The 123,096-nt window shown below is 41.5% G+C and overlaps 3 protein-coding genes and 2 long non-coding RNA genes across 15 annotated transcripts; 3 read left to right on the top strand and 2 right to left on the bottom strand.

The window, feature by feature from the left end:
* Positions 1-16,036: 16,036 nt before the first annotated feature.
* Positions 16,037-19,679, top strand: LOC100650886 (farnesol dehydrogenase). Of its 5 annotated transcripts, XM_012310517.3 has the most exons (7): positions 16,075-16,194; positions 16,282-16,284; positions 16,546-16,892; positions 17,786-17,912; positions 18,829-18,982; positions 19,082-19,225; positions 19,465-19,679. In XM_012310517.3, the coding sequence occupies exons 3-7, from the start codon at positions 16,577-16,579 to the stop codon at positions 19,501-19,503; spliced, it is 780 nt and encodes a 259-aa protein (XP_012165907.1). In that variant the 5' UTR covers positions 16,075-16,194; positions 16,282-16,284; positions 16,546-16,576; the 3' UTR covers positions 19,504-19,679. The 5 variants fall into 5 exon arrangements, with proteins under 5 accessions (XP_048263639.1, XP_048263640.1, XP_012165906.1 ...); XM_048407682.1 differs by having other exon boundaries at positions 16,037-16,194; positions 16,282-16,892; XM_048407683.1 differs by having other exon boundaries at positions 16,037-16,194; positions 16,282-16,892; positions 19,445-19,679.
* A 26,022-nt stretch (positions 19,680-45,701) lies between these two features.
* Positions 45,702-78,762, bottom strand: LOC105665970. 4 transcript variants are annotated; one of them, XR_007224797.1, is made up of 6 exons: positions 78,625-78,762; positions 75,297-75,423; positions 46,651-51,670; positions 46,379-46,575; positions 46,049-46,213; positions 45,702-45,969 (listed from the first exon to the last, which is right to left on the bottom strand). It is a non-coding gene; the product is annotated as an uncharacterized LOC105665970 (long non-coding RNA). The 4 variants fall into 4 exon arrangements; XR_007224796.1 differs by having other exon boundaries at positions 45,702-46,213; positions 46,651-48,999; positions 49,178-51,670; XR_007224795.1 differs by having other exon boundaries at positions 45,702-46,213; positions 46,651-50,903; positions 50,960-51,670.
* A 179-nt stretch (positions 78,763-78,941) lies between these two features.
* Positions 78,942-86,473, top strand: LOC100650769. 4 transcript variants are annotated; one of them, XM_012310508.3, is made up of 3 exons: positions 78,942-79,362; positions 84,420-84,946; positions 85,868-86,473. In XM_012310508.3, exons 2-3 carry the CDS (start codon positions 84,496-84,498, stop codon positions 85,966-85,968), a joined length of 552 nt encoding a protein of 183 aa, XP_012165898.1. In that variant the 5' UTR covers positions 78,942-79,362; positions 84,420-84,495; the 3' UTR covers positions 85,969-86,473. The 4 variants fall into 4 exon arrangements, with proteins under 4 accessions (XP_012165898.1, XP_012165902.1, XP_012165897.1 ...); XM_012310512.3 differs by lacking the exon at positions 78,942-79,362 and adding an exon at positions 79,707-80,639; XM_012310507.3 differs by lacking the exon at positions 78,942-79,362 and adding an exon at positions 82,102-82,892.
* Positions 81,674-82,589, bottom strand: LOC125385478. Its single transcript, XR_007224798.1, has 2 exons — positions 82,449-82,589; positions 81,674-82,108 (listed from the first exon to the last, which is right to left on the bottom strand). It is a non-coding gene; the product is annotated as an uncharacterized LOC125385478 (long non-coding RNA).
* Positions 86,474-112,515: 26,042 nt separating the features above from the next.
* LOC105665627 lies at positions 112,516-122,705 on the top strand. The gene is made up of 8 exons (XM_048407647.1): positions 112,516-112,648; positions 112,904-113,554; positions 115,486-115,724; positions 116,161-116,176; positions 119,000-119,655; positions 121,327-121,429; positions 121,529-121,612; positions 121,953-122,705. Exons 2-8 carry the CDS (start codon positions 112,904-112,906, stop codon positions 122,610-122,612), a joined length of 2,409 nt encoding a protein of 802 aa, XP_048263604.1. The 5' UTR covers positions 112,516-112,648; the 3' UTR covers positions 122,613-122,705.
* The last annotated feature ends 391 nt before the right edge of the window (positions 122,706-123,096 follow it).

Below are 123,096 nucleotides of genomic sequence, written 5' to 3'. Positions count from 1 at the left end.
TACGCATGCCCTGCACAGCTGATTAATTTTCGCGTTCTAATTGAACGGTCTGTCAAAATTCAGCTTCTGTTGTAAAAATTTGTTCTGAAATTCATTCGGGACACAATGCACTCAATATCAGTCCCGAGATACGGTTCCATTCTGAAAAATGACGCAAACATTTAAATACATGCAACGTTATAAAAGATAAAAAAGAAAAATTTGTTCAAAAAGGTTTGAATTTTAATCACCATCAACTTTTTGTTTTGAAAATATCGTTTGTACGCCAGAACTACATATCGATTAAAATATGAAATTAATATCAGAGAGAAGAAAATAGAAAGTATATGCAATAATGTACATTTATCTTATCTGTTAATTAATCCTATGTTATCAAAATTGATCACTCTGATTACACGAAAAATTCTAGCGATAAAAAATCTTTGTCTTTAAAATATCTACAAAACACGAACCTACGCAAACTCATTACAAAGATTATAGAACGAGCATTCGTCAATGGTCTGATCATTACAGATCAGAAATTCACTGTGGAATTACAAATCACCGCTCGATCATAATTCCTACGAACGGCCGCGACGATAATTTCTCTGCGCGCGGCACGGGCAAAGAATGAAATTTCACGTGCATCGTCCTGGCCCACTTTATTACTCATTCACATGCACGAGCAACGTGGCAGTCACGTGTGCGTGTGTGCGTGCACGAGTTTCGTGCAAAGGGGTCCCGAGACGAGAGGGTTGGCCATCAGAGTTACGATAGTCATTTTTAACCCTTTATGCAGGGAGGGTCGAGATTAAAGGGCAGATTTGTCGCACGATTTGCCGCTGGAGTCTCTATCGACGAGGAAGAGGAAGAAAACGACGACATCGGTGCCGTCGTTGTCGTACAGCACCACTTCCAGTTGACTAGCGAACAAATTTCTAGCTTGCCTCTCGCCGTGATCAAATCAGAAGCGCCTGCTGCCGATATCCGAGCTTTCCAACTCGCGCTTCGGCATGAACACCTTTTTCCTGTTACTCGTCTCGAGGAAAGAATGGGAATCGTGAGCATTATGAAATGGAAATCATGGAATATTGTAAAAATGTTGGATTGTAGACAAATATTTATACGTATACGTAACATGGATTAAAATTGTAAAAATTATGTAGGATTATATTTGTCAGAGGATGTGTGGAGCATATTTATAATTTACGTACAAGAACGTCGGTTGAATTCTCATTGTCACGATATTAATTCTTGTTTGGTTTTGGTTAAGTAGGTCGCACAATTTTTTTTTTTTTTTTTTTTTTTTTTACCATAATAGATCTCTCAGACGAGCATTTCAATTCACGTTTATGAGTCACGAGGATCGCAGAGCTCTTTGAGAAGGAGGCAGTTCCATTATTGGACGCAAAAAGAAAGTCCCGCAAACCGGAATGGAAACGTAAGAATACGCAGACGATTTTGATTGTATAACAGCGTGGTTCACCCACCTTTGACTTATCGTGTTGGCTTCAAGCCGGTTTTTGACGCGTGCAAACACAGGAATCGTTGACTTTTCACCAAAAAGAAAAAGTAATTCGCGATGCTGATTCATTTGTGCAGCGCTGAAGTGGGAAAACGATTGTGATGCAAACTTCATAAACATCCGACGGATCCAAGGGGAAGTAACGGCGCGTCGTTAGAAAGGGACTTTCGACCAAACCGCACTCTCTCGTCGACATCTAACAGTGAAATACGTAAATCTATACTTGGAGTAAGGAAGATCTGGCTGTAAGATGGAGAAATCGAATGAAAAGAGGCATGGAGAAACAGACGAAGGAAGTGAGATATCGAAGAAGAAACTGAGGAAAAAGTGGTGGAAGAGGAGGAAGAGAAGGAAGAAGAAGAAAGGTTTGCTTGGCGAGCAGACAAGAGGCTGGGATTCTTAACGGAAAGACCTTGACTCGAGGAAACGAGCACTCCGCAATTCGATTGGCTCTGAGCGGCATCGTGCATATTAAGTCGGCGTTATTTGAATGTCAAAAGTACCCTGGGACCGGTGATTCCGTCTCCGGCTGGATAGGAACGAGGGAAACGAGAGAGGAAATACGTTAGCAGCGAGGCATCCGTGGGAGTCGATTTCGAGGCGTACAGAATAAGAGAAAGCGGACGAAAAGGGTGCGGATGATAGCGAGGGTGGTGGTGGGCACCAGAGAAATTTCTTCGTGCCGATACGCCTGGGTATAATTGAAAATATATTCGCGTCGATCCGTTCTCCTTTTCCCTGCTGTTTCGTCGTTCGACCGTGTGACACGGCGAAAAGGTGATTTAAAATCGAGGCAGCTAAATGCAAAGAGACGGTTGACGAACGTGATAAATTACTGGCTGCGGAATTTGCCGCCATCCACCTCGATTTTGATCGAATGTTAATTGCTTTCGGTATCGATTCGCCGAATCGATGACGAGAACGCCATGAGTTTCCTTTTTTCCCCTTTCTTCATCCCTTTTATTTCGCGGTTACCAGTTCGATGTAGTTGTTCGAATATCCTCCGAATATTACGCTCGTCCGTGTTCCATCGTCGATTATTTCGCGTTATTACGAGTTACTTTCGATGAAAAACGCGTTGGTACAGGGGTTGCGGTGAACAGCGATCACGGCCACTGTTTTAGTATGTCATCCTGCGGCGTAGCGAACCATCTCGGAAATAGAAATCTCATCTATCGAAGACCAGCCGGATACCGCAGGATACTATATCTCCCTTCTCCAGGATTAATTAAGGCACTCTCCGCTGGTACCACAGGTACCACAGGAACTCCTGGCAGGCGAATCAATCGATCAGGTTTACCACCTTACCGCGTTACCTCCGAAGCAATTGACATTCTGGATGCATTTTGTATTTTCAGTCATCCCTAATTAACTCACCACCCGCACCCTCTGCTATGTCGGTTAGTTTGGGGCTTTCCTTGCGAATACGTCTGCTTCTTGCGTGCAGTTACGATTTAATAAACTTCGTAGCGAACAAATAATCGATCAGCACTGATACTGATCGAGAATAAACAAATTAAATTAATATATCATTATAGTACTACAATAGAATCATGTTACAATGTTTCAAAAGTACGCGAACCAAACATGCAACCAGATTTTCAATGTCGCTTTTAGAAAACAGTCAATTGTTTCTACTTGAGAACAAGATAAATCATATTTTCATTTTTTCCGATACATACCTATCGACGTATGTTCTATGTCGAAATGGTGTAATTAAAATGCAACAAGATAGGAGGGAGTGAGAAGAGAGCCGGAAAAAAGGGGAACAGGGTGGCATGTAAACAAGCGTAAACGCTCGACGCGACCGTGTTCGTCGCAGTGTAGCTGCGATAAATCTAAATTTACCAGCAACACAACGAAAAACTAAATCCCCTGCAATTTCCGTCCGGACGAGAAGCAAAAACCTCAAGAGCTGAATTCGCGTTGGCGATGTATCATAATAACGTTCTCCGAGCGTGGTGCTCGAGCCGTAGTATAACCACCCTAGACAACCAGCGTGCAATAGCTTGTCGTTTCTTCCTTGTGGAAACTCTTTAACGCTCCAGCGGTATCCAGACATCGAGAAATTTATGAATACACCAGAATATATTCCTCGTTACTATTTTGTGCACATGGACCAAAGCCAATGTCCCTGGCCGCACATTGAAAACAGGTCAGGAGACTATGAATATCGTCTTCGAAACGAGGCGATCTTTAAGATCATCGCTATATGAATGTTACCTTCTAAAATGTTTATTTCGTCATTCAGGAAAGGTAGATACTCGCTATAGTTTATTTTTAATTATAATCTAGTACAGGATATCTTATTTGAGAAATTCACAAGGGAAAGTGGTACAAGTTTTAAACTGTGAATAAAGTTTAATAGAAAAATCTGGTCGTTTCAAATATTAAACACACGTTTTTGTACGTATCCATAACTCATTTTCCCGTAGATCTTTTCTGGAAGCTTTGTTATTGCTAGAAAAAAGTGCATTTCGCACGCATGCCAATATTTGTACTCGACTTTTCACGTATCAGTTAATCACTTTACTAGTGTAACATTTTATCAAACTCAAAACTATTACTCCGCGATTATCACAAATGCAAATTTCCCAATTCATCCACTTCTCCAACCTGTCAAATCTCGTGCTCGAACTTAGTCGACCTCTACCGCTCAGCCTTTATGGAATAAAAAAAAAAAACATCATGGAGAGATCGATAAATAACTCTTATCGGAGCCTGTGACTTACGAACGAATTACCTAGTCACCCTTCGAAGTTATCTATCCCATACATCATCGACGTTCACCGAACGCCTGTCGGTCGCGCATTTCACGTCCTTACAGCCATTTCCCCATCATCCTGCGCTATTTATCAGGCAAGCTCCTTCGTCGCGACGCGTTCGCCAGGAGTTCGTTAACTTTTTCCTTCGCAGCCGCATCACTTGTCTCCATCCGGGATTCTAGAGGGTGTACGAAAAGGCATTAATAAAAACGTGTCGCGTCCCCGTTCCACCCCTGCCGGCGTTTCACCCTCGTCGAAAATGCCGACGTTCCACCGATACCTCCACCTGTTTCCGTGTCCTGTTTTTCGAATGCACGAGTTTCCTAAAAAACTCGAATCCAAATTACTCGAACACCAATAATGAATTGTAAACAGTTTTACGCGACGCTGATTGCAATTTGCCCATCGGGAAAATTGTTGTTATTGTCCTGTTTTGCGCGGATCAGCAATCAGAGGATTGCGCGATGATCGAACCATCTACCAGAAAATTGCCAGTGTGTTCTCATTTTCAGAAATATTTTTATTAAGATAGTTAAAACGAAACTTAGTAGAATGTCAAAACGGCAGGTGCTAACTGTTATGCTCAGAATAGCTGTTTAAAAAGTTACATGGCGCGGAGTCACGAGATAAATCATTTAGTTCTCATTTGGTCGGCTAAAGCGGCGCGCAGAAAAAGCGCATCGTGTTCGAATAATTTGATAAAAGTTCGCGTCGGCGCCTCGCGATTGGCGACCAACCGGAGGAACGTTAACGTTAATTATAAATCCCGGCGGGATAACGGTAACGAGAGGAGAGGGAGCGGAGCAGAGTGAGAGAAAAAAAGGCGGAAGTCCGTGGGAATAGTTCCAAATGGGAGCCATTAATTTTACTCATCCGCCTCGCGGCAACTCGCCGCGTAATAACGAACGTGAAACGATATGAGAAAAGTTGAGATACCTGTCTCTCTGTGTGCCACACTTTCTCCACCCTCTAACAGCCCCATCCCTTGAGTGGTTTCTGTAAAATCGAACTAAGTCTCTACTTTATATCGCAACGTATACAATTGATTTAAGAAAGTTTATTTCCTTCTGATTACTAAGATTTTTGTTAGTAAAGTTCCTTTATTTCAAGAAAATATTAATGGAAAATGTAGATTCTGTTGGATCAAGAAAAATATTGTATTACATTTAAAATATATATAGAAAAAGCAACAACGAAGACGTCGAATATACTTTTTACTCCTCCATTACATAAACAATTTTATGCAACTGTGCATGCATGCGCATATCGTTGTAAATATTTTGCTCGGTATACCGAACTCCGTTGTCGTCCCTCGGGAGCTCGATAAGGGATCTCGTCTTACAATAAAAACTGTCCTAAGAGAACAGTTCCATTTGAACGTATTTATCTGGCTGATACTAAATCCTGTTTATCTAGTCGCCACGAAAACTGTTTAAACATTTTCGAGTATTTAGTATTTCAAGAGGGAACAGAGTAATTCCACTCTTTTTACACTTTATCGGACAACGTTATCGCTTGTTCGATTTTGCAATTTTGCTTCTAAATGACTCATATATACCCTACAGAAAATTGAAATCATGTATTTTTTATATTTGATCTCGTAAACGTTAAAAATCTTAAGGGTAACGGAACAATCATTTTGTAAATCGTTTGTGCTGAATTCTTCGTCACTTTACGTCAGGGAACTAAACATTTGCTCTTTATCCCCCGATAAATAGAATAACCAGCCGTATTACACGAGCCATTATTAGAATAGGGTTCGAAGCTGTCAACGATACATCGACGGGTCGATCCTGGCACAGGTTACCTTTGGAAGGGGTTGCGAAGTTCCAGGCGCAAGTGGTGGTTTTCAACTCTGGACCGTTGCGCCACTTACACGGTCAGTCAATTTGCGTAATGAAGCAGCGAGACCGTGCTCTCGCCGAGGGCCAATTACAGTCGAAGAGGGTCGGCCACTGTACTTAGCTTTACCTAAAACCACGGTGAACCTTCGCAATCGCGAAGAGGTCGTGTCTGACCGAGACCATCGGCGGCGTTGTAATTGCGTCACTTGTCGCGAGAATCGAATTCGCCCGTCGACAGATGGTCTCGTCGAGGGGACATCGTTATAACGGAGCGTCCATCAAGTAGCGGTCGGGCAAAGAGACGAATGCGAAGATTCTGCGATTCGCTCGTAAAGAGAGAAACTTTCCAGGTACTTCAGACGAGACGTCGATTAGTCTAGCGCACGTGCACCCATTTTGTTCGCGAACTTTCTTTACACGCGTCGGTTTCGATAAATCTTGATGGAACACGTTGCGTCGCGCGATGTAGGATTTTATTAACGTAGTCCTGATATAATTGAAAATTCGTTTCGGATTAGTTAGTTGTGATTTGTTCATTTTAAAACTTCATTCGGTAGATGTAGAGCAGAGTAACGAATCTGCGTAAAAAGCTATAATTACACGGAATGCGTGTTCCGAGGAATACGCCAAGAAAAACTTACCTCTGCATGTATCCTGCCAAACTTCACAAAGAGAAAGAACAATTACCAACTAACAATTGCAGGGAGAGAGCAATCTTGAAACTATTTTTTACTTTTCTACATTGTAAAGCTTCTTACTGCGACGAGCATCGAGTTTCAAGCGGGTCTTTACATTTTTGCCTTCAAGAGATAGACAAAGAAGCATCTTTTTCGCGTTGTCAGGGGACCTTTACGTAATGATGTTGCGACCATCTAAATTCAAGCAGGAGTCGTAGCGTCGGAACAAAAGGGCGAGTGCATCGTTTCCTTAGCTACTTCCATTTCACGTCTGTGTCATTTCGAAGACCATTTCGTTGGAAAAGTAGCGAGCTCACGAACGAATCTACTCTGTTGCTTTTGAAACTCGTTACTCTCTTGATTACAAATTTGCGAATCTGCGGCGGCGATTCATTTTGGTTTCAAAGCAGAAACTATTCGGCAAGGAGCGACAGAGACGCTTTCGAACACGAGCATTGTACGCTTTATCAATGGATTCTAAGATATATTGTCTGGCGCGTGAGCGATGCCGCATTGTGCACCAGGGGGAAGCAGCTATTGAAAATGCACGCCATCCTCGTAGAGAGGACGCTGCCTGGATAAAAGTACGAGACCTGTCAGCTATAAGAACTTGTTGAAATGTATTCCTGGATTGTGACAAATTGTATTTCACGAGGATACTCGTCGTCACCTAGAATTCGCCTTGCACGAAGAGGGATTGGTTACTGTCGAAGACCTGTTATCGTGGATTTCTGCTTGATGCGATGATGCCATAAGGTACGAAAAGTCGTTGTGCATAGTATCATCTGAAATCTAACTATTCCTTCATCTACTGGGACATATAGTAAAAAAGTAACACGACCAAAGAATTTGCCCCCCAACATATTCCACTTTCAAAGGTGTTCAACTTCTCATATTATTAAAAACAAAGAAGACATTTCTTTTCCCTCAACTAGCCCATTCTACATCCAGTGAGCGTTATTTTTGAGAAAGCAATGTTTTACCGATTTCTTAAGTTTTGAATTTTATGAATTCCTTATTTCTTATTATCAATGTTAAGTATAAGAGTTGTTAGCAATGTAGAGTGAGAATCTTCAAGAAACGTATTTAGGGAGTAATTTTTCCCAGGAGTCGTTGGAAAACTTAACAAACACCGTTAATGAGACAGCGAGATTAGAAACACACGTATTTCTATTGCGAGCGGCGCGCTATCGGCGAGCAAATTTTGCATTCCGTTCAGAGGTGGTGAACGTTTTAGTATTCACGGCACGGTACCGCGGAACAGAGACGACGAGGTACGATGAGGAAGCTGGAACAGAAACACGGCTGCGAAAACGGAGCGAGCAAAGCCTCTGACAAACACGACGTTTGCCAAGCAAATACCCGCTCGCCGCGCGAACTTTCCTTCTCGCTAATGCAGAACGATCGACGCGCGAAATTCGAACTCTCCTGCTACTGCTCGCGTTGCGTCAGCGAACCGTGCGATTCCTTCTTCGCGAATGAATTCCGCAAACATGTCTGTAAGATGCGGCAGCAAACTCCTGATTTCTTAAATCTCCGTCTATACAGGAGGAAATAAAGTTCTTTTCGATAAAACTTCTACTTTATTTCGAAGATAGTCTATACTTCATTTCTACTAGTCTAATACTTCATCTGGAAATGTTTACTCTTCCTGCCGATACGAAACTGTCAGCGATAAGAAAATTAAATTTATTATTACATTTCGATAAACCAATATAATACTTGTTTGATGTATCTTACTTTTCTAAAGCCATCAATATTAAAGCCTTCATTAAAGCCATAAAAATTCAATGGCTTGAAATTGAATACGTTAACAAAGTTTGGCTTTTAAACTCTGGGACATGCCTGTGTATCGTTAAATAAAATAAAATATTTAAATTAGATTAATTTTTATAGCTGTGAGGTGGATATTATTATACGTGTTGGTTTATTAAGGAGACGAGTGATAAAGTTGTAATAGTCAGTGTATATTAAAATCACTCTAAATACAAGTACAGAGATAGTGTAGTTGACCCATGTGCCGCTACAGCTCAATGATTTAACAAACAAAAGTATCAAGTAATCCAAGAAACTAAACATCCGGAAATTGCAAAAATAAGGACGTCTGTAGCTAAGGGTTAAGAAAAGAGACGTTCGTAAGACACGTAAAACAACCATCCAATACGTTGGTACGTCTCTCCTAGATGGGACGTTTCTAACGATATCGAATGCTCCGTTCGATATTTCAAAGTGACGCCGGACGAAGAAATATTGCGACGGGCTGATTATAATTTATCGTGGAGATGCCGGCTGCAGAAGAAAAATTTATATCCGGGACCAGCTTATCAACTACGTGACACGTCGCATCGAGATCTCGTTAAAGGTGCGGAAACTGGCACGCGGTCGTTGCTCAAGAAACGATTTGACGGCTGTCTCATGCATAATAAGGGCCTTTTCCATTTCCAGTTAGCTTCGCAAAGGTTTATTTCGCGTCGAACCGACCGATCTGCAAAGTAATATGATATTTTCTGTCTATTGAGCGACAGGGAGACTATCGGTGGTTCCCCGAGGAACGCTGAGAAAATGGAGGCTTCGAGGAATACGGCTAGAAGAAAGGAGAAATAATGTCGCGGACGTGCTCTAACAGCCAAGATAGAAAATACTCTCTTTCAATGCCGATTACCGGGATGCTCGCCGATTCTTTTCGTTCCGATTAAATCGATTCTTGGTCTATGAAGAAGAAAGAAAGACCAAAAACCTTCACTTTTATATTCGTACATTCTTTGAGCAATGGGTCGAAACTCCATGGGGTGGGAAGGGGAGGCGAATCTAGGATAAGACTACGTTCTCTTGATGGAATTCTGAACCGACGCGCGATATCGGATCGATCATACATTTGCAAAAATGAGGAATAAAACGTCTTCTTTCGGTACCGAATAACTCGTATCCTATTCTTCGGGCGCCAACAATCGTAAATCATTCACAGAGTACAATACGAAGCTTCGAAGCTTGGATTGGACATGCTTTGAAAGCATTTGACAGAAGGTCGAATCTCTGATTCGTCCCCGGGCGGGACGTCTCGACCTTGCGGTTGTCACCGACCTCGTTAAGGGCCCTTTCGAAAGGGCATCGTTATTGCGTGGCAATACATAGGGGAGAAATAGGAATAGGAAGCAGCGCGGTGGCTCGCGAACGCGCCAGAGAAACGTCGAGACATTCGGGAAAGGGGTTGACGAGAATGTTCCCCCGATAAGGACGAGCACGAGGACGAGGCGAGGGCCGATGACGTCTGCCGGCTGCCTACTTTCCATTCTTCCCTTGTTGTTCCATTCCACGGAAGATCAGTGGCGGGCTTATTGCCTCATGAATATGTATAGAAGAGATCGCTCTCAGGTCCGTGCGAAGCGGAGATGCTCGGCCGTTGAACGTGCCAGGGTTTGAAGGAGGCTGGGGCCCAAGGGCTAGAACGGACGGGAATGACCGCGAACGAGACACTGAGAAATTAACGAGTCACCGGCCGCCGGAAATTACACGCGGGAATAAACAGAGCATTTGCGGAACAGCTGCAGCCGTGGGAATGGTCATCTTCCGAAATGCAAATCGTCCAAATTTTCGGACGGCAGTTGCCGCGTGCAATGTTAGAGATGTCTCGTTGATTTTCTCGATCCCGGATGACGATTTGTGTTCGGCCAATTTCGCGCTCTTACGGTTTGGCAAAATATCATATTTTGTTAGTTTAATTAGTTAATACCATATGCAGTGGCTCATGAGATACTGCATAAATATGTTGTGTATGTTATACGAAACATTCTGCAGTTCCATTAGGATTGTAACGAAACCTGACTGATATAACTATACTTGTTCTAGTAACAGTTCTATAACGGTGTAATATTTTTATGTGAAAATAGTATAAGCACTATCAATAATTTACCATTATATAGAAATATAGGCCATCGAATTTTAACGAGAATCGTATTACGTAAAATAGGTCCCTAGACGTGCCATGTGTCCCAGTAACTTCGTACCATCACAATTCACAGGTTACGATATATAGTTGGTTTAATAAATTGAGTTCATATAACCCATAAATTGTTTTATAGCTCAAGTTGTAAGATTAATTATAATCGAGATAGTTGATATAATGGTAGTTCTATGATAGTGTAATATTTTTGTATGAAAATGGTGCTCGATTTAACAAGAATCGTATTATGTAAAGTGAATTCGAAGACGTCGCAACGATGTACGTCAGTGTCTTCTGCTCCTTCGATTCCACCTTGCATCGCTTGTTCCTTTTTCTCGAACATAGAGCAGCTTGCTCTCGATTTCTGATAAAATGTAACTAATTCATGACGCCCTCGAAGATCGCATCGAGACTACTGCCTGCGGCAATCATTATACGTCTGGAAGAAATTTCATGGAATACTTCGTCGATAAAGTATCAGCTCTGAGATATCTCCATTGGAAGAAGCTTTATAGAGTTCATGATATTCCTATGAAATCCTGCAGAAGCAGAAGAAATATACATAAGCACCAACTCTTATTATAATCGTCGTGATAAATTAGAAAATATCGATCAGCGAACCTAATATAAATAATTTCTAATAAATTCGTATCTTTTAGATACATAAATAAACGCAAATTGTATCTCTTGGAAGTAACTAAACGAACTTCTGTATTGTTCATAACGATGCTCGTACTATCAGACATCGTCACTCTGCGAATAAAAAGATGTCGATAGCGTCTTACTGTCTACCGTCTTAGAAAGCGAAATTGAACGTCATTGACTAAACTGACTTTTTCCCTCCCGTTCTCCCGCTAGTTCCTTTAAGCTTCCTAGCAAGTTTTCAAATAACTTCTTCCTAATGCCACTAGAAAATGTCTCGAGAACGGAATTGCAAGGAGCTCCGTGAAACTGTCACGAGAATTCTCGTTTTTGTCCGAAAGAATTTGCCAGGTCTTTCCATCGACATCAATTGCTATTCTCTTTCATAGAGAAGTCATTTCTTTTTAATCTCCACCGTGGGCCTGTCTATCCATTGACCGTTGCACCGACATGAACAATGATGAAAAATGAGAAGAGAAAATGGGAACGGACGTGCGTACGAATTTCAATTTCAAGCGCTGCTCGCAGACGATCTATATTACGTCTTTAATTATTTCGCACGAGAGTACAGACTGTAATACTCCAAAAGTGTGCTAGAGAATATTCAAAAATATTCAATGTCTGCTGGCAATTGCATTATAAAAATGAGCTAGTAGAATTTTATTTGTGCTTGCTCACTGATAGTACAACTATTATACGTAAAAGAATGTTGGTTCGTACAAAGTTATGAAAACATGAAAATATCAAAAAGAGCAAGGAATATTTCATATATCACTGGAATAAATTTTAGTAGTAAGTTAAAAATCATCTTAATAAATTGTGTTATCGGAAGAGGACTACGCTCAATCTATACCTTATTATTTTAGTCTGTCGAATTCTATCCTGTAAAATAAACCACGTTTTATGATGCATCAGCATACCCGACCAAATTCTAGTAGAATAACACGAGCAAATTCTTAGCCGTCGCGTCTGTTATTTTCGGTGGTAAAACGCTGGCCGGACAGCGAATGAAGAAATTCGCAAATTTCATTCGTTCCCCGGTGAAATTTGCCCGTTGTGAAGCGTGTAATTTATTCCCTCTCGAAAGGATATTTCCGTCTCGTTTAGCGTATGAATCGATACCATTAGGACGAAAGGAAAAAAGGAGGGAAAAGAGTATAGAAAGCGAAAGAAATACAGGAAAGCAGCGACGTCACGCGCAGCTCATTACCGTTCGTATCTGCGCGACAAAGGGCGGAAAATTGTATTATTACGGAAGAATACGTGTGATAATAGTTCACGCTGAGAAATTACCGAGATAGACGTCTGCTGTTTTAGAGAACGTAACGGAAGCCCGAGGGGAAAAGAGAACTTCCTTCGCTTTGCTCGTTAATCGTATCTTCTAACCGGCATGCATGAGGATGACGTGCATCCTGCGCGAACAAAGCGTTTCAGATATTGCTTCCTATTTTTCTTTACGTATATGTAACGCCTCCTAAATGAGATTCCAAGTTTCTCCCTCCAGTCTCTCTTTTCGCATAATTTCAGACAAACAGAAGCTGTATCGCGATTAACGCGAATTCGCCTCCCAATAATACACAGCTTGCAGTTAATCGAGCGCGTTGCCCGTACGGTCGCAATTATTGAAAGTTTAATCGTCGGATCGATCGCGCAGAAACGAGCGGGCGTCGAAAGCAAAAACGAGCAGCAAAGACACGCAGCGAAAACGTTTCGCAATGACCAACGCTCGCTCACGGGGGTTGCCCAAAATTTGTTCGCGCCGCGAATGCGTTTAAATTATTCCTCGTCTGGCAATTAATCCACTGGACGAAAGCACTTTTCTCTTTGCTACAGCTGAAAAATGTTTGTCGACCGGATTACGCCCGCGAATCGTCGCGGATGCTATTCGTATGTGTACGTGGCAATTCGCTCGTATCTGATACGCTTGTATAGAGAAGAAAAATACAGCAGACGGTGGTGAGCGGTGGTAACAAAACGATGCGGTAATCACGACAACTATGAGAAATGATCGAGTGGCGGAAGCATCTGGCGGTTGGTAAAACCATGGAACACGAGACGGAAACCAGCTCGGGTCAGGCTTTCTTGTTGATTTCCTCGTCGTCTACAACGAACTAGAATAATACTGTCGGTTGGTTGGGTCGCGGTATTTGAATTTCTTAGGTACACAAATGGCGGACGCTCAGATTTTAAGGGAAAACAAACCGGTATTATTCCGCTGGAATGCAGGATGTCAATATTAAATACATACATATACACAAATGTACTCGCACGATAAGCAGGATCTACGTTTCATCGAAATTGATCTATCTCCTCCCTTTCTCTTTTCATCTCTCGCCATCAAGATAAAATGAATTTCTAACGAATGCCAAAGGTTCTCGTTGAATATTTTAAAAGCAACTCGAAGGTGAAGATCGTGGTTGTAATTGAGAAATGATTTCGTTTATAAATATTTATTATGTGTACGATGTAACAGGATTTTGTCAGATTTTTTTTAACGTAAATAATATATTACACCTTTTTCCTTGCCAAGAAGATATTCATACAATACCTCCGTGTAATGAATCTTCCAACGCTCGTCGAGGGAACTTCCAGGAATTTCTGTAAAAGAATTCGTAGGAAAAATATTTCTTAAATTCGCAACGATTCACACCAGAATCGTAAAAGAATATATTATTATAATATATCTGAAAATCCTGAGATCGACAAAATTCTAGTTCGCGTGAAAAATACTATGGGAATGATGGCGGTAAATAGAACGGGGAGGAATCGTATAATCACGGCAACGTTGAGAAATGACCGTGCTACAGGAGCATCTGGTGCTCGGCACCAGGAAACGGCTAAAGCTTCCGCTGGTTTTCTTGTTGATTTCCTCGCGGTGCCGCGCGAACGAGAATAATGTTCCGGGTCCCAGTACTGGACCAGCTGCCGTCTAGATCGATACACGCCGTTGTTATTGCGCTTGGAGAGCTGGTATCCTTTATCCGTAAAGAAACAAGCACGCTGATTTCGAGAACCATACATTCCCGAATTATCGATTCTAGAATAGTAGGCGTAATGAATCTTGGAGAGTGTTTGCTAAAAGAGGACGATACGATTGCGATACTCGATACGTAGCGTTACGTATTCGATCCGAATTTTTAATTTTAAGTCGCGAACAACAATGCGTGTTCGTTCGCATCGATTCTTCGTTCATTCGCTACACATTTCGATTACCGTTTTATAGTTACCTTTATACTTCTTGCTGTTCGTCGACGCGTAAATGCGAGAGCATGTTCTTAGTTGGACATTTTACGGTGCACTGTTAATGGCACCAATGTGAACCTAGTTTACGATACGAACACGAATCACCTTGTTTCCGTGGCTAGATTTTTCCGCGCTTCTTCATCATGCCCCTTTCAATTTTCTCGTTTATGACTGGAGAAATTGAGAATTCTAATAGGAACCGTTGAAATAGAGGTTCTTCCCGAGTAACGACCGGCGTGTTTCAAATTTTCATGCAGAGGAATCACGAAGACTCCATTCCATGTCTCAGGGGGATGATTAAAAACACGAAAACTTGAAAATTCCGTACTTGGCGAAGTTCGAACGTCGCATTTCGTCCCTTCGAATACAGTATACGAACTTCTCTGCCACATCCCTCGTACTTCAAGGCCATGGCATTGGCGTCTCTTGACGCCAACTTCACGAACAATATTCCCGATCAGACAGCCAGGCTCCTTTACGAGACGAAGAGAAAACGGATCGAAAGCAGATTTCTTTGACGAATATAGTAAATACATATCTGGAAGTTGTCCGCCGCAATCTCTGGGATTTCAAGCCGACGCCTGATATTCCGGACAACGTCTCGGTAGAGATATCGCACGCAGAAACAGATGTGACTGTGATACAAGCAGAGATTGCGACAGGTCACGTCGTCCTTCAGTTAAAACAACTAAAGACTACGGCAAAACCGGCGGATCTGACCACTGGATAAATGGATCTATCTAATCCGAAGTAGCTTTGTTTCGAGCGTTTCAGAGTGTATATGCAGTATATGTATAGACATGTAGTAATCTCACGAATCATACATGTTTGTATTTGTGTTTGCGTGCTAAATCATCGAGAGATTGCGGTACTACGGGAGAAGCTTGATTTTGAATAGTATCAAAAGTGACATCTTGTTTGGTAATGGGAGTTTAATGGAGATAATAGGATGAGGTCTGTTAGGTTTTTCAAATGTCCAAAAAATCTACAAACATACGTGATCTTCTACAAAAGACGAGATATATCTTCATGCGTTATCGTGATGTATTTGTGTATGAATTAAATCAATCATATGATTCACGTATTTACGTATTGATTCACGTTTCTTTTGTTTCCTACCACGTATTGCAATTATACTGTTCGATAAGCATGTGTATCTCACAGATAACCTACCATAACCATCCAGACGAATATTTTATATATAACGTGCCTGAAGTTCTTCGTTTCCAAGCTGTTCATTCGCATAATTTACGAATAAAATGATAAATGGAAAACACAGCTTAAACTATCTTTTTTGGCAATTAAACTAAATGATAATTAAATAATCATAATCATAGTGCACTTTATGGACGATTCTTGTTGATTATATAATGTTCCCCACTCTTCTCGTTTGTTATCTCAAACACGATTGGTGATAGTCAATTACGTGACTTCCTCGTCGTGACGCACTTGACTTCTATAATTGATACGTTGCACAGTTGCGCAGTTAGTATAACACGTTCCACTCGCCAACAAAGTACATACATCGAAAAATTTCGCGTCATTGAAACGCGCCTGTGATAACAATCACTCTTATTTGGTAAGTGACGGTTAATCTTAATGTCATTGACTCTATCTATCTTTCAACGATAACTAAACTAACCTAGCTAAACCATCAATTTTCTAGCAGGTAAAATAAATCCTCAACGATGAATAGCGCTCGAAGTTCTTCGAATTTTTGAAATTTTGAGATTGCGTAGAATTTTCGGACTTTGGATCTTTTGGAATATTGTAGAATTTTGTAACTTTATTGTAAATTTTTTGCAATCTGACACTTTGAAACTTATGGAATATTTTACAATTGTACAATTTTATGGAAGTTTGGAATTTGGGGGAGCTCGTTTGTCTAAATAAGAAAAGCAATTTTCCCCGTGTTTCTCTCAAAACCTAGCGGAACTTGAGGAACGTGAAAAGGAAGAATCATGGAACGATGGGCCGGAAAATCGGCGATCGTTACTGGCGCAGCATCCGGCATCGGGCGAGCAATTACGATAGCTCTTCTAGAGAAAAAAGTAAACGTACTCGCGTTGGATGTACAAACTGAAAAATTATCAACTCTCAAGAATGAGTGGAATGCAAATTGGGGTACACTATGCGTAATGCGTTGCAATATAAGTGACGAGAATGACCTGAAGGATGTTTTCGACTACCTGGAGAACAACGATGAAAAAACGTGGAACGGCGGCGTCGATGTCATGGTGAATAATGCCGGGGTTATCGAGTACACTCGCGTCATTGGTAAGATAATTGCTGACCGTAATGAGAGAAAGAATCTACAATACTATCGAATATTCGCGTAATTTGCATGCGAGAAATGTTTTTAGAGCTTGCCGTTGAAATTACGCAAAGTCGATTTAGATCGAATCGTCGGTATCAATATATATAATAATAATCTAATTATTCTCGGTAATAGCATCTTCTAACCTTGAAAAAATTATTTTTCGAGTGTTCTTCATATGCGTTATCTCACTTGATCGTTTGATTTTCTAATCATTGATAATACTGATATTGGAACTTAACTTAATACTAGGAAAATAACTTAATACTAGTCGTTTGTTTCGATTTGTTAAAAGAACAGTTTTCACGTTTTACTTAATTTATTTAACTGCAAAATGCGCGAGGTTAAGAGTTGGACGTTGATCTCGACAACATATGTGTATAAAATATCTACATATATCGAATTCCATGTCTACCGGTCTTCGATATCTTACACAAATGACTTCATTTTACTGTTATCAGATTTCCCGGCACTTAGACCGGCACTTAGTAATATTACTATTTACTTATCTCATAATAATCATAGCTTAATTCATTTCAACTTAATAGGTTCTTACCGCTTCCGATTATGTCAGATTCAAATTCTTTTGTTTATTCCTACAGTTAACATTGAAATCAGACAATCAACAAAAATGTACTTACGCGTCGCATTTTTTTCTGCGACTTTCTTATAACATCATCGATGAAAAACATAACGGGTACTTATACGTAACTAAGGAAAAAAGGGCTGTTACCTTTATACTCTGTGTATAGTTGGTCCATAAAGGGCGAGGTGGGCCGAGAGTATTACGCTCGAAACCTCGTTCGCCTGCTCGTTGACGCATTTTAAAAAATTCCATAAATTACACTTGCAGAGAGCGACAGAGCGGCATTCGAAAGGCTGTTAAATATTAATGTCCTCGCAACCGCCGTGTGCATCAATCGGGCGGTGCGCTCGATGCGCCAGCGGAACGTCGAAGGGCATATTTTCAATATCAACAGGTATTGTTGCTTCCGAGTCTCGTCTTGTCCGATCGTTCATCCATCCACATGCGAAACCTTTCGCGTGCACGCGACTGTATTTCGTCTGTCTCTTGCGACCACTGTTCATCGTCACCTCCTATTACTGCCGTCGTGATTTGTAATTTACTCGTCAGTTATTTCACACTTTTGGCACAGTATTCTCGAAACTGAAAGCATTTTCGATATATAAACATATAAATTTATAAATGTACGCATTAATATTTAAATATTTTAATTAATTATGATGTGGTACGTATATGTCTTTGGCAACGCAAGAGTTAATTATTCAAATGGGAAAAACGTTTGTAAAATATTTCGTGCGTCTATGTTTACCATTTATTATTATTAGAGGGCGAAATTAGCTTACGAACAAACGTCTGACGTAATCTTTCATCTGCCGCTTTTTGAATCTCGTGTATCGTTATTAATGATTCATTAATGTCATAATGAGCAACTTCCGTGGAATATACTTCGAGCACGAGCAAGGAACTTTTGTTCGCATGTAAATTGAGAAATTGTATATACCAATCGTCTTCTCATTAATGATCGAGGAGTTTCGAAGCTTTATAGGGAGTCGAATTTCTTGCGTGGGGTGTACTTCGTGAGAGAAAGAGATACGTGAGGAGAGAATGTGTTGTTTGAGAAAGCACAACGGAAATTTTGCTCGTCCCTTTTTCTACGAATCGAGAAGAAAAAAAATTAGGGGAGATATAAAAAAGGACAGATAGAAAAGAGAATAAAAGTGGGAAGGGAGAAAGGAAAAAAGAGGATCGACGCTTTTAAGACCGAAACAAACGTTCCGGCTGTTTGCACTCGAAGTCGATTCGAATAAAACGCCGCGCAAATGGGTGGCCACGGGCAGCCTGTTGAAGCAATTTTTTGTTTTGCACGGCAGCGTGCTGGGACACGAAATTCCGAGTGGATTCCTTTCGGAAATCGATGGCTGTAATGGCTGGAACCTGTACCCGACTTGCAAACACGGCAATGTTGCATTAACGCATACGGTGAGACGGGAATTGGCGGCCATTAAAGCACCGATTCGAATCACCGTAAGTTTGGGTGGCTTCCGCCGCTATAAAAGCTTTTATGAGCCTTATAATTTTGACCAGTCTCTGCTTGTTTTCAACGTTACTCGTTTCTATTTGCAGAGTATCAGTCCGGGTATCGTTGAAACGGATATAGCCAGACACACGCCTACAATATCGAAAACATTGAAAAATATTCCGGCTCTTCGACCCGAAGACATCGCCGATGCTGTGATTTACGCGTTAGGTACACGACCCGAGGTGCAAGTAAGTCTGTTACCAACCCTCTGTTTAAGCTACCAAGCTTTCAAGAGTTGATTGCTGGAGGCTATTGAGCACAAATTCTACCATAGATGTACAATTAACTAATCTGATGGATTATTGAGGTCGTTAAGATAGCGGTCACTCGTGACATATTTGCATTGAGCCAAGTGGCTTCTAGCAGTCAATTCAATTTAGACAAAGAGTGGTACATGGTAGTAGTAGTGTCGTTGATGAAATTGTAGATTACCGAACTCACTATTCAACGCACTGGTGAAGCCTAATGTTCTCATGCGTTTGTAACAGATTTGTCACAGGTATGTAAACGAACCTTATAATTAGATCACATTCTCCCATACACGAAAACTGAAAGAAATATGTAACAGGGTGTGTATCTCGTCTAATTAATTACGATATTAAGAGTAATCTATATATATGGGTAGCAATAAAATTCAATTTGCTAAATCTCCGCTTGCAAGATTCTTTCACGTAGATAAATTTTAAACGTGGCCATTCGCACTGATGAGTGTCACGGGGCCATGCGAAACTATTTACGTGCGACCATTTCATCTCCAGTCAAATTACGCGATATTGATTACAAACTGCGAATTGACGGTACACAGCCGCGGCATAATTATAGGCTCCGCGGCTCCTTAGGATTCAATGATTGGTGCTATTATTGGGCTGCGTGACCGGACTCGCTATTAATTCGAGATACGCGAGCAACAGTTACTAACTACGAGTCTTACTCTTGCCTGCGATCGGGCTATCTCTAATTAGTTGTAATCACCGGCGGATAGTGAGAACGAAACGCGCATTGTGTCGCGCTCGCTCGAACTTCACGCACACGCGGAACCGTCATTAAATATTCCGTGTACGTGGTCAGAGCATATTTCTTGCACTGATTAATGCGCCAGCCCAATATAATTTACGTAATGCGTTCGCTAATAGACCGCGGCTCGCGATTTCGTTAAATATACGGTGCACTCGAAAATTCGATCGCAATTTATCGCGACGCGGATGACTCCACGTCAAACGTTCGTGCATTAATTGACCGATTCACTGCGAGACCGGTGGAAATTCAATTTTCACAGGGACAACCCGAAAAGTACTTAACCGTTGATATCTTTTTTCCTTTTCCTCGTGTGTTTCCTTTTTTTTTCCACTTTCGTGTTTCGAAAGTTGAGTAAAATGAGAATGCAGCAACATCGTTAAAATTGTAATTTATCGCGTTAATAAATGTTACATCGTAGAAACGCACGTACTGTGATAATAAATTTAAATGAAATCAACGAGTAACCGTTATCGAATATACATCTGACAGAGGAATAAAAAGGGATTACGAGGGAAAAAAACGAAGCAAAAGTTTTACGACGGCAAAAGTCGTAACACTCGATGAGCATGTACGTCAACGTACGAGTGTACATTTGCTCGACGCTGGAAGGAGGAGGTTTGCACGCAAACTTCCGACAGCCAAGGCAAAAGCTCACATTGTGCACAGCTTTACTGTCACTCGAGGCATCTCTGTGCACGGGACAGTTAAGGTGTCAAACAACTTCCGACGAGCTTCGAGTAGTTCGGGGTTTCGTGCACAGGATGCTCCCAACTTGCGGGCTCCACTTTTCACGGTTAATAACCTTTCTCTGTTCTGTTTGTCTGACAATCTGTCATAATAAAAATGTAATTTTTGAACAAGTTTCCTTTTATTTAGTCGGCGAGCTTTTTTAGGGACACCTGTTTCAAACTTTTTCGTTATACCGCTAACTTTGAAACGTTCTGTACTTGCCATATATTGTCACGAAGCTTCCAAAAGGAATTTATACTTGTACCGATGTCTCGCAAGGATAATGGTCAAGACATAGACCACTGAATTTTTTAATTCCCTGATATTTCTTTTTCGAGAGGATAGAGAATCGAAGGTTGAGAATCGCGTCGATAAAACGACTCTATGGAATCGTGACTTGATTAAACCACGCTATGCTTTCCACAAGATGCGAAAAAATTTTGATTCGCGGTCGATATGCGGTATGGAATTTTTTCGCAGCCTTCCAAAATTCCTGATAAATTTTTTAAACCTCTCAATTGCTCTTCATCCCTGCTGTATCAACGATTTCCCAATTACCAGCCGTTGCGCTCTATTATTAAAAAAGAAAATCGATGAGCAGGCCCTGTTATGAACCCCGTTTTCCTGGCTGCATTTTTTTAAATTTCACGGCAAAGGAAATGGAAAGGAATGGGACGAAAGTTGCAAGAAGACAACATGCGGAAGAACGATAAAAATGATCGATAAAGTTGTCGTGTCCTGCGGCCGTCACAGATCCGGCATTTAGGAATTTATATTAAAATATGTAAATTTATCGGTACGGGCATATTTGAAAACAGATAAATTATGCTGGCCATGTATCGCGTTCCCGTGGTAAAATATATCGACGTCGGGACGCGCACCATGGAGGGCGCCAGCGGAACCGGAGTTCCTCGCATAACGGCACGTTCTGTCGTCCGGCAGAAATACAATTTATGACGATCATTGTGTAACGATCATAAATTATCTTGTTATTTACGAGCGCGTACCGCGCTGATTTTCTCGTCTGTCGTTTTTCTGTTTCTCTCCTGTCCTTTTTCGTGTTACGCGAGATGCATCGACATCCAAAATCAGCCGATTTCGTTCGATCGAGTGTGAAGATCGTTATTAAACAATTATTACTTCTGTTGTTCAATCCTGTCTTTTATTACACAGGTACGTTAAATTCTCAAGAAACAAATGTGTTACATTCATAATTTCATTTGTTGTAACAAAATCACGTAAATAACGGTAAATTCTGAGGTAAATTAAAAAAATTATGTTCCTATATATCATCACTTTTTTCTGTAATTTAATTTATTTATTTCTGAATGGCAGAATTCGATTGTTATTCGTTCATTGAAAAGGAGTATTGCTCAATATCGTTCGGTGAAAATGTCTTTCTGCGTTATTTCAAATTTCTCAGTTCGGTGTATTCATCCACGAAGAAAGCAGACATGGGTGTTTAATTTTTCTTAATACAGTAGCCGGGCACTGTAACGTAGCAACGAGTTTCGTCGATGTCGGGGTAAAAAGGAGCACGTTATCGCGTTACGGCGGATTTGCTTTTCATAAAATAAATGAAAGTGTATGGGGTGGTTAGTTTACAAAACTGGGTAAACGCGACGCTCTCGAGGTAAGTTCGAGACTCTGGCGAGATTCGTATCATCGGATTTACGAGACGACCAGACGTGGGGCTTTTTTTTTAGCAAGCGCTGGGTGCCTTTTAATTCTTGATAAATGGTGAAAGCTTTCAAGCTCCGCGTTTCTTATTTACTCGGAACCACCCTCCGGCTTCTGAAATATCTTCGTGTTTTTGCAAATATCCAGTTGAATATTTTAAATTTTCGAAAACAGACTCTGTATGAGACTTGGCCTTTGCTTATCCCGATATCTGGCAGACGTTTTAACTCGCAATATCCGACGTAAAATAGTTTCTCTTGTTGTCTGTGTTTCTCGTTTTAACGCTCAATATTCCTCGCGATGGAACACTGAGTATACTCTCGCACGCGAGAAGATTCTTTAATTTAACGATAACTGGATTTGTTGCTTAATAACTGCAATATACCACGTAAACTTTAAATAGCGCGCGTTATCAAACTCTAAACCAGGTCTCTTTAGAAACTCCGCACACTCTTCCTGCACTTTGCATTTAGATACTCGGAAACGACTACTGATGATCTCACTGCCAGAAGGATTCTATGTAATTTATAGTGTTTACATTTTGTTTAATAATAAATAAATTTCGAAGAATATTTAGATCGTAAATATCAGTGTTTCAGCTAATATTTAGTTTATCGTCGTTTACTTATTCCAAAAATTATATTCGTCTTGCCTCTTGATTTGGAAGTATTTTCAAACGTTTCTTCGAAATGCGACGAACTAACGATATGGAGATAAGGTCACGTCGATTTTTCGCGACAAGTTTGCATCGATAATTGCACTCGACTTCAGAAATCGTAATCGAGAATGCAAACGAAGTTGGCAAACTGAAATTAATTGCTCGTTCGTTTAAATACGATTCGTTCGAATTTATTCTGAGATCGGTTTGGTTTAGATTCTGTATTACCGGGTCGGAAGTTGCCGTGGATTCCGTGAATTCCTCAATTTACGAGAACCAGCCGCTCGTCCCGAGGACAGACATCCCGATTTAAGTCCCTTAAATGCGTTCGTAACTGTTTCTGACAGGCAACGTTCGCCCTTCCTCTATGCTAACTGTTGTTTGACCGCGTTTCACCGTCGTGTTCTCGTATTCGAACAAATCTCGAAGCGGATTCCAAGCAACTCTGTTGAAACTCTCTGGCTAATTAACCAACGCGAGTTTACCGTTTCTTAACTGCTCGGTGTATTGTCACTTTATAAGCGAATATACACGGTTCGAGGCCAAACTCGCTAAATAAATCGCAAAACTGAAACACGAGCGCATATATTTCTCTCCCTTCCAACTCGATTTGTGTAGTCAATTTTTCTTCTCCTTTATACATATATGTATTTTTTGGGAAAGTTTGCTGTGTCATCGGTGTTGATATTGGGTATATTTTGTTAACGATCGATATCGGCTCTCCTGTAACGCATCGGCCATTACAAACTGACTCTATTTCGTTAGGCAACGCGTTTCGGGGTTCACGGAAGCGAACAGTTTTTGCAACGTAAATCGGTTTCAGGAATGTTTCAAGGTTGGATAGATAGGCGGCTAAGTTGATTTAGAAAAAAAAAAAAAAAAAAAAAAAAAAAATGCTCAATAGATATAAAACAGAAAATACCGACTAACCTCAATGAACTAACTTTGTTTTTCAACAAAAAATCCTATTTATTTTTTCGCATTATTTACAACGATTCGATGTTATATTTATTTATAAACGAAAAATCATTTGTTCGCATTGGATCGGATAGGTCATCCGCTATTATTTGCTATTTACGGTCACGTAGAGACGGTATTTCCTCGTCGCGTTCAGCCCAATTTCTGCCGCGTGTCCCTCTTTGAAAATGGTGCCCGCGCAAAGTGCAGCGCCATAGCAAATTGGATTAGCGTTACGTTACTACTCCACCGTGTCTCTGCTCCTCCCCCGACCCATTTCTCCCTATCTCTCGTGTACCTCGTTCCACCCTTTCCATGAACCGCATCGACGGAACGAGCCGTTGCATTCGGTGGCTTTGCTGTGGCGCACCGACCTCATTCACCACTCGCACGTCTAAGAATTTCGAGCAGTTGCAAGGATACACCACGCGATTTGCGGCTTGCATTGCCTCTGCCTCATTCATGTGGACACTGTCATGTGGTTAGAATGTAATGAAAGAAGATGGAAGGACGAAGTTAAAGGGAACAGCTCGAGGGTTATTTTAAATTCGTCTTCTTTCTGTTCTCTTTCTTTCTTGAAGATTTACGCAAGCAATTGAATTGTAATTGAAGCCCTAGAAAAGACTAAATACCATACGGATAACTATTAAGCAGTGATAGATTTCAATTCGTTCTTTTCTTAATGTGAGTGTAACATTGTGTTTATAATTTATTTTAATTAATAGGACCGAAGTATTAATATCGTATTACTTATCAATTATAACGTTGGTATTGGCACAGCATCATTTATTTACCTTTTCGTGTTGCGGATATTTCATGTGTAATGCGTCAAACCAAATATCGTTTATCCAGTAGAAGTGTTTCGATACCGTCAGATTATTCGCGTAGATTATGTATGTCGTCGCAAATATTCGGTTGAACCACGAATGATTCTGATTCGCGCGTAAATTCACCAGATTGGATTTGGTTATGAGCATGGATCGAAAAGACGCAAAGCGAGGGATAACCAATGTTAGAGGCTGCGGAGACGAAGTGTAGCTTCAGACAGAGCGAACAGATTTACGAAAAGGGTTCAGAAACGGTTGGCTGAAGCTGCAACGATAGGTTCGTTAGCAGAACACTGCCAGTGCAAACATGCACACTTTAGTCAGTGGCGTACGTGCGTCAATGCGGTGTCAGATTTGAAGTGGTTCGCGGTGTTAACTCGAACGTGCACGTGATGCGACCGAACGAAACGTGTGTTCTACCTTCCTAACGGCTCGATTCAAGCTCGAAGCTCCTTCTATTGACCTATCAGACTGTGTCTGTGACGAAGTGAACGTTCATGTGTAAAGTCGCTTCTGTAGGAGGAAAATATCCATCTTCGAGATTTTTATCGACGATATTCGTAGCTACAATTTTTTGATTTCACTCTTATCTGTTTAAGTTTATAGTTTGTAGTTATAGGGACTAACTTAATTAAAAATTGACATCACTCCTTGAAACTAAATTATAGGAGTATTTGTAACGTTAGAAGTGCTCGAGGATTTCACGGTGTTAAATATCTGAATACTCCAAGTATATGAACAACGTGGTATGTGAAATTAAGAAATTGATAAAATGTGGAATTAGTCAGTTTAGGTTCCGAGGTGCTCGTACATCGAAATCCTTCGTTCTATTCCGAATAAAAGACCAGCAAAATCTGGAATAAAATCAAAGCTCGAAGCAACCTCCCAATTTTCATTCGAGGTACTTCCGTATCCGCCATAAAAAATCTTAGGAGACCAGTCTGGAAATTGCCATATACAGATAGCGGATGTTTGCTGGCAGAATGAATAGAAATATGTCGTGAATAAGTTGCCCGAGGCTTACTGGTGACTAAGCTTAAGAAACATCTTTCCTCTTTCTTCCCTTATTCTCGTTCTTTTTAATCGAGACTACATGACGCCCTGAAGGCGCGTGTTTCCCATCTTTATGCGGCATACGATACACCCTTAATGCAACACGCGCATGCAGAGGGTAGTATGGTGCAGATGCAGGTGGCCAGACCGCGTATTCCGCTCACCGACCGGCTTAGGTAATACGGTTTAAACCAACCGCGTTATCTTACCGTCCCTGGGATCACCCCCTTTGGATCCTCCACCGACGTTTTCCTCCACAACATGCAACTCTGCACCCCTTCCTCGAGCTTTAACCTCCAGACGCGAAATTTCCCTTCTTCCCTATACGCTGTTCACCAATTTAATCGCATCTATCCCTCTGTGACTCGCGTATTTATTACAGTTTGGTGGTGTTGGAAAAATTGACCAAATTTTTAAAATATTCCATTTGATATCAGCTTTGTTATATTTTTGCATCGAAAGGTAGAAGGCTTTAGAAGATTTTTATTATTTGCTGATTCGAATAGACAGCAGCTCAATCAGAGTTTGATCAGAGCTCGATCAAACATCCGCTGTATGATATTATTCAATCTCAAATATATGTGTACTTTTATTGTTCTTTTTGTTGTTTGCGTATCGTGCATAAAATCCCGGAAATACGTATTTTCAGCAGGATGGGAATGAAAAATGATGGCCAACAGGGCATAATCGTGCGTTAACGAACTCCACAGGGATTGCAGGTGCGTCGAGCGTATCGTTGCTCTGATTTTCTTCTTCATGGTGCGAATGGACGGCAGCTCTGCCTCGAATTCTATCGATAAATTCAACGTGCTACGAGCCACATTGAAAATTCCTTAGGATTTCTCTTGGTTATCTTGGCTGGTACGTTCGAACGATGGAAGAAGTTTGTGGGATGAGAGGGGCGAGATGGAGGTAAGTCTAACCCGCGAGAAAGATAAGCGTTATTTATCTTGCATTTGCAAGGAAAAACTTCCATGAACGGCTATCCTTCTTTTTGACGAACGGGCGAGATGGAGCAGCCGGTGAAATCCTTTCCAGGTGCGAACCGTGGCTGTCATTAAAAAGAAACGTTTATCTACCATTTATCAGCTGTCTCGGTAACATTTGCCGCCCCGAAAACCAATTCTTGATCCCCTCCTGCGGAAATTCATCTTAATGACCCTGTTCTCATACTGACGCGAGACGGATTTCAATCTTGGAAATGGCGATTCGTTTGGATGTCAAGTTTCATAGAGTTTTTCTTTATGAATGAGGAGATCCAAAATAGAATGGCATAAATCATTAATTATGGGATTCCGTTATTGCATCAATGCGAATGCATATAACATACAACTTCAAATAAAATATAAATAATTTGCAAATAAAATGACACTGCGAGATGACACAGCTATTGCAGTACATTTAAAAATACATAGTTTTGAAATCTCATTAAAAAACCAACTCCCAAAAAGCACACGCACCTTCCAATTAATAAATACTTTAATTTTACACTGAACAGATTTTTATACTACGATCTCTATATACATCGAGCAATAAAATTTACGAAAACCTGGAAATTATTAAAACCGTCGAAACAATTCTATTCGAGCAACCGCAAAACGCTAAAACCAATACGTCCAAACATCAAACTTATTCAAAATGAATCAGTCAGCTCCAACGAACACTCGGCCAGTTCTCGTCGCGACGATTACACGAGGTAATATCCGTCATATGTCGAAGTGGTCGCGGCAGTGGAGGTTTAGTGAAATTCTTAGACGACAGCTATTTGCGAGGATTACTCTTCCATGATTCATGAGCGCCGAACGTGAGAAATGTCCGTCGTTCTTACCCAGCGCGCCATTTCTCGCGCCTGGGCTTTTTCTTCCGTGCTACCCTCGTGCCCTCCTCGCGCTCGACTTTACCAATCCCTTCTTCACCAACCGTCTGCTCGCGTTATCCTCAATTTACAGCGAGAATCGCGATTCTTGTCGCTTAGCACCGGTCTGGCATTAGTTCACGGAGTCTTTATCCCTTCGTGCAACCAAGCACGTCAATTCAACGGCGGTTCCAGGCTTATTATTTATTTTCCTCCCGTTTACGAACAGCTCTTTTTCGAGCTTCGAGCTGGAGCTCCATGGTTTTATGACCTCGCTGTAATGGGATTATCGGATAATCCGGTAAGCCGTTTGGACGTACCGTCCTTTGGAATATTCCAACCTTCAGAGACGAGGGTCCATGCGTCTTGTTCCATTCGCATCCTCTCCTTCTCTTCATCCACCACCCCCGTAGCTGCTGCTCTCCTCGTTTTTCGGTGAAACTGTTTGTCCTGTGTACACACGGATTTATGTACATACGCGTGGCTCGATTTAAACAGCCGACGGAGAATTGCGCTGTTTATGGCCAAAAAGATATATAGGATTATCGAGACATTTCGATATGACATGGATCAAATTAACACGAGGTGGTGGTCGAAAATTTACTGAAATTGTTTCGTAATTATTTATTAACAGGTAGAAATTGCTCGCAGAATTTAGGTCGAAGTACATAACGATGTACAGAAAGTTGAAACGAAACCAAGTTCCACACGTTGCCAATCGGTACACAGTTTAAAACAAGCCGTGTACGAGCGATCGCGAGAGGGGTGGCTTATCGTCAGTGAGTAGCAGTAAATCATCGGTCGGCGAAGTGTGTCGGGGCGCCGATCGCGCGGGAAATCGAGCCGGGATAGAAATCTGCACGCGTAAATAATCGATCTCGATTTCGGGATCGTGGAAACGCTAACAATTGGCCGTGCTGGTTGCGGCGACGTATCACGCATGAGTAACGTTGGCCCGTTCGCCAGTTCGTGCGACTCGTATTTACAAGCAACATAAATAAATGGAAATTGCTAACCGTTGTAATGCTCGGGGACGATCGCATTCCTCGTTCGATCTGACCGTCGCTTTAATTATACTTCGCCAAACTATATGCCACGAGAGGGAGAGAGGGAGAGAGAGAGAAAGTCGAGGATAGACAAAGCGAACGGAACGCGTTCGTGTGTAAGCGCTGCAGAACGCGAGGCTGGGACGAAACTGTCGACGTATCGGTCGTCGAATCGACGGGAAATACTCGATAAATTGCCCTCGGAAAAGTATTACTTCAAAATAAATGTTACAGGCTAATATCGGCCTGGAACGGGACGCAACGTGGCCCCGGTAAAATTGAAAAGATATTACGGCCGCGCGCTTTTACAGCGACGTTTCAAATTGAAACGTCATGTTTTACTATCGCCAGTCTGCAGCAATAATAAATATTCCGTATGAGCGTTGCGCGAGCTCCCACCCCCCTTGTCCAGCTCTTACTTTCTCCCGCGCTCCCGTACACATGCATGCCACGTGTTCGCCGGATTTTTTTTTACGACAAATCCATGAATGTTTAATCGGCTTACCGATCGTGATCGACGAACCTCTCTGCGAACTGTACCTGTGTCGCCTCGACTTCCGTTGGGGTGGATCAGTTTTTTTGTTGTTTATGCCCTGAGGATCATGCTCGATCTGCGTACGTTCGACGCACGACAGCTTTACGGGGTGAGGTGATTTTTTTTTATTTAGTTACATAAAATTTTTCATAGGGTAAAGTATAAAAGGGAAATTATCCTTATGTACCTTTATTCGTAGACTTACGAATAGGAAGAATTCTATAGACAGTATCGACCTTCGATTCTTAATACCCTTGTGGAACCAGCTATGAAAATCCCTTTAAATTTTCTTTCCACAAATATCGCATCGATGTAAAAAGTACTAACCGAATCATGGATATATACTGATAGACGTTATACATCGCGAATTACGAGATCGTAGAACCCATTGGACGAAATGCTACGATCTTGATACCTCCACCTACCACCATTCCGCTCGACTCGACATCGTAATCACGGTGAAAAATACCGTTTCCCTTTATCGACACCTGGAACGAGCAGCCGTAGTACGAGCGAATATGTCCTCATTACCAGGGCAAACGTTTCGAGACCGGTGACTCCGTCGTTCTCACTTGAGAGAATCGGTTCGCAAGTAGCCGAATGACAACGAAATAACATAGTTAACGACATCATCTGACAGGCTCCATCGGGTGCACTTAAGAGAGCCACTCTGTGCCGTCGAAATCATTGTTACGGGAAGTGCCCGCCCCGTAACGACACGAGTCGCAACTTAAATGATATCGTGCAATCGCGTCAGTCTCTGCATTCAACCATATATGTATATGTTTACGTGTGCTACGCGTGACCTCTATGTGTGTGAGTGTATGTGTCGTTATCGTCGTCATTACGGCCATTATCGCGAGAGCGACGCGGATACACCCCTACGAGCGTTCGACCATCAGGCTTCGTTTCGACGATGAAAATCGCGTTATATGGCACCCTTTATTAGCCAATCGAGCCGTCATTCGCATCTAGACGAATTACGTCGCGCGTGATCTATGTGGTTCTATTTTTATGATGAATCTATTCGACCTGGAAAAGTCAGAAATTTGACCTTTGGAACGAATCCACGTATACACTTTAGAGAAGTAGTTACCGTGGCAGATTGTACGAGTTGGTAACGATCTCGGGGTAGAAAAGAGTAAAATTGTGTCAGGCTTTCTGTGTTCTTGAATATCTTCATTGCCAAGTAAGGTTTCTTTAAGTTAAAAGGCGCCTGAAGTTCCGAGCGACGTTTAAAAGTTTGTTGCAAAGTAGATAGCCGCTTTCGTGATGAAAATGTGTCACGATTTTGGTGAATCGAATTATATGCAAACCGTTGCAAATTTTATTTAATCCTCTGCTTATCACTTCACGTTCACGAAAGAACTTTATTTTTTGCATCGCTGTCATTCACGTTTGCTTTTGCTGAGTGACGCGTAATCTTGACAAACTCTGTGTCAATATGTTCAACTTCGTAGTCGCGTGTTCGCGTTTCGTACGTATGTACATCGTTTCTGTTTTTTCAAAATAGTATTCAGTATTATTATATTATATAGTATATTATGTTATATAACAGTATAAGAGTATTAATTAACGTGACAGATATATAAATGCATCTATAAAATCATAGCATTGTTGCGCTGGTAAAATATGATTTTATTCATTTAAAGCGTGTTTCAGTGAAAGGGATCAGACATCTATCGAAAGTCATTTAAACGCGTGTGTATCAAACGAGACTGTAATATGTTTAATGGCAATACACGTAGAAATATAAAAATACGTCGCGACGAGCTTCAAAGAACGCGTCGTTAATGCGGACGGAACGTTTCTCTGAGACACAAGGCCGTTATGAGATCTTTGATTCACGGTGTTTCGCATTAATCACATGCAGAAGCCGTTTTCCATTCACGCTTGACCCATGATATGCGTGGCTGTGTCAAGAATGTCTGTCCTTATTATTTCGAAGGTTTTATTTATCGTCGTTTACTGGACTTTACGTTCGAATCATCGCCCGAATAAAAAAGATTCCGCAATGTGTTGCACAGACGTTGTGTCTTTTTTATCTTCGTCTTTGTGACTAAAGAAGAAATCGACGCGTCGCGTAAGCTTTTGTAAGGATCGTAATTGTGTTTGGAAAAACTCTGTAGATTCAGGAAAACTCCTGTGTAATGTACTTTATTATTCTACTTGCGAGACAGGCAAGAATTCTTGTGAAACGTATTCTACTTAAAAGGAAGCTATAGGTATATTCCTCTATCTTCAAAGATGCACACGTCAAATCTACTGAATTATCATAACGAATCTTCATTATAGTATTGTATTTATGAAATAACAAAAAAGCGTTGTGTAACGTGTTCTGCCTAAAGGAAAGATATTCTCATATATTTTTTTTCTAAACCTTCTCATCTTCCAACCCTTTTACCATCCAAATCAATTGAGTCACTATAACGGATCTTCGTCATAACATTCTATTCGTGAAATGAGTAAAAATTTCTGTAACACAATCTGTTTTAAAATAAAAAGAAAATATACTCGTTTCCGTTTTCCAACTTCTCCTATTTCCAAACGTGTACGTCAAATTGGCCGAGTGATCGCAGCGTATAAACCTGTTAACCTGCATAGAAGTAGAGATCGGGCAGAAGCATCTCGCTGTTCTAGACGGAAAATTTTCTAGGAAGCCGGAGAACCGGCCGTCGGGACAAAAGCGGTCGGCTTTCCGCGTCGCGAGGTCGCAGATAAATTTCCGGCGGTCCGCTGGCAGGGTATTAACGACGACGGGTTAGCCGGGGGTCGTCAGTCGTCGCGACTTGCCACCCGCTTAGGCTCTCAGCGCGTACCGGAAGTTTTGGTATACACGAGCCGTTCACGAGACGACGCGACAGGAGGAGCTTCACAGAAGCTTTCGCGGTTTGCCTGCTGACTCTGCCGCACGTCTTATCCGCACGGCAATCCAAACTTTGCTAAGTCAATAGAGGCGGTCCTCGGGTCGGGATGAGAGGTTTCCTCGTCGTGCTCTTCGATTAGTTTCGTTCCAGAGTCCCGTTGCTCTCCCAGAGTCCGAACTTTCGAGTCGTCACGGTCGAGTGGTTTGTCTTTCTTTGACTTCGTTTCTACCCCTACCCTCTTTTATCTACAGTTTCTTTCGCGTCCCCGTTTCTTCAGGGACGAAATAAGTGCTCGTGGTTTTTCTCGGTCTCCGTGTGGCGAAGCTTCGTGGTTGTTATTAGTTTCTCGAACACACGTGACTCCCTCGTTTCGATTACGATGGGTGGCCTGTCCGGGACGAGGAATTTTTGTTGGGTGTATGACACGCGGGTAAAGAAAGCTTTATTAGCAGTCTCCGTATATGAGATCACAGGAGGGAAACATGAGAAGTAGGAGGGTAAGAATCGATAAAAGCATGTAGCGTAACATGAAACGAAAAACGAAGGAATGGATTGTTAGGATAATCAAACGTCCGAACAATTAAACGCGGTCGAAAGACTTCGAAATAAGAAGATCGTCGCAGCGAAACAACTTCTCTTTGCAGATTCACTTAACCAATAAACGTTCGCAGTTACGATTAAAATGCGGCAATAAAAATATCACCGATCTAGTGGCTTAATCAGGCGGTGAAAAAAGAAGCGGGGTTTTGACCGAGGGAGATCGTAATTCCCGGACAGCAAATATTAACGAAGGTAAATGAATCGAGAGGAAGCGGAGGCGCCAGAGAGATGTACGACCGCCGGGGAAAGAAAAAGGGAATCGGCTCGGCCGATCAATCGAATTATTCTCGTTGGAAGAAGGCGTAATTATATAAGAGTGGTCCGAGGCTAAATCGCCAGAGACAAAGGAACCACCTTTCCGCCGCTTTCTTTTCCTTCCACGGTCGATGATTAAAGGCGTGTATCTGACAGCGAGATGCGCGCGAGGAATAAAGGAATGATGAAGACGTTCGCCTCCCTGAAAGGAAAGCGAACGCAGGGAACGTGGTCGAGGATCTTACGGGATTTTGCGTAGTCAACTGTAGGATTAATATCGGAAATGTAATAATGAAAATGAAAGAGAAGAACACAGAGAGAAGGGAAAGGCAAAAGGGAGAAATAGATAGGGGATGAAAAAGGGAAGATGCGTGTACCGTCTTTTTCGCGACACCTATCTCGTCGAGGGGTGAGCGTGACGCGAGATAAATGTCTTCCAGTTGTTCGTCTTCTTTCATCCCGACGCTTCTCGCTCATTAACGACTCGTTTCGGTTTAACGACCTCGCCAGACATCTCCTTCTGATGTACACTTATCATCATTGCGATGTTTGTCTTTCGCTCTAACCAATGCTCCCACAACTGAATTCTTAGGGTTCCTTCCGTACTAGGATTCTGGTTCGTGGGATGCCGAGTACTCGGTAATCGAAGAATAATGAGCTAATTAAACTTCCCTCCGGGAAGAATCTGTCCATTTCTTCGTCATCGGTCTTGCGTTTTTGCAGATTATGCGATTAGCGGACTTTGTATATCAAACACGGTGCAACATGTGTATTATAACTTTTTATAGACACGCAAGTTTCTTGTCAGATTACTGGTTTAACAAGCGAAGCATTGCTGGAATTAACCAGACTCACAGGTCTTCCGATGTCTGATCGAATTGGACGATATCAAGTACAGTGAAGCTCGATGTAGAACAGAAGACGCTACACTCGTGGGAGTTGATACCAGCGTTTCTCAAGTCGCGTTAGTCGATACGAACGATTCCGTATCCGGCGAATCCAATATAGTAGATATCGAGCTTGGAAGGAACTATGTAGGTAGTACAGGACTCGTGGGATCCAATGTGAACAATTTTCTGAATCGCAAGATATGACATGAGATGACTTTGGAATGCTTTAGGCTGATATGGATAGTATAATATTCACGAGTACTATATCATAGTTATACATGAGCCTGGACTCGTACAATCCACTGTTATGAATTCCAAAGTCACTAAGGATTAAAAGTCGATGTGAGTCGTCAAGATGCTAGAAAGTTTGAGATCTTTAAGACGTTCATCTGACGAATACTGAATCCTCTTGAATGTTAACGAAAATGATTTTTATTCCTTTATACTATCTTGAGGAGCTCTCATAATGATCGCAGAACTGTATATCACAATTCCTGCGTAATATTTTTCTTTTTCTCCTGTATATAAACCTAACAAATTGGTTTCTGATTATTATTCACATCTACCCAACCTACAGTCGTTCGATTTTCCATAGGAAGAGATCTTCAATCGCCTGCGGAGACATTGTCGCTTTTGAACGTGCAGTACCATCGAAAGGAAATAAAACACACTCGTTAGTACGTCAAATCGTTTTTGCAGCGACCTAGTTAGCTGGCTTGGTAGTACAGTCAGCGTTTAATCGTATATAATTAAGCCACGTTTCGCGTTCTTTCACGCAACAGGCTGGCCACGCGTATACGACAACATGCAACCTCATTACAATACCAAAAATGGCTCGTATTTGGTATTCGGGCAAATGGCAATCAGGAACGACGGCGAATCAGTGGCCCGATTGAAAAGCGCTTGACGATTTAACCGTTAATTCATCCAATTCGACGGTAGATTCGGCGGTCCGATATCCATCATTACGGGGTGCATCGATAAAAATTACGTTTAATGGCCGGCACCAGGACGGATTGACATCATTTGCCTCAATTCCGTTAATAGAGGTTCGCACGTCCGTGAATTCGATCGCGTTCGAGTACACTCGGCTTCGTTTCGACAACGAGGCTCCGTTTTGTCCCTTTCTCTCCCTAGCCCTCTATCTTTTTTCATTCTGTTAGTCCCTATGTTGCGTTCAAAAAAGAGAAAACAAGTGGGAAAATTGCTTTCGCCTTGTGATGCTGGCGTTGGAAAAAACATTGATGTCCGAGCGATTAAATAGTATACATGCAGCATCCACGTGACGATTAACTGGATGAAAAGCAGCGAACTTTGTACGTTTAGAGAATCTTAGGTCATTACAACATGCTATATTTATCCAATTTTCGATAGGAACGTTGTTAGGCAAGTTGATAAATTTGTCTTCCGAGTGACTCATACCATAGAACAATAATCGAATCGAAATTACAATACAGACAAAAGATATAGCTCGTAAGTTAGCACCTAGAATCGTTGTAAATGGTGAAGCAATAATCAAATATTTTTTACAAAGAATCCATCACTTTTGCCCTGCATCTTCCGCACGCTTAAGGGCGAATCAATAAGAAAAATTGGAAAATCGTACGTTGAGGGGGAGGAACAGAAGCTATATATAGATTTACATCATAGCTATTCCGCTTCAGTTCGCGTTACACCATGAAGCTTTATGGTCGTTCTGTTACTCCCATAGCTTCGACCGCGACGATTTGTCGATAATGCGAGCGGGGAAATCGCATATTCTACAGGGAATAGCGGATCATTACCCGAATCACAGACGAGGTACAGAATAGACATCACATGCAATGCTTTTTCGTGTTCTATGTTTGGGGGGGGGGGCGTCTTGACGATAACCATTTTATCATTTTCGTGTCACATACGATGTTATCGATTCAATACGATACTGGTTCGTATCCGCATACACAACCACTTTTAAAAACCTCAACGATCGTGCGCTACATGACCTTTCGTTCTCCTTAAAAATATGATAAAGCAGTTCTTGTGAGAAGTATGTACCTACCTAAAAGAGAAACATTATACGAGTAAAATGTTTTTCTACCGGATAAAGGCACACAGGAGTGGGTTCTTGTTTCTAAAATCGTGAAAAAATAATCCAGGTAAAAGGTGCACGGTAGTAAAAGACCCGCTACACCTTCGAAATGTTTTTCTTCCGTATGGTAACATATGGACTCCACTTCAAGCTCACCTTGCATTTTCCATTTCTTGCTTCCTTCAGCACGACATAAACTTCGCGGCTACACCTACCCATTCTCCAAACCTGCAAAAATACTTCACCATACACGGAGAAACACTTCAGCGACAGCTGTGAGCATTATTGTCAAACACAGGGAAATTTGCTCGTCGCAGAAACGTCCCCCCAAACAAAACGCCTCTTTGAAAGTTCAAAAAATACCTTAATCAAACACCGGTTCGAAAGCCTACCCTAACTTTAGATTCTAGTGGATCTCCCACGGGAAACGGGCACAAAGGAACGTTCAGGCTGAAAAGAGGAGACAACAATGATCGTAGCGTACTCGAAAGTGGCGCTCGTGGATGCTCGCGGAGCGAGTGACCCTAACCGGTCGCCTCCATTCCGTCAGACAATAGCGGAACGTTTGGAATTCGAATTTGTCGCAAATGCTGGTTCCATTGCAGCCGGCGCAGCGTGCAGCGCGCCGCTAATACGACGGCAGTCGCGTTTTTCACGCCGGCTGGCCATTCTGCAAAGGCTCGCGATGTCATGGTCTCGCGATATTCGTTTCGTAAACCGTAGGATCCGTAGCCCGACCCGGCGTCACTCTCGTCTCCCCTGTCAGTCGGTGTTTTTTGTCCGTTTTCACGCGAGAACGAATGTATTTTTCGATTCTTCGCGGACCGTGGCACGCGACGAGCTTTGTGCGTGACTTCGTTAAAGCGAAACGATTTTACCGACCAGGAACGACAGTTTCATCCGCGCATTGGTTGATTTTTTCACTAGAACCTGCTGCGTTTCGGTGTCGAGTGACTGCTACGGGCAACGTACGTACGTACGTATTGTGAAACGTTTTTTTTACCGAAGGAAGAGGTAGAGTATTTTGTAGGATCGATAAAACTTTGTTTACATTAGAAGGTATTGAGAAATTTCCTTGATACTTGTTTAATAAATTAAACAATCCAAGCAGAAAGGGACGCGCTAGTGAATAAAAAGGAACGGACGTATTCCAACGGAAGAAATCTCTTTCTATGATTTAATAGAATAACAGAGAGTCTCCGAAAGATACTTAGAATACCTTGATATTTGCTTTGCCACGATCAAACGGGTCACTTTCCCACGCGTTTTACGCAATAATTACTTCACAACGTCGTCCATGAGGGTTTCAGCAGAGGTAGGAGGGTTGAAGCGTGCCGTTAAAAGGAAGGCAGGTCGTTTCTTTGGTGCCACGGCATCGGTGTTTGTAAGGTTGATGCTGAAAGCGAACCACCGTCCGGGAAGCCTCTCCTCTGGGTATTTTTCTTTGGCGTTGAAGACGTTTGCAAAACATGCTGCGCTAGACGAGGAAATCGAGCACGGTGTGGATAGACCAGCGCGGACTGATGGGCGAAACGGGATAGAAAAGAAGGCCGAGGAAATAATTTATTCTAGAGTTCGCGTTCGACTCGGTCGCGAGGCGTTGTCGTAGCCGATCTTAAATGAAAATGATTTCCCAGGGGAAGAAAAACCTGGGAAGGGCTATATAACGACGCCACCGACGGGAAGGGAAGGGGGGAAGGCGTCTTAGGCTAACTCTCCGTCCCAATGCCAAGAAAAAGACAGCGGCATCCACTTCGCTCGTCCTCGAAGATACCAACGGAATATAAATTCCCGCGAATTAATGTTATTCTTCTTGGCTGCGGTCGTCCGTCGTACTGCAGCGCCTGGAACAGGGATTACGAGCCACTTCGGGTTGCTTTCGAATTCGTTTCCTTCGATCGACCGGCCAACCAGTGTTTACGTCTGCGCATACATTTTCCCCCACCCCGGAGAACCGGTTAACGACGATTCGAGAACGATTCGAAACATCGGCGAGTGCGGATATTTAAATGTCGGTTCGCGCTGTCGGTTGGGAATTCCTGGTGTTTCAAATGTAAATAAAGAGGGAGATCGAGAAACTTGCACAGGGTGACTGTTTGTCTTTGCTAATGCGAAGTAGACGTTTTGTTTTCTAACCTCGCTATTCGGTAGCGTAGATCAATGTTTTCAATGGATAGAACGATTTACAGTCTGGAATCTATAATACGATTTGTGTCATTGCACGATTAATCTCGCCATGTCCTTTGCATCGTTCTTAATTCGATTATTTTTCTGTATCGTTAAAAAAATTCCTCAAGCTTGAAGAAAATATTGTACGAGAGAATCGTTTTCGATCTGTACAATATTTCGTTTCAATTTTATGTGAAAATTTTCCCTAAAACGAGGATAGTCGAATTCCGTTTCATCGTACTCCGCATTCTCTTTGTTTCTGCCAATTCTTGCCTCTATCCTAAACTCTGCTAATCATCGTCAAAAAAGTTCGTACAGTTTTAATTTCAATTTAAAGCAAGAGGAGATCCCGGCTGTTTGAGAGCGTGCACTCGCGACCTCTCCGCCGTGGCATCAGAATACGTATTACGGAGGTGTTCACGAGGCCAAGGGACGAAAGTTTCATCGGGAGAGGAGGGGTTGGTTCGTCGAGTTTCGCGACGGCACTCGAGTACCGGAAAGCGTCCTCCAGCGAGGCAGCAGCGCGAAAATTCAGCCTGATTCGTCTCTGCCAGGGCGAAAGGAGCAAGAGGGCGAACGAAGGACGGGGCGCCGCCTCTCGGGGCCTATTTGTAAATCAGTTCCCGGTTGCTGGATCCTGATAAACGTCCTCGTTACGCGAAAACGTGCCGGCGACGCGATTATTTAACATCGCGACGCCTGCGAGCAAGCAACCAACCAACAACCCCCTCCGAAACATTTGTCTCCCAGCCGCTTCCCTACTCCTGGTCCTCGTTCACCCCGTCGTAGTCGTCGTTGGATGCGACGAATCCGTCGTGTCGCCTGCACTGTACGTGGCCGTATCTAAATTGCAAATATCCCGGCCGCGAGATTCTGATCGAGCAACGGGACGAGCAGCTAGCTGATATCTGTCTTTTCTACGAAATGCTTATTTTTATTGGGAAACTAGGCGAGAAAAGGTAGAAGAACAGTGAGTGTCGATGATATTGGGGAATTGGAAATAGGTAAATGTGAAACTGTATCTAACCTATTCAGGGATGAATTTTTACTGTTTTTACGAATTATTCACTGGTAATTATTCGAACGATACTCTGGGATAACGAGCACTCTGATGTTCATTATATTTTTACTTGAATCGAATTGAAGAAATACTACAAGCATTGCGATCTTTGAAATGTTCATTTGAAGTTAGTCTTAGGATTTTATAGAAAATAAAAGGTACTGTACTTCGAATAGTAGAGTGATAATAAATGTCTTATCACAAAGGGTTATCAAAGCGAACAACGAAACAGAGAACAAATTCAATGACAGGGCCCGTGGCCGCGTCACGTACAAACTTTCCATTCGTCGGTGGAGCATAAAATGAGCCGCGAGATTCCGTGCTAATGCTCGTGTAATCCGTTTCGATCGTCGCGCGCTCCTTTTAATGGGAAAACTTTCCCCCCGCGCTCCGCCGGCAGATAACGCGTTCATAATTGAAATCTCGTCCGTTCGCTGGTCTTCCGGCAACGGAACAGCAACGGGAGAAAATGGAAGCAGCTCCCGTTTAATTTTTTAAAGCGTTCATACCGGTTTTTACATTCTTTTAAGCGTCGCGCGCCACCAGACGTGCCTCTTCCGTTGGAAATTGCGCGACAGCCGCGACCAGATACCTACTCGCTAAGTTGTTAAGCGAACTTTTTACACTTTCTTGCTTGTAAGAACAAAAGAGGTGAAAGAAAGAAGAAAAATTGAAAAGAACGAGGAAGAAGGAAATAGTCGTAAAAAGTTAGACGATTGAACGTTGGTTGCAGGATTTTATTCGCGCGTGGTCGATAACCCGCCGAATTTAAGTTGCACCCATATTTACCCGTCAACCGGAGAGACGCAAACGCTAAAAGTGCACCGTTCCAGAGCGGGTAGATCGATCGAAAGGGGGAGAACACCAACATTGTCGTCATCGTGGGCCTCGTAATGGAGTGCTGTTGACGCGACGTTGACGACGACATTGAAGGATCGAGGAGAAATTTTCCTCCGTCCAGATCCGAACGACGTTCCTGTCGATCAAGCAATTAGGTTCCGCGACTTCTCCCCGCTCTCGTCCCGTCTCGTTCTACCTCTCGCACTATCTCGATTTCTCTTACGGGAGAAGCTTTTTACCTCGCTGAAAATGCCTTTCTATCGGGTCGATGGAACTTTTATCGATATTTACGTCGGTCGCTTGATAAAATTCGTGCCCCTCGCTCCGAGAATCGTCGACTAGCTTCGTTGAAAGTGCTGCGAAATTTGTCAAATAATCAGACTTTTATTTCAAGTATTTAAAATTATTCAAAAACGTTGACATCTGAAGACCATATAATCTTCACCTATTTTAAAACCGGTTCAATACACGAAACACGTAGTAAAGTAAGAAATAGTCGTTCGTGGAAATCTCACTACGTAAAGAGTCGTAACTGCGGTGGAAAACATTTGTCCGCCATCGCCCCTATAATTCTTCATTATTCCTGCGTTTTATTTACATCCTGAACGATGATCGAGTCTCGTTCGAAAATTGCCGTTCCGTCGAACATGCAATTGACAGCGGCTTGACAACGACGTTGAGGGATCGAGAATGGGCGTGACGCGATTTTTTGCACAGGGACATTAGTGACTTTGGCATTGTGACAGGGAAGGTTACTCGATTCTGGTCAAGAGTCCGTCCGCTCCCGAAAGGGTTTTCGAGAAAAATTCGATCCAGCCTCCGTCGGATGATAAACGATAGAACTTTACTTGTCCTCTTTTTTCTCCATGGGGTCACGGATGATTCGAATAATCTTTTAAAATCATAAGATCCCCAATACTACAAATAAGAAAGAAAACTACAAGAAAAATGTTAGAATTAAAATTAAAATTACAAATTCCGAGGATTCGTGCAAAGTTTCGATCGTTGAACCAAGGCATAATCACTGCCGGAAGGGTATAAAGGAGAACGACGAAAAGCAAAAGAGATTCACGAGCTCTGCGAACCCTAGCCGGTAGCTGCAATTATTCGGTTCATTTAGTTCACGGTATGTCGCCTGAGTAATGTCGGTCTTGTGCAGCGGCCGCAACCAGGGATACGCCAGCACCAGGAGAAGGTGTGTCACCCTTGGAAGGCTTTGTAGGGAAATTCCTGAAACGTCGCGGAAGAGTACCTGGCCGGCTCGTACAGAACACTCGATACCATTTGAAAGCACGTAGGTAAGCATTTATCCGGAATATCCTATTTATCTTGGTGCTGGGACACGCGCCGTCCCTTATTCTGGCAATTCGGTCACGTCTTACCAGTCCAGCGTTTCGACGAAAACCTGCAATTTCGATTTCTTCCCAAAGATTTCCAGACTTTGTCCCCTTCTACTCTTTTATCCTAGTCTTCTTCGTCTGTTTCTTCGTCTCCGTCCTCTTTCGTCGCTTTTCTCTCGCCATTTCTTTTACACGTTTTTCCACATAGACGAGAGTGTTTTCTCTGTTGAGAACCTAAAACTCGTATACACTCGTCCAAACGGAATGCAGCTGGCAAATAAAGGCGCAAACTACCGTTTGCGGAGCAACAGCTAAGATACAAACTGTTCCATGTGTGCAAAAATCAATCTAAGTCGACGAGCTTTGTTGCTTTTTATTTCTCCCCGCGTTTGATCGTTCCTTGCATCGCTGGCGAAAACAAACGGGAAGTTATCGTAGGAATTTCACATGTCGCTGGATATCAAAAAGAAGCACTTTCGTTCCTCTCCAATCTGGGACTCTTTACAGATGTTGTTGGTCGTTGCAAATTTCGGCAACATCGCTGAAGACAACTCAACGATGTAGAGACTATTTTTCCCTGGTAACCTACGATTCTGTTTTCTTGGTTAAAGCGTTTTTATAGTTTTCATGGAGAAAAAATGGTGCAAAAAGTGGCAATAAACCGCCCGGTATAATTAGAGGAATTTGCTGGCGGCTGGAGGATAAAACGAATTGCAAGACTGGCGAAACGTTTTACGTTTAATAGTATGGCTTCTTCGACGAACGTAAAGTGTTGCTTAACATTTAAACGGAGAAGCAAGTGTCGGTTAAATAAACTTATTTATATAGCTTGCGCTTCGAGGGTTAAAGTTAATTACTACGAGATTAGCTATTATGGTTCAATTCGCGAAAATAGATATTCCGAAAATGTACTGCAAAGAGAAGTTGCAAGCGCGGAGCAGCAATCCTTAATATCATTATAGTTCAATCACCTTAAATACCGAATTAAATCGACACAAAAAATTCGACAGAATTTGAAATCGCTTTCATGCGCGAGGACGTGAGCATTTCGGTCTGCTTGAAACCATGTCACTCATCCTACAGTGTCTGACCCTCATGCACAGATACTTTGGTGCAACCAATTATCATGCCCAAATAGTCATGCGGAAACATTAAATTATTGCTATCTTTCCGCTTCGAACGTAAATTTACTTAGAATCGGGGGATACGAAAATCTGCGAATCTGTCTATGCCGGATATATATTGAACGTTGCAGAAATGCGTGAAGCCTGCTTTTAAATAGACTTCAACATCGTGACGATCCTTCCGTGAAATGCACTTTTGAATTTAACGTTCCTATTGTTTCTTCTCTTCTCTCTTCCAGCCGGTTTTTTTTCATTCCTCGTAGAGAGATCGTCATTCGGTATTGTCGATGTGAATGGTTAAATTGCACAAACAATTAATTCTTGTGGCAAGTAAATACTCGTATCCTCGTCGGACGGAACGAAAACGAGCGGAGAGCCGCAATTTCAGAATTTTGCAACTGCCGCGATTAACTGAATAACTCTTGAATTTCGTGTTCGAAACGTAACGTTGCACGATGGTGGTTTCTCACCCTCCAGAACTTCCCGCGCGGCCGAGGAAATTCCACTTAATAACTGCTTCTAATCCAGATGGAGAATCGAGCATTTTACTAATGTTTGCCTTGGTTTTGCCAAAAGTTCTACTTAATGAGTTTCGCTTGTAATACCGGTGGCCAACAATATGTTTCCGAAATGTAATTTCATGTTTAAATTTAATGTCGCGACCGCCCGTTAACCGCCGATTAACGTCGCTATATCTAAACACCTTAATTAACATGAATATATCTCAATTACGATTCATCTTTCTCTTAGTTACCAACAACTTCCTACTAAGTTTCCCAATCCCTAAAGTTAATCTTGCAACGACTTTGCTACCAATATTTAACAATTTACCTTTATTTGCGCGATATCTTTTCGTTATGATCATTTCGTATGAGCGAATCTCAGTCTTCAAACAGGAAGGTGCTCTTGGCTGTTGCGGCGTTATTCGATTTCGAGTTGGAAATCATTCGCGTAATCAATGTTCTACAGACAAAGAGAGATTGATATCGGGGCGCTAGTTTGGGCGGTCGCGCGAGCGGAGTGCATGACGACGTCATAAATAAACCACTGCAATGCGCGTGCGCGCGTTGTACACAGTAATTATGTGTTAACTACCCGTTAAGCAGCACTTCGTTCTAATGACGTCATGTACGTCCTGCTAACGACGAGACGGTAATGCGCGGCCTGTGTACAATGCTTGAAAAGCCGAACATTACAAATCTCGTGAATTACCTCGGATTCTGGCGAGTTAACGCTATGCCGATCGATTATTAACTACGAGATTTGTGTATTCAACCGAGCCGGCGACGCGCTCCTTCGGTTTCAGCGATGATCGATCGATGGAATTTTCGAAGAGCGAATGTCGTTCCGTAATTTGAATACCAACGTTATTAATGGCCGCTCCGTTTCATGAATCGCTTATGATTCACAAAGAATTCGGATCTTCGTCGTTGAATCCTTTATTTAAATTTAATTTTGATCTCGTTTCATAGGGAATGAAATTTCGAAAAAATGTCAGTTCGACAAGGTTAATAAGCAACATTTTTGGCTCGGCCGCTCGGATATGGACGGTTAATTAACGTAGCTAATTGGGAATTCGCATATCCCTTTGCCATTAAATTCGCACATATTTGTGCCTGCGTTGCTTTCGGCCTTTAAACTAGATATTCCGCTGAAACGCCAGTTGTCCCGCTTAATTTTTTACCTTTGCGCGCTCGCACGTTTCTGTTTTACACTCGTTCCACGCTGTAAAAATAATTTTCATCTTGCTAATTTTTTCTTTGCACGTTGCTCCCAACGAACCTGCCAAAATCGCCACCTCTAATGTTCAACGACTGCTTCAGGCTTTTAATGAACTTCCTTTTAAATACGTTTGGCGTATTTTTACTTTTCACCGTTCCTTCAGAAGCAAATTACAGCGTTAACAATGGCGAAAGGAACGCTATTAAGAAGCGAACACACTTTTCGATAAAATTACCTCTTTTAAATATTCATTTATTCTGTGAATTTAAACTGATTCGTTATAATTTTCCCTCTCAGCGTTTCTAACAAAATTACCAACTCCCACTTCTTAACTCTCTCGCAACCCAAACCCAATTTGTAGTCTTCGAAGCAGCTCTCGAACTACAACCTACACCCTTAACTCTAGAAATCTTCATTTTCTATCGAATCCAGCTTCGACACCATGTAAGTAAATATAACCTATATATTATATATATAACTACCTTTATTTTTAGAAATCTTTACCTTCTATGAAACCTAGCTTTCATTTTTCTATAAATCGAAACAGCTATCTTTAACGTTATCCAAAATATGTTCTTCAAAATTCACATTTCCCAATGACATCTAAGTAACACTGGATCACAACCGGCGACCATAATCGAACTTCCTGAATACAGTCGATACCTGGAACTCGCAGCATCCCCTGACCACGTAGAACGAACCAGGGGAGGAGCTAGCCACACTCTCAAGCGAACAGGGCCGTACAGCGTTAATTGATCAAATTACAGGGCTAGCATCGAAATTGCAGAGCTGTCCGGCTGGTTTTCGGATCGGTGCAAGCCGAAAGGGGGCCGATCGTGGTAACCCCTTGCCGACACTACCTTCCAGGTTCACCCTTCGCCGTCCTACCTCGCTGCATCGCCGAATTCGGGGGAAGGAGGACCACTTCAATCGGGACGATGTTCCGCGAATCCAGTCGACCGGTCAAGTGTTCATTGCCGGTTCATTCGCGCGAATTCCTCTTTTAATTAATGACTATCCATTGGCTGCCACCCCTCCATAGGTTGATGATTGATCGACCGTATCGCTGATTACCAATGAACACCAAATCCATTTCCGTTTCCTACATTGATACCCTTTGGATACTATTTCTGTCGTGTCTTGATTGAACTTTATCGTCAACTTATGTAGTCTTGGGGTTGATGTAAAGATGAGAATAGTTAGAGATCGATACAATCGCCGACGTTTGGTTTGGTATAGTTGAGTTATAAACGGTAAGATGGAAGGATTATCTTACTTGATGTGACATATGCGAATATATGAGGAATTTTTAGGATGGTTGGAGGTTCGTTCCGTAACAGAGCGAAAAGTCTTTAAAGGAAATAGATTCAGATTAATGTTCAATCTTCGAGTTTATAATATCGCAGTAAATTGTTTTAGCGAATTTTCTATTTATATCTCGTTATGAGAAGAACTACAGGGAAATTGAAAACTTCGTAACGCTTTATGAGTATTAATGTTGTTTGAAACACTAGTAACACTGACCACAAAATTCACAAAACAAACTGGATGTATATATCTGAACGTCCGTTTCCAAATCGCTATCATTACCTTTGCATTACAAGCCCTGTCGAGATGACACAGCTCCCTGCGAGTGGAGGCTTGATGAAAATGAGAGGTCAGACCGGGTTAAGCTCGTAATTCATAGAATTATTACCGGTATCACATAACCTGACGTACCTCGAGGCATTCGCGATGCTGGATCCTTCGGCGTAATGGTCAACAACGACGAAAATTTCGCTGTATCCAACTGAGATATTACCGAGCGCATGCTCTGTGTTCGCCGTAACGTCGTTTATGTCCCTCTTTGATAACTTTCTAGTCCTCGCGAGAACACCACCCGCTCTATATGAGAAAGTATTAAGATAAATAGACTTCGTAAAAAAATATTACTAAATTTTGTTATGTATAAATGTTACCTATCGTGTGTATATGTATAATATATTGAAGCGTTTACTGTGTGTTACATCATTCGTTTAAATCAAACAACAAAATAAACGCTCCATTTACCGACATCGCACGATCTGCTCGCAATTCCACCACTTTGCCACAATCGCAGAAAATTGCTCCATCGACAGTTCGGAGAAGAAGAGAACGCTGACAGTGTAAGAACCAACCACTTGAACGATCAAACCCCGTCGTCGGACTCTTTTGCGCCAGTTCCAAAACGGTGGATCCTCCTCCTCTAGATCCTTCTCGGTCGCTATCTAAATTAAAAATACATGAGATCCAGGGACTTGCCGGTGACTTCCTTTCTACCACAGAATGTCTTAATTACCAACCGGTCTTCGTGGTCGACGGGAGGAGGACGGAAAAAATTACGAAGGAAGGAGATCCTTTTCCAACTTCTCGCCGGGGTAACGGCAGCTTTGAAAAAGCCAGCCACGCGGGCGAATTCTGCGAAGGAGACCGTTCTTCCACTGTGAAAAAGGCGGCTGCCACCGCGGCTGTTCTGCGGAAAAGCTAGCCTCTACCGGATGCAAGGGATGAAGAAGGGTAAGGGTAACGGGAGGTGTTAATTAACTACTCGTCTCGCTGCCGTCAGAGACATTCGAGCAAGGGCTCGACTTAACTTCGCACTCTCCACCCTCGTACTGCCCTATCGTTGTTCGAGCAGCCGGCAGATAACGCGTCCGTGATGCACCGCTCAAGAGGACAACGGTGTTTTTAAGGGTGAGCAGCTGGCTCCTCCGGAATAAACTCGTTCAGGCTATTGTATCGATGTACGAGTACCACCGGAGTCTTGCTTTTAGATTATAAGTGGACTTACGGATGAAACTCGTTGCTGATTGTGGCAGAAAATGGTAAAGCGTAATGTTTTCTAAATCCAAGTTCATAAGATCGGTTCAGTGGATTGCCATGATTTAGTCATAGATTTTGTAAATGTCGCTAAATATTTAGTACATCGTATTACATATCTTTACATCATAAAGAAATGCAAATTTTTCAAAATGTCCTTGCAATAGATTCTCTCCTGCTGTATAAAAAGTCTTTCGATCTAGAAGAATTAATAGAGTTTGCGTAGTCGTTAGCGGAATATTTTTCGAAATTTTTAATCGGGGGCAGGAAAAAAGTCGATGAAACAATCGGCAGAGGATCGACAGGTAATGGTACAGGAACGACTGAATCGGTGCAACGAATTGGCGCGTCTCTCGTATTTCATCCTCGCCCGGTTAAATCGATCGTGCACCTACGAGCTCGCCGAATAATTCCTGTCGCAAGCAGAATAGGTAAACCTGGAATTTATTACGCGTCCGTTGCACCCGACTCGTGAGAACTCGGGGATCGGTATCAGACACTCTCAGACTCGCACCAATTATCTGCGAATTCAATAGGAAAATGAATATATTTTATCGGTCGGGCGAAAAAGCCTTGTCAAAAATTCCGTCTCGTTCCGTACCGTGGGTTTTACCGCGCGATTTCAACGCGATCGGTTCTATGATACTGCTTATTGTTCCGTTTCCTGCGTACACGGGTCACAAGAGAAATTGGGTCAGTCGATTTATTAAAAAGTTCGTTGAAAGCTGGCCTCGTTTTACGAAATTGAACGCTTCGAATTCTCGATGAAAAAGGTAATCTGAATTTTCGATTGCTAAGGCATTATCGAGAACGTTATCCACGTGAGTTATGCCTGGCAACAACGTTTTTCTTCGCGTTGTTTTCCAAACGAAATTTCGACGGTATTCGCGTATGACAGAGCGAGGACGCGATAATTCATACAGGATATAGGGATAACCGGAGTTAAATTATTCATCGAACGAATAAATTTTCGAATCGCAATGCATACGATCGCCGGTTTTGTGAGTCGGTCGGATAACAAAGCTTTGCAAATATTACCGTGTTGCCGTGATACCGTTCGCGGAGAAATTCAACGAAGACCGAATCGTACAGGCGAGCACGTAATCGACGGTATTTGCACCGGGACTTACAGTTTCGTCTCCTTTTGCTAACGAACCATTCCGTAGCTGAGTGGCCCGGCAATCCTCTCAGAGACGAATAGAGAGAGAGGGAGAGAGGGAGACCTTAGATCCGCGTGGAAACCCGCCACCTCTGTGCCGTGGAAATCCTTTTGTTTCACTTGCTGATTAGCGATCCGTTAGACTCGTCTTACCGCGGATACGTCGTTCGCGTGATCTCGCAAATGGATTCGATAAACGAGGATCTCCCGCGCGTGTTTGAACGCGCGGACCACTTTCGTGGAGAAATTTTCAACGAATGTAACCGACCAATTTCAGTGCGTGAATGGTTCAGCGGGTACTCTTTGTTATGGGTTACTGGATTTTTGCGAAGTTTCTTATATCGGCATGAAATTGATTTGCCAATAGGATAAAGTTTGCATCGATTCCATAGATGAAGTTTGCATAGATTCCGACAAATAATCTCAAAACTATCATTCGAGCAAAATAGAAAAAACGTATGGCCGATCTTCAACATCGTTTCACTATTATCGTTTAATTCTTGCAGCAACAGTCTTTACCTCGTTCGATTTTTCCCTGAACAGTTTCTTAACGTAACGGAATTTTCGATCGATAGTGCATAACTATAAAACGATCCTACGCGGTATTTCTTACCATTCTTCGACTCAGTCATCAACCAATAAACGCGTGGCTGATTATCCATCTCCCAGAATCCTGGAAATGTGCACGAAATTTTTTCCAGTCCTAGTACACTCATAGAAAAGGAAGGTTGCACAATACGAGAGATAGCGTAGGGTGATAACAGAAGGTACACAGGAAGGGGTGTCGTTAACGATCCAATACAAAGCCACTGGCAAAGTGAATGTTACCGAGCCCCTTCCATTGGCCTTACCTAGCCGGCAAGCGTGTTGGCTCCCTTCGGGGTCCTTTCGTGAAAGGGGGGCAGGCAGAGGGGGAAGGACACGGGTCCGCCACCCACAATTCCGCTTGCGGGCACTGTAATTTGCTGTATGCATGCATCCAGAGATGGATAGACACGGCCGGGCAGCCGAGCAGGTCCGGGAGATCTATGGATTTATGCAAATGCAGGCAGTTAGAGTCCCGAGCAGCCTCCGCCGTTGAATAATGCGTTGATAAGATAGGAGCCCAGCGCTCATATGCCGCTACCTACCCTACCATCCGCCATTGATTTGTCACCCTTCCGCTCGCCGCCTCTCTCCACTCTGACTCCGAGTCGCTATTTCGCCCGAACTTCCCTTACTTCGCGAAGGAACTCCTAACCATTGCTTAACAACCCCTCTGGCGATACTTACGTTCTTTTAATTATTAGCAAAAAGTAAAAGATACGAGCGTAGAGAGGAGATTCGCGTTTGTGGTTTTCCCGTTTTTGCACATTTTCAGGTTGGTTGGAAGTTTTCGTTTGTTAAGTGGAAAACTGTTCTGGTCGTTTTTTCTACGGGGGTTAGTTTTGCATCCGCGAGAGCGAGTTCACGAGCGACGAACGAGATAATGCTTTTGGAAACGTGACCATTTATATAGTTTGTCGTTGGCGCTCCGTGTGCGCTATCGAATACTCAGATGTAATCTTTCGCAAAAAATCTCGTTGACTCTCTCTCTCTCTCTCTCTTTCTCTCTCTCAAGCAGCGACGTTTGTACGAAAAATAAATATCGTCCTAGAACGATTATGACGGATCTCTAAAGCCGTCCGTCTCCTCCGTTTTTTCCCTGGAAGCAGCGCGTTACAAAAGGCTCCTACGGCGGACGAAGGATTAAAGCAGCATTGAACATTGCATTTCCATTACAAATCGGATTCCGCCGGGATGGGGGTGGCTGGGCTGAGATAGGGTCGAAAAACAATAACAACGATAAACAGTCGAACATCGCGCGATCCGCTTTTCCCTTCTCGTTCCATCGGGCTGCACGACGCGATCGGTATCGCGTCACGGACGGCAAACATTGCTATGGGATTACGTTCTCGAGCCCCGTGGATCGAGTCACGCGTTCCTCTACCTCGACCATTGAAGTTACCCAGCCCCTGTGACCTTGAATACTAACTTCCGTGTTGCGAAGTACGATTCGATCTTCGTGCTATACAGAAACTATCGATTCTCTTACGCTTGACGATTAAGTTGCAGACAGTGTAAATTTGTATGACTATATTTTGTCGTTGTATTTCTATCACGATTATCAATTTCTATCAATTTTATTTTCATCGATCATCATTTTGTTTTATCGTAAACGATGATCTTGAAACATATTACCAATTTAAATTGTTCCATTATTCTCGATGTAAGCAAACATTTGCAGCCGTGAACTTCCCATGACACGTGTTACATGTCGCGGTTCTGGATTAAATTAAGATGTTGAATAGCGGTAAACTACCGGAGTAGAATTGAAACAAGGATGGCACGCGAAGCAAGGTGGTCGATGTTTATTCAGTCGCTTGTTACCTCCCTCGAATATTGCAGCTTTAAAGTGTGCAGTTACGCACCAAGTGTTTATAACCGGGAGAGCCGGCGTGACAGTTCATGATACGAGCGGAACTGGCGGCAATGCGACAGAGGACGTGACGTGTGCTAACATTGACCGTGTCTTCCTTCCAAATGGCCAGGTTTCCTCTGAAAATGGCGTTATCTAGATGCTCGTGCGAGCGTGTTTGTATTCTGTCACTTACCGTATCTCTGGCGGCTGACATTAGGAGCCAGGTTAAATACAATGCGTCCATTAGACGAGTTTTATCTACCTTTAATTCTTATTCTTATAATTTCAACGAAATGGAGGAGAAGACACTGACGTGTGGTTTGTTAATTTATCCACCTTCAAAGTTTGTCACTCAAAAGATTAGATATCAATAACACATGATAGTAATCTGCAGATTATACAGAATGGATAAAATTAAATCATCGATAATCGGTTTCTGGAGTATTCTATCTACGATTTTAAATTAATTCTTTCTGAAAAACTTTTCATTTTTCGATTCTCGAGGCCGACATAAAAGCAGATGATTTCGTTATCATCTCGTTTCGCTTCTTTTGCGCAATCGAGTATATTCGAGATGTCAGTAACGCTTCTCGTATCCGCGTGAACGGGTTCAGATTGTACTTGATCTCGATTAAAATCGCAATGGGAACAAATTGCAAATCGAACGCGGCAATTGCTTCATTACATTGCGCCCTGGTAACGGGCTCCTGATTCATAAATAAAAACGATACCGATCGGCCGACAGCGTTCGCAATCAATTGCCGCGAAAGGGAACGGACAGGTCCACGGTATCGGTCACATAAACCAGTCTTATAACCATTTAATCGTAATTTTACGCGATTCCACTCTCGTTTCATTACATGAGTCGCGTTTGGTCGCAATTACTGCCATTCGTTACCGTTTACTGTAAAAGGAAAATGATCTAGAATAAGTAGAGTAAAGTGAACATAGATGTCTATCATCGTGATCGGTTAAAAATTTTATCAATATATTTCGATAATCGTATTTCGTTATAGTACTAATGAAATTTCAAAAAGTCTCGTACAATTCGCATAATACATTCACAAAAATTTCCCGTATAAATTTTCGTGTACTCCATACATTTACAATAATATCGTTACAGAATTTCGTTGAATTAAATACTCAATATATATTATACACGATAAAGCAAGTGTTATAAAATGGGGAGGAGTGATACAATCGTCGCAAGGGTCGTTGAGGCGAAAGTCAGCAGCGGCCACCGAACGACCCTCGCGTATTTAGCAATAAATCAAACCCGCCTCGTGCCGTGTTAGATAAAAACGCGGGGGATAACGAGCCAGGTTGGCCGTAAACGCGGCGGAAATCGAATGGGAGTTGAAATTTCCGGTGCTCCCTGTACGATTTCAGACGGCGGTCTCGTTTTATTTCTTCCGCGGGATCCGGCAGCCACCTCGCCAGTCGAAGCTAAACGTTCGAAAACGGTTCGAAACGTGCGTGATATCGCCATCATGACCGAGCCTCCATTTCCGAAAACCTATAGAGAGGCCCCTTCACCTTGACGATCGCGGCAGCCCGGCAAGAAAAACGAGACGCCACTCGAACCTCGTCGCTATCCAGTATTTGCCACTTAGCCTAACCCCTTTTACCCAACCGACGAACGGTCCTGTTGAAACACTAGACGGCGCCGCTCTTCTTCGTCTGCCACGCCACGATCGACACTTATCAGACCATACCAAGTGTCACGCATCGATTTTTAATGGATCTCCATGTATCTATGGGGAAGAAACTGATGTTCGTATCAAGTCGAACTGTTTTTATAAGTATCGCATAATTTATGAGGTAATTATATAGTATATATATACTAGTTTCATCTTAATGGTGTTAAGAAATTCATCTTTGAAAGGCCAATGGAAAGTCGATCTGCAAAAATTGAAGGTTTTAATCACCATTGTGCTGATTTTAAAATTGTTCGCGGAAGACAGATATTCTCAAATGTTGGTATCAACATGGAAGTAGTATCTCGATTTATCTTCATCGAATACTAGATAACAGTTATTTCTCCCCAAAGCCACATTTCCATCATTAACTACCTATCAAAAGGACAGTTATACCTAATATAAAACAAAGTTTCCCAATCACTCTTTCCTGTACATAACGATGTCAATGGTGTTGCGAGATTTCTCAGGCGTTTCCCTCACGTCGCAACAACGAAGTCACGATTCACGGTGGGAGCTTTTACGAGCTTAGCCAGGAAACCTGGGGGAAACGGCGGGCACGAGAACGTTAAGACGACACCGTGGTCGCATCAACAGAAACGGCTTATTCTTTTCGCCGGCACGACCATAAAGGACGTTCGCTGGGACGAAGTTAGCACGATATAACAGTGCACATGGACGGACACGTAGCGGCAACGTTTATTCCGCTTTACGCTTACACCGTGCCTCCGGGAGATGGCTTATGAACTCCGCGCTACGCGCTTTACTTTTTCTCCTGGAACGAGGGGAAATAACAGTGACTACGTTCGGACAGCCAACCAAAACGGGCTTAATGTAGAGAATTATAAAGTCCTGGAATTTTTCCTTCTTCTCTCGTTTCCTCTGCTTTCCGATTTGATCTTAGAACTCGCTGAAACGTTAGTGACTAGACTATTGATGATTGTACATTTGTAGAAAATTTCAACGTGTAGAAATTCGCAGAAAAGAAATATATATAAATATATATAAAATTCTCAAAGTAAAGAACAACGTATTATAATATTTACTAGATGAAACAAATCTTTATTTAGTTTACATTTTGCTTAACAAACGCATTGAAAATTGGATAAAAATGAGGACGAATTGAATATTTCTCTACATCATCAAGTGGTTTTGATGAGGCACCAGAGGATTATACGCAGCAAAGACATCGGATAAACCAGTTGTCGCGATATCACGATGTCACGATTGAAGGAACGATGGTTTTCGAAATGAAAAGTACAGCGTGGCGGGATTCAACAATTTTTCAAATAATCGTGTACTCGTCGTGTGCCCAATGGTCGTTTCCCGAATACCATCTCCCGTTTATTGCAGCTTGCAAATGCTTTTTAAAGCGGAGTTAGGGCTGCCTTGCGCGTTCACAGCGAGGTTGACATATAGCAGTCAGCCCGTAAAATGCTCGGTCGATGACACGATAAATTTTAAGAAACTATAGAAGCAGCGCAAAAAAGTGCAGTCCCGTTACAAAAAAGTAAGTTCAGTGGTTGCATTGTGAGGAAACACGGTTTAAATGAAACGACACGAAATACATTCTTTCGTAATTATCGTGAGCTACAATATTTCACAGATATCGATCATTCCATTTCCCGAAGTAGAATTTATTCTTGAATATGAAATGTTAGTTTCCATTCATTGATACGGTCAAAGGGAAGATCTTCAAATTCATAAAGATGGTACAAATACTCTGTTTAATTGCAAGACTTAAAAAATCATGTGTTCCTCGACCGATGTCTAGTTTTCGTTAGATCTAAATATCCAACGTCTAGCTAATCATTTCGATTCTAGCTCTGAAACTTAATTTTGTCCATGCGGTGGCATCAAGCAATCCAGTAGAACGAAGAAGATGAGAGGCTTTCGAGTAAACGAGCGTGCGACGTTTATACGTGATATTGCGAGGAAACGTTTTTAACGATGAAGTAAACGACGCGGCGGTAAAAGGTAGGAAGTCAAAGTGAACGCGGAGAGTAGAAAAAGAAACGTTTATTAACGTAAACGAAGAGAAGATCACGGGAGGGAAACAGGAAGAAATTAATGGCGGATGGGCGGAAGACGCGGCGTGCATCAGCGCGAAGCAAGAGCGAACTAAGTTGTAATTAAAGGCTGCTGCTCGATGGAAACTTCTTTATTTTACTTTTTTAAATGTTTACTGAGAATATTTTAATTCTCCGCCGGCATAATTAGGCGTTCTACGTTCACCTAGCCCATTCCATCCAGTCTGGACGCGGAAAAAAAATGATTCGAAAGCGGCGCGAGCAGACGTAACTTCGCAAAAGCTCATTTAACTGACGTTTAATGACCACGCAGCCGTGCTCTAAGAATCTAATGTATAAACAGTAACTTGTAGCGAGTCTATTATGAACTCTGTAATAAACATCTCGACTTAAACGCTTTCGTACTGCGTCTACTCGAGTGCCGCGAAAAAAAAAAGCAAAGCGGAAGAGAAATGGAGAACTGGCGCCTGTTCTGATTCGAAGACGCTAACGTGATTCGCTTGCTCGTTTTGATCGATCGATGAGATAGCACAACCCCGACAGGAATTCAATCTATTAGACCCGATTGCCGCGAGAACTGTTTACCCTGTCGCCGACTATCGTTCGTAAACTGTATCCCGATCGGTGGTTTCGGTTCATTCGTTTGTCATCATAGTTCAAACGTTCGATAGTATGATTCGTTGTTGAGAAAATGGAGTTGATTTTAAAACGAACTTGATACTTCTATGGAAATATACATTTTTGAAAATACTTTCCTCACTACTTTCTGCTATAAATACATTCTCCGGTCTTATTTTTTGCTATTCTGATGTTTAAGGTACGAACCTTGTAAGCAGTCTTACTGACGAGTCCATTAGCACCCTCTTAGTCTGCAACTCACCCTCTCTTCCTTCTCAATTTTTCTTTCTCTTTTTCCCTTCTCTAAAATTACTGTATCTCGCGCTCTTGTATACATGCGCAACCCAAACACATAATTTGTATTAAAAAACAATCAAGATGATATTACGCATACACTTAGATACAACCAAACTACAAAATTCAACGAAACTGTTACTAATACCTCATATTTATTATACAATCGCCTTTCACACCAATTTAACACGCGTATTTTCCGCGTCTCTTAGTTCTGTCCTTTTTTTTCAAAAGATCCAACATCACTCCTAGGTTCTGTGATCCATGTCGACTCGCAGACGAAGGGGACAAGAGAAGAAACGATGGAAGGGAAGGACGTCGGTTGCGGCCGATCCAGAAATGCAGGTCGGATAATTTGGCGCGATTGGGCCTCGTAAAGCCAGGACTCGGAGCTCCGATCCAATTAACGGCAGTGGTTTGTTGCCTGGCGTACAGTTGATTGAACTGGTCGAGGACATCTAACTCCCTGAAAGCGCTCTCTTTACGATATATACTTTTGGTATAGCGAACGCCCGGCTGCGCCGCTCTACGTACTTATCCGGCAGACGTCGTAAAGCACTCGAAAAGCACTGGAAAGCTCACGGGGATGAGGTATCTCGCAGTTTCCCCTCACTTTCCTCGCGCTCGCGACCTCCTCTAATTTCTCGCTTCCTCTCACCCTCGACGTGTTCCTCCTTTCTCTACCTTCCTGCTCATTCCTCCTCGTTCCTCCTACCTTTTTCCCTTTCTTCGTTTTTCGTCTATTCTGTTGGCCGGGTTAAAGCCCATCTAGCTGCACGAGAACGTTAATTCTGTCTCGACGATAGGATAGCTTCGATTCGACGACGTCGCTGATTGCGTCTTTTCCACCGACTGACTCGTGTACTCCCCCGGACAGTTTTTTACCACATTCTCTACCCTGTTTCTCTTTTTGATTTCACGGTTAAATTCGAGGGCGTTCGTTCAGCGTACGGATTTTTGTTTCGTGTTTTAGAGTCGCGCGGTTGTAGAGTTTAATCGAATTATCAATAATGCAAGAACTTTTGACCACGAGAAGGATATTCGTGTTTCTCGTTTGCAATGAGAGAACTTCATGCTTGATTTGCTCGCAACCCTCGACTTTGTTAGGGGGATCGACCATACGTTCCAATATGAGTATTTTTGTATGGTTTCTCTTGTCGTCGTTTTCCAGTTCATTGGATTCGCCGAAGTGAGTTAGAACAGGTTAAGTTCATGTAGAAATTTCATCTTGCCTCTCGTCTATCTAGCAAAAAATGTCTTTCGCTCGAGTTCCAAAGGTTGCAGAGTTTCACGGCGCCATTAGCGTTCCTTTCATCGAACTTTCGTATCGTCTTATTTTGTCTTCGAAAGAGAATCTTGTACGTTTTCTTACAAATAAGCTCGACGATCGATCAAAAAACAGAACATAAAATTATGATTCACGCGTTGCTGAAGAGTCAAGGAGTCTCGAAGTCATTCGAGTATCTCACAAAGTCACGATTCGTTCGAAGTCCCGGGCCAGAATACAAGAGAGGACATCGTTGGTGGAGAGAACGTTGGATACCATAGACGCGACAACGATATTGAAAATATCTGGCTGAATTGGAAATCCATATCTAGCCGAGGCGAGATAGAGACGGAAAATGTTTCGTTGGTATTCCTGGTATCACGTATGCCCTCGTGAACACCGGTTGATCTCTTTCTTCCTTCGGAGGAAGAAAGAGAATGAAACAAAAGCCCACGGGCCGATCGAGGGTTACACGCTGCAGAAGAAGGGATATAGAAAATGGATTTTGTCTCTCTTCACCTTCGCCTTGCGTCTAATAACTGACTTCTCCATAATGCATAAGGTAAAAATGCTGAAGTTTCCCCCATTATCGAATGGGACAGTCCCCGCTGGGGGCCTCAGTATCGGCGTGTAGGCGAATATACAGGGTGTTCTCGTAACCATAATACAATTGGCAAAATTCTATGTGAAAAACAAGTCGAAAGTGTAGAATCGAATCTCTATTCATTGGAAGTTTCGTTTTCGAGAAAATCGAATGCGTGTAAGTCAATTATCGATTAAGCATGTTCGATCCCCATTTACTTGAAAACGAAGCATCAATCGTAGAAACGTTATTTTACAGTTTTGATTGATTTTCATAGAAGTAGAATATCTTGCTAATTGTTCACTTGTACGCGCCGTTCAAACAAGAATTAGCCAAGTTCACTCATCCGTAACAAATTTTCCAGCTTGACTTTCCTAAAAACGAAGCATATTCTGAAAAACTACGTTCTATATATTTTCCATTTATCTTTCCGCGTAGAATCATTCCTTGCTCATCGTTCCATAATTATTGCGACACCCTGTGGCGAGCATTCACATACGCGCAGCATTTCGACCACGTAGCAGCGTCGCTTACCCTTCTTCTCAATTTTGGATTACACTGTTTCGCGGCAATTTGCATGGAAACGTTCACGACGAGGTTCGCGACGAGGACGAACGTAAGCGCGATACGCTACTTGAACGGAGATTTCCCGTCTGTGCCGTCGCGAAACTGTCCGCCAGTGTCGACCACTGAAATTTCACGACTCGACCGGTGGAGGATGTGCACGGGAATGAAATTTCACGATTCAACTGGCGCTCGTCGGCTTGTCTCGAAGGAGGAATAGAAGCGAGTTGGTTGAAACGGTCGTTCGTTCTCTCTTTCGTTAGTGTCGTTCGTTCAGTGGATTCGCAGAGGGATGATGGTCGAAGGGGTGCCCCACTATTCCATCCTCCCTTCCTTTGCCTTCCACGGTATAAACGTTATTCTATGGATGGAAATCTCGCGCGATTGCCGCCGGAATAATCTTCACGGTGGAATATCGTCGCGAGCAAAAATGTCCTGGATATTGGACTGGATGGAACGCTTCGAATCGCCGCCTCGATTTACGCAGATCTTATTATTTTGTCAAACAAACGTGCTTTACGAAAAATGGTTAGCTTCACTACTACGTAGATCAGGAGGGTAGAATGTTTTTAAATGGAGACGTTTAGGGGACTTAGGGGGAAATCTTGTTTTCTCGAATGAACTTCTCTTGGTATATGATTTTTTTTATATATCGTATAATAAAAGATGCATAAGCAGCTATTCTTATTGATTGTACAATTTCATTGTCATGAATGTAATCGTAATATCGATCGCGCCGCTGGCGACCAATTCCAAAATCGATTCGACTTTCCGTTTGAGAGAAAAGAGAACCACGATCGGTGCTCTAGAAGTCATTAAATTAAACGTAGGATGTTCTAATTTGTGACCTTTTCTTTCCGACCGGTATCAAGTGCAAATTTTCTTCCTTTTTAGCTTCCGTTCCCAGGCACCTCTGTTTCATTGTTAACTATTCCTATTCGTTTGCTCTTAAAACGGCAGCCTTTCAGGGCGTAATGAAGACCCCCCCTTTCGCCCCCTTTTGCTCCACTCCGTCAAACGAACGAAACGCTACGCCTTGTCTGCTCGTCTTCGGGCTCGAAATGTTTCTTATTTCATCCTCGCTCTTTATCGAACCTTCTCTCCCTTTCTCTGGAATCGTGTCTCTCGTCCGTCTACTTTTCATTTCCCTCAGTTTCAAGTACCCTTATCCATCTTTTTATCTGTCGATCTTACTTCATTCCGCACTCGTTTCCCTTTCCTCGTCATCGTCTTCGACGTGTCACGAAGCAGACATTAACGAGCTGCATCGAACACGGTAATCGTGATGTATGTAATTGCATCGGCCGGCAATTGGATAAGCGCCTTATGGCTTATGATAATACGCTTACCGCACGAGAATTCGACGACGCTTATGGCGCACTGCATGCCGTAGAAATTATGTTGCGCCGCATTCGCCAAACAGATGGTCGCGCGTGACTCTGGACAATGCCATTTAGGGTCCTACAACGTGACCACGAAATAGTTGCGATACATGGCACGATTCTATTAAATTAGACAATTAAAGATTGGAATTTAGTGAAACGGATTAACTTGACCTTGAATACCTATGATTTCTCATCTGTGCTCTGTATTACTCTGTGATGGTATCTTTCTTCGTTCTCTGTATTTAGTAGAAGAATATGAGATTTTTTAATTAGGAAACAAAATAAAATAGGCTGACTAGTGTTATCATTTGATTAAATGACATTATTTTTAAATCAACATTTGTACCGTTTTCAAGATTGTTAATGTTCAGCAAGGATATTTAGTAACTCTTCTGGAACTTGTAACTTGTAAAATTTAATATCAATTCAATTGTGCAAAAAGAACCGGAACATTTCTTGTATTTATTTCGATTCCTTACGCTATGTTCACCTATGGATTTAATAATTTTAAACGAACTATACACACAACAAATGACATACTATGGCAGCTATAACTCACGAAACGCTTCGCGCTCGAGCAACTTTTACCGCAGCAAAACGGTCTCATGATCGGAAAAACGTTAAGCAACGCGTTAACGCGTCCCTAATACGAAATCGATGCGTCGCGGAACGATCGTCCAAATAAAGGGAACGGCTAAAACGTTCCCGAGGAAGTTTGTTGGCAGCGTTACACCACTCGTTGCGGCCATAACCGCTGATCGATTCTTAAGAACGTAAATTTTCTGGAAATGTCCGGCGCTTTCATAAACGTGCCCTGCCACGAACCAACAATTAATTTCGCGGGACTAGTTGTCGGCAAGTTCGCAAAATTCGAGTTGCCAGCACACGGGTACTCGACGTTTGTCACCCTTAGTTTGTCACGCGACAATCGCTTCTAGTTTAAGCCTTCACTTGCTCGAAGAATGGCCAACGTTCACGTTTCTGCTCCGCGATTAAAATTGTATTGTACTTTTCTGTTATATTTACGTTTGCGTTTGCTATGCTGTCCTTTTTTAACCGTCTTATCTATCATTCTGAAATTGAACAAATTTTCCTTGTCCCATCTATGTTCTTCTCTGATCGTTTTAAAATATTTAGTCATTGCTTCGTAATTGTGTAATATAACCTAACTTAAAAAATAGAAAACGCAGGAAATCTCAAACATTTCAACACGTTTTGAAAAATGCAAAAATGATAAATGACGGAAGTAGTATGTGAATGCGATGACATTAGCTTGTACGGAATAAATATTTTTACGTTTATATACGTGAGTCACTTATACATACTCTTTCATTATTAGTTTCTACTAATAGAATTCGATATCGCGTTGTGATATTCCAAGTTCGTTACTTCCTGGTAGTTCCCCTCTCTGAATGGAAAACAACAGTGACTATTTACATAACAATGCCATCACGATAGCTTCATGATACTTCTAAAATAGTTCTCTATGTACGAGTATGAAATACATATGACCCTTTTCAATCTCACTCCAAAGAACAGTCTCTAATTTCATCGGTGAATGCAGCGTCGCAGCCGAACGATCTGCGTAACAAATTACCAAACAATCTAATGACACGCTGGATTCACGATATCTCCGATTAATCGTATGTGCGAATAGCACGCCATTAAAATGATATCATTCCCGTCAATTTTCACGGCACCTAATCGGCCGCGTTTCTCGCGATCCAATCATCGTTGAAACATATCGAATACCGTTTTACGCGATACGTGACTACTTTCGCAGCTAAAATCGATCATTCAAGAACGTAATTAGAGAAAGTGCGCATTGCAAGCCGCCATGTTCTCGCAACAACTTACTTCGACGTTTAAGGAGACGTCGCGTCGGCTTTTCGCAACGGGCCATCTTTATGTGCTTCGAATGCAATCCACAAGAAGCACGTGTTCGAGTTCGACGCGAGACAAGGAGAGTGTGTTGCAAGCACGTGTTGCAATTTGCGTCACCGTGTCGAACGTTTCGTCAACGAGAAATTACGTAGTTCGCAACTCGTGGTTCCTTTGTAAGAATTCGTCGTAGGAATAATTTGTCCTTTTCAGCAGGAGAATATAACGGAAACGCAATGAAAAATGTCAAAGTATACCGGACGGATGAACGGTTTTCTTGAATAATGTAAAGCAAGTCTGTGTACTTTTCTGTTCGTTTTTCTTGTATGCCTTCCTTGTCTTTTTTCCTTCGTTTCAACTCACGAAGGAATTGAATAAACGATGAGGTCGAAAGGTGTTGAAAAGTCGACGATTTTCTTGGTACATTATCTTCGCTGCTTGGTCGAATCAATGTTAAACGAAGTATTTCTCACGGGAGCAGGGTAAATTACATATTTATGAGAAGTATCGAGAGCAGTTTCACGAGGCGCGGGGATCTCGATCACCGTAATTCGCGCAATTTTAAAACAGTTTGCCTGTAAGTGTATTATTCGAAGATTAATAATTAACTGCTTGACGATTTGCTTAATTCGCGATAAAGAATATTTGAAGAGTTTCTTGGATGTTTCAACTTGAAATCAGTAGCGTGTTTAAAACATAGAGTCAAATTAAATTATTATTCCCTCGTTCCTTAGTTCCACGAAGTAGACTTTCCTTCTTGATTGTCTCGCAGCCAAATATTTCCTCCTGGATCTTGCGATTTTTCCGTGTCTCGCGCACAGCCGGGAACATAAACGAGCGGCAGTCTTGATTCGTTTGCAAATTTTATTCGAACACATTATTTCTGCTTTCCACTCCACTTTCGCCGTCGACTCTTTCCATCCGACTTATTCCTCTCCTTTTTATGATATTCTTATTATACATGTAAAGCGGGGAACAATGGCAGGGTTATGCAAACGAAACCATCTAGTGAAGCTGGATTAGAATCGAGCCGATTTCAAATAGTTTGGCAAAGGTTACTTAATTGAAACGAATGCAAATCGACGTGAATATCGTGAAAATCGAGATGCCGCGTAAGTATCGTTCCCAAGTTTCTAGTACCCGTATTCGTACCTCCAGAGCCAGTTTCGGTTCTAATCCCGATTATCACGAAGCTTATTGAGTTCCCGCTTCAAATGCAAATAAGAGCGAATATTGGCTCCTTTAAGGTATTGTCGTTTACAAATTCAGTTTCGTATTGATATTTATTTGATATTTACTCGTATTGTCGTATCAAAATTCTTTTATCTAATCAACAAAATATACTTATCAATCCTATCATGTTTTTCCCCTGTAATATTTAATAGTGGAATTGTTAAACCTGTAGAGGCGCTGTTCTAAAAATTGTTAAAGGTTTTTATATAGCAATTGATGGCAATTTTTCCATAAAAACTATGGCTAAAATAACAATTATTCTATCTCAGCAATAAAAAAATATTTAGGAACAATTTCGCGTGTAGTATCTACCAAATCAATTGCGACTTCAACAGGGTTAACAGGGATCAAACAGTTCACAGAAACACGTGTAACATTGCGAACAAATTGCCTTACTTGTTAAACCCGTACTTTCCCAACAAATGCGTTGCACAAAATCGCCCGCACAATTATTCCAAAATTCCCCAACGTTCATCCGAAACTTTCCAACACAACGCAACAATTTTCAACACGCTCCCACCCGTAGCTGCAAAATTTTGAATCCCGGTTTACGGCTAGCTCGAGTTCGTTGACGAGTTTCTGTGAAATTCCGCATCTCTCCGCTCAATTTCCACAGTGTTCGGCCGCCCGTTCCTTCGTGGGGAGATCTGTGAAAATAATTTACCGAACGCGACGGGGCAATAAATAACGAGCTATATAGTCCTCGAAAAAGCCACCGAGAGGCCGAGGCTCGTTTTTCTCTCCGCATGTCAGGCCACGCTAAAATCCCCCGACAAGAAGGGTCCTCGAACTCGACGGAAATGCGTTTCTTCGACGAGGCCACGTCGCCTCGGGTTCACCGCGACCAGGACGCGTCGGTCTACAACGCGAAAGTCATCGTGATTCCCTCGCGTTCCCGATTTTAACCAGTCTTCCCATATTGTCGTTACCGTGTCACGAGCCTCGACGCCCTCCACCCCTCGATCAGGCTGCATCTCACGTCACCCAGTTGCCTTTTCCCGCGTGTCGGAGGTAAGGCAAGAATAAACAGTGCCAGGTATCGATCGAGAAATGCTCCTTCGACTCGATGTCGTAACTGCGTTGTATCGTTGCTGTGAAAAGACGTGGAACAACGGGAAGAAGGGAGGTCGGAGTGGAGAGGAAAAGGGACAACGAGAGGAAAATGGAAACGCGAGAAAAGAAAAGCAGCTCGTCACGACGAGCACGTTTCCGAGAGAACCAGTCTTTTTCCTGCCGGCACGATCCCGCGTCGACTCTCATCCAATCCCTTTCAGCTCCAGAGGGTGCCGGGTGCATGACGTTACGACGGTATATAAGTTCCGTGGTTTATGTCGGTTCGCGTTGGATTAAGCCTCCCTCAGATGTATCGACGTGGCTACTCTCTGTTCTCTGTTCCTCTAACCCCGAGATGTAATTTTCGCGGCCGTAGCCGCTATGTATGGGTCCCCTAAACGATTTTCTAAATGGTTGTTTATATTATATGAGACGCGGGATACGAGCCAATTGTGAGAATAATGTTGGGGTCGTTGAGCTCCGTGCTAGAGGTTGGTCATAGTCTGATGTGAAATTGTTTGGTATATTCTACGTATAAAGTCTTGCGAAAAGAAATCGACGAGAATTACAGATAAATGCATTTTTCTCTTATAATTGTTGCGCGTTACGCTTTGTGAATTGCAAGTAAAATTATTTAGAAAACTTTGCAACGAAACTAGCCGGTCCTCGCGATCGATAGAGAAACAGGATTATCTGACCGAAAAGCGAAGAGTAACGATGAGTTTCACAGAAAGGACTTGCTTTTATTACACAGAAAACAGTCACGTATCGAAAGTATGTACATCGATCCAGAACGGCGTGATTGTACAAGGTCTTAGATGGACTTTAATCAGGTCAAAATCGAGTCAAATGTTCGTTCCAATTTACTGTTATTCTCTTCCACGCGATTAGATCTGGTCCGATTTTACAAGACTATAAAAAAATCCTTTCAACTTGGTTCTGTTTGGTTCTGTGTCGGCTCTAAATTCTGGAACCGGAAGCGATTTTGCTACGCTCTGGTAAAACGGCCGAGATTGCATTGGAATCGTTGATCGCAAAAAACATTAGCGCCACGTTAAAACGAATAAAATTTCAGTTGGAATTCGTTCTGGCAGAGTTGAATATATTAAATCTTGGTTTCAGGCAGGATACGTTCGACTAATAAATTTCGCTTCTTTCCTCCAGCTGGTATCCTTAGCACCCCTGATAGCGTCAAATCCATCGTTCTTACAATGGCTGCAAGTAAAACTATCATTAATCTGGCCTCGCCTCCTCTTTCGCATTTGTCCTCCATCCACGTTCTTCGGCCTGCACCGACGAACATTAATTATCGGAAAAAGGAGCTGCAAAAACGTCGGTCCATCGACCATATCGCGCGAAAGTGGTTCGCAGGCATTGCAAACTCCGATCTGGATGCGGAAAAAGGTGCAAAGACGATTTTTTTCTCGATGGAGATAAAAAATCGTTTTACCGCTGTGTTTTATTTGTTTCGTTTCAGTTTCCACTTGCATTTATTATACGGCCACGGGTTTGTTTCAATGCATTCTCGTACCTTTACTTGGTTTTATATGGTTAGATATTTCAAAGATGTGGTTACGAATTTTTGGAACCGAAACAAATACTATAGGATCTATATAGGATTTCTAAAATAAGAAACATGGAATGTGAATAACACAAAGAGAAAAGTTCGTCCATTAACTTATTGATACTGGTATATTTCTAGCGTAAAATTAAATTGTTTGTATCTTGATAAATGACATATATTTTGTAACACCCTATGTATGGTAAGAAGATGATGTAGTTTATGGCTAAGGTTGGTTTGACCATCCAGTCAGACATATCGTTACTCTCCAGAAGAAATAAGAGAAAACGCGACAAAACCTCGACCGTTCAAGAGATTCGCAAATACTAACCGAAATACCAATTGCTACATGAAGAAAAGAAAATTGGAATCGCGCAGGACAGAACCGAAGAAGAAAGGATCCACTTTCCCCCGAGTGACTCTGTTTTCCTTGCTTCTGTCCCCATCCGACACGGTTACACGGAAATGCATCGCGACCGGTATTCACCGACGTTTTTCACCGACTGTCTGCCTCCGCGAGGTAGACAGGGGTATCTCAGGCTCGATAACAGAAAACCTCGTTACACCGAACGTCTGACCTGATATCTATTCTCGATCTCTCCAGCGCACAATTCAACCGTGTTACCGACGGACTAACGACAATTCCCTTATTCTTCCAGCGTTCGACAATACGTCGTCCGCGCTTATTCAGACGTTCGTCGTCGCGGATCGATTTTCGCTACGTCCCAGAAAACTTATGAACAAGCTCCTTCGCGGCGGATCGGAACAAAGACACGGTGACTTCCGATCTCCTTTGACGAGTTTCATCCTGGGCCACGATCAATCATTTTTCGAAAATTGAAGATGCGTGACTTGAACAACGTTGTGGTAATTTGACTGGCGAGAAAGACTGAGGTTAATCGAAAATAGATCTACAAGCTTCATTCAACCTTTAAACTCGTCAGATATAGCGTACAACGATCTAAACTCTGACTCATATATGAATGACACGAACAAAAAATTAAATTCACAATTTTATGTTGCTTGATATAGTTCGAATAGTTTTATGAAAAATAAAAGTACGTTCACGTGAACTGCAGAAAGCAAATATTTCATGCTTTTAAAGTTTCTCGAGATAAAACGGTGTAAGAAGAGTAGAGTATCGGAAGATAGTAGAATTTATGAAGGAATATCAGGGTAAGCTCGTAGAACTAAGCATATTGATTTCATGTTGCTATTCATCGATTAACACAATTTTGCTCCCTTACAATGTGCGGTATTATATCGTTGACATTGGAAATCGATACACAAAACTTTCCTTCGCTAATAATTTTAGAACTTTACCCTTCCAATTTTGAATTATTCCACTCGAAACTTTCAACGAACGAAACCTTCTTACGACGTAGCTCAACGCTGTCGTCGCCGTTTCACTAAACCTTCTCTTACACCCGCCTTATGAGTCAAACACGTTGCAACGATCGAGCTCTCAAAGCTCACGTTCGAGCCCTGTCGTTCGACTTTAAATCGTTTCCAGGAAGCTCGTAAAAAGTCACTGTAGCTCGCGTTATACAAGCCGAAAGGATTCACAGGCTCGCTTATTGGCAGCTCGTCTAGTCGGAGCGTAGAGTCGACAGCGGCGCCGTAGGTGCTAGCTGAACGGCGCTCGACTCTTAAATTATTACTCGGTTACGGGGGTTTTATTGCGCCAATAATAAAAGGCAGCGATATCGCCACCACCTTCGCTTATACTCAGGGGCCCGTGTGTGTGCGACGTTCCGTTATGGCAGCAAAATATGATCGTTACTTACACCACGTCTCCAATGCCTCCATTGAGCGTCTTTAGCGCTTGCACGTACCACGCTGTGCGGATTTAAGTCCTGCACCAGCGGTGAAGATAGCTGACGAGTGCTGCCCTGTTCAACTAAGCGCACGTTCTTCAAATACACTGTACCAAGTTTATATCAGGAATATACGATTCGGGCGATAGCGAATCTCGATGTTTCGATTTTGAATTATTTGGGACTCGTTGACAATAAAGCTGCGAGTGTTCGTGTTCGACAATGCTTTACGAGCGTTCGTCGTATGAGATTTGATACTGAGTTAAGAGAGATTTTTTCTTGAGCGTTCGATTTTTTAGTTAACCCTTAGGGTTAAAAAGTACTGATATACATATATGTATTTAAATGTTTAGGTTTACTTTAATTCAACCGTAAAAATAATTCTATTACAAATGGTTATTATTCTTACAGAAAGATAAATGATTATCTTCCTCGTTTATGAATTTCTCACTAAAGAGATTCAATTTTCAAATCGACACCATAGCAACCAGAATAGAAGCGTTGTTAAAAACGCAACGTGCAAGTGGTCCAAGAAACGAAAACAAATTGTAAACCGAGATTGAGTGCAAGTGATAAATTCGAGTGCTGCAGAGTGACTTTGTAGTCAGGATTTATTTGCGCCCTCAAAGTAATCGTCCATCAAAAGCTCCCTTATCGAATCCAATACGTTAAAACTGACGTTCGTAAAACCTACACCAATAGCGACATTGTTTCTGAACATCGATCGTTCGAGACACAAAAACATAACCGTTTCATCGTAAGATCGTTGTATAAATTTTAACGAGCATTATCACGAATTTAGTTCGAGCGATTAATCGTTTTCCGACACGGTATCACGATTACATCGAAAACTGTTTCTGGCCATGTTGCACTCGTCAACGTATCGGGTATCTTGATTGCAAGATAGTCGGCGATATTCGAAATATTCCGTGGAATATCGTCGGGCTGAATCCTCCGATGTTACCGTTTCATCGTGTTCATTAATTATCTCGTTTTACGGTCGCGACAGTGTACGTGAGTTCGCGTGGATCGAATTTACAATTTACAAATTGTAACGCAAAACAACGGCGAGTTCCGCACGGGCGAACCTCCCCATTTAAATCCGTTAATTGCTTGCGCCCGTGTTCACTCGCGTGACGAACGCGCCACTGGCGCGGAGTCGCGAAATCCTTTTCGACGATTAATAAGCGGGAATAAAAATTACAATCATTGAAAGTAAAAATAAAAATACAGAAAATTTAATTAGTTATTGTTTTTTCCTTTTTACGACGGAAGTGAACCAATAAAGATAAATTCTTGTATTTTTTCTACAAGCGAAAAAAGGATGTAAACGTATTTTTTAATTATCTTTCAGTAGTTATGGCACGCATTAAATTGGTTATTGCAACAGGTTTTATTAGCCTTGAAAATACTATAGACTTATAAATACTTTTACAAAAATATTTCTAGGCTTAATAGCTACATTTTAATCTTTATTCATACTCTGACATTATATCGTCTTTTACTCGAAAAGTGAATTGTGAATTATCGTTATAAATTATAGGATCTGTGTTCTAGTTACGTAGAATTTTGGCCAATGAATTCTTCGAAAGAGTTACCATGTTGAGTAGTAATTTGGCGAGACGTCACCGCTAAACGATAGGCGGGTGCTCACGGTCAGTCATTGTGGTCGTATCAAGCAGCGAGCAAGCTGTAATGGATAGCGTGCACGATGCACGTGATACGTTAATCAATTGCAATCGGAACACCCCGGGCGTAATATAAATTTCGATTTCGAACTTCGTTATCGAATAAATCACGTAAATACACGCCTCGTATTTTCCATAATATTATATTACCGCATTTACGTGTCGTATTTTCATTTTGTTGCTAGAATAAATTTCTATTACAATCCGTGCCTTCTTCCCACGTTTTTAAGTTTCAAAATTCCGAGCGTGACCGTTATTAAATAAAATTAATATACCATACGGGCAAACGTCGCGTGTATAGATATTAATAGGTTTCATTTATTAATGCTTCTCGCGGACGATAGCAATCAATTTCAGCTCGATCGTCATTTTGTTCAATAAACGCGAGGCAACGTATGATAATGCGTCGAACGACGCCACGTATGATAATGCGTTGAACGACGCCGGTAACGGTCTTATCGGTTCACTACGATTTAAGCCTTTATCAGTTCGGCTGCGCGATCTCGCAAATCGACGACAAATTCCGACGAATCTGGGAAACGCGCAGTAAATCAAATAACTCGATCACGCGCTGCTCACTCGAATTGAAACAATACGAATATTCCAAACGATTTCGTTCCTCTGACGGTGTTTTATCTGTTTTACAATCTTGCTGAAGCTTGAAATGCGTTAAACCAAGTTAACATCGTTGTACATGTAGAATTTCTGTGAGAGAACATTTTTCTAAAATTCATCCGAAATGTTTGTACGGGTTAGAGGCAAATGGAAAAGGAATCGAAGGGCGCTTATGGTCAGTTAGATCGCAAAAAAGTATTGAATAATACAGGTATTTTCAGAAACAGCGACTTCAATAGACTGTTTATCAAGCATGCCATACATCACTGTGCAATGTATCTTCGGCTCGCTGGTGCTTGTTAAATGTAGCGGTACAAATTCAGAATCGATACCATTCTGAAAATGTATCGTTCTATTGTACCTTATTCTTGTTCTAATATTTCAAGTTAAAACGGTATTAAGAGAAACTACAATTTATATAAAACCTTTTTTTGCGTAAGAAAAATGTATAGCAACTTATAATTTCGCTTTGTGGATCTGTTATGTTTATGTGGTAGCTAAAACATAAGTTTCATTAACTTATGTCGACTCTGGCAATGGCTGGATTAAGAAATATCTTCTGCGTCAAGGTCTCTTTACAGTCTTGTTGCGAATTCATAGCCTCGTTTCATAAATGTATGTAAATATCGCAATTCTTGGTAGAACTTTTTCTATTACTTTCCTACTACATATGTAATGGAGGTCAACATGGTGACGAACACAGCAATTAAATATAATGATGACTGCGTAATACGCTAGAATACGCATTACATGTAATTTACATTTTAGGCGAATAAGACATTTCAGAAGATTCCGAAATCTTTGGAGGGATGGCACAAGCCTTGAGAGAAAGTTTTGAAGATTTTGGAAAGCTCAAGGCCCTCAAAACATCAAGGCTTCCAAAATGCCAAGGACATCAAGGAACTAAATCTTCCAAGGACCTCAGGAATTCCAAGGATTTCTTGGAAAGGAAAGTCATACAGAACCCAAAGGGGTCTGAGATTCCAAGAATCTCTGGGAACTCCAAAATTAGTTTATCGTTTATAATTGTTTTGAACCTTTTTTAAGTTTTTCATCGTTGGTTGATTAATTGATTTCACGAGAAAGTACATATTACATATTAGTAATATCCCGTGCTCTCGAAAAATCTTCCACTGGCAACGCAGCATTAGACATTTAAAACAAGCAATGAACGATCGCGGAAAGAGATCAAGACTGCAATATCGTCCATGAACATGCTTTATCACAAGTGATATACCCGAAACACGCGAGGCAGACTAGCTGGCGATGCTTCACAGAGACATCACAGGTTTATAGATCAGTCGGAGCCAAGTGGTGTCGGTGATTCTCAATCGGGGCGGTACTAACGCGCTCACATCTCTGTGCCAAAAAGTTCGCGCGTACGCGCCGTGCTCGGAAGCAAAAATGGAAGGGGTAAGAGCATGGACGAGGACGAAATATAGCGAGAACCAACGAAATAGAAAAAGAGAGGAACCGAGGAGCGAGGATAGAGAAATATATAGGGGCTGAGAGAAAGGGGCAGAGAAGCGGGGAAAAATGGGTCGGCGCCGGACTTTAATCAATGGTTTCGGCGCCAACTGGGCGACGAGGCGCGTTTCTGTAAAAAATGCGCGGCTACCCAACGAACACGATGGAAATTCGAATTGTCGTTCCGTTATACACCGACTGTGCGCCATCGTCTTGGTCACGAACAATCCACGATTCGAATACTCGCGTGAGAACCATTGTATCATTTCGTATACGCGGTTTGTTTTACGGTTATCCCCACCTCCCTTTTTTTTTGCTTCTCTGTTTCCCTTGTTTTCTCGTCAGTTCCTATTTTTCCATGCTCTTGCTGGTTTTTGCCTCATTTTTTTGGTTTTCCAGCGTGCACCAAGTGTGACGCTCGCTGACTCACCGCAAACGCGACAGGAAAAAAAGGATTAGTGTGATGTCGTGTCAACGATGTCATCGCGGTCGAATCAAACTTCGCTTCAGCGAACAAGAAAAAAAAACGAGACTAGCTGGATGGTTGGTCGGCTGGACCGCGTTTTTGTTCACGATTCCGCGAAAATTCGGGCGCAGAAGCGCACTCGAAATCCTTGATCATCGCGAGAGATGGTTGGTTAAAGTGGCGACGCTAGTGCGAGTTACCACCGTTTCCGCGTTTGATCTGACGTCGATGTTTGCTAGATGATTTCTTAAGTGGACATTTCTTAAGTGTCATTGGTTGTAATTAACGATGCTGTTCGTTGAAAATCCTTCAGCTTGCAGTTCCTTGGTTTGACGTATGTGTGTAATGTGTCATAGTTCCATCGAGAGACAAAGATACTTGTACTTTGTATAGAGTTGATTCTGGATAGGTGTTAGTTCGAATACATCGAAAGGTTAGTCAACTGATTTTAATATTACAAAGAACACAAGCATACTTTATACGGTAAACTATACAATGGATCGAATCCTTCAAGGCGTATTCTTGTTCCTGACAATTATAATTATGTTAATTTCGAACGATACAAACAGAGGCACGTTTGTATTTCGAGACGTTTCATATTCTGATGACCAAAACGTGGTAAAAATTAAACATTATAAGGAAGGGAAGAAGATGAACCTAAGGAAATGTTACTAAATTTAGTTAGCCAGCTTGTCAATAGCTTTATGCCTTAGTCACGAAGTTTTCGATAAGAACAGTTTTAATAATAGAAGACTGTTCAGTTTGTAATTATTCATAATCGCATCAAGTTCTATCCTGGTCTATCGCGTCTATATTTAACCAGAAACTAAATTATTCCAGTCCTCGATCATTAACATTAAGGCGCAAATAAATGAAAATAGTAACTTAGCTTCCCTGACTAAATATCATTAGCGATTAAATCTGACGTTTCATCGTTTATTCATCGTTTAACAATGAAAAGTAACCGCTCGTCATCCGAATCAAATTAATCCATGACTCGAGGTGTAAAGCGTCGCAAAAATCTTTCGATCCTTCGCAACTCTAACAAGAACCATTTGTATTCAACGTATCGCTTTCTAGGCTCATTCATACATTAAACATAACGTACTGTACAGCCGCAGATGTAAGATAAACAAAACAATCTGAGTTTATACGATCTATTGACACCGTGGACGACAAACATCCTGACAACTGAATAACATTAAGATAATAAGTAAATAACATTTTCCTTGGTATATTCTTTCCTCAACGAAGATTTATTTCATTGCTAAATTAATACGACTAGCCGTTTAGTCAAGAATTTGGCAACATTCTAAAGATCGAAACGATATTAACATAATACGATTTTACAATTAACGATTGTAACATGATCGTCCCGTGATAAGGTTTCGCTTTTTTATTAATCGAACTATAATACGATCGAGCAAAAAATTCCAAAGATTTGATGGTACCCTAATCGCGTGTTACGGTCTCGTGGAAGCATTTCTCAGCAATTTTTCGCAGATTCATTCGCAGCAGCGCTTCTTTAACGACTTTAACTTCCTTAACTCGTTCAATGGTACTCGACGCGTAAAAGCAACGCGACGCGCGCATGCTTGCACCAGTAGCGTACACTACGAGCATTTAAACTAAACGGTGGCACCAGCGCGTTCAAATTTCACCACGGGCGCACTCGAGTGTTCGTTAGACGAGGTTCAACGCGAAAGCGTTAATGGCCATCTTACTTTCGCCACGAGTTTCTCGTTGCTCGATTACTTTGTGGAACACCCCGTATAACCTAAATACGACGTACGGGGACGCACACGAGCGAACAGACGGCCGCGCGTCGGCGAACCTGTCGTCTAACACGCGGCGGCGGAAAGTGTACTCAGTCAAGCTGTCGAAGGGCAAAGCGCTAAATTCACGCCGTGCAATTTCCGGGAGCGAAGCCAGCTTCTGGAGGCTCGCGAGTAAAATGGCAAACGCGTATGTAAGCGCGTCTATGCGATGGCGTAGCACACGTGCACGCGCAATATCCTCACTTGAAGCGACACACGAAGCGACGATAAAGCGACGAGAGGCTCGAAGTGTCGTGAAAATGAGCTTTTCCGTGGAACGTTCTTAATTATGACACTCGTTTATCCTCGTTCGCCGTAATACCGTCGCCACCGTGTCTCTTGTTCTTCACGAACGCACGCATCTATACTGGGAATAAATTATATCACTAACCTCCTGGCTCCTTTGTCAAATCCTAACGCACGTCCTTGGCTAACTAAACCTTGTTTCGTACCTCTATCGGGCCTCTATCTTTCCCCCATCGTGTATTTCGCTATGCAAACTTACGACATACTTGCGGGAATTTTAAATTTGCTCATAAAATATGTATATCTTATGATCAACAGAAAATAAGACGAATCGTATTTTGTATAGACGTGACGTGAAATGTTTAATACTGTTAGATATAGTATAATACATCAGTTCGTGTTTTATCTACATTGTTTCTTCAAAACAAAATTTACAGGTATATATTAAAGAACTGTCAATGTAAAAAAGAGATACGTTTTGTAATTGGCGATATTTTGTATGTGTCTCTTGCTGTAATAAATAATTGCTTGTGTCTATCATCGTCCTAAAAACTGTATTCGAAATCTAAAAAATACCGTAATTCAGGTTTTAGCTAGTCAAAGCGCGATTCGTGTAAATCCCACATTTTATCCATATACTCGTTCTTCAACGATGTATTAGGATCGAATTCATTTCGAAACGGAGTACCGTTTACCAAACGTGTCTCGAATAACTGAAGTCATGTGTTTGAAACTTCGTTCTACCTTTCGACACGATTTCTCGAATGCTATTGCGCAAACGTTCGCTGCCGTGACCGTGAACATTGAAAACACACAAGCCGGCGTCGACCGTTGCGCTTTGTACGCGAAACACGCTGCGAACCGTCTGTAATCGATCGGTGACAGTCGTCGAAATGGGAAGTTGAAAAATACGAGGCGAAATTCGAACGACGATGATTTAAGTTTTGTTCACAATTCACTGTCACATAGTTTGTAACATGCATAGGCGTAGGGAGCGCGACAGCGCGAGTCAACGACCTCGATGATAATCCAGCCGATCAATAACTCTTCCGGGAGTTCGGGAATGCGAAGCGAAGAATTAATCGCGCGAATCATCGTTAAACTGCTAAAGACACGCGACACAAAACGCGCACGAGAAACGAACTGTTTAACACAATTTTCCAAGGACACAGACGCATGCATGAGGGGGACACAATGTTCCTTCGTTTCGCAGAATGAATGCGTCGTTAACTTAATCATCGACTGTTTGCGACAAACCGCAAACACGCGACGCCGTGACCTGTGATGTATAGGGGCATTAACTTTAATGGTGCAAACTGTGGCGGAGGAATGAGAAGTATTTCATAGAAACAGGTTTCTTCGATCAACGAGTAATATAATTGGGCGAGGCGAATCTTGATAGTTGTGATTTACATGATAGTTATGGATGCTCGTAAATTGATATGCAAAGTCAAATTTACACGCGGTAGTATTTTTACGAAATTGCTAATATCGCCATTCTCATTTTTAGTACGTTCATTGCTAATCAATTTTTCGTTAAACTGTTTCCTGAATTATCGTGAGATATGCGATTGGGACAATCTTCCATCTTCGACAAACTTCCTTGCAATCTCTGAATATTTCAAAATATACGTAAATATGCTTATCTATCATTCCCTCCATCACATAGTGTCGTATTCATATCTCTATAAAAATCCTTGGCCAAAACGGCAGTCTCGCTATCGGTAAATTTATCCCGCCGCTTCTTCACCCCTCTGCCACCCATTTTTAACTCATCGTCCACAAAAGCCGTGCGTAACCATTACGTATTACCCCAGTACACCATTTTCAGGTACAATATTTTTCGGATGAAATGCGTGTACCGTTGGCGTCGGCGTCTCCTGACGTTATCCAGAAACAAATGGACTTTTAAATTGCACTCGCGACCCCCACCTGTAGTCGGTGGGAGCGGGCCCTCGCAATGGTCGCCGATAACGGATGCAGTGCCGTGCACTCGCGACAAATTTGTACCATTATATTTCCGTATTTACTTGGCCGCGTGGACCGCGGGGTCAGTGCTTTGTTCTACGCGTAATTACGTCCCCTGGCGCTTAATTCACGACGATTAAATTGCACGACCCCTCCCCTCGCACGTTCGGCGTTCCATTCCGCCCTTCGACCCTTCCGTCCAACACCAACCCACGCTCGTTAATTCCCCCGAAATAAGTGCATCGCGCGATCACCGGGACTTTCGGGTCCATGTACATACCTTGCGCCACTATCCGTTTCGTCATATTCAAGGGACAAGAAGTAATTGCTCGCCGCTTAATTACAACGTACACAGAGTGTTTCTTAACGTTTGTGCAACGCTGTAGTCCATTTCCTCCCTCTAATGCCTGTAATGCAAACACTTGTGGCTAATACGGACATACGTATGGTGGAAATCGATTTGTTGATTACGATTTGTTGGTTCCGAGCTAAGTGATCGTGATTAAGTGTGCTTTTGTGATGCTGAATGGTGGTATTACTTCGTTATCAATTGTTGAGTATTATTCTGAGACAAAATATGTGTAGTCTTATGAGTTAGGAATATACGTATATTTTAATGAATTTGGAATATACGTATAAATAAGAGCAGTGATTAAGTTCACACCGCTCACGCTTATGACGTGTGTGGACACAGGAATAGGAACATCCAATTTATACAAGACGTAATATTCGTCGGGCAGGGTCAACGAACTTAACTTAACTGTAAGTCACTTAACTGTTTATTTAACTGGACTACTGACATTATCGAAGGCGAAGTATATTTTATGGTAGGATACACAGTCCTAGAAATATTCGTCCATTTACCATACTCGATTCGCATGTAGGTACATCAAGGAACATAGAACATCCATACGGCATATACATATGTGCACAAGGTTACAATTAAACCGACAAAAGTTACAAGAAGGTAATATTGTCAACTGTTTCATATTCATAATTATCATACAGCAACAAAAAATTGAATAAGATAACATAATGTGTTAAAAAAGTTAAGTAGGTGAACAAATACTTATTGTAGCTGACTGTATGTAAAAATATTCATTGTAAATTCATTGTAAAACATTCCTTGTAAATTAGAAATAAATTTGGATATTAAGGAATTAAATAATGATACTGTAGGCACTGTACGCGTCGAGAAATCGTTCATATTTCTAAATACGAGTATACGAGGGAGAAAGGTATATATTATGTTAAGTTGAAATATAAGATGTCATAGTTAGAGAGAAATTTGTACACCAAGGAAGGAGACACAACGTTTCGATGATGCTTTTGGAACAAGTGGAAAGGGAGAGATTCTCTTACGTTAACGTTAGCTGTAACTGCTAATTTAATTAAGCAACGTCTTTAGTTGCGCGGTGTGCGACCTTATTCAGCGCAGAAGTCGCATTACCGTCCTTGCAAATTAATAACAGGCATTATCTGACGGCTGAGTTTCGCGGCATTAAGATACCGTCTTGCGGAAGAATTATCTTTTCGTGTACTTTCAGACGTCGGTGAAAGCCAGACGTTACATTACGAATTAAATTACGCGTTGAAAGCGCGGAAGATGTAGTTTCGAATCGCCATTGTTACGCAATGAACGGTATTGTGCGTAACGTTACATTCCAAGTAGAACCGTTATCGTATACTGTACTCCACGTGGAACATTTTAATCCATAGAAACGCGCTTTATCAGTTGTTGTTGTAATCGTATTATCTCATTCTGCTAAGTAAAAATTCTCGCAGAAATGAAAAAGGGTATAGTTTTATTAGAGTCAACAAACAAACAAGTACAAGAATCGGACGATGAAAAGTATATTTTTTTCAGAGTCAAGGATAAACGCGTTTTTTTTTTTAGACTGAAAAACAAACGAGAACAAGGTCAAAAAGATATAAAAAATTGATAGTTTTTTTCAAACACAATGTGAATCATTAAATTGCGTAAAAATGTGTACACTTGTCCTTCCTGTTTCAAGTGTCCAAGTTTAATGTTTTATAATAAACTACTCGATGGAACTAATAAATCCATGCATGAAAATTGTTTCATTTTCAATTGTTTTATGTCATTCATAAATTTAATTTTGCCAGGTCGATTATCCGAAAAATCGCTTAACTTTGTCCCCCATTAGTGTAAATAATTTCCTATATCTTTTTCGAGCCTTTTCGCAAAGAAAGAACGAATAAAGTATCAGGCAAGACAGTATCAGTTAATAGCTGTCAATCAGGAAAAGCAAACCGAAGTTGAAATAGGGAGGTGTCGGAAAGTTCCATAGAGTGACTCCCGACTCCTAATGAAATTCTTCGAATGCACCGGATTTCCTCGTTGGCTGTGGACAAAAGGGGACCGACCACGATCGAACTCATTATAAAATCGAACCGTCCGAGAAGGATGCGACGGGCGTTCGGCTAAAATCATTCTTGACACGTAATCCCGTTACCAGGCGGGTAAAGGAGACAGGGGTCGGACAAAGCGTCCAATTAAAATTATGCAACGTCCATTGTGCTCGTTATCGCACGCCTATCACCGACAGAACCGACCGGGGAACTTTGGAAAACTCGCTAGGTCCGATGAAAGCGGCAGAAGAAGTTTTCGCCGCCTCTACCCCATTCGTACCACCCTCCCCGAAAACCGCCGTGACAAATTCGTTTTCCTCGCTACCGCGTTTCCGTATTTACTCCTGCTACGTCGCTTTGTCCTCGCGTAATTACGTTCCGCGGCAGCTTAACAGCCGACAATTACTCGCCCGGTCGTCGTTAATTTCCCTTGAAATAAAAGACGACAATGTCGACGACGACGCCACCGGTGAGACGCAATATCAGAGGGAGGAACGCGATACCAATCTTACGATTTCCACTGGCACAAAGACGATCCCCAACGTTCCCGGCAGAGATTCCTCTAACGGGACTTTCTGGCAACTGGGACCGACTGACTCGCTTTTGCAACGACGACGGCAACGTTATCGCGGACTCCAGACCTAACTGGCAGCTCGAATTGCCTGGGTTTCGGAGGAAACGTGTAGGTCGTTCCCGCTAGACGTGATTTAGGTGTCGAATAGGTTTGATTAGGTGTCGCTTCGATGACATTGCAGGGTCCATGACTACGAGACTGAAATTCGCGAAGTGATTCGTCGGTATTTTTAGTTCTTATCTCGAGGTCATACAAGGAGAGGGGAAATTATCGATTTTCTTCAGCCTATAAATATATGATTTTTCAAATATTTAGCAAAATCTATGTCATTATGTTGTATTTTTTTTAGTTAAAGAAAGATCTCGTTACCAAAATGGTTACAATACATAATTAATTATTACGAAGGTAATATATGAATGCATAAGTGAATGCAATAAATGATTTATCTTATTGGTCGTATTAGCGCTATTTCTAGAATTCTCTCTCTTAATAACAATATCGATATGTACGAGAGTATGAATAGAATATGAATAACATCGATTATAACCTGTTACGATCGGAATATCTATCCAGGTCGTAGGAGGTCAAGATAATAGAATAAAAATGAATATATTTACAAACAATTAATTTGCTTGCGTCAGTGCTTGGCGACGTTACTTACCAATAGAATACACATTATGTCTGTAATGAATTTCCATAACTTGGTATCCGAAGCAAAAATCACCTTAATCCGAACCAAAAATTCTTGCCACTCTGATTATCGCGAAACACCACGAACCTCGAGTAACGGCGAGGTTTTTCGCCGGTTGACTGAACGAGATCGTTCGAAAGATTTCAGCATCATTTTGTAACGTGTTACATAAAATTCTTGCATAACACGTTCGAACACGTTGCCGGATTCCTTAAGCTCCGACAGCTTCCGCGACTTGGCCACGATTCAGTAGGTAGCCGCTCAGCACGATGAAGAGAAGCGTGGCCGGTGTTTTCGAATGTGAACGCAAGAAATGCATCTCTGGCGCACATAACACGTTGGAGCTGCGTGTTACTCGCGCGAACGAACCGTCGTGTCGTAGTCGCCGTAGATCCAGTAGTAACCTACCTTTATGACCGACGATCTCGCGAATGCGTTTTCCCTTCTCCTCTCACGTAACACGAGCGTGCAGGCTATCGCGCGATCGCAGTGCAACCGAGAAATCGCCTCGTACCACCTTCACCATCCAAGTTTCAATAACAGCGCGCGTACGTTCGACTTGCCGGCTTCGTTTCGCGCCGCGACTCGTTATAGGGTCGTTACCCCTGGATATACGGAAACGATGATATCTCTTTCGTTTCTGCTCGTACCCGGGACCAAAGTTTGTGTGCTTCGTGGATATTCCTATTGAAATCGAAACGAAAGAAGGTAAGTGCAATTTTTCATCATATTTGTTGGATTCGGTGGGTTCCTGTTGTTTTGCTGCATTCCGCAGAGAAATGAATTAACACTGTTAGCAACATTTCGCAAGTTACAAATTACAAATTATAAACGACAAGATTTTGCTGTTAATACATCTAATAAATTAGAATCAATCACACAGTAGCAGTTCAAGCTTATCGATAAATAATATTCTTATATCAATTCTATATGATATTGTAAAGATCACCGAACAAATAATATACAATAATTTACCACTTGAAGATCCAAACGAGGTTACGGAAAAAGGAAAGCAAAAAGGAAAGCGAATAATCTAAATGTACTATTGGAATTACACGCATGATATTAAATTGATATTATTAACCCACATCGTTCACTTCAAGTGTTTTTCTCATTTCCTCATTTACATGCTTTAATATCATGTATTACATATCTTTATTCCATCTAACATGGCTTTGCTGTTGCAAAACAAACTTGTTTGTCGAGATACATTAAGCGTGGATAATAAACGATCCTGGTGATAAAGCTTTTCTTATTATAGAAAAATTCCGTTTTATTCAGGAAGGTGGTTGCGCTTCCGCGTTGTTTTCTATGAAATCTCGAACGACCGCGAGACCAATAGGACTCCGATCAACTTTGATCTTTCATCATATCGCTCTGTCGATTTGGCAATTAACTTGTGCGCATAAATCACGATTCGCGGCGACTATACCAACCTACGCTAGTGCTGTTGTCCATTTTCGCACGTTTTTGTGGTGAATTTTTCCTTTCTTTCTCTCTCTTCTCACTGACACCTTGGAAAGTATGCCAAGCACGTAATTCACGCCTACAGGTGTGCGTGCGTGTTCACGGAGGTTTGGCGTTCGCGCGAACGTATGCGGAACACGACTCGTGCGATCGAGTCCGCAACGAAAATGTGCTCTCACTGCATTGAAAATTAAAACAACCTAGCAGACGTATCTACTGTTTCTCAAGTATCGCCCGTACGATGAATGAGAACGAGGTTTGCCGGCAAAAAGCGTCATCGTGCGAACCGTTGAACGCATTTAATCGGATGCGTTTTGCTGGTGATGAGGTGAATATGTACTTGTACTGCGTCTTATTGCAATACGAATGAAGTTTGCGTAACCTTTGGTTGATTGTTCAGAGGTTGTCTCGTCGCAGTTGCTCACAGATTCTTGTGTAATTACGTTGCGTTAGTTTAAGCTGGGATCTTTGCTCGCAAAGCATAGGAGGAACAATCTGTCCTGGAGTGGTATAAGTAGGTATGCTGGATTCTAGGTGAGAATCTGTTCTCAAGAGTGTATCTTCAGTTTAGCGAATGGAACAGAGAATATGGAAAGATAGATAAAGAAGAGAGGGAAAAAAACCTGACCTTAACTTGATCACGTAATGTAATTAGTCGCTGTTTACGATACACATTTTATTTTGTTGTCACTCGCTTATTACAGTCATTAATATTTATGGATTCAAATCGTGATTTTTTTATATCAGAAATATTGAGATCACAGGAAAACATGCAAGTGCTCTTGACAAAAATAATCTGAGTCGTTATTAAGATAAAGGATACAAGTTATAGGTCGCAGAATTATCACAACGATCTTGATGTTTTCTTACACTATTAGATGATACGTGCAAATCTCTGCGTTACATCACGAGCGTTTTTCTTCCGATGTGTCAAATCGTACGAGTACGTGTAAAATTAGCTGCAGAATATTTTGCAGCGACATCCATAAATTGATACGTGTCTAATCGTATTCGATCATGTTGACGTATCGCCGTAGTTACATAATTCGAGATTTCCTAACTGCTGTCACAGCGAAAGCAGTGTAACCCGTAACACCGTGTAACAAGCCAATCATTGACGAGGCGCAATGTAAATAAATAAAAATATGCTTCACTCGACAAAACTACGTTCGCTTTCTCTTAATCCACATGAAGTTTACCTCTCTCTAACGAGACGTTTAAAATTTAAAATAAAATCGAGGTTTAAGACAGAAACGAGTTGTTCTGTTGCAATGACGCGTAATTTGCAAATCATTTAACAGAAACAGGTATCTTGTACTTTGCCCCGTGACTTTGAGTAAATGGCAAAAATTGACGCAGGGAAAGTTTTCGGAACATTCGATCTTTATTACCTGATCACCTTTAGAAGTCGAATTGTTAATCATTCAAATCTTTCTTCTTAATTTTTAACGAATTACAAACTGTAAATCAATCCGCTAATATTTTTCTATAAAATAGGTTTTCGCTAGGTGAATTTTTTAAAATATGGATATTGCAAAAGAAGAAGAACAAGAAGAAGAAGAACATATTTTATTTGAAATCGTATCCACCTACTGTATTTCTTTCAATTTATGTATCTACCTACTCAAATTCCTGTTACAACTCTCTAAACTCTGACCAATCTCATGACCTCACCATACCTCTTCTGCCGGCACCACTCCCATTTTTGTCGCAAGCTATTCGAAAGATAGCTAAACACAAATCGGTCTCCTTTAGCCACATTCATTCTACAGTTAGTCGACGACCACCACGAAAGACGATGTAGCTGTGACCTTGATCAGCGGCAACGTCCTCGACATTCCCGTAGGATAGACTCGGAGGTGGGCAACGATGGACGCAGGATTGGCCGTGGTAGAGTGCGCGATTGGTCCGATGGTCTGTCGTCAAACAACCGCCACTCCGATATCATCGTCACTGGACGCTCGTGTGTCTTCGAACCTGCAACTATCTACATCCAACGCAAATCATTCTTCAAGGTGTTAAAAAACTATAAGAGTGTTGATCGCGACTCGGTTCGTGAACGAAGAATATTATTGGGATCTTTGTCGATTGTTCGCGTGTCTTTGGACCTGCAGCTATTCGCACCTGACGCCAGCTATTCTTCTGGTCGCTATAAAATCATAAAGGTATCATAGACGACGACCTGAGTTACAAAGCAATACTAGAATCTTCGTCTCTTGTTCCCATGTCTACGAATCTGCAGTTACTCGCAACGTGTATCATCGTCGATGCTATAAAATTAAAAAATATCGTCCATTGTGACTCGGGTAACAAACAAGGAATATTACCAGGATCTTCGACAATTGTCCGCGCGTTGAGTATGAAGAAATGTCTCAAACGACATTGAAAAAGGCGCTTGCACGCTTCCCTCGTCGGGTCTATGTGATTAAGGATCCAAGGAACATCTCACGCCTAGTGTATCTAACGAGTTCTCGAGTATTCGTGCACTTTCGTACGGTCAATAAGACAGTTTCCGGTCTAAAGTATCGCGGTCTTGCGATTGCTACCTGTTGATCGTGTCGTCTACACTCGGCCATTGCGAAATGTACAAATCGCGAGCATCCGTTGTAGTCGGTTGATTTTGTCGACTGTTGTGGGCAGACGTGCTGCGGTAGTGGTACAGTGAGGACCGCTGACAAGTTGCTGGACACGTCCTGATGTTCGTCGGATCGTGAATTTGTGACTGAGACGACGTTTGTGGTTTTTACTTCGGAACAAGTGCAGTGTGGAAGGTAGGCCATGATCCAGTTGCTTTAAGTTGGAAATTGTTTGTGGTGGTAGATACGTTATTGATATGGTTTTGACCAGAGTTATGTTTCTTTGAAATGGAAGACAGTGGCTGTAATTTGTCGATATTTGTGAAAAGTGTATTTGATTCGTGTATTAATTAGAGAAAGTACCACGTTCGTTTTGGATCGCTACTTGTTCGAGAGCATCTACGTGTTTGGAGTGCAAATTTAGCGAAATTTGAGTACGCGGAATTGTACATAGATGTTTCATTAATTTTGAAGTCAACAATGTTTGTTAATCCGATACGGTATGTTTTCAGTTACATAAATATTTTTAGATCAATTTCAACGTTTACTCGTATTAGATTAAAAATTATATCGGAATAATTAAAGATCAATTTTGTTCCCATCACGCTTTATCTTGTAATTATCGATAAAATTACTTTCACTTTTATTACGTTTCAAATTAACAAGTAGCTTCAGGCATTTTATATCCAAAAGAAACACATTCTGAATCCCCATTGACTCATCGAACCAACAACTGTCCTTCGGAGAGAAAAGCAGTTGGCTTCGCTGTTTGCTCGCCCATACTTTCGGGGTTATTCAACTTATCCTTGACATTGAAACCGCTAAAGTAGACCGTAGAAACGAATTACGCAAACTACAGAATGAAAGAGCTACTACGAAATCTTCGAATCGTTCTCTCAGGAATATAAACGTCTCGTTACATCTGGAACTCGTTTCTCGACTGATAGTGAAAATTCTTCTTATTTTTTCCATGTCAGCATATTATATTGGGCTCTAGTTTCCCTTCTGAACAAGTCGGAATTCTATTTTCTTCGGTTGCGAAGTTTTGAGCTAATTCGGAATTCATTTCTTTTCGTCTTCGCTTCGTAAATCACACACGTTGATATAGAGGTCGATCATTCATCCAATCCAGTGTCCGAACGCGAGGAAAGCAGTAGGTCGTTTCAAGGATTACCGCTATGTGATCAATAATTAAAACCTGTTTGTGAATCACGATCGAATTAGAGCAAAAGGAAAGATTAGGGTAAAAGATCGTCGCAAAAGGAATTCTCTCGGTATTTTGAAGTTTGCTTGACACGAATAAATATAAAATCCTGGTATGAAAATAATGTTGTGGACGTTGAGATATTAAAAATATTTTTGTCTCTCCGTGACATGTGGTGATAACGTAGTTTCTGTATTAACATTTTCTTTAGTTGTAACCTATTTGCAAGTGTAAACGCGAATTATTACGCGGTAATAAATTATCGTCGAGCTCTTATTTAATGATAATGCTGGCATAGCTTTAGACAAGTATAGTCTCAAACATCGGTGCAGTATTTTCAGACTTTATTCAAGGCATTAATACTTGCATTACTAACGCCAGCCGTCATTTAGATACATAATTTTAGCAGCGTGCATGATCATTTGTCACGATACACTGGAACACTAGTAAGAATTGCGTTTCAGTTAAAGCGATATTACGTAATAGTCCTAAAAATATATTTTTCCATTTCCTTTCAGATCGCCAATGAACGCATACATTTTTTAACTTCAACGAATCTTTAAAAGAATCTCTCTATCAAGAATACATCGAATCATGTTGCCATCGTCGAAGTTGCTCCAGGACGATCCGCCAGAGCTTGCCAACGCAACCACCACCTCCAGGACTTCAACAAACGGACCCACTACGCAGACAACGATCACCGTCGAAGACGTTGAGAGAAACGATGACGATCCTCCGCCTTACAGCGCGATTGTTCCACCGAATCACGTCGGTTGGCCGTACAACTTTTCAGGAAATCGGTATTCCGCGTGCAATGCAACATCCTGCAGGACGGACGCGACTCCGTTGGCTGGCTTCCAACCAGGCCTGACGTCGCCAGGTTTCGATTCCCATCCCAGGAGAACCGACGGTCAACACGCGTCAATCTCGGTGCCATCAATGCCTTGCAGGCTGTTCATGTTCGGCTCTCGCAGATCTTTGTTCGCGAGAGAAAGTTCCACGGATAACATCTCCATAATCAAGGATACAGGTGGAAGGACGCGGAGTAAGTATTTTTATTAGCAATTGTGTGTTCCAGTCACTTTTTATGGGAGACTTATGTTTTTATGTATTCGCTTCTTTTCAAATCTGAGATTAATGTTTTTTTTTGTCCTTGTACCTTATCCCAATTCGTTATTACACGGTTTTAGTAGAATAAATTTTTATTTTAATTTCTGCTGCTTATCAACGCATGTTAAATAGCGTGAGAGATTTTGTTTACAAAGTGGTCGTAACGCCGCCTAAACGTATGATTCAGAAGTGCGATAATTATTTTTAATTGCATTGAAAATCGCAGCCCTATTTGTCTTGTGATTCGTAATTGTATGTTCAGTGTTTCGTACTTGGAATTGTCACGCTGCGACGGGGAATAAATTCGTTTGAATGCAAAGTGAGGAGGAGGAAGGGGGCGGGGAGAACGCGACTCTTTGCCGTGAAATTTTCCATCGTTTGGAGCACGCATGTCGCGTGTAACGAGATCTTTAATGGTGCTCGGTTTCCAGCATGCATAATTCGACCTGCTGAAGATTCATTACCATCAATTTTTTATTGTAATCACTGAATGTAACACGGCAAAATGCACGCGGTCTGCCTTTGTAGTGACATCACCTCCATTTTCTGATATTTTTTTTTTTCCTCTTTTTGCTTTTGCAGAAAAGCACGGTCGTTTCACTTCGTCGTTACCTCCCTGTTCCAACGTAAAATTAAATTTGTTTTTTATACTCGTCGGCATACAAATGTCATTTTTACCAGAAGTAAAAATGAAAATAAGGAATAAAAGTTGCAATGTGATGATTTGAAATTTAAATTTTTTCGTTTTTGTATTCTCGCTGAAAGATTCGAGTAATCAAAATGCCACAGAATATGTTCTACTGTGCTTTTATCGCAATCTATTCGGATACGAAACACAATGACTATTATTTTTCAGAATACGGCGCCATTTTGGTCGGTGGAGCGGTGATCATTTTCCTCATGGTCTTGTCATTACTAGTGCGGTTTATTATGGACAAACATCTTTGGCGTGGCTAGCCAAGGATTCTTGGAAGATGATGATAAAACGTACAACGATCTAGTGCGACGTATTCTCGATTTAGACTGAATCTAGAGTAAGCATTATCACAGTGTAATTCTTCGTCGAATTGCAGGTGTAATTAGAGCGTGATTGTCGCACAAAGAAAAAAATTCCAGTCCTGTAACTCGTGCGTCATCTGTTGTGCATACTTTCATCGTTCAATTCACCGGCTAATAAGTGCGATATTTATGCGTATTTCTGGAAGTAACATACGTTTAAGTCCTTTGTTTAAGGTTCAATGTTTCCTCTTTTTAATACACACGATCTATTTTCTAATTAAATGCGATATACTGCAGTTCTAAAGCAGTATTAGATGCGCCATAAGACAATCTGTAAATAATTACTCTCGAATATTTGTATAAACTTTTCTGTACTACCTAAATTAGAATATTTTGTACTATCTGTTTTATATCGTAGCTTTTGTACAATATTTGTGGAAATAAGATTGACAAGTTTCGAGAAGCAGCCTGCAGTTTATATTTTATTATCCAATTTAGCAAAATGCTAAAATTGCACCTTGTCGTTCATGTATTAGTAACGGAGAGCAGTAAATCATCAGCGTATCGCTACACGACAAAGCGAAGGTTACTTAAACAATTTTGTTGATCGAACGTATTCCACACGAGGACGAGTCGATAGTCGAATTAGAAGAACAAACGTTTGCCTGTTGACTCTCGGCCTTATATAGCTAAAATCTTAAACTACGCGTAGTCAATTGAATAGCCATAAGCATCATCATAGGTAGTCAAACCATGGTACATACTTACCTCATTTTTAGATGTAAGTATGCTTAAACGGTACATAGAACGTAAATATTTAAACTTCTTTTGAACGCCAGAACGAAATTTTTTGTAGTCTTGCAAAATGTTAAACGCTCCGTCATTTTTGTCTAAAAAGTTAAACATTTAACTTAAGCAAACTATTAAAGGAAATTGGATGTTTAACATCAATAACAGATTATTTACATTCGAAGGCTATTTGAGGTATCAGTTTGTGTCATTATCGCTGTCAAAATAATTTCAAGGCCATATAGATATCATTGAGGCATGTCATTGGTAGACAAGCTTCAAATTATTAAAGTTTAAAATTGTCAGAACTTTTAGAACGAGTATTAATACGGTCATCCAAGTGATCGCAGTCCGATTTTTAAAATCATGTCGCCAATCGTAACGACAAACGTAAATAGCTACTGTTCTTTTTCGGTAATAGCAGGTGTACCGTGTGACGATTCGACGGGTTTCCGGCAGCGCTCTCGTTTGCCCAGCGGCTCGCAGTCGAACGCGGCATTATAACTTTAATCATGATTAACAGTTTTATATAGCGATTGTCAAGCCTAACTCTGATAAAGTCAGTTTGACGGCGACGTGTTCAAACAGCCGGTGCGTCCCTCAGGCCAGCGTCCAAGCGATGCGCCACCGGGGAAATTAGCCGGCAAAATAATTCATGGGCGAAGCTTTTATTTGACGTCCACGCGGAATCCCTGATATTACGAGGGAGAGGCCTGCCCGGGTCGCGTAAACAAATGCGCTGCAAAATTGTTGATTCGCGCTAAGTACCCTCCAGAGCCTTTATCGTTTCGCGAACACCGACAAAGTTAACGCGGGAAATATTGTCGCCGCTGCTACATCGTTTCAGTAAACCGACGACTATAATAGCTGTGGTTTTGTTGAAATTGCTTCGTTCACACATTTTTCCTTGTCCAAGTTTTTCTTTTTTGTAAAATTATAAATTAAAAGTGTTGGAAGTTTTCCATATAATTGTCTAAAAATATCATGGTATTTCAAGAAAACACGTCGGACACAGTTCACAAACGGATATTAGAATCCTGCAACTTTACGTGACAAAGAATTCGAAGAAAATTTCGTAGGCACATTCTTTTCTAGAAAACATCCTGTGTGTCGTACTCCAGAAGCAAACCTTCCTCCACTCTTTTGTTAAATTTCTAACGTTACACTCCCTTCGACCGGAACTGTTTCTGCTTAAAGTTTAAATCGCGTAAAACCGAGGGGAATAAGAGGTCGGCCGCTTGAAAGATAAATAGAAGGACGGAAAGCGTGGACGACCGGTTGGAGGAAAGGAGGCGGCTACGAGGCGAGGGCTGTACGCGAGAGGGTTAGGTGTTTGTCAACGGTTCTCGGTAGTTAATTACCTTACATGAAAGGAGGCTGCAGTCCTTACGGCACTCGACTCGGTTCCTGCGTGCCATCAACCTCTTACCTTCGCTTCGTTCAACAGCCTTGAGTGCCACACACCCTACGCTTTCTCGTCACCTGCGAGAGTTTACGATGGTCTAATCTGATGAACGAGTTACGTTCATCCCCAGCATGTAAGCCTGCCCCGGATAGAAAAGGGAGAAACCCGGGAAAATTTGGGGTGAAACGTGCCGTTTATGTTACTCGTAGAGGCTTGAACGTTTGTGTTTAAGTAAATGAAATTGGGACGAAAAGTTGATTTAAATTCTCAAGCCGAAGGTAGACTTCCTTTTTTACGGTATTTCAAATTTTCCAGTAGCATTGATTTTATTTTATGAGTTTTTCTCCATTATGTGCATTAATTTGAGTACCCCGTTGGAATAGGATTGCAAGAGACAGTGCTCATTTTGGATTTTTCTTTCTGGATTTGCCAGACTTTCTCACCAATGCAGAACAAAGAAAAAAGAGAAAATCAAGGAACGAGCATCATACGTCGCGAAAATAGCACGAAAAACAGCAGCCCGTTCTTCCGATGATTTATCGTTGAAGTTGCACAAAGCGAAACACGAATTCCCGATTGTGTAACGATGATTCATAGCAATATAAAGCGCGCGCAATAAAATTGTGCAGAAGTTCGCTGGGGGAAAAAGAGACAAATCGGGCCAAAAGACAGTTCGATGAAACTATCGCATCGTTGTATCGGTAAAATCGATCTTGGCTACGACTTTGCCCTTTTTCCATTTTGAATTTTCATAAATGCGTTAACCATCGTCGATCGTACGATCTAAAAAGTATTATAAAACATTGAACAATTCTTTCTTCGTGGTTGGATCCGCCTTCTAATTTTGTCTCTCTTTTCTTTCACGGCCGATTATCTCCCCGCAGATGCGAAATAAAACGGAATTACTGTGAAAGAAGGAAAAAGAAGGGCCGAGCGTACGGAGAAATGGAAAAACGTAAAGGAGTCTGGATCTTCGTCTAAGCATTACCGTGATTACGCCCTCTCTCATAAACTATTACACTGCACTTGCTTCCGACATCTGCATCGTTCCGCCCCTCAAGGTTACCGTCTCAGATTCGCACGCGTCTGCCTTCCCAGGCGTGCTGATAATCGTCCGTATCTTTCGCTGAAATTGGACGACGCCAGAGAAATTCGTGTTACGATTATTGCCCCGATTCCTGTTATGGAAAGCTCAGATCCGTAGAATATCAAATTTATAATATTAAAATTTACAATACTGAAATTACAAAGTTTTTAAATGGATACACGGTAGAATTTCACGAGGATTTCAGTAAGAAACTGATGTACATATTTTTCAGAATGGTACATAACATTTGATACTCTAGAGAACAAATTGAACAAATGGATATAATTCATACGTGTAGCCCATGACCATAAAGAAAGTTCCAGGCTTTAAGCATATGTGTTGGTTACATCGCCTGCGAAACGACGTCCGAGGCCAGGACGTTGTAAAAAAAGAAGCCCTGGCCAGGATGTCGTGAAAGAATAAACCCTGGGACTTACGAAAAAGACTTGGGCCTTCGGCAAGAATAAACTGTTCTCCTACCCCGGAAAAAAACTTCCTCTTTCGGGGACCTCAGCCCCCTATATAAGAGGAAACGAGGAAAGCTTGAGACAGACAGACAGAGAGAGAGAGAAAGAGAGAGAGAGAGAGAGAGAGAGTTGCAAGTGATCAGTCAAATCGAGTGAGTACGAGAGGAACAGTCCGAGTACGGTCCAGGTAACACGCGCTAGTAAGTCTGTCAGGTCTTCCTCGTATCATTAATATTAATATTATAATAAATTAATCCGCGGAGTATTTCTTTGGCATGCTTCACGTCCTACCACCTCACGTATTACTGTATATCTAAATACATGAAGATTTCTCTACAGAAATTTCATTACGTCCACGGTATCTGGCCAATTGTACATTTTATCCCACCTGTCATTTTTCCATCGAGTCTTTCGTATGACGTAGAACGGAATGAATATCTAAAAGTGCGGTTGACGTCATTCGAATTTTTTTTCCAGAAAAGCGTTCTTAACACCTCGTTCTATTGATGGCCAAAGCTCATCGTCGAGTGCAAACACGCGAGCCTATCTGCTACAAACATTTGCACTTGCAATTAGCACACTACGTCGATGCTAAAAATCCTCGAAGCCTCGTTCGCGAAAACAATCGGCCATCACGAATCGAATCGGCGAGGCAAAAATATCTCGGCCGTTGTCCCATTGAAAGCAATTACCCTATCGGTATAGAGGGCGAGTAACCCGGGGTTGGGTTTCGCGTCCCTATCCCGGACGCCTTTCTCGTCGCTAAACTGGGATATACGTATATGCAATATACCGGTACATATCCGTGGACAAACAGAGAACACATTCCCGCCTCTCTGTCTCCCTTTATCCCTTTCTCCGTGGTCGCATAGCCGAGCGAGAGGGCGGCAGAGATTGCAAGTAGCGGTGGTCGCGGGATACATCATTCATACATAGCCAAATCTCATATCGGTTTCTGATCCTCCGGCTATGACGGCCTTTGAAGCGTTTCTCCTTGCCCCTACCCCGTTGCCCGCACCCACACTCGCTTCGTTCTCATCCCCTGGCCTCTCTCTGTTTATTGTTACGTCGCATTTATGTATGAAGCAGCGCGAGATGCCATTGTCACGGACACATGACGCGCTACAGAGGGATGGACAGTGGGAGGAACGGGGATCGAGTCTCTGTCCTTTCGGAGCGGAACTTGGTAACAGTGAAAATGGAAGCAGAGTTATTGGGCCAAAACGGAAATCGATGCCCTACAGTTCTCCCCTTTGCCTGCTTGGATTTTCCTGCTTCTTGTGCAAGATTCTATACTCCACGTGAACGTTGTGTCTTATCTGCAGTGTTTAATTGATCCGGTCATTAACCGAGGTCTTTGATCTAGGGATGATCGCTACGTGTCAAAAGTTTTGGAGAGTGGATTGCACAGTGTTGCGCGAGATTGTAACGTTGTGTCGTCGTCTTCGCGCGTTTAACGATTTCGCTGTTTCTTCGATTCATTCCCAGCACCTGTAGCGGCCTCTTATTGCTGGGATATGTAATTGTTGCTATTGTAGAAGGATTTCTTAGATAACAAGGAAATCAAACAAGCACTTTGTAGAAGGACGTTTTTGTTAGGTACCGATGAATTAAAAAATTTCTCAATTCTGTTATATTTAAATTCCACATTTTATCATTTCGTAATTAAATTGCGAAGTCTGCTCGTTATTAAAAATTTTTAGTTACACTGTGTTTCATTTGCTCTGTTCATAAAAATCATTAGGCCAAAAGAAACAAAAGATATCTCTCAGATGAATCTTTGAAAAAATTAAAGAGTTGAACTTTGAATCTAAATTGAAGCAAAATATCACGAAGAAGAAATACGAGAGTCGTGGACTGAGCTACTCGCGTAGAGTTTTCATCGTTCTTACCCGACGAATTGTCGTTTCAGACCGAAAGTTTGGCAGTAGCGCAAACTGGGAAGGCAGAGTCGACGAATGGTCGACGGAGGGAAGACTAAACGGGCAGGAAGCTATTCGACGAGGTCGTTTCCGGTCGAGTCTGATGCGCCTTCACTCGGATCCCGACGTTATCGCGACAATTGAATGGCTCGAATCCTCCTTGCTTTCCCGCTCTTGCTGCGCGACCACGATAAGCTTCAGAAACAATCCCTAACGGTCTCCCTCGCGAAACCTCGGTACCTGTATCCCCAATCGTCTTCCTCATTCCACACTTTCCTCTGTTTCTCCCGATGGAGCTAATCATTAATGGAAAAAAAGGCGTTTGCTTTTAATTGTCGTATTCCGAGTGCAAATCCAAGACATTGAAACGCAAATAATTCTAAGCCATCTTATATTCCTTGAAAATAAAGACGCAAAGCCTATAAATTATCATTCTAATCTCCTTATTCGGAGAACCAACACTTCATCGTCAATTTATCGCATTTTTATACAATTATTTCACTTGAAGTCATTGTGCTTTTGCGCATTTTTACAGAGAAATTCAGAAAAACAAAAAACAGTGATTGAATTGTTAAGACAGACACTACTATTTAAACCAAAGATCTCTTTAACGAAAACATCAACGAATGCGACCAACAATATAAAAATTGCAAAATCTCCCATTTTAACGAACTATTTTGCTACAAAAATTGTTATCAACGCACAGATCTCGCAGCGGTACCGAAGTTGGACAATTGAATCGGTAAATCGCCCCTCTGACGATACAACTGTTGCGGTAACGACGGAGATAAGTGCGTGATCTCACAATGTAGGAAACGATATCGCGTCGGTGTATCCTTGAAATGTAAAGTTCCGTCGTTCCGATCTTAATCAGTTATTCCAAAGGGCTGTCCCTGCAGTCGCAATCCCCCGGCAAATTCCGCCTTCCGCATTGTTCCCTAAATGCAATCGACCGCCTCGGAAGGCTTGCAAACTTTCCCCCTTCGACTGGTTCTTCAAAACCGCGAGGAAATCGTAGTAGACCATGGACGCTGGCCGAAACTTTCCCAGAGTATTATTCAATGAGGTGTTAGGAATTGTTAAGGGGGAGGCAACGTCTTAGTTTCTACCATGAACGAGTATTAACAAAGATATGCTGTAAATGTAACAATTTTCAGAAACTGTAAAAGGATTGTTTCATTCTGAGATATCTTGTCAATGTTAAATTTCTCGAAATTCAGATATTTATATTTTTAGAAGTATTTAATCTCATTTATATCTTTCTTATTCTGTTCTAACAAACATTTTTCTATCATGTGATGAATAGTCCTTGAAAGTCCATAAACTTTATACGATTCAGTGCATACTGTAATTAATATCAGCGACTGGCACTTAAATTGGTTCAGAGAGTTATGCAGAATCAATAAGCATAGTGCAATCTATGGATATACATTTGAAATTAGGTCAATTGATGTAAACACGATCACTTCAAACATTTCGAAATTGAAGCTTATAGTAATAGAACATAACAACTTCGCTTGAATAAGTCTACAAAATCTCTCTTTCATAAATTTTACTTAAACAGAAATGAGAAATTTCTCTTGTTCCTATAAAGATTAAAAGATTTCCTAGAAGTCAAGCGGAAAAGAAAAACGCAATGACAGTCGTATTACTCTGTAACAGGTACGATTAATTCGATTATCGGGGATAATTGACGGGTCGCAAGCATTGGTTTCACTTATGAAAGAGATCGTTGATTGATTCACGAAGGCGCACAAATATGTCGCGACGAACTAATGCACGGTGTATCGTATTGGGCACAATCTGCAAAATCCGATTACAGTTTGGCGCTACACGGCCCCGATCGACAAACTAAACTGAGTTAAGCCTGGTATTAGAAGCAAAGCCTCGTTTATTAATTCAAACCGAAGTTAACCCTCTGTGTTTCTCCTCGCGAACTCGAGGAAAACCATTGGGGTGTGACATTACAGTAGCTGGCCCACTACACGGTTAGATCAAAGTTAATCCGTGCAAACACACTGTTCTCCTTCGTATCGCAAATGATGTACAGAGTGTAATGATATTCTGTGCCGATCGATTTTTCAATTTTCACTGTAATGAGACATCGTTTCAGTGAGACTGATCTCTTCCTCGAGCAGATATTTCTGTGGAATAATTTCGTTAGTTTACACGAAATGATTTACCCGTGAGACTCGTAATACGATTTCCGCCTTCTTTACATGAAATATTCTGTCTATCATTTTGAAACTGACGAAAGCTATATTATTATTATGTTTCTGTGCCATCTTCTGAAGATGTGGATTCAGTGTATAGAATAATTTTGTCTTAGCATAAGACACTATGTAGTAGATTACCATGATACGCACGATCATAAATTATTCATGTCTAACTGTTAACGAAGATTTTTGCCAACTCTCTATTCTACATTCTAAAAATTCAAGCTTGTTGCCCGGCCATATTCGTGTTCAAACCTTTCTACTCTTTTCCACGAACAATTTTACGATCGGGGGTATCAAATTTCTTATTGCGCTGCATGGTGCCTTCGCTGAGAAGCATCGCAGCCGGAGATCACACGCCAGGGGAATGGTTGGTAGCAATTTGCGAGCAACCTCGTTACTGAAAGTTCGTCGTCCGAGGGACCGCGGTACTCCGCTTACTTCGCCGCCAAAGTAACGCGACGAAGGTCGCAAGGGTGCAGCCTTAACTACGTTGATTCGTCGCCAGGCTGAAGTCGAGTCAACGGGCTTGGCCAACGTAAAGAGAGTGAGAGAGAGAAAGAGGATTGGTGTAGCGATGGTGTGCAACAGACGAAGCGTTCCCCAGGTGGGAAGGGAGTTTGCATAGCGGAAGTACCCTCGAATCGATTCATCGAAAACATCTAACCCTCTAGAAGGGCCGCTCGGCGCGTCTCGTGGGAGAACTCGGGAGGAAGGTCGCCAGAGAGGTGAGGAAGGGTATCGGGGGTTGGAACCAAGCCGCATCGCGAATAGGAAATTCTCTTCGTCCTACCGGGTCTTTTCCTTCCTTCTTTCTTCCCCTCTCGACCCTTGATTCGGTAGGCTGCACCCACCGCCCTCAACGAATCGCGGCACGCGGGTAGAAAATAAGAAAAATGAAATTCCTCCGTGTACCCGCGACCGTCTGTCTCTCCACCTCCTTCTGCCTTCTATCGGACCACCCCCGACGGGCGAACGGCGCCGGTACGCTTGTGCTGCCGCGGCGAGTATTGAATATTCAAAACTTTCCTCTCGGAAGAAACTTTCGCATCTTGCACAACCTGCTGAGGAGGAGGCTTAAGAAGGAGGTGGAATCTCGCTCACCTTACCTTCTCGTACTTTCTCTCTCCCTCTCTCTGTCTCTCTCTGTCTCTCTCTGTCTCTCTCTTTCTCTCTCTGTCTCCTTTTCTCTTATCCTTGCTCGTGGACTTTCACGTGGTTCCATCGCTCCTTGCACCGTCTGCGGCAGACAGATTTGATTTTATGAAAACCATGGAATCGTCTGGAAAATGTGAATAATTGTTAGCTTCTGAATTCTTCTCGGTTGCGACTCGATGTGCCACAACGCGGTCCGGAGTTTGTGGTTCCTTCAAGAGGAGCTGACTAGGAGCTGGTAATACATTTTGTTTGATCGTAGCTTCAAAAAACTTCGTTGTAATTTTTCTCCTTTGGGGGAGGGGGAGGTTATCCCTTCGATGTAATTCGAATTAGATTTGCTTAAACGAAATTTTCTGGACTTCAATATAGTAGCCTCAGTAATTTGTCGAAAATAATCACAATCCTAAATTCTCTTTGCACTCGAATTTGCACCCTCTCAGAGCTGATACGCTTTGATGTGGACCACCTCAGAGATTCGCGTGTGCATGCGATGCATATCCACAGATTGCAGCCTGCGAAGAAGCTCCTTTGGGCATTTCCGGCACTCTTTTCATAAATAAACTACCGACCATGTACATAAATATATACACGAGAGTATTGTATAAATAATATGCGTCATCCAGCCATATGATAATCACCATTTGAAAGTAAAAGATGGTCGTCCAATATTCCTAATGCTGTCCTCCGAAAAATTAAAATTTCTCCTTTAGTCCATCTTATATACAAGGTCGAGGAGCACCGTACCGGAAGGATCTTTCCTCAGCCATCAAGCAGACATCAATTTCGGATTAAGACTTCGCCCCGACCACATCGAGAATTCGATAATCAGTGACTGGTGAAATTTTTCAATGCTCCCTGGTACTTCTTTCACCGCGGCCGTTGGCCACGCGAGCTTATTAGTTAATGGAAAAGATGAACGCGAAAAAGGAAGGACTCTGGCTGGCTGGAAATATGATTAAGCCTTTTTCACGCGGTCTGTGGAGAGAACGATGTCGTCCTATCTGTGGCACGATCTTTGCCGCTCGTCCGAGAACCGAAGAGACTGATGTAATTACGTCGAGCGAAATGGAGTCAGAACGCTGAAAGGAAGCGTGGCTGGCTAGGTAGCGCACAGGTTAAAGCATGATAATGGCTGACCGAAAGGACGATTGCTTAAAGAGGCGAATATTTTCGCGCTGCTTCTACGAATGATTGTTTACGATTTTCGTTCCTTTTTTATATCTATGGAAAAATTAACGGGCAGTTTGAATGGGAAATTCTCTGGCTGCATTTTAAACAGAGACAAATGGTACGGTTAAAATGTTCACAAGGTGCATAATTCGATCAGCTCGGTGCACTTTGAACGAGAGAGTCTCCTTCATGGCGCCTCTGCGACACAGTTTAATGGCGCAATCGGCACTCCGCTTTGACGCCTCTCTTCGCGTGTCTCGAGTTTCAGAGTAAATCTTGAATAAGATCTGCATCTTGCAGCTCAGACCCAATCTGACGGAATTTTCTACCGGTCGTCAGAGATCTTACGAACGTTTGCGCGGAACGGTATTAAAGGATAAGTGGACGTAGTACGGAATTTAATTTCTTCGCATCGAGCTAGCGTTATATAAAATACGTATTATCTATAGCGTTCGAGGTAACGACGATTCACATTAAAAACGGCCCCTCTTGTGTAGTAATCTACCAACTAGTGATATCGACACGTTACAGATCGTAGATTATAAATTTCTCTTTTACAATTTTATAACTTTTCGTAATTTGTAAGATTGTTCTCAAAATTTCAGCTAATCTCGACTTCTGACTCGTAAAAGTTTACTAACAATCTTAATTCAATTGTGCAAAAAGTTTCTGGTCATATTTCTATCAATTTGGCTCCTTCAGTCCTTTCACTCCATTAAATTGAAGCTTAATTGTTCAAATATGCCAATAAAGATCGAAGATTCCACAGAGAGTTCGGCAAACTGAATGTTCCATCAACTTCCGGAGAAGCTAGAGGCCTTTAGAGAAGCAACCGCGCCACCCTTCCGGCGACGGAGATGCGAAGAGGTATTAGTTCACGCACGTGAAAGCTGTTCGTCGCAATTCCGTGGTTCCCATGACGTTGAAACGCCGGCGTCGCGACGCACCCGCAGGAATCCGCATAGTACGTCGTCGAAGCTCGCTGCCGGAAGCAGCGGCGTCCCTCCGAGGATGTTTGCACGCATCCTAGCTTCGGAATTCATACTTGACATCAAAGCAACGTCTGCTCGATGCATTATGTTAACGCACACACATATACAGACGCGGGCATCTACACGACCGGTTTACGTCGTCGTGCGTGCTCCAATCGGCGCGAACGGACCGACGCTGTTTCGTCTGTCGCTGCCTTGGATACCAGTCGTAATTACTTGGCGTCGGGACGCCGCTTTACGCTAGTGTTTGTAATGCTCGATTGCGCTTCATCGAAACGTCTTTTGGTAAATTGATACAATTTCGAAGTTCTTCGAAAAGAACCGTTTTTAAGAAAATTATATAACATGGATTTCTAGATAACTCCCGATTATATTACTAAGAGAGTGTTAGTTGACTATGAACTTAAAACATACTTGAAAAAGTACTTGATTTTTAGTTGGTTATATTTTTTACAATGTTTCTATCACTTTTATTAGTATAACCTTACAGTTTTGTCATTTCCTCTTCAATCAATCTAATTGATAAAAATTTAATATTGATGAAAGCTGTTAAAGAGAGAGAGAGAAAGAGTGCACTTGTTAGATAAAAAGTATTTCGAAACTATAATTGAGTATGAGATATCACATGTAAATTATATTATCGCTCACGTTTGCTCTAATCTTGTAATTACTGCAATTCTATATTCTGTTATCGATTCAAGTGTCCGCAACGCAGTCTTATATTAGTTTATGTTTATGCGATAAGATAAAATGGGTGACGTATAATTAATACCTAAGTAATACGTGAGTTTATCAAATATAATAAATCACATTTTTATTACATTGGTCTCTTCGTGGGAATATGAAATGTTAAAACTGATAATACGTAAAAAGTGTATAACACATGACCATTATAATTCCGCTTTATCGGTGGTCACGTAATTACAGTTAAGCAGCTCATTACATTGCGACGCAATATTTTGAATTGTGTAACACTTACGTAATGATTCATTCGTATTTAGCTCGAAAATTCGAGAGAAGCTTACTGAAAAAAAAGAAAAAAAATTATGACAGAACACACATGGATATAAACCGAATTTTATTAAATCTCTTCAACAACTGATGAACTGCGACGCTCGATCGTTCCCGCGTCACTCTTCACTGTATTAATTTCCCTGCTGAAAATAATCACGGAAATAACGATATTCCGCCGACATCGTTTTAATGAAATGTCACGGATCGAATACACGGTAGCTCGATACAGAAAATGGAATAATGTATGGTAACGTACCAAGTTGCTAATATACAGGTCCATGTAAACGAACCGGTAGATTAAAATTGTATTGCCGGAAAGAAACTTGTCATCGCGATCCTAATGGTAAAATTTGTCATTATCAATCACTGATCGTTTCTACCAACAAATATAATTTTTCCTTGTCGAGATAAATATCAAAAGATCCATAAAAATAACGTATAATTCACACGTATTTCGAAGGTAATGCAACTCGATGTTTCAATAAAAAAAAAAAAAAAACAAAAAAAACAAAAACAAACGGAATTATTTTGAATCGTGACACTTTTGAAATATATGTACCATTCCAACGTTAAAAGTGTTGTCAGAATCAGTGAAAAGGACGTATGGAAACATCGTAGTACACGTGTCGAAAATTATTTAAAGTTTCTGCAACGGTAAAAAAACCGCGCATAGGTAGTCGACTCGCAAATTGACTGAGTCCTGACCGTACTGGTAAAATATGGTTCTCCGGATGAGCGTGTACCAGGGTTTGCAGCCTCTTCCCAACTCTCCAGCTTTAACTCCCTCTCTTTTTCTCTCCGTTATTCTATATGGCAGCTCGTCTCGTCTGAACGGCAACCTTCTTGCCTGATTCACGGCAGTCGAGGCAGCTGGGCGCGAAATGCGATAAACTCTCGCGAATCCCTCGCGAGTGACGACGTCGAAAAATATTTACTCCTCGAATGCCCGTCGGGCGTTCCTCTTTCCTAAGCCTTTACCCCCTCGTTCTCCTCCCTCGTCGCTCCCGTCTTTCCCGTCTTTACCCGTCCGAGGCTCCTTCTCCTCGCCAAGGCCTCTTCCAGTACGCTTCGGCAGAAACTCGTTTATCCGCGGGCCAAGGATATTTACATAAATCAGCCATGCAATCTCTTTTTATATTTTGCGAAAGCATGTCCCGAATATACGCGACACAGCTCCGTATACACGCGAATGGTAGTGCGTTCAAACCTTTAGGTCGTACACTCTCACCACGGGTAGAACGTGTGGCTGTCCTCCAGGCCGAAAAGCATCTGAAATACACGGCTATATACGCGTCCGGTTTGGTTGTTTCCGGGATGGGGCAACTTTTCTGTTGTCATTCTTCTAAGATAACCGGGTCACTGGGAAAATGCTTTCTTTTTACGTCTAGTCGCGTATTTTTTTTTCTTGCCTGCCTTCGGTTTTCTTTCGTTGCATCTTCTTAGTTTCCTTTCTTTCTTTATATTTTTTCATTCCGATTTCCTCCCGTTTCCACTTCCATTTCTTTTTTTCTACACCACGCCGATGAGGAGTTTCTATTCGTGCAAGGGTGAATACGAAATACGAGGCCTGCGACCCAACACCGATTTTATACCCTCGCTCGTATTACGCTTTTCTGAAGCTTTATCTCCGCATAAAAGAGTCAACCGAATGAATCCGCTGTTCAATGAATTCGGTGTTACGACCACGTATAATAAATAGCCGTTTCCGCCCATAGGATTACTTGGCAACGTCTTCCCACCCTTCGTCGTTCGCGAAATTTTTTTATATGACGTTTCCTCTTGCTCTTCTTCGCGATATGTATTCCAAGCAAGCCATTATATTCGAGTTCATTTCGGAACACTTCTTTTGGTAAGATACCTACGATTAATACTTCACTGAATTTTCTTAACAATGTTATACCAATGTACTAAATTCAACAGTGCAGAATCTCCAAAAATCGATCATTGCCAACTTCTTAACATCATTCGTAATTACAGTACCTCCAGTTCACGATCATCTGATAATTATCTGTCTTTAAGCATAGTTGCAAATATATTCAGTAAAATAAGTATACATATCGAGATCTAAATAAATGAAGCCGAAGGGGTAAGGTGAGTGAGATGTAGTCGCGGTACTTTTGGTTAATGAAATTGAGGTCGGGTGTAATAGGGTGAATTTCGAGCCGGCTTTGATGTCGTCGTACCCAGACGTGACGTCGCAGGATTCACCCCCGTCCAAGAGATGTTCGTTGAAATATTAATTAATCGACGAAAAACAAACATAGACGCGGACTCCGACGTCCGATTATTTTTTACCTTCCAGATATAATTAATTAAACGCGATCCGCGACAACAGGAATTGTTTTCTTCGGCCCTTTTTCCACGCTCGGAGGAAATCGAGCGTGTTACCCCCTCTGGCGATTAATTACTCCTTCTCTGTTGCCTGTTTCTTCTCTTACACCAATGGTAGTTTGTATCCCGGTTTCCTTCCGGGAAGACTTTGTCTATCGTCGATAAATTTCTTCCTGGCTCAGAAACTGGGATGAAACGATGATCCTGTTTGCGAGTAGACCTTGATCGAGCGCTGATCCTATGCGTCTTCGACGTCTTTCAAGCGAGAGACGGGTAGGACGCAGGTGCGAAACGGAAGACGCATCGAGCGAGTACGACGTGGCATGGTAATTGTAATTAATTCTATCGAGACTCGGAAGTTCCGATGTTGGTATGTGACTGCAGGGATGACGAGAGTGCTAGGGTTAGCTCGACGTATACATTAATGGAGCTTAACGAAGTTTTAACGCGCAACGAGGTTCAACCAACTCTGAAAGATTCCGAACGTTTACCTAGTTACACTTGCAAATATTGATGCTGCCGAGACGCGCAAGTTTAACGAGTCCAAGTTCTTCGACCGGAGTTCTAAGCCGTCCTAATCTTACCGTCGATCGTAATTTCGAAGGTGAATTAATTCTGTCCTTTATACTTGATATTATTGAAGGACTTTGAATGCAGTTTGCGGTATCCACCGTTCAAGACTTCGACATAGGTTTCGTTAAATATCGCGCCGTGAAGTCTGAAACCATATGGGGACATCGCGTAGTTCATTGTAGTAATTTCGTTCCTTTACTTCTATGTTACAATGAATACGTGCTCTGACAAACGAAACATCCGATACAGCTATTGTAGTGCGTTTAATCTGATCTTTTAGTGCGTTAACCCTGCGAAAGAAGGTTCATTTATTATCATTATTGCTAGGATTTTAATTGAAAAGCAGAAGAGAAGAAAGAAGAGAGAAAGGCAATTCGGAAAAACCGATTTCAGAGAAAGGAGTTGGACAGAATGATTATATCAACTGACAAGCGGAGCACACAGCCGCGTTTTCCACTGACTGACTGTAATTTACATTTGAAATTGCTTCCGGAGCGTCGCTTCAATTTTTAACGATACTTTCCCGCGGACTTTCATCAACGAATTTCCTCTGCATTCGAAACGGCTGCGTTAATTACGCATGCTAACGACCGCTAATTCCCACACTGAATTGCAACCGCATTGTTCGCAAATGTGTGAACAATCATGAAAGAAGCTTTGCGATTTCATTCGGTCTAAACGATCGTTTCCCGCTATTGTATCGCAAAACAATTTTACCTTGTGTTCGCTGATCCGTCCAAGATCACATTCAAAACAATCAAAGCTCACTTCGAGAATATTCGAGACGATATTTATTAATTCATAACTGGAAGTTTGGGGGCTGTAATTCAAATATTCTGACTTTAATTTTGATTTTAAATTATCTTTCAGAATCAAGTATTTCAACTGAAATATTCTAACTTAAATATTTTCATTAAAAGGGAACTATTTTCTTTGTCTATCAGGAACCGTTTGAAGAAATTCTGCGAAAAAGATTAAATATATAATCTCAATTTTAATACAAAGTACAAACTTATTGGATACAACAACTTATCTTATAGCTACAACATCACCATTAAATCAGCGATCACAGTGCATCAGTTTTCTTTGAATGAAAGTTTGGGATAGACGGAGCATTAACAACCGCAGATCGAATTCAAGATCTCGATGCAGTCTGGATCATTCCCGATTTCTGGCGTCGTTTCAGAGACGCCTGGAGTAGCGTAGCGAAATCGTCTTAAATGTCCGATAAGCAGCTAGTTATTATCCGAGCCGGTTTGCACATCCGGTTGCCGAACCGTTGCAGCTGAGGGCCGATTGCACAAATCCGGATTATCCTTCGCTTGCGCGGATAATACTGAAAATCGTTCCCGGGCTGATGCCGTTCAGGCGAAATTTATGCGCTCGTTTCCCTCGTCAAGCCCCTTGTCCGAGAAAACCGGGGAACAATTGACGGGACCGGAAGTCCTCTAGAAATTTCCTTGGTGGCTGAAATCTGCGCGGAAACGCTGAACTGTGACGACCACGCGCCAACGATATTCGTTAAATTCGATTGAAACGCGAGGAACCGCGCTACGAGTGACGCGTTATTTTAATTCCGGTCTATCGAATATGCGATTCAATCGAAAAATAAATTCACCGTGAAAACACGACAAACGGCCGTTTAATTTAATTTGTTGGAATGGTTCCCAGGACGACCTGACGCAGTTTTGCCAAGCCTTTTGTAAGGTCTTTGATCCTTCCGCTGTGTCGGCTTTCGATTAACTGTATCTTACTGACATCGTTGAGATTCATACGTCACCCCTTACACAAACCCCAATAATCAAGAACAATTCATCTTGAAATAATTCTAGTAATTCTTCCATCTATGTGATATTTCCGTACAGACAACGCGACAAATAGTTTCTACATTCGTCGTTGAATTTCCCCAAACTTTCCAGTCAGTAGTCATTGAACACTTCCTGAGAAATTTTTCTCACACTCCTCAATCCGTCGGTTCGAGCTGACTGATATCCTTGACGATTTTCACGATCGATCGCCAAGGCGAATGGATGACACCGATCCGAGGTTGGTCGGTGAGCGCGAATACCGGAGATTACCATGAAAAATGGCCGGTCGAAATTGCCCCATGTCTCCTTAATGCTCTTCGCGCTAATTACTCTCACGGAGGGATTTTATTCTTTCATTGTTCTCGTCATTTTACGTCGCGGTTTTGTCGCGGCAGCTCGCTCGAACGCTCGTTCCCCTCCGTCTCCTTCCACGTTTTTACGATTTAATTTCGGACGATATACCTTTAAAGCGTCTTCAGAATTCTCCGTTCCAGCCCTCGGCGCTTGCAGCGAAAGGGGATGGAAACACCGGCGATTACTCGGTATTGTTTTAAATACACCTCGGGAAAAGGGGACAAAGGAAGGACGGGAATCTGGCCGAGGCGTCGCGGTAATTTCCAAGTAATGTCGGAAACGCGGAGACAAAGGCTCACCCCTTTATCGTAAACATTCTTTAAGAAAGCTCCCCTGGAGATAAAGTAACCGGGAATTTAGTATCTCGTAATACCGTGCTAAGTTATGGCACGGCCACGGACTCGTGTCTTTCTTTCCGTTTTCTTTTTCTTTCCGGGTCTACCGAAGTAGACTCTCTGCGCCGCTTGTCCAAGTTCCAGGGGGTTAATAGCCGAGAGTCCGAATCGAGAACGTCGAGCTTCCCGCAAATTGTTTTCGCATTCTCTGGGGCGTTCCCTTGATTCATTAACCTGACGGTGGAAGCTAACGTCGTCTTCGTGAAAAATGTCTTGAAGCTTCTAATTCTTGGAAGCCTAGTCCTCAGGGAACCTTCCTGTATAATAACTGCTAGCTATTTCGCTCGTACGTTTTTTCCGTTATTCCCAGAGATCCTCTCCGACGAAGTCGCGTCTGACAATTTCTTTTTAGGATGATGTCATTAACTTGTGTATAGACATCTTAGAATGTCTTGAAGAGATCCACTTTATATAGGTACCTATGTTTTAAGACTAAACATCTTATGATATAATCTAGACATCTTCAAAAAAAAGTTAACCAATGATATTGTACATTTTTCGAATATCTTTAAATCGAAACTTATGTAATATTATAATCAGGTACAAAGATATTTAGAAAACTTGTTATGAATTTTGTTATGGACGGAGTTTGCTATGGAATAACTGGTTCATTTAAAGATGCTTTAGTTTGTAAAATTAATGCGGTAGAACTATGCGATTGACGATGTCACTGACAACTGACAGAAGCAACGAATTCGTCATGATAGAAGGATAAAAAGTTTTCGCGGATTGGTAAAGATAGAGTGGCACTCGTTTCACTGCGATGATTACGCTCTACAGACATTTGGCCACTGAAGCTTCCCGAGCAGCAGGATCCATTCCACTTTCGCATGCACGCACAGCGGGTCTGCATTATTGCGGCTTATCCGGTATTACGCTTATGTGACGCCGGTAACATCGCAGCCTTAAGCGCACACGGTGTATCGAACACGGAATTACCCCATGAATTCTCCTCCTCCGTGGAAATTCTGCGCACAATGCCCCAAGCTTTTCTACCAGCCAGTCATACGCACACCCGCTACCCAAAACAACCGGCCGATAAACATTTTTTCGTCCTATCCTTCAGGATTTTTTCCTTCCTTCCTAAATATTCATTGTGCACAGGGTGTTTCTTATGGTGGGTAAAGAATGGAATAGATAATGTGTTGTATTTCAATTACGAAATTTTCAGGTTTTTTTTAAAACTACAAAACGTAACAGCCCAATCGTACGTTCATTTTACGTATATTCAAGACCACTATTCTATGAGACTTTTTTTCTAGTATACGCTTATTCTATGGAATTTTTTCTTTCTGTTAAACGGCTATTCTTTTCACGGGATATTTTCTAATTTGCCAAATATTCACCGTGTTCTTGTGGAGAAGGAATCTAAGGAATGAACGAGGGAGGGATGCCCTATTTAGAGATATTTGGAGAAATTATTCCTGGATATACGTACATAGTTTGTGTATTATTCAATTATAAACTGTGCGGTTTCTTCTGAAACCACGACAAATTTACCCGAGGATCTATCGTACCGATACAATTATTCTTCCGATCCAAAGACGCATCTTCATCCCAGGGCGATCTGAATGGTCCCAACAGCAATACCGCCTCATTAAAACCCACTCCGCGTATCCAATCTACCACACCGCAAGAAGTACCCCGTGCATTCCACCCTCTCGTTACGCGGACCAGCTGGTCGCGATAAATTCGCCGCTTAAATCGGCTGACGAGTCAACGAGAGTCGCGCACAAACCTACGCTGGCTGCCAGAGGCTAAAGCCGAGGGTAAACAAGAAACGGAGCCATTTAAATGGGACGTCTATCGCGTTTTTGCATTCTTCTCCCTTGCGTCTTTCTATTCCATTACGTAAATTACATCACGTCGATTCCGCCGCGTAATTCCTATATTCAATCTTCGAAGGATGCATCTAATTTTCCTGATTCTCGTCACCCTCTTATTTCACCCCTTGGGAATCAGCCATCGGTGGATTGTTTATGGCCGATAATTTGTAAATTTCTCTGAATATCTAGTGGTTACGTCATGAAATATGATAATGGAAGGAAGTTGAGTGTATGTTACAAGCCTGGCGTGGTGAAGTGGTTTGAAAACTCTGCTTCGTGTTGAGATTGGTCTATAATATACATATAAAGAACGATTATTATAGATATTGGTATGTAGATTGGAAAATAAACTATCGTTGGAGCGTAACAGCCTCGTTGCTCTATTATTTGACAATCAAAATTTATGTTGGTCTCCATTCGAGGGTCTTTAAAACCGTTTGCCTTCGTCTCAGCCCCATTACGGTTTCAACGATGTCGTTCCGATATTCCACAGACAGCCTCCATTACGACATTCCGATCGACGAAACGGAGGAGGCACGCACGAAATTCATTCATTCGTCGGGAACCGTCAGACTCGGCTGTTGATGAGTTCATTAGAAGCCTGACCCAATCGAAGGGAAACCCCTTGGAATCTTGGATATGTTTCACGCGCCTCTTATTACGACTTATTCCGGACACTACATTGCTGGTGGAAATCGATGGAGTGAATGGGAGAGGCAAGGAAGATGGTGAACGTGTTAATGGCCCGGCTGAGAAAGCGATCGGTCGATGTGTGCTATTTCGAAGATCGCGTGAATAGCATAGGCTCGTGTTACCTTTGGAAAGGGTAGAGTAAAGGCTTCGACTCGATTTTGTCTAGGGTAGAATAGGTTGACAGGTGGTTATTCTCTTCATAAATTGTTCGAAGATTTGGATCTACGTTAGAAATTTTGAAGAAATATTTTGTAAGAATTTTTAATGCACTATTTTTAAGACAGAAACATAAGAGAAGCGTTATAAGATAATTTTAATATGAAATAAAATTTATAGTTAAGTACATTGTGAATAATTCTAAGGTGTAGGGACCATACAGAGAATTTATGATTGTCTGACAAACAATAAGTTACCAGAAACGTATGAAGGTAATTTTCCACAACTGATTTTCACGATTTCACAATTACGGCTCGAAGAAATTCTATTTCTTGAAGGGTACAAGAAGGCTATATCATTGTGGATCGATCGATCGAACAGCGGACAAACAACGGAACATCCCGACGAAACAGTCGGAACGGCGAGCGTGCAAAGCGTAAACGCAATTACGTATCCGGCGCTCGTTAATCAGGAAAAAATGTACGAGTTTAATTTCATATCGCGATCGACATCGGCCGAGGCTGCATCCTGCCGGTTAACGACATAATCTCGTTAAATAACGACGTGATTCGGCTGTGAATTCGACTCGAATTGGAGAGCCAGCGAGTACTGCTGATTACGGACCTACTCCCAAGCATTCTAATAACATTGGTGCTCTCCCTGTGGATGTAACTCACCCTGGCAACCCTCATCCCACCCGATGTACCCTCTGTCTCCTCTATTTCTTGCTGCCTGTCTCACGTTCCCGCTGCAACGCTACCAACACACAGGTGTCGTTGACTCAAAGCAGCCGTTTCATGCTTTAAGCTTCGCTCACATCGAACGAAATTTTGCGCACGATCGTGTGCTGAAGCTCTGATAAACAGTAAACAACTTAATTGAGTACGAATCGTAGAAACTGCAGTAGTGGATTTGTTCAACAATTGTATGAGAGTTGGATACCTAGTAGTTCGATGATAAGCTGGGGAATATGAAAAGTTTCATGAAATACCTGATTATGTTTAAGAAAGTTATTGATAAAATAAGGCAGAATATATTATATAGAGGATTAGATAAGACTTAAATCCTGCTTTCGATCCTCGAATCAAGAAATAGTTCCAAGAAATGAAGAAAAATTCGTTCTTCCCTTTTTGTCAATTCTATGCTCAGAGTCTCTATGCTTTTCTTTATATATTATGCCAAAATAAAATAAAATTTGTGTCAGTAAAATATTGTATAATTAAGTCACACTGAATATCAAATTTACTTACTATGAAAACCTTCAAATCCTTTTGATAAATAACCAAGACGAATCACTCATTCATTCCTCGAGTAAAACTTTCTTGAATCTAATCCTATTTTTTTACACCACGTATAAAATTATTCAATACAGTCCTCAATAATCGTCCTACAACGAAAATTATCATTATTAGGACTTCGTTCCAAATGGCAGATAATCACACGATCAATGATTTTGTTGTAAATTGTATTCGCGAAAACATTGTAAAATAGCTTTAAACATATGTACACATAAACATATATTGTAACAGTCTTATCAGAGAACGTTCGTCATTCGTGCGAATTTGCGCCGCCCAATTCTTCTCGGAAATGTCCCTGTTATCGGAACTTCTCGATATTTTAAATTAGTATTTCGCATTACTTTATCTAAAAACATTTATCAATCAATACATCAACTCGTTATAATGCTAAAATGTTTGGAATAATTGTTTATTGTGGTCGATTACGTACACTCAATAAGTTACGAAGCTGATAAATAACTGGGAGAGGAGGAGTTTGCGAAACAGATGCTAGCCTATCCACGAATATCGCAATATCACGACAAGACTTCAGTGGAAACGCTATGTCGTCTTCGTTCGCTTACTTTTATAATTGAATCGTACAAAAGCCAAATCGATCAACTTTCAATAGTTTAATTTCTGAAAATGTGAGCGCTGATTGTGTTTTAGTACTAAAATGTAGAAAATGGTTAAATTGCAAAATAATCGTCTGCTTTATAGAGAATCGTTTGCTTTATGATGTCGAATCATATTTACGGTATTCATAATGGTATGCATTCAATAAACGGATTTTAATTGCAACATACTCGGGTTTGAACCTCGATTTTAGTTTCCGCGTTTCACAGACTAAGGACCATCAGGCAGAAATTACAGACATACATACATAATGTAACGTTCCAATAGTTTGGATGTTATGTAGTTACGACATGATAGGTAGTTAGGAAAATTAATAGGGAACAGTTAACGATCATTTAAGTGAATGCTTTACCCAAGAATAATTATCTAAGAGTAATTAGATGAAGGGGACAAATTTTATAGAAGTAATTCTTACTGTCAGAAGTAATGAAAAATGAATTACTTGTGTGAATTCTATCGATTTGATTATCGCAGACAGACGATTGTAAAAACAGATTCCTGGATACTAATACTTAACATAATAACACAGTTAAAGAAAAGAACACACGAAACATGAAATATTTCAAAACCACAAATGTCAATATACAAGACTTGGACGAAGCAATATGAACAAGTCCTTAGAGGGTAAATTCTAGACTTTGAAATTTCATTGCTTATCCCGGGAACGATTGCCGTCGCAATAATACGTACTACGTACCTACAGCTTCGGTAAACGGTGCCACTCGAGCGGCGCGCAAACAGAAAGAAGAGAAAAAAACCGTGTGGCAGAGAAAGGACGCAGTCACCCCTTGTTTCCGCTCCGTCAACCCTCCAATCTTGGAAGAGGCAGAAAATAGAAACACAGAAACTAGAAACGAGAGCGCGAGACGGACGAACGAAACGAACGAAGCCGGTACGAAAGAAAGAAAAGAAACAAGAAAAGGGAGAAAGAAGACAGGCAGACTTTCATACGGGACGAACGATACCTTCTCGCGTTGGAAAATAAAATGAGCCGTTGAACGAAGTGGTCGGAACGACGACGAGCAGAGACACCAGAGCGAGAACAGCCAACTATGTTTCCTCTATCGTCTTCCTAGAAACTTCTCCACAGCCGATTTCCTCCGGTCTCCACCTTCTCCCCACTATATCTCGGCTGGATGGGATGAATTGCGCTTTTAGCACTTGACTTTTAAACCCGGTAAGCGGATCAAGTCCCGCTATATAGCTACTTTTAAATGTCGTCTGTTGCCCGACGATTTCACCGGCGACGACAACCACGCAGAGCCGTCGACGTCGACGACGTCTAACGGCGACGACGAGATGACACTGGTTGCAGGCGTCGCGGGAAACGGCGCGACGTCTCACGGATTAACTCGTTCGAGGGTTACGAGGCCGCGATTATGTGCCACCTGCCACGATTGCGGATGCTCCGGCATTAGTCTGTAATTATACGTGGCTCTGCGTGAAACAGGTAGCATTATGCCGTCGTAAATGGGAGACGGAATATGTAGTTCTCACCGGCTAATTGGCCCCGGTTATTGCTGCTTAAGACGAGCCACATGGACTAGCGCCTTCTGAATTATTTTAAACCACTACGCGAACCATGCTTTTGCCCCGTTCACACACGAAGAAATTTTACGATGTTTTATGCGATTATTGAGTAAAGGAAGGAATGTTTGAAATGGAACGAATAGGGAAAATTTCGTTGCATGACGCTGCTTACGTTATTTGATTATGAATATAATTTCGAAAATTTAGTATACTAGTTTCTAGAATCAATTACTTTTCTTACTTCTTATTCGGCATCTTTATCGCAATAAAGATTTTATCCCAAAGATGCAGATTTTTTTAATTAAACTTTGATAAAAAAATGATCAAAATCTCTTGAAGCGAGAAACAATCTTATTCTTTTCTTTTCCAGTTACCAGAAACAAAGGAATAATTATTTAACGCTGTTTAGAAATCCTTGATGAAATACTATTTAATTGCTAGGAAGATTGATACTGTAGTAAATTCTACGAAAACACTTGAAGTTCGAGTGGAATGATAGAATTTCACGTGAACAATAAAAATCATACTAAATAATACTGTTGGACAACAAACCTTGAGGATAAGTATCGATAATTGAGAAGTGCGGCTCACGTAGGTATATGCGTCGATTGATTAGAACAAAGGGTGGGAGATTAGGTTGGTGTAACGAAAAATATTACGCGTCGAAAGATTTTCGAAAAGAATATCGTTTCAGCATTTTCTACGTAACCACCGATTATCACCGTTAATCCCTACCATTGTCGTACAAGATACCCTTAAAATTTTTCCACACACCACAGTGTGATTCGATAACGCGTGATAACGTCCCACCACGTTAGCCGGGCGTTCTGTCCTGTTGAAAATTCGACGCACGTTGCTCGACGGCATCTCGAAAGCGACGAAAGAACACCATCGTCCTGTGTGGCCGGTCCACACGGGTGAGATTTAATAATGTAGAGTAGCGGGCTAGACGCTAGGTACACACCGAGATTGGTACACACCGCTTTCGGGCGTCTTCAATATCTGAGCAGCTCAAGAACCGCATTGTCTAGGGCGACGGCCCAACCCTGTGCTTTATGATTCTCTCCCTCACTCTCTCTCTGTCTCTCTCTTCTTCTTCTTCCTTGTCTTACTCTATCCCTGGCCGACGATGACGACGATGACGAGCATTATGCGCCGGATAATGGTCCAACGGGTAGCTATTCACTCGCTCACGGTGCACGTGCAAAGAAACCGTACTTGACAAACATCCCCTACCAAAGCCTGATTGAATTATACCTCCCCGTCTACCAACCAGCTCCGTCTTTCGAATAGGACAGATAGAGAGACGGATGTTAGGACGAGGATCAAGAAATTATGCACCGATGTTCTGATCGTGTGAATATTTGTTTTCAAAAATACGCCGTTCCGTCCTTTCGATCGAGGATTCTCAATTGAAATGTAAATACCAATGAGGAAACTTGGAAGATCCACCAAGTTTTTTCATTTCAGTAAGCGTGAGTTGCGTAATCTCTCGTTCTTCTTGTCAGTGGAGCGTGTTTTCGCCAACTTTTTAGATGGACAGCTAATTTCTGCGCGTGGACGGAGAGGAAGATATCGAAGAACGTGGATGGAAGAGGGTGAGAAAGGCCAGGCGAGGAACGCGCGCGTTCCCCACGTCGTCGTCGACGTTCGTGCACCCAGGAGACGATCTCTCGGTCGTGAAAGCGTCGACGAGAGGAGTCCTATTCCAATTCCAGCGAGTTAATTGGAATTGTTTGCCGCAGACACCGCGAGCCGCTTGCCTTAGCACAGCCCCGAGCTCTGTATCTCCCCCCGTCATCCGTACACCCTTCAACCTCGTCCTCGTCGAACTCACACCGGTATGTTTCGATCATACGACTAAGCGACGTCTTCAACGGAATTAATTCCTTCCGCGACGGCGTGACTTAAATTTCCACCCTAAGAAATGAAGCGCTGACCGCTTTGAGAATACGGTAATGGACATGCGTTTAGGGATGAATACCGATCGAACACCTTTAGGAACCAAGTTCTGATACGAAATGGATGAATTTCGAATAGTTACGTAACGAAGGTGCACATTCGTATCTTCAATTAAGGGTGCGAAATATTATGAAAATACTAAGAGTATATTTGCATTACAGTTGCCTTTATGAAAAATTGTTTAGTTCGTCTAAGATTCCTTTCGTTGATGCGCCTTTCCCGAAGCATACGGTTGATTCACGCGACAAAATAGCAGCGAAACTGCAATTTTGGACAAACTTTAATTTTATGCAATTCGGTAATAATTCTATACAGGAAGATTACGTGCTTAATAAAAATCGGGTGGGCGAATGATCTCGCCGAAGCTGCAAAGTAGCTATCATACGTCAATGAATATTTTCTATGTGCAAAGACTTTTACATTTCGCTTAATGAAGCTGCCAAAGCAGGTCACAAAGGTCGAGGAAATTTTTCAGCTAATGTATTCTCCTTTGATTTAGTGAAATTAGCTGGTACTTCATACAGTTTCGTTTATCATGAAACCAAGATCTCTTTTTCCAATTGTTTGATTATCAATATGGAATTCGCACGCAAGTGTCACATAACGTCACATGTCATCAAAATATTTCCACGAATCGACACGTTCTTATAATTACTACGATTCAGTGGAAAATGGCACAAAGATATGAAACTAGAGTAATTTGCAAGGAGAATACGAGATAACGCAGTTCACAAGTATATCTCAAAATTGATAAATCTTATCGAAATAATATTATCGTTACCACAACTTGTATATAAAATACGATGGGACACAACTTGGCAGTAGTTAACATCGAAAAGCGACAAAAAAAAGTCAAAGAAGAAGAAAGGCATCGAAAGTAAGTACCGATACAACATTCTTTGAATTAGACGACTGCCAACCATGCGTAACTTTAATGATCAATAAGCTATATGGAAAAATTGCTGCTTTTCGCACATACGAAGTATAGAATTTTTCTTCTTGCCTCGAAGGTTATGATACACTGGATGCATACTGGATGCTATGAGAATAACTACCTTATTAAAGCAGTCTAAACTTCGTCCACTAAAAATAAGCGGGCATCAACAATAATAAAGAACTAATTTTTTTACAGATGAAAGTTATTGTAGCACTCTTGGTTGCCCTGGTTTCGGCCAGTCCTCTGAATGCTATCGAACTGCCAGCCACGGGTTCGGGCGCTCTAGCAAGAGAGCTCCAGCCTTTCCTGGACTTGGTCCCGGTTGGAAAGATTCTCGAAATATCGAAAGCCTACCTGGCACAGGATAAAGAATTCCAAGCAGTCGTTGAGTTGCTCAGGTCCAACGAATCGAAACAATGGGTAGAAGAGATCGAAGAGGAAGTTGCATTCAAAAAGATGCTGGACTATATGCAGAACAACGGTTTGGACATAAAATTGCTGGTGAACCGCTTCAACAAAGCTCTTGGTATCCCATCTGTGGTCTCTAGGATACAAACCTTCTTCGCTCCTCATATCATGATCACCGGTGGAATCGAAGGTTACGTCCAAGATATCGGTAGTCTTATTTCGATAGAGAAGTTTGAGCAACTCTACGAAGAGAAGATAGCGAACTCCCAAGTATTCAAGGATTTCGTGCACGAAGTGACCTCCGCCGAACATATATCCTTATACCTATCCATTTTCTCGAATAAGCATTATCAAAATTTGGCACAACAGGTCGGAGACATGGGAGTCAATAGAAACTATTTCGAAGCATCCGTTCTCTTAATACTTGTAGTTTCCACTGTAATTTAAAGTTGAAACTATTAGGTTTTAGGAATTCAATTCGATAATGCTTTTTGTTCATTCGTCTCGTAAGAAATAAAACATAATTATGTTGCACGGAAATATTTGTTTAATCTTTCCTTAATCTACATCCTTGTTACCACTACACTATTAAGTAGTCTAACTTTTACATAAGAAAAAAATTTTATTGGAAAATTTTTGCTAACTGCATATTCATACCAATCTAAAGAAACATTTAACAAGACTAATAATACTTTTGTAAGAATGTGAAACATTATCGAGAACATCTCGCAATTAGTAGTATACAGATTCACGATTGAGAATTTTTTGTGCAATTGTGTGCGAAAAGAAATGTTACCATCAAAAAATATCAGGAAATTGTGTACAAACATCTTTCTTATCTACTATGAGGTGGTACGTCGAATGTTGTTGACAAGATACTATTAAGCGGAAGCTCTCCATCAAAAATTACCTGTAATCATATAATTATATAATCATACTTATGCTCCTCCCTCTCTCTTTCTCTCTCTCTCTCTCTTTCTCTCTCTCTTTCTCTCTCTCTCTTTTTCTCTTTCTATCATGTTCCTGTATTAATACATGCCTATTGATTCACCCGCTCGTAATTAAATAAGTTGAATAACATTACAAAAATTTTAGGAATGTATCCTATTCTATTGCTATCGAACATGTTTACGAATATTTTGCAAGTTCTCAGATAGATTTTACAATACCAAAACCAAATGTGTAAGAGTAAGAAATTTGGAATTTGTCACGTTGACATTTCATTGCAATTTATTTCTCAGTAATGATTATCAATTACTTATGACAATTTTTAGGCGATCAATATCTACATAAATTTATTCAGCAGCTTGATCGCGAGCGTTATTCGCATTTACATCGCCGCGCCGCACCGTATGGCGCCCATTCTTTCCAAAATGGCATGACTTTTTCCACTCATAGAAATGGAACATTGACCGCTTTAGGAAAACACGCCGCGGGCATACGTTCGAAGATGAATTCTGATCAAGAACAACTGGTCTTTTTAATTTCTTCGAGCGTTGAAGCCATCGACAGCATATAGACAAAAAATTAGCATGAAGGCAGACCATAAACAATAGACAGGCGACGTTGGCTTCGGGGTTTTTCAGTTATAAAGTAACACTGCTAGCATGCGGATCTGGACCAGCTCAGACTGTATTCCTACTTATTATTACACTTCTCTATTAAATATATATATATATATTTTGTACCTTACTCTTAATCCACGCGTTTTTTTCTCTTTATAATCTAATAACCTCAACAAAATATAATTATGTTGCAGTAAAATATTACCTTCTTCGTCTACTTCCTTGTAACCACTGCTCCATTAAGTAATCTGACTTTTACATAAGAAAAAATTTTACCGCGCTAATACAAGACACCTGCTTGATCCGCTTGTAATTAAACAAATTATGTAACATCTAAACATTTTTTTACAGAAGAAACCCAATCCTTCCCTACTGTCGATGTTGACGAATGAATGGCGAGAGGTGTCGATGGAGTTGGGAAAGTAGCCATCATACGTCAATAAACATTTCCTATGTGAACGTTTTTATGTCACTCTTAATGAAGCTCCCAAAGGAGGCTATGGAGGTCAAGGAAACGTCTTCTTGGAACTGATATAACACGCTGGTACAAATATGTAGCTTCATAGGTATACCACAAACCTAAAATTATTTCCGAACTGTTCCATAACGTAACAATCATGTGGAACTGACACACTGGTGTCACAGGTAACATCGCACGTCTTCAAAACATTTTCACGAATCGACAGGTTCATGACATTAATGCTACTTAATGGAAAATTGCAGTTATACGAAGCTAGACTAAGTCATTAAGTACAAGACTTGGAACAAGGACCTGAATTCAAGCTGCTACTGAACTATACGCAGGGCAATGGTTTTGATGTAAACTTGGTGGTGAACAATTTCAACAAAGCTCTTAGTATCCGACCTCTGACCTCTAGGATAACAGCTTCCTTGACTCCTTACAAGGTCACCGGTGGAATCAATGGCTATATGGAGGATACCGCTTCCCTTATTTCGATGGATGACCTGATGCGTCTCTACGAAGACAAAATTGAGCACGCCAAGGTGTTTAGAGACTTGGTGCACGAAGTGGTCTTGAACAAGTACTTAACATTCTACATGTCCATTTTCTCGAACTAGAACTTCCTGGAAATGGGACAACAGGTCGTAGACGCTGGTTTCAACGTAGAAATTTTCCAAGCCTTGTCCCCATTTTTACTTATAATTTCCATTGCAGTTTAAAGTTTTACATGTCAAAAATGTATTTATATTTGATATTTCAATGGTATTTATTGCAGCTTCCCGGTATAAGGAATAAAATATATTATGATGAATTAAAATATCATCTTCTTCATGTTATGTCCCTTTTATCTTTGCTCTACATAAACAGTCCAACTTTTATATAAGAAAAACTTTGTTAGTATGCTATTAGAAAATCTGCGATAATTTGCATTTACTCCATAATTGTAAAATTTCGAAAAGGTAATATTTCTAAGAAAGACTCTAAGAATAATTTTTGGAATATGTTTATATGTTTAGGGATAATTTTAGAAAGGTGTGATACATTATCATCAAAATGTTGCAAATAATATAGTATAGAATTGTATATGCAATTCCAGGTATGAACACTTTATCCGTAATTATGGATACGTGAAAAAATGGCACAAAATGACAAGACAGTACGTGTATTGCAGTTTACGCAAGCATTTTTCTTATCTATTACGAAGCAGCAACTCGAGTGACGATAACGAGATGTTATCAAACAGGAGGAGTCCCTTTACCGATTATTCGTTATCTTTCGCTTGTCAAATTATGTGTATCTACTGCCCTCTCTCATTCGAACATACTCTTTTATTGTGGTAAAATACAGGGCACGTGTCTTATCCACTTATAATTGACTAAGTTCACATTTAAATGACGTAATCATATGAATAACGTTTGGACGTTCTTTTGAAAATTCTGTTTCTGTCGCATTTGTACATATATGCGGATATCTTGCAAATTATAAGCTAAATTCTACGTTACTAAAACCAAATGTGTAAAAATAAAGAATCTGAAATGTATTATGTTTTCATTCCACTGCAGTTTATTACTCAATAATGATTATTAATAGTTCATGACAATTCTTAGGTGACTAATGCCTGCGTTAGATAGGCGTGCAGCTCATTGAATAGTTCGATCGCGAATGTGATCTCTAGTCCACCTTCTTTCGCTTAGAAATAGCGATGATGTAGCACATCGTTGGTCTCAATCGCGTTGCAAAGCTCCAAGTAATCTTTGGACCAGGCGACCCGAAGCGACCTAGGAGCCGCCGAGGAGGACGCGTGGGACCAGTGGCGATCCCAGCTGATCTACGAGGGGGGCGAACATCGAGGCGCAGATGCGGTCCATCCAAACTGGATGACACTGAGAAGTCGCCGCTGCCTCCCACTCACTTGCAGGATGACCCAGGTGCTCACGAGTCACGGCGTGTTCGGCGAGTACCTGACAAAAATCGGACGGGTGACGACGGACATCTGTCAACACTGCAGGGAGGGCAGGGACACGGCGCAGCACTCGCTGGAGTTTCGTCCGGCCTGAGAACTGTCCCGCTACACCCTGGGGCACGTCTAGGCGAGAGACTGACCCCCTCGACGATCATAGAAGCGTTGCTGAGTGAGCCAGAGGAATATGAGGCTATCCGACTTTTCTGCGAGCGAGTTATGCTCGCAAAGGAACGAGCAGAAAGGGAGAGAAAGAGAAACTCCCACCCTTGAAGGATAACGCGATGGAGGGGTATGGCGGCTAGGCGGCCTAGAGCCGCTTCATCGCCATCGGACCGTGACTAGAAGGGGGGTTAGCGCTAGGGGCAATGCTCGCCACCCTCCACTAATGCCAAATTCAACAGTCAGGTAATTGTTAGGACAGGCTCGAACAATAGGACGCGGGAAGAGGATGTAACGGAAAGATAATTCATAAGAGATATCTGGAGCACCACTGTCATACGCGTAGGATGGTCATCGTAGAGTTTTAGTCGGTAAGAGTCCGACACTACTCTGTTGTTACCGATTATTAGCAGCAACGGAGTGTCCATGAGGATTTCTCCACGTGCAAAAAAAGAAAGGTAATCTCGTCAAACACACACCGGTATGTTTCGATCATACGACTAAGCGACGTCTTCAACGGAATTAATTCCTTCCGCGCCGGCGTGACTTAAATTTCCACCCTAAGAAATGAAGCGCTGACCGCTTTGAGAATACGGTAATCGACATGCGTTTAGGGATGAATACCGATCGAACATCTTTAGGAACCAAGTTCTGATACGAAATGGATGAATTTCGAATAGTTACGTAAACGAAGGTGCACATTCGTATCTTCAATTAAGGGTGCGAAATATTATGAAAATACTAAGAGTATATTTGCATTACAGTTGCCTTTATGAAAAATTGTTTAGTTCGTCTAAGATTCCTTTCGTTGATGCGCCTTTCCCGAAGCATACGGTTGATTCACGCGACAAAATAGCAGCGAAACTGCAATTTTGGACAAACTTTAATTTTATGCAATTCGGTAATAATTCTATACAGGAAGATTACGTGCTTAATAAAAATCGGGTGGGCGAATGATCTCGCCGAAGCTGCAAAGTAGCTATCATACGTCAATGAATATTTTCTATGTGCAAAGACTTTTACATTTCGCTTAATGAAGCTGCCAAAGCAGGTCACAAAGGTCGAGGAAATTTTTCAGCTAATGTATTCTCGTTTGATTTAATGAAACCAGCTGGTACTTCATACAGTTTCGTTTATCATGAAACCAAGATCTTTTTTCCAATTGTTTGACTATCAATATGGAACTCGCACGCAAATGTCACATAACGTCACATGTCATCAAAACATTTCCACGAATCGACACGTTCTCATAATTACTACGATTTAGTGGAAAATGGCAAAAAGATATGAAACTAGAGTAGTTTGCAAGGAGAATACGAGATAACGCAGTTCACAAGTATATCTCAAAATTGATAAATCTTATCGAAATAACATTATCGTTACCACAACATGTATATAAAATATGATGGGACACAACTTGGCAGTAGTTAACATCGAAAAGCGACTAAAAAAAGTAAAAGGAGAAGAAAGGCATCGAAAGTAAGTACCGATACAACTTTCTTTGAATTAGACGACTGCCAAGCATGCGTAACTTTAATGATCAATAAGCTATATGGAAAAATTGTTGCTTTTCGCACACACGAAGTATAGAATTTTTCTTCTTGCCTCGAACGTTATGATACACTGGATGCTTGCTGGATGCTATGAGAATACTACCTTATTAAAGCAGTCTAAACTTCTTCCTCTAAACATAAGCGGGCAACAGCAATAATAGAGAACTAATTTTTTTACAGATGAAAGTTATTGTAGCACTCTTGGTTGCCCTGGTTTCGGCCAGTCCTCTGAATGCTATCGAACTGCCAGCTACAGGTTCGGGCGCTCTAGCAAGAGAGCTCCAGCCTTTCCTGGACTTGGTCCCGGTTGGAAAGATTCTCGAAATATCGAAAGCCTACCTGGCACAGGATAAAGAATTCCAAGCAGTCGTTGAGTTGCTCAGGTCCAACGAATCGAAACAATGGGTACAAGAGGTCGAAGAGGAAGTTGCATTCAAAAAGATGCTGGACTATATGCAGAACAACGGTTTGGACATAAAATTACTGGTGAACCGCTTCAACAAAGCTCTTGGTATCCCATCTGTGGTCTCTAGGATACAAACCTTCTTCGCTCCTCATATCATGATCACCGGTGGAATCGAAGGTTACGTCCAAGATATCGGTAGTCTTATTTCGATAGAGAAGTTTGAGCAACTCTACGAAGAGAAGATAGCGAACTCCCAAGTATTCAAGGATTTCGTGCACGAAGTGACCTCCGCCGAACATATATCCTTATACCTATCTATTTTCTCGAATAAGCACTATCAAAATTTGGCACAACAGGTCGGAGACATCGGAGTCAATAGAAACTATTTCGAAGCTTCCGTTCCCTTAATACTCGTAGTTTCCACTGTAATTTAAAGTTGAATCTATTAGGTTTTAGGAATTCAATTCGATAATACTTATTGTTCATTCGTCTCGTAAGAAATAAAACATAATTATGTTGCACGGAAATATTTGTTTAATCTTTCCTTAATCTACATCCTTGTTACCACTACACTATTAAGTAGTCTAACTTTTACATAAGAAAAAAATGTTATTAAAAAATTTTTGCAAACTACATATTCATACAAATCTAATGGAACAATTAACAAGACTAATGATATTTTATAAGAATGTAAAACGTTATCGAGAAAATCTCGCAAATAGTAGTATACAGTTCCACGAGTGAGCATTTTTTGCGTAATTGTATGCGAAAAGAAATGTTACGATCAAAGAACACCAGGAAGTTGTGTACAAACATCTTTCTTATCTACTATGAGGTGGCACGTCGTATGTTACTGACAAGATACTATTAAGCGGAAGCTCCCCATTAAAAATTACCTGTAATCATATAATTATATAATCATACTTGTGCCCTTTCTCTCTCTTTCTCTCTCTCTCTCTTTCTCTCTCTCTCTCTCTCTTTCTCTCTCTCTCTCTCTCTCTCTCTTTCTCTTTCTATCATGTTCCTGTATTAATACATGCCTGTTGATTCACCCGCTCGTAATTAAATAAGTTGAATAACATTACAAAAATTTTAGGAATGTATCCTATTCTATTGCTATCGAACATGTTTACGAATATTTTGCAAGTTCTCAGATAGATTTTACAATACCAAAACCAAATGTGTAAGAGTAAGAAATTTGGAATTTGTCACGTTGACATTTCATTGCAATTTATTTCTCAGTAATGATTATCAACTATTTATGACAATTTTTAGGCGATCAATATCTACATAAATTTATTCAGCAGCTTGATCGCGAGCGTTATTCGCATTTACATCGCCGCGCCGCACCGTATGGCGCCCATTCTTTCCAAAATGGCATGACTTTTTCCACTCATAGAAATGGAACATTGACCGCTTTGGGAAAACACGCCGCGGGCATACGTTCGAAGATGAATTCTGATCGACCGTGTTTAGCAGTTCAGTTCGATGAATTTTATATCTTTTCTCATATGGAAGAAGCAGACTTTGCATAGTTACTTGAACCATCAACGTCATATGTTATACTTTGAACATTCGTGCAATTGAAAGTTTCCTTTACAATTTCTAGTGTGAAATATTATGAGAATATTAATGGTATTTTGTGTTATAGTTCTTTTTATAAAATATTGTTTAACTCATCTAAGACCTCTTTCGAGTAGTAGTTGACGTGGCTTCTTCGATGCTTCTAGTTGATTCATGTGGCCAAACAGTAACGAAACGATGGAAATAGTAATCTATGCCTTAATTCATACTCGATTAAAGTTGTGCGAAGGATGTTTTCGCGCTTAATAGCGTTCGGGAAGGGGAAAAGTCTCGATGAAGCTATGAAAGTAACCACCATGTGTCGATAGAGAAATATGTCCTATGTGGTGTTATGTTTGTATACCTTTTTTGTTGAAGCTCCCAAATCAGGCTAAAGAAGTCGAAGAAACTTTTCCTTGGTAGAATAAGCTCGTATATTATGCAGCTTCCTTTATCAAGAAAGCGAAATATTCTTTCGAATTGATCGATAATCTGTGCGAGAACCATTGTGAAACTAGCACGCAGGTGACATATAAAGTTTATCAAAACATTTTCAGGAATCGATACATGTTCTTACAGTTAACGCGATGCAGTGGAAAACGAAGGAAGGGAATAGGACTGGAATAAGAATAGAATATGAGGTAATGCATTTCACGAGGGCTTCTACAAATCTATTTATCTTATCGAACTATCGAACTATCGAACAATTATCGCACGTTTCACTTGTATATAAAATGCAGCGGGATACGATCTGGTGGTACAACAGTTCGAGGAGAAAACTGCATGCGATTAAAGCAAGTCAAAAGAGAAAAGAAGTATCAAAGGTAGGTTCCTACTCATACAATTTCATTAAATTAAACGTGTGCTAAACATGCACCATTTTCATTGGTGATCAATCTATACGAATAAATTTTGTATTTTTACATACCCAACATAATCTTTTTTGCTGATTCTATTGAATTTCCCGTAATTTTTTTCGATACTTTATTAATCAGAACGCGCATCTTCTGTAACCATTCCGTAAGAAGGCATTCCATTTAAAATAAAATAGAACTAGAGTTAATTACAATTACAATATAATCAATCACAGATCGATATAAACTTTTTGCTCTGAACTCATGTGTACGTGTATCAACGATATTCAATGATTTCGTTTTTTCGTAGATGAAAGCCATCGCAGTTCTCTTGGTAGTTCTGGTCGCGGCCAGTCCTCTGAATGCCATCAAAGTCCCAGCCACGGGTTCGGGCGAGCTCGCCAGGGATTTCCAGCAGTTCGTGGACATAACCCCGATCGATGAAATTCTCGCAGTATCGAAAGCCTATCTGGCCCAGGACAAACAATTCCAAACAGCTATAAAGTTGCTCAGAAGCAGCGAATCGAAACAATGGGTACAGGAGGTCGAAAAGGCACCGGAATACAAAATGCTGCTGGACTTTATAGAGAAATGTGGTTTTGATATAAAATTGGTGACAAACAACTTCAACAAAGCCCTTGGTATCCCACCTCTGGTCTCTAGGATACAAGCTTATTTGACTCCTTACCGCAATATCACCGGTGGAATCCAAGGCTACGTCTACGATATCGGTAGACTTCTTTCGATGGATAAATTTGCGCAGGTTTACGAAGACAGGATAGCGAACTCCAAGGCATTCAGGGATTTCGTGCACGAAGTGATCTCCTCCAAATACTTACCTTTCTACCTATCCGTCTTCTCGAATAAGCACTTCCAAAATTTGGAACAACAGGCCGCAAACTCTGGCATCGATAGAAACTATTTCCATGTTTTCGCTCCTTTACTACTTGTAACTTCCACTATAGTTTAAAGTTGAAAGTATTAGGTTTTATGAACTCAATTCCATAATGCTTATTGTTCATTTATCTCTTAAAGAATAAAATATAATTATATTGCATTGAAATGTCATCTTCTTCATCTACATCCTTGTTACCACTGCAGTGTTAAGTAGTCTGAATTTTACATGCGAAAAAATTTTTAAAAAATTGTTGGTAATCATATACGTATACCAATATAAGGTAATATTTAACTAGACAGATAATACTTTTTGGAATTGTAAGAAATGTAAAACATTATCGAGGATATCTCGCTATGAGTTATACACAGTAGCGGAGTAAACATTTTTTGCGCACTTGTATCAGAAAATAGATATTGCCGCAGAATATCAAGGAATTGTATACAAACATATCTCTTATCTACTATGAAGTAGACTTGAACGTTGCTGACGAAATTATTATCAATCGGCGGGGGGGCTTTTTATATATCTATTGCTCTCTTTTTCTATCGTGCATTAT

This window comes from Bombus terrestris, chromosome 7 (genome assembly GCF_910591885.1).
Source record: "Bombus terrestris chromosome 7, iyBomTerr1.2, whole genome shotgun sequence".
Taxonomy (NCBI): Eukaryota; Metazoa; Arthropoda; class Insecta; order Hymenoptera; family Apidae; genus Bombus; species Bombus terrestris.
This window is presented reverse-complemented; position numbering and strand designations above follow the sequence as displayed.

Excerpts from the sequence above, each read along its gene's own strand:
- LOC100650886 (XM_048407682.1), top strand. The coding sequence starts at position 16,577 with ATGGAACGATGGGCCGGAAAATCGGCGATCGTTACTGGCGCAGCATCC. Across the intron at positions 16,893-17,785 it reads CGAGTACACTCGCGTCATTG|AGAGCGACAGAGCGGCATTC; the intron begins GTAAGATAATTG and ends TTACACTTGCAG. Across the intron at positions 17,913-18,828 it reads CATATTTTCAATATCAACAG|CGTGCTGGGACACGAAATTC; the intron begins GTATTGTTGCTT and ends TTTGCACGGCAG.
- LOC105665627 (XM_048407647.1), top strand. The coding sequence starts at position 112,904 with ATGAAAGTTATTGTAGCACTCTTGGTTGCCCTGGTTTCGGCCAGTCCT. Across the intron at positions 121,430-121,528 it reads GAATAAGAATAGAATATGAG|CGGGATACGATCTGGTGGTA; the intron begins GTAATGCATTTC and ends TATAAAATGCAG. Across the intron at positions 121,613-121,952 it reads AGAGAAAAGAAGTATCAAAG|ATGAAAGCCATCGCAGTTCT; the intron begins GTAGGTTCCTAC and ends GTTTTTTCGTAG.
- LOC100650769 (XM_012310508.3), top strand. The coding sequence starts at position 84,496 with ATGTTGCCATCGTCGAAGTTGCTCCAGGACGATCCGCCAGAGCTTGCC. Across the intron at positions 84,947-85,867 it reads TACAGGTGGAAGGACGCGGA|AATACGGCGCCATTTTGGTC; the intron begins GTAAGTATTTTT and ends ATTATTTTTCAG.